This window comes from Pseudonaja textilis, chromosome Z (genome assembly GCF_049901715.1).
Source record: "Pseudonaja textilis isolate UNSWEBS1 chromosome Z, rPseTex1.2, whole genome shotgun sequence".
NCBI classification, from domain to species: Eukaryota; Metazoa; Chordata; class Lepidosauria; order Squamata; family Elapidae; genus Pseudonaja; species Pseudonaja textilis.
In genome coordinates, this window is record NC_142008.1 from 56568411 (window position 1) to 56712589 (window position 144179).

Below are 144179 nucleotides of genomic sequence, written 5' to 3' on the forward strand. Positions count from 1 at the left end.
TCAAAAAAAAACCCCAAAAAACCAATGACTATTTCATGCAATGTTATTTTAAATGTTCCAACAATTTCTAATGCTGCAATTAACACATTTAAAAAAAATGTTTCCAACCTAATACAGAAGCAGAGATAATTGTGATTGACTCAGAGTGGAAGGATTGTGGGAAAAAAAGCCAGTTATATTTTTAACACAAGTCCCTCTCTAATCTCATTTCAGTACATAGGTCATATTTTCCATCTTGTGTTCATTTAACAGGCTATACATTCTAATAACAATATGTATATATATATATTGTGTGTGTGTGTGTATGTATGTATGTGTGTGTACACACACACACACATACACACACATATATATATATATACACACACACACACACACACACACACACACACATACATACACACACACACACACACACACTGCTCAAAAAAATAAAGGGAACACAAAAATAAGACATCCTAGATCTGAAATGAATGAAATATTCTTATGAAATACTTTGTTCATTACATAGTTGAATGTGCTGACAACAAACTCACACAAAAATTATCAATGGAAATCAAATTTTGCAACCCACGGAGGTCTGGATTTGGAGTTACACTCAAAATTAAAGTAGAAAAAAACACCACAGGCTGATCCAACTTTGATGTAATGTCCTTAAAACAAGTCAAAATGAGGCTCAATAGTGTGTGTGGCTTCCACGTGCCTGTATGACCTCCCTACAACGCCTGGGCATACTCCTGATGAGGTGGCGGATGGTCTCCTGAGGGATCTCCTCCCACACCTGGACTAAAGCATCCCCCAACTCCTGGACAGTCTGTGGTGCAACGTGGCGTTGGTGGATGGAGCGAGACATGATGTCCCAGATGTGCTCAATTGGATTCAGGTCTGGGGAGCGGGCAGGCCAGTCCATAGCATCAATGCCTTGATCTTGCAGGAACTGCTGACACACTCCAGCCACATGAGGTCTTGCATTAGGAGGAACCCAGGGCCAACCGCACCAGCATATGGCCTCACAAGGGGTCTCATCTTGGTACCTAATGGCAGTCAGGCTACCTCTGGTGAGCACATGGAGGGCTGTGCGGCCCCCTAAAGAAATGCCATCCCACCCACTGCCAAACTGATCATGCTGGAGAATGTTGAAGGCAGCAGAATGTTCTCCATGGAGTCTCCAGACCGTCACGTCTGTCATATGTGCTCAGTGTGAACCTGCTTTCATCTGTGAAGAGTACAGGGCGCCAGTGGCGAATTTGCTAATCTTGGTGTTCTCTGGCAAATGCCAAACATCCTGCACGGTGTTGGGCTGTAAGCGCAACCCTCACCTGTGGACGTTGGGCCCTCATACCACCCTCATGGAGTCTGTTTCTGATCGTTTGAGCAGCCACATGCACATTTGTGGTCTGCTGGAGGTCATTGTGCAGGGCTCTGGCAGTGCTTCTCCTGTCCCTCCTTGCACAAGGCGGAGGTAGCGGTCCTGATGCTGGGTTGTTGCCCTCCTATGGCCTCCTTCATGTCTTCTGATGTACTAGCCTGTCTCCTGGTAGCGCCTCCATGCTCTGGACACTACACTGACAGACACAGCCAACCTTCTTGCCACTGCTCGCATTGATGTGCCATCCTGGATGAGCTGCACTACCTGAGCCACTTGTGTGGGTTGTAGACTCCGTCTTATGCTACTACTAGAGTGAAAACACCACCAGCATTCAGAAGTGACCAAACCATCAGCCAGAAAGCATAGGAACTGAGAAATGGTCTGTGGAACCTGCAGAACCACTCCTTTATTGGGGATGTCTTGCTAACTGCCTGTTTTCCACCTGTTATCCACTCCATTTGCACAACAGCATGTGAAATTGATTGTCAATCAGTGTTGCTACCTAAGTGGACAGTTTGATTTCACAGAAGTGTGATTGACTTGGAATTACATTGTGTTGTTTAAGTGTTCTATCATTTTTTGACCCTTTCTCTTGCTTATTCCTCTTTTTTCTATTATATTCCTCTGTTTCCCTTCCCAATTATCTGATTTTGCCCCTGTCCTCTCATAAACCTCTCTCTGAATTTCCCTTCTTTGTTGCTTAGATCATAGAATTTCCTCCCCTGGGTTTATTACCTCAAGCATTAACATTTTAAGTTTTATTTCCCTTTTTCCCTTTCACTGTTTGTTGTTTCATCTGCTCTGTCTTGTTGGTTTCTCATCTGTTTGGCTCGTCCTCTGCCTGCACGTCTTACTTTTCTTCTGTAGTTTGCATCGCCATTTTTGAATTTTCTTTCATAGTCCATATTTTACTCAGTAAGTCATTAATGCTTCTGTTCATCATTTCTCTTATAGTTTTTAATTCCAGTGCTATTTCTTTGCATATTTCATTCATTTTTACTGCTTGTTTTATTTTTTGATCCAATTATCCAGCATCTTTATTTAAACCAACATTTTTCCCCCGTCTGTTAGTTCGATATCCACCAGCCTTTGTATCCCAAAGTCCATCAATCTATTTCTTTTCATGTGTCCAAATCCCAGGGAAAATCTTCATGTGTTCCTCCACCGATTTAAATTCAATACTCCAATTTTGGGGGGTCTTTTAACAATACAGTTCCTTTTATTTTTCTTTAATTTCAACTTTAAATAAATCAGGTTGTTGGGATCTACATGATTTTTCTTTTAACAGCAGATGGCAAACTTCTATCAGTTTCCACTTTCCACCTTTTTTACTGTTTCTTTGATCTTTCATTGTTTATCAATATTTTCACTTGTTAGTTATTATATTCCTTTTCCATAGTCAATTACAGCATTTTAAATAATGCCTATCCACCGTGTCCTGTACAATCACCAATTCCAATTTTGTAGATTCTTTTTTGTAAAAGTTTTCCTTTTAAGTTATTTCCCTTCCATTTCACTTTTAAGGATTAAATTCTTTGTTTTTCCCAAGATATTTCCTGTATTTTTCTCACATTAACAATCACTGCCAAATTAAAAATAGTTTTGAGCCCTTTTCTGAATCTACTTTTTCAGGGTTATGATTAAATAAAAGAATTATTTTCACCCAGTTCCACACTGTCACTGTCTCACTCCTGCGCTCTTCTTAGATTGAAGCTGTCTCCAGCTGTGTGGCAGCCATTCTTCACAACGTGGCTTGAGGAGCAAAGGCCTTAGGGGTCTACAGGGGAGTTGCATTCTCCCCTGAAACCATACCAGGCACATCTTCCTTGCTTCACCACTCTTCGAGTGGTTTTGGTTCCTTTCAGAGTCCATGAACGTGCAGAAGCCAGCACAGGGAGCAAAGAGCTCCATTCTCCTGCTGCTGGAGTCACTGCGACATCATTTCCTTTTTCAATCTACCACCATTTCTATGGTTTTGAGTGTGTTCAGTTCCAGATTGTTACCTCCCATCTGTATGCGGATTCGTTGTCTCCAATGAGACCATTACTGTATCATCTGCAAACTTCAATACTTTAACAGAGGGATCTTTTGAAATGCAGTCATTGGCATAGAGAGAGAAGTAGAGAGAGCACACAACCCTGGGCGGATCCTGTGCTAATTGTACAGATATCTGGTGTGATCCTGCCTAGCTTCACCCACTGCTTCCTGTCTGTAGGATGCTTATGATCAGGAAAAGCTAGCTGATTTAGTTTAGTTAGAAGAATATCTGGAATGATGGTATTGAATGCTGAGCTGAAGTCTACAAAGAGGACCCTTGTATAGGTCTTTGGAGATTCAAGATGTTGTAGAATGTAGTCATATTAACAGCATCATCTGTCAATCTATTTGCTCAGTAGGCAAATTGCAGGGGGTCTAACAGCGGATCCATGATGGTTTTCAGGTTGGCCAGCACTAGCCTTTCCAAGGTCTTAATAACTACAGCTGATAAACAACCGGTCTGAAATCATTCAGTTTCTTGATGGAAGATTTTTTCAGCACTGGGATAATAGTAAAGCGCGTGAAGCAATAAGTAATATCGCACATCTATTTTTAATTTATTAAAGATGCGGGTGAAGATGTGGGCTGGTTGATCAGCACACGCTTTTAAGCAAGGAGTTATCTTGTCTGGGCCTGGTGCTTTTCCTGGCTTTTGTCTGTGAAATAGACCTTGCACCTTGTTCTCTGTAATCACCAGAGGTGGTGGGCCCAATGGGATGGGGTAGGTTGTAGGAGGCTTGGTTGTTGGTGTATCTAAGATGGGGATTGTGGAGATGGGTGGCAATACTTTTCTCTCAAACCTACAGTAAAATTCAGTACATTTAGGTCATCTGACAGTTGTTGATTATCTTCAGCACGGGAAGGAGGTATGCTGTAACCAGTGATATTTTAAGGAGTTTTCCATGTTTGCTGGCTCATTTGTTAAGAACTGATTCTTTAGCTTTTCAGAGTAGCTTCTTTTTGCTGCTCTGATCTCCCTTGTTAATACATTTCTGGTCTAATTATATAGCATTCTATTTTTTCTCTAGGCTTCCTCTTTGGTACAATGTAGCTGCTTAAGTTTAGCTGTGAGCCAAGGTTTATTGTTACTGTATATTTTCAAGTTTTTGGTCCGCACACATAGGTCTTCACAAAAACTGACATGTTACAGTATCTGTGAGTTCAACTAAGTCTGCAGAGGTGTCTTTGGACACATTCCAATCAGTGCAGTCAAGACAAGTCTGTAGCTTTAGCTTTGCCTCCTTAGTCCAAGTCTTCACTTATTTAAATGTTGGTTTCATAGTTTTAAGAATTTGTCTGTAAGCAGATACAAGGTGAATCATACAATGATCAGTGTCCCACAGCTGCTTGTGGTAAAAACCAATAAGAATCTTTTAATGTTGTGTAGCAATTGTCCAAGTATTCTTGCCTCTAGTGAGACAATTGATATGCTGAAAATATTGTGGTAGTTCTTTCCTGAAGTTTACTTTATTAAAATCTAAAAAATATGGAAGTGAATCTGGGTATTTAACTTCAGCCCACATAATCTGGTTACCTAGCATTTGTAATGGGTGGGATTCTGCCTGGTTGGACTGGTTCTATAGAACTGGTTACGATTCTGCCCAGTTCGGAGAACTAGCAAATTGTGCCACTGACTGGTCCCACCTCTCCCCTCCCCACCCACTCACTCCTTACTGGCATCCACGCCATCAAACTTGCCTGCTAAATTGCTATTTTTCCTTTTTTTCCCCCGCATCAGCAGTTCTGCTGTGCAGATTTAGATTAACTAGAAAGCAGGAAACGGTTGGATTTCTTGCTTTTTAGCTAATCTAAAAGCAGAGCTAAACCTTCCTTAGGACTGAAGCTTCTATTTTTCAGTGCAGACTCAGGTGGTAGATTGCAGAAATACAGATCTCTAAGTGAATCTGTGATTCTTTGAGCAACTCAGTCTGCCTGCCTGCTTTGTTGATTTTGAGTAAAAGTTGTTTTTTAAATAAAAAATTAAATATTTACATATTTACAATATTTACACACAAGCCACACCCACCCAGTCACATCACCCAGGCAGCAAGTCGTGGCCACTCAGTCACATGACCACCAAGCCACACCCACAAATGAGGTCACAACCACAGAAATGGTTGTTAGGAAATTTGAATCCCACCCTTGGTTTGTAATGCATTGTTTACACAAGCTTGTGGAGAAACATATACAGTAATTAAGAGAAATGAGAACTCTATGGAGAATAGAATGGTTTGCAATTGATAATCAATGTCTCTAAGTCCACATCACAGAATTTCTTTAGTATCCTGAGACCAGCAGCTGTTAATATATAAACATAAACTGCCTCCCTTTTTACCAAATGTTTATGCAATTATGTCTGTTCTTTGTATCTTAAATCCTGGGATATACAGGCTATAATCAATTGACTCATTTAGCCAGGTTTCAGTGAAGCAGGGAGCTGCTGAATTGTAAAAATCAGAATTGCATCAATTTAAAAGAAGTATGTCATCCATCTGATTAGTGAGTAAAGGTAAATTGGTCAGAGTGAAGGGAGAAGGGGTTTTATCCCACTTTTCCATAGTCTATTCAAAATTCCTGCTCACTTACCTCCAGTGTCTCCATTTTTTTTTTGTTTATCTGTTGAGGTAATTCCCCGTTAGGAGAATGAGTGCACACAGGGAAACGTAATGAGAGCGTTATTGAATAACACATGACCAGCACACAGATACACTAAATAGTAAAATGTAGGTTTTACTTCCAGTAAATGGTTAAGCAAAGTCCAACAAGCAGTCCCAAGTCATACACGGTTAAAGCAGTCAGTATTCAGTCCAGAGATAATCCAAAATCAAGGTCCAGTATCATAAACAGTTCAGGAAATAGACTCACAGAAATCCAAGATCAGCAACAGTCAATGGGGAAAATGCAAGAACGAAGAACATCGACCATCAGAACATCTAGCAACTAGCAACAAAACAACACACGTTTCTGGCTCCATCTTATGGATGTTTGAGGAACCATATCCAATTACAATTTTAGCATTCCCTTAAAAAGACAGTATTAAATGTCTATCCTGGTTTATATATTTCCAACCCAACTCCTTAGGTGACTATCAATTCCTAACATTCTCCCCATTGGGTAGGACAATATATAACACCTTACAGTTTAAGTCCATAATTCTCACAGCAAGCTTTATGCTTTACAGAAGCTTGGGCTTTATTAAAATGATCTGCAATGTTATTCTCTGACATGCAATACTCCAGTTTAATCATTTTACTTTGCACACATTGTCTCACATTACGATATCTTAGATCTGTGTTTTGATCTTGTTTTCACAGCAAGTTTGGAAGCCATCTGAATCGCTGATTGGTTGTCTTCATATACAACAATAGAATCTGTTACAGCAATTCCCATATCAATCGTTGCTTATAACAAACTACATAATAGAAATAAACACGAGAATTCAGCCTCCATTGTTGGTAAACTTATATGATTCTGTCGAATAGACCTCCATCCAATCAACACCTTTCCTAATAATACTTGATGTACTACCAGTACTTGATGTAGATTTACGTGTATTTATATCTGTAGCAAAACTTGCATCGGCATATGCAGTTCATCCTTAGGCTCCAAATATAATGCATAGTGCATCATTTGTTTCAGATATCTTAACACACGCTTAGCAGTTTGCCAGTGCCTTTCAGTTGGCTCAGTGTTAAACCTAGCTAATTGGTTAACACAGTATACTATATCTGGCCTAGACCAATTACTAAGATAAGCTACCAATCAACGATTGATAAACATTCTTATCAAAAACAGGACTTTGTACATCATTGTGGATAAACTCCTGGTTCATCGGTGTTTTAGCCGGTTTACAAAGTTTCATTTTAAAATTCTTTAGTAACTGGTTAATTTTATCTACCTGTGAGATTGTTTTCTCCTAGTTTTATCTATTTTTAACCAAGATATTGTTTTATTTCACTTAACTGTTTTATCTTACATTTCTTTTCTAACAGTGAAACAGTAGCTTCTTGTTCTGTTTTGGTGATTAATGCTATCTCTTCAGTGAGCAATAGGAACAATGAATCTACACCATCACTTTCCTTTTTGAACAAACATGGATCAGCCATGCCAGCTACAAAACCTATCTTAAGTTAATTCCTTAACTATACACTAGTTCCACTCATATCTTGATTGCTTCAAGCCATACTCTTTTTTAATCTCCAGCAATCAGATGTATTATTTTTTATACCTAAAGTTTTCTTTAAATAGTGTGTTGCAACGGTGCATGCAGATATGCCGTTTCTATATCTAAATGATTTAGAATGAATTTCTCTTTAGCTGCCCACACTAATGCTGCCCTTAATGTAGTAGCCTTCAGACTAGGCGCAAACACGTCATCATAGTCATTTGCTGTCTGATTGAACCCTTGTGCTACTAACCTGGCTTTATGGGTAACAGTCCCATCCACTCCTGTCTTAAGTTTATAAATCCATTTACACCCTATGGCATGTTTACATGGTGGTAACTTAACATTTTCATATACCTCCAGTCTTTGTAAAGATTTCAGTTCCTTATCCATTGCTTCCTGCCAAGCAGCCGGATCCTTAGCAGGATAGTTTCAGTTCATTATAGTTACCAGTAACTGTATTCACTTGGCATACAATTCTTGCCTGATATCTATCAGGTGGTCGTGTTACTCGGGTTGATTGTCTCGGTAATACAGGGCTCTCCTGTTCCACCTGCTCCTGTTCTCCTACCTCCTCCTGTGCTTGTTCTTCCTCTTTAATGGCTATTGATGGTTTAACTATTTCATCTTTAGGTACTACTTGGGTGTCAATTACAATATCATTGTTGGATTCCTGTTCCAGTTTATGCCACCCCACATGCTCAAGAATTTTAGCACTAGCGCTACAGTAAACATGAGCTGTGCCTGGATCCCAAAATCTAAATGACCTATGGTTGGCCTCGTAACCTACGAAAAATAATTTCCTGGCTCTATGTTGCCCTTTCAGTCTTACTTGTGAGGGAATATGAACCCATGCTGGAACTCCAAATGTGTGTAGATAACTTAAATTTGGTTTTCAGCCATGCCAACAAATGAATGTCAATTCACCAGTTGTTGTGTTAACCACATGGTTCAACACATGGTTCCTACACATTATGGCCTCACCCCAGTGTTTCAGGCAATTCCAAATCAGATAACATAATGCGAGACATGGCTTGTAATGTTTGCCATCTTCGTTCTACAAACGAGTTATGTTGTGGCCTATAAGGTGCAGAGCATTTATGCTCAACACCAGCCAATTTCAACAGAGTTTGGAATCTTTTGTTAATAAATTCAGTCCCGTTATCAGTAACTAGTTACCCTGTTTCTTTTTTCTCTCTGCAAACCTTAGTCAATTAAAGAACTGTTGGAAAGTTTGTTTTGTTTTTCATTAGATAACAGAAACCGTATCATAATGGTCATAATACTCAAAACATAGCAGGCACCTCCCAAACTGGGTTTCTTAGGACCAATTATGTCGGCAAAAACAACCTCTAAAGGTTCTTTGGTCTTAAACCCATTAAGCCTGTTTGCTGAAGTAACCTTGCTTTTCTCTTGGCTACGCGCATTACAGTTTAAATACTTGCTACAGAGTTTCAATTTTACTCCCTCTGACAATTCAACAGTTGCTTCAGCATTTTGAAATTAATGTGCCCCAGAGGTCTATGCAGTAAATGTATACATTCATCATGTAGCTTAACATTGTTATAAACTGAGTTAGCCACCTGCATGTCATCCTGTATAACGTATAAATCATTCTCTAAAGTAGCAGTAACAATTTTATCCTTTCTCTATTATACAGTTATCTCCCCTAAAGGTTACTACATAATCAATATTAACTAAAGCCCTTACTGATAACAAATTAAATTTCAGTTTAGGTACATATAACATAGTTAAATGCTCATTTATACATGAACAATATGCAGTACCTTCACCAGCTGCTTTCATCTTCCATCCATTTGCCAATGATACATGTTGCTTACTCATGGACATCGTTACAAACCTCTATTTTTAATAATGCACTGCGATGCTCCACTATCAACTACCCACAAATCATGATTAACAGTTGAATTGTTAGACATATCTAAATTAACATTCTTCTTAGCCTTCTGATGATTACCAGTATTCTGATGTTTTCCCTTCTTACAGAATCTAGCTATATATCCCCTAGCCCCACAAGAATAACATTTCCTAACAGTATAGGCAGTTGAAGACATATCCTCTTGTGGTAATTTCTCTCTCGGTCCCTTATCCAGCCATCTTCTTGCCTCTTCTAACAACCTTCCGGTTATGTCAGTCAATGTCAGTTTATCTCTGGTCAAGACTTCCAGTGAAGATACGTGATCATAACTTTCATCCAATGAGGAAAGAATGATGTAAATTTGATGCAGTTCTGAAAATCAGTTCCTTTTCCATGTAGCTCTTGAAAAGTTCTTTTCATAAAGTTCAAATGAGTTAACATATCTCCACTTGTCAGAAGACGTGCTCTAAACAGTTTACATGTAAGATGTATGCGTGCACCTACACTGTCACGAACATAAATCCTCTTCAAATTCTCCCAACACCTAGCAGCAGACTCTTCTCCATGAATATAGACTAGCTGCTGGTCACTCAGTGTTAGTCCAATTATACAAAGAGCTTGTTCGTTGTTCCGTTTAAAGTCAGCAAGTTTTTTGGCATCATCTTCACTATTTGGATCCTAAGCATTTACATCCGGTGGATTCTGAACTGCACTCTATAACCCTTCTCTACGCAGAAATAGACTGTACCTCAAAGACCAGGAAACATAGTTTGTTCCATTCAACCGAGTTATCAGTGATAGACTTGTTGATGTGTCTTGTGCTATCTTTACCAGGACAGTAACCCACAATTAAACAGTAAACAGCTGTCTGTATACGGGACTGTGTATTCACACTCTCAGTTATCTGAGCCTTGTATGGCCTAGGCCCATACCAGTGTTGAGGTAATTCCCCGTTAGGAGAATGAGTGCACACAAGGAAACGTAGTGAGAGCGGTATTGAACAACACACGACCAGCACAGAGATACACTAAATGGTAAAATGTAGGTTTTACTTCCAGTAAATGGTTAAGCAAAGTCCAACACGTAGTCCAAGTCATATACGGTTAAAGCAGTCAGTATTCAGTCCAAGGATAATCCAAAATCAAGGTCCAGTATCATAAACAGTTCAGGAAATAGACTCACAGAAATCCAAGATCAGCAACAGTCAATGGGGAAAATGCAAGAACGAAGAACATCGACCATCAGAACATCTAGCAACTAGCAACAAAACAACCCAGGTTTCTGGCTCCATCTTATAGCCGTTTGAGGAACCATACCCAATTACAATTTTAGCATTCCCTTAAAGAGACAGTATTAAATGTCTATCCTGGTTTATATATTTCCAACCCAACTGTTAGATTCCTAACATTATCCATTGTTCAAAGGAAGTTGCTTCTTCCTGTTAGGAAAGGCTCCTGACACGTTCCTTCTCGGTGTGCTGAGAGAGAATACAAGGAATGGATGCAGATAGATAGATAGATAGACAGATAGATAGATAGATATAAAAACGATATACCAAACCCTTGCAATTATTTATATTGAATGAGTGTTGTGGTTATGTAGTTGTTTTTTTTTAAAGGTATATGCTGAATTATAAATGTGAAATGATAGCAACAAAATTATGCTGTTTGCAGAAGCCTTCTATAAAAATTCAGATTGTAAGCAGATGACGTACAAATGTGGAAAGTAGTGTCACCAATTAATATGACTCCTTAGCAATTAACCATCTATGTTGTCAAGACAATGATCCTAAAATATACTTGAGATGTTTAATTTGTATATATAAAAGTACAAACTTCATAACTATGATTCAGTATTGTTGCAATGTTGCTTGGATCCTCTAGAAGCTCCATGAATAGGAAAACTGCATATGAAACTCGTTTTTTATGTCATCTCCATCTTGTATATGGCAGTAACTCAATATTTTTACTCATGTCAGCATTCTAGAATTTGTGATATTGCAATGGTTTCAACTTTATGTATGAAGACTAAGACATCTTCTAAAGTTGGACATACAAACCAGAAATGATGTGAAATTAGTTTATTGGCACACAATAAAGTTGGGTAGTATATGGATAATCAAATGATAAACACCTGGGACAAAAAAATTATCATCATCTGCTTGATTTATCCTAAGAATTAGGAACAAGTATACAAGATGTAATATTAGATATATTAAACATAATATCTGAGAATTAAAGGAATACATACCAATTTTTCTTCAGTACAGATAATTCTCCCTTTCAATGTTTCTCTAAAAAAATTATCTTAAAAGTTCATATCTCAAATTGTTTCAAGTGCTCAAATAAAAGTTGTAATAGTAGCTATCTCCGTATGTGCTCTTGGGTTATTTTGACTGCCTGGTATTTCACACACCTGTACATGTCACATTTCTGACATTGTGAGTCTAAATGAAATGGAGAAAGTACCAGATCAACTGTTTTCAAAGTATTTTTGAAATCAGCATCAAATTATAAAGGGGAAGGCAGAAGGCAACCTGCACTAAAAAAAATGTAATTTTCTGACATTACTCTCACTAAGAGAACACATTAATGTATTCTTAGAACTCTGGGCCAACTGACATATATTTCTACAAATGATGGTAGGAACTATAACTGAGAAATATACTGTACAGATCTGAAGACCTACAGTTTGGAAAGTTGTATCATATTTGCTTCTAATGTTTTTTTCCTCAAATGATCCAAATATCCCTCCTCCACTTTTTCAGCCTAAGGGCAAAGAAACTATAAGGTACCCTGGATAATACCATATGTACTCTGTCAATGTCCTATGCAGATAAAAGATCTTCATGCCCATATCGATACAAATGCTCCCTAAAATTACTTATTCCTTTGACAGGATTCTGGAAACTTTAGATTACTGTTTTCCTGAAAATAAGACCTGGCCTGATTTTTTTGGGGGGTGGGCCTAATATAAGCCCTGCCCCCAAAATAAGGGGATGGGTGTGGTCAGCATGAGAGGGAGCAAGCATGGGGGAGCCGATGTAACCTGCCAGCTCCTTGGTGCAGCGCAAATACAGTTAATTTTGAGCATGGAGGTAGAGGTGGTGTCAGCTCCGAATACATCTTGATTCAGATTTGGGGCTGCCACAAGGGTAACTTGGAATGAGAGAAGTGAGAACGAAGGATAGCCACAACAACATTATTTCACCAGAGCTCAAGTCGAGTTGCTGGAATGTGGAGGGGAGTGACTAGGTTTGATGCAAATTCAGAATGGATTCAGGTGGATTGGAGAGTGTGACTTGAGGGTCATCAGTAAGGGGCTGGGTGTGAATTTTAGTGTAGCAGGGGAAAAACACGGGAATTCAGGTTTTCCCCAGATGTGCCAATATGACGTCTCTAATAAATTCTTGGATGGACTTTGTCTCTGAGTGCTAAATTTGGGATGGAGAGTTTCATTGAAATACTGATAGGCGGAGGAAGAAGACAGGCAATCTTCACATGCTGCACAGCTGCCTGACTTGTGCAGTGGCACCAGCAGCAGGTTGAGGCATGAGGAATGGGGGAGGCAGGCAATCTTGATGTCCCATACAGATGCCTGTTTGGCGCTGCCATGCAAGCCAAGAGATGGTGGGACCGAGCGGGCAGCGCATTGGGATTGCCTCTGTCTCTGCCTGGCTCTGCTGTGCATTTTTTGCCCAGAGGGAGATGAAGCTTGGTCTGCTTGCAAAGGACACGATGAAATCATTTCGTTTCAAATGGTCCCCTTTACAAGCACACAAAGCTTTGAGTCTGTCATTTCTCCATCCTGGAAAATGTTTGGTAGAGTGAAAAAGAAACAAGAGAGCAAGTGAAGGAAGAGTGATCGGGAACAAAAAAGGGCAGAAAGGAGACCAAAGTGGCTAGGAAATAAGGAGGGTAATCCAGTCGTCCATAGATTGATTAGCCTGAGGAGGGGTGCAATTTGTGGCATCCTGCCCCACCGCTGGTAAGCCAGGGCCAGGGAATTCTTGACACTTCCCCAGAAATGTCAAGGAGGGTAGTAAAAGCAGTGCCGCAATGAAGATTTGGGTTGTCAGATGAGGGGCAGATGGGGATAATCCATTCCAGCGCTCACCCTATTTTGTTTAGGGGCATCCTTTGGGAAAGAATGATGGCTTGATATACCGGTTTAATGTGTAGCATGTGTTGTGTCTCCTTTGCAGAACGGAAGAGGGGGGAAAAGGCCTATTCCGATCAGTGCGTACCGGTAGCAGCGTAGTGCAGAGGGTGGCAAAAGAGTCAGAAAAAGCCTGATTCTTCCTGTCTTTTCACTACCGGTAAGTGTAAATGTGTGTGTGTGTGTGTGTGTGTGTGTGTGTGCGCGTGCATGTACCCGTGTGGTGGGAAGTGCAGGGAGAAGAGTGCAATTTGAAGGTTGTCAGCAAATACACACACAACCCAGCTAGTGAAAGATATGGCAATGGTTGCATATTTTCAGGACAGCGAAGATACAGCAATGGCTGTGTATTTTCAGGGCAGTGAGAAGACTCAGAAAGAGCTCTGTTTCTCCCACACACACACATGTTTACACTTAGTGAAAAGCGAAAACCACCACCCTCCAGCTACTTGCATGCAGGGAAAAAAGAGTAGTCTGAGGGACTATGATAAAAAAATGAGGTCAGATATTCCAACTTCGCAAGAATTTTTTTTTTTTTCATAAGTTGGGAGGTTTGAACTATTTTTTTTTACCATAGTCCCACAAACTATTTTTCTTAACCTGCATGTGGCAGTAGAGAAAGGATCTGGAAAGCAGGTTAGTGAAGGGTTGTGGCTGCCCCAGGGACCTGTGCGTGAGAGAAAGGGAGGGAGGGAGAGAGGGAGGGAGAGAGGGAGGGGGGGAAGGGAGGGAGAGAGAGAGCGTATCACTGTCCTGGTATAACTCTCCAAAGTTGGATCATCCCTCTCTCTCTCTCCCACACCACCTATTTCTCTCTCTGCAGTGGCAACACTTCAGTGCCTGGCTGACGGGGTGCTTCTCACCCATGCTACCTGCTGGCCCAGTTTCTGCTGAGAACTTCTTGGCTGTGCTGGCCGACACGTAGCTGCCCATGCTGCTGCCAGCCTTGCAGGGGTCCTTCGCCTGGAGTTCTTCAGGCCCTAGTGGGCGCTGCACTCTCTTGCTGGCTATGTGAGGCAAGTGTGGGGCTGCCCCGGTTACCTTCAGTATCTGCCTCATCTGTAGCAGCTCTGCAGCAACCTAGCCTTCCATCCAGCCCAGGCCACCATCAAACCCCAGCTCTCTCCAGTAGCCTCCACAACATCCCACTGGAGCTACCCCATGCACAGCCAGTTAGAGAGCTGTAGCGCCTACCAGGGCTCAAGAGCACCAGGCTTAGTGTAGCTGTAAGCCCAGCACCTACAGCATCCAATAGGCATGCAGGGCCAGCACTCACCAGCCCAAAGGCGGCAGGCAAAGTGGCACAGACAGCCTGGTTCCACCAGTGGCTGCTCACGAAAAGGTCCTAGCAGTCTGGTGATGGTCCAAATGTTTTCAATTTGGGACAACTCACCCCATGCCAGGCAGGAGCAGCTCAGCAGGGTGGCTGAGAGCAGCAACGCCAGAAGAACAAAGAGTCCCTGCGAGGCAAGCAGCAGCATGGGCATCTGCTTGGCGGCCAGCATGGTGCCCACCACAGCCAAGAAGTGTCCTAGCAATAGCTGGGCCAGCAGGCAGGGCAGGTAGCGGCCAGAGTGTGTCAAGAATGGCCAATTGCAGCTGTGGGCAAGCAGACAGTGGGATGGACAGGGACAGGGTAGGGACAGTGGGAGCTGCGCTCCTACTCCCGTTGGTCCCTGCACTCACCCCCTCCTGCACTTGAAATATATAAGACCTCCCCCAAAATAAACTTGAGTGTGTATTTTCAAGCCCAAAAGAAAATAAGACCTTAGGTCTTATATTCGGGGAAACAGTGGTCTTATATTCGGGGAAACATGGTAGCTGATCAATAGTGATGCCAATAGGAAGCTATAGGACTAATGCTTTTTTCTATATGCTTAAGATGGCAAGAATGGCAAAGCAGATGTTCATCTAATGGGTAGCAACGATGACCATCTTCATCATTGAGTTCCATTCCACAATCCTATGTAAAAGAGAAGGAAACAGAATGGTGTTTAATACACTCATATTGTTCCATGCTGCTCCATGTAAATAACTGTCCATTCATGTTAAAAGCAAATGATTAAAATAAGCTACTTCCTTAAAAGTACTTTCTTGCAGAACAATTATTTGATATTTAATAAAGATCCTTTCCTAATATAAAACATGTAGTCTCTATTCATATCAAACTAGTTGATTCATTATGTAAGAGAATCTGAGCACCAGGCATTTCTATTCTGGAGAACTGGCTAAATTCCAATTTTAATTTCATTAAAACATATAACCCTTTGTGATAGCTAATTCAATATATCCAGAATGGTCTCTGTGTGTAAATATCACAAGGACCTTACAGTCAGGCTTTAAAATTTGAGGCAGGGGGAAGGAGAAAAAGGAACAATATTACTAATGAAGCATTTTATCAGCAGAACTCCTACCCTCAAAACAACGCTATAGAGCACTGCACACCAGAACAACTAGACAAAAGGACAGCTTTTTTTCCCCAAACGCCCTCACTCTGCTAAACAAATAATTCCCTCAACATTGTCCAACTATTTACAAAGTCTACATTACTATTAATCTTCTCATCATTCCTTATCACCCATCCCCTCCCACTTGTGACTGTATGACTGTAACTTTGCCGCTTGTATCCTTACAATTTATATTGACTGTTTCCTAGTATGACATGATTCAGTAGTGGGATTCAAAAATTTTTACTACCAGTTCTGTGGGCCTGGCTTGGTGGGTGTGGCAGGGAAGGATACTGTAAAATCTCCAGTCAGAGGTGGGTATTTGCTGGTTCTCCGAACTACTCAAAACTTCCGCTACCGGTTCTCCAGAACTGGGCAGAACGTGCTGAATACCACCTCTGATTTGATTGCTTATTGTACCCTATGACTATTATTAAGTGTTGTACCTGATGATTCTTGACTTGACGAATGTATCTTTTCTTTTATGTACACTAAAAGCATTTGCACCAAGACAAATTCCTTGTGTGTCCAATCACATTTGGCCAATAAAGAATTCTATTCTATTCTATTCTATTCTATTCTATTCTATTCTATTCTATTCTATTCTATTCTGATGACTGAAATCTGACTTTCTAGCCATAAACTTTCAACTAGAAGATGGTGCTTACAGATAGTCCTTGACTTACAAGTGATTACTTAGTGACCATTCAAAATTACAACAGATCCCCCCAAAATATTTATGACCAATTGCCAAAGGTCTGACAGCCACCACTTTGGTCACAAGCCCCCATTTTGGACACTTGGTAATCAGCCTTCAGTTACTGCTAATTGCAGTGACCACCATTTGACATTTTTTGCTGAAAACTGGTGTTTACTTCTGGTTTTCACCAAAAACACCCCACAATGAACTATGGCTGTCCATCTCCCTCGATGAGTTATAATTTAATTTAAACATAAAATGTTATAGCTTTTTGATTAAAATCGTACTCCAGAGTCTAATACAGTAGATGAAGGAACAAGGAAGCTGTCAGTCTCAAGATCTCTTCGGCTACCCTATCTGCTATCTATCTCATATCCTATCTGCTGCATCTTCTCTGCTGCCGGGCTTAATTCTTTCGGCTATCATTAGCAATGGGGGGAGGGGTTACTTGTGGGGAAGAGAGCTGGAGGTGTTTTGCATTTCTTTACTGTGGGTAAGCAAGGGGAGGGGGTGTATAATTCTTGTCTTCAACTTTCCATTTCCTTGCTAGCTTCTATCCCCTTTTGCGCAGCTGTGAAGTTTTATCAAAATATGTCAAGGTCAACGGACAGAGGCCTCATCACCACCTGAAGATGCCCACATGATCATATTCAGAACTTTTAATTGGAAGAGTCTTTTGGACTTTGGGGGGTGGGAACAATTCCATTCCTTTGTATATGTGATCTGTGTGCCAATTTCTCAGATTCGGAATTCCATCTGTAGCTTCCACTTTGATTTCCAGTAAAAGGATAACTTTGCTCTAATGGAGTCTGAGTATTTCTTTCTTGGATTTTGAAGGGAGCACACACTGACAGAAGCCCTATTTTCAACCTATGCTCTGAAATCATTATATGCATTAAATAAAGTTTGCTGAGGAGTAAAAATGACACTCTTGAGTGCTCTATTTAAAATCTACTTTCCCATGCTGGATTTCCAGCACTTGCAGTGTAAGAATTTTCAAGTAGGATATGTACAATTCCTACAAATTATTAGCTTTGTTTAATATAGTTTTGTTTAAGAACATTGAACCTACCTCACAGCGGTAACATTCTATGTGGTAATCCTTGTCCATTGACACTACACGGATAGTCTCATCAGATCCCTGTAAAAGTTTATTTGTTTAAAGGAGACATACTGAAAGAGTATCATATAGTCCTAATTCCTATGAAACATTCTTTTGGCAAAAGTAAAATATGCACCAGCATACTTATTGCTATATACATCAAACATGTATTTAAAAATACTATAATTTCAAAGTTATGTCAGTGGCTCCTAAGGAAACAAATTAAATGGCTAATTCTTCATGATATTGTTTAAACAAGAGATAAAATTTAATATATTTAAGCATTCTGGGTTACCTACCTAAGTTCTCTTTCATTTATATCAGATGATTAAATATTAATTAGCTGCTGAGTCGGCTTTTAGGAATTAACTCATGTTAATGGAAAAAATCTATATACTATTAAAAGCCTTTTATAAGTCTTATTCAGAAAACAAAAGGGCATCCACTCTTATTTATCCTACTTTACAAAACCACACAAGGTACTCATTTTGCCTTTTAAAAGTATACTGCAATTGAAACTTGTGGTATATTAATCTCATATGAAGCATTATGCAAATATAGAAGTGTCTTTTACTTTACCTCAAACACTACAATATGTCTTAATATTATCAAACAATTTAGCACTTCAAGCATGGTGCTCTGAAATCAAATCAAAAGAAAAAGGAACTAAACAGGAAAGAAACTCTTGCAGTTTCCCAGAAGATAAATTATGTGTAGGATCTCATAAAGAGGGAAAATTTTTAAAAATCTCAAATTCAAAACTTCAAAAAGAAAGATGAAAACAATCTTCCCATATTTATCATCCTGAAAATCACATAAAATCTTTTTCCAACTTCTTAAAAGATAAAAGCCGCTGGATACCACCTCTTATGAAAATGTATGAAATGGAACATTATCAGATTTTTGACAACTGTATTATAAATAACTATAATGAATACAAGGTGAAGGTGATTTGCCAATTCTTAGTTATCATCAATTTTTTATGTCCACCAATTCACAATGGCTTTTCATATTTGCATTAAAGTTTAGAATACAGTAAGAGGCACTTTCCCAACTTGAGGGATAGGAACTTGCATTATAAAAATGATATGGATTTATTTAAAAGCACTTCAACAAAGTATAATATAAAGAAATATCATTACTTACTTCAGTTGGCAAAATAGGAAGGCCACAAGCTGCACATTTTGGTGCCAAAACTCTTCACAAAAATAAAAAATAAAAAAATTTAAAGATAAAAGACAATCTAAGATTCAATCAGTTTTTAAATTGCATCAGTTGGTTGTTTTTTAATGTTATTTTTGATGGCATTTAAAATTCTATACTAATTCTCAGATTTTCTTCTAAAACTGCAACCTAATCATTTCCTGTCATATTTCTGCATATTCCCCTATACCAGGGATGTCAAACTCATGGCCTGTGGGCCGGATGCGTCATGTGCTGGCCCCCATCTGGTTTAGCAAAGGGGAAATAAGTCCTAATATGTCACGTAACGCCACCATGACGACATGAGTTTGATACCCTATATAAAAATCTGAATTTGCAAGAAAACTTGCATTATAAAACTGAACTATAACCTATTTTACTTTTTTTAAAATTTGAGAGGAGCATTACAAAATAGCACAGTGTAATAGCAACTTATAGATTATAGATTAACAGAGTTGGAAGGGATCTTGTAGGTCATCTGGTCCAACCCCCTGCCCAGGCAGGAAACCCTACACTATTTCTGACAAATGGCAGTGCAATTTCTTCTTGAAAGTCTCAAGTGATGAAGCTCCCACAACTTCCGAAGGCAAGCTGTTCCATTAGTTGATTGTGTTGCTGGTTGACTTAAAATGGTATCGGTCATAATACCATTATTAGATAGAAGAATAAGGTATTCTTCTACCTCACTCTGCTGAAACTGTAGAAGTCTACAAATCGAGGAAATCAGACAAATGTAGAGTTGAAAGTGGATATTCTACCATGCTAAAGATATCAGGAAATAATGGTTGTAATTCTCATTGGCTATTCTGGCTATGGGTAAAGGATGTTGAAACCTGATATTGTCTACTGGGCTACAGTTTTATTACTCCAGTCTTAACAATGGAAATAAATAGGGAAAAATTCTTCATTTTTCTATCATGTAATTGTACATTCCTGTTCAGTGTCTCTCTGAAAACTTCATTTCCCCCCATTTTTTGTTATATTTGTTTTAAAGGCATCAAAGCTTTAGATTTCTTTATCCAATTTATATAGATGCCCATCTCAACAAATGACTCTGGGCAGCAAACAGAGTTAAAATAAAATAAAATTATTATAAATATTATAAATACACAGTGATCAAGCAACATCAACTCAAAGCACTAACATAACTAGAAGCAGGCCCCTGCACATCCTCAAGAGTTCCAAGCCCTGGGACAGAATCTAACTTTTAGAGTCCTACAAAATGTCAGCAGGGTTGGGATCAACCTGATCTTCAAAGGTAGAATGATCCACAGTTATAGCAAAAAAAAAAAAAAAAGGATTCGTCTTCCAGGCCCCACCAATGTGTTTTGAATTTATCAGAATATCAGCTACATCATAGCTATAAAATAGAAACAAGTTATATATTACTGTTCAATCCATGGCCTCCCTTATTTATATTAGGATAAAGAATATCATTTCTATTCACGCTGGTTGCTTTACTTTAATACAATTTCTCCATGAATGAAATTGCAATAAATAGTTGTATTTGTATTTTACACTCTGTTATTTCTGACATTTCCTCATGTTCTAATACAGGGATCAGCAACCCATGACTCTGGAGCTGCACATGGCTCTTTTATCTCTCTGGTGCAGTTCGGCAAAATGGCTGGTCCCACTACTGGCTGGCCCTACCACTGGCCTCTCCCTCTGAGTCACTCCTCGCTTTGGGCTCAGAGCTGTAAGCCACATCCAGGAAGCACTGCGGTGGAGCTGATTCTCTGGTGCCTCATCTCTTGCTGGGTCTCGTGGGAGCTTCTTCTGCCCTTGTTGGTGTTGGGTTGCCTCAGTTGCTCAGGGAGGCGCGCAACCTGCTCTCTATCCTGAGACACTGGCCCGACCCGGTCGCAGCACTGCTGTTGCCACCTACATGGCCTGCCTGCTGCTCTCACAGCGCCTTGAGCAGCACAGTGAAATTTAACATGCTTCACAATGGGCGAGATAGAGTCCCCTCCTTCTTCTTAAGCCCATTATGATGTGGAGCCACAATGCAACCCTGCCCCACTCGCCCCTGGCAACAGCAGCAGCATAATCTGCAGCACGTAATGCCAGTGTCTCAGGGCAGAGAGCAGGTCTCATGTCTCCCTGAGTGACCGAGGCATGTGCAGCACTGACAAGGGCCGGAAGTAACCACCCGCCATTTCCTGCTGTAGTCTGTCAGGCAGCAGGATCTAGCTAGAGATGAGGCACCGGAGAATCAGAATCAGAGACACACACAAGAGAGATAGAGAACGAGACACACACACACACACACACAGAGAAAGACAGACAGAGATACACACACACACACACACACACACACAGAGGCAGAGAAACAGAGACAAAGACACAGACACAGAGAGAGACACAGGCAAACACACACACACACACACAGAAAGAGAGAGACAGAGAGAGAGAAGGAGTTAGACACATACACATAGAAACAGAGAGAGACCAAGAGAAAAAGGTGAACAACATAGCTGAGGCCGGATGTGGCAAGATGTGGTGGGGGGGGTGATTGTTAATTCCATAAATGCAACACACTCTCATTTTTTATACATCGCATAAAAGTAAAAAAAACAATATCTGCAGTGTTATCCTCATTTTAGATGCCAAAAGGGTTTTGTGCCTCCCAGTGTTTTCTTTTCTGCAAGAAACGGATCCAAATGGCTCTTTGAATGTTTAAGGTTCAGACCCGTTCTAATGTTTTTCTTATGCTGTGTTTTAAATGAAAGAATTTCAGGGCAGAAATCCAATATATGTCAAAGATACAATAAATAATAAAAATGCTTGATAATTCTGTTGGCTATTTTTAATTAAAACTGCTTCTAATATTGAATTTCAAGTAGTTGTAGCAAAAGAAAATAATTATACATAAATAACATGGCATGTAAATGTGGTAAAAACAAGTGAAATATTCACTTTTCTAGTGAATTTGTAGTAATGAAAAACAGTAATAACACTTATTTTTAGAGAAAGAATATGATGAAAATGAACATCCTTGGTATTTTGACAAACTTCCCCATGCAACTCATTTTCTTTTCTATTTTTTTCGGTTTCAAACTAAAGTTTATTTAAGTTTCATATATTTAAAACAATTAAAAAGAAACAAACATATAAACAAATATATATATATACATACATACATTTTGCAGCAGGTATTGAGCATTGGTTACATTTTTCTTTTCTTTTTTTCTTTTACCCCATAACATTGACGTGATCTACCTTGTTACAATACCTTCCTCGTTCTTTTAATATTTTAATTTCACAGAATGCTTTATGATTAAACCCATGTCCTTCATAGTTTCATAACTTATTCAGTTGTCAGATGTTGCTTTTTCTTTAACCATTCGTACCAACAGTTCCAAACTTTGTAATATTCACTATCTTTGTTGTTTTTTAGTAATTTGGTTAGGCTGTCCATCTCTGCACACTCGTGAATTTTTTTAACGACCATCTCCTCTGAAGGGACAATAGACATTTTCCAATTTTAAGCATAACTTATTCTGGCTGCCATTATAATGTGCAAGATTAAATATTGATTTTTTTTCTATTTTTGAGTCTATTATACCCAGCAAAAAGGTTTCCGATTCAAGTTTTACTTCTTTTTTAGTTATATTTAGAATCCAATTTTTGATATTTTTCCAAAACTTCTGAGCATATGGACAGGTCCACCACATATGAAAGTATGTTCCTTGGATGCAGTTATACTTCCAACAGTTTGGGGGGAGGTTTGGGAACATCTTAAACAGGTGGCAAGTGGCAAGGTGCAGGTGGCAAGTGCCAACAATACACCATTTTATAGAGATTCTCTTTGTACGAGGCTGACATAGTTAATTTGTAATTTATTTTCCAAATATGTTCCCACTTGTCTAATTCAATACCAAATTATCATACACTCTTTGACTCTTTCTTCTTTTAATTTACAACCAATAGATATTTATATATTTTACTAATCAATTTCCTTTCCTCTCCATGCCAAATTTTATCTAATTCTTGGTAGGTCATGTTAAAACCAAATTGTTCTTTATCTTTTTTGTAATGCGTTTTTATCTGCGCATAGGGCCACCATGTTATCTCTTTTCCTTGAATTTGTATTTGATTCCTATCCTTTAACTCTCTGGTTTGATGTAATAGATCTTTATATCTTACAATATTATCAAAATCTAAAATGTTTGGATGTGTAACCACAGTGGGACCTTACATTAATGTACTTTTTTATCTTTTCCCAAATAGTTAATAACACACTCCTTATATAATGACTTTGAAAGTACAAGTGGTGTTTACTCTTTCCATCCCACATAAATGCGTGCCATCCAAGTTGGAGATCAAAGCCCTCTAATGTTAAGATCCTTTTATTTATCAAATTAACCCAATCTGAGCCAAGTTGCTATCGCAGCATAGTAGTAGTGTTTTGCAATCTAGAAGACCAAAACTTCCTTTCTTTCTATCATCCTTCAATAATGTATATTTTATTCTGGGTTTTCCCCCCTGCTATATAAATTTGGATATATGTTTATTTAGTTCTTCAAAAAAGCTTTTTTTCAACTTGACTGGCACCGTCTGAAATAAGAACAACAATTTTGGCAACATATTCATTTTTACTATTGCAATACGGCCTAATAGAGATATTTATAATTTAGCCCAATTATCTAAGTCTTTAAATATTTGAATTGTTAATTTATCGTAATTATCTTTTTTAATTGATGAGCACCTAGCTGTCAGCCAAATCCCCAGAAATTTTACTTTATTTACCACCTGTATCCCTGATCTCTTTGTTAGTTCTTTCTTTTGTTCATTTGTACAGTTTTTTGTTATCACTTTTGTTTTTTCTTTACTAATTTTTAACCCTGCCACCTTTCCATATTGTTCTATTTCTTTCATCAAAATGGGTGTCATTTCCAGGGGATCTTCCACTATAAATGCCCTATCGTCAGCAAATGCTTGAAGTTTGTACCCCCTTTTTTTTTACTTTTAACCCCCTGATCTCTTGATTTTGTCGGATTTGTACCAGTAGTGTCTCTTCTGCTAATATATAAAGTAGGGGAGCCAAGGGACATCCTTGTCTTATTTATCCTTATATAATCTGTATATTCCCAATTTATTAATGTTTTTGCAGTTTGGGTATTCTATATTTTTTAATGAATCCTTTTTTTTTTTTTGCCAAATTTCATGCCTGTCAGCTGTTTAATAAGAAAATTCCAATTCAAATTGTCAAAAGCCTTCTGACCGTCTAAAAACATCAGTGCCATTGTTTTAGTTGTGTGTACTTCATAAAATTCTAAAACATCCATAATTATTCTTGTATTTGTCTTCATTTGTCTATATGGCAGAAACCCATTCTGGTCAGTATGAATAATTCTACTTAATATTTTCTTTAATCTTTCCACCAATATTGTGGCCAAAAATCTTGTAATCTATATTTAAAAGTGATATTGGCCTATAATTTTGAATTTTTTGTGGGTCTGATTGCTCTTTGTGAATAAGGGTTATATATGCTTCGGTCCATGACTTGGGTATATTAGCACTATCCAAGGCTTCATTATATAAGTCTGTCATTAACTCCTCCAATAACTCCTGAAACTCCTTATAGAATTCAGACAGAATTCCATCCGGGCCCAGGGTTTTATTTAGTTTTTGGGCTCCAATTGCCTTTCTAATTTCTTCTGTGGATACTTTATTATTTAAAATATTTTATTATTTTAACATTTAAAATTGATTCTCTTAATCCATAATTTCTGGTATTTTTTTCCCCTTCAAATATTGATTAATAAGTTCTTCTGGTACTTCTTCTTGATTGCATAGATTTGTAAAAAAGTCCTTGGCAATATCTTTCTTTTCCTTAGCCTGAGTACATACTTTCCCTTCTTGGAGAGTTACAATCGTTCTTTTTCCTTGTTTTTTATTTTATTTTATGGGCTAACCATCTCCCTGGCTTATTTGCATTTTCAAAATAATTTTGTTTTCCTATTTTAACTTCTGGGTTCCAGGTCTTCCTGCATACTTAAATTTATCTTATGTTTTACCAAATCTATTTCTTTACTAGTGTTTTGATTATTCGGATCAATTTGTCTATTTACTTCTAAATCTTTAAGTTTCTTTCTCCACACATTTTGTTGTTGCCTTTTTTCTTTATTCTTTTTAATACTATAGCCAATAGTTAAACCTCTCACGTAAGCTTTTGTTGTATCCCAGAGGTTTTGAAGGGACGTATGTTCTCTCTTATTTATTTAAAGAAATATTTTCAATTCTTTTCTCACCATTTCAATATATTCGTTATCTTTTAGTATACTATTATTAAATGTCCATCTTCCAATCATTCTCTTTCTTTTCCACTTAATTTGAATAGGGTTATGATCAGCCCGTACATTTGACAAAATCTCTATATTTTCAATGTTTTCCATTAAGCCTGGGTCCATCCATATCTGATCCATTCTAGACCAAGAGTGATGGGGATCGGAAAAGAAAGTATATTGCTTTTTAGTTCGATATAGTTCTCTCCACACATCCTTCAAATTTAATTCCCTCACCATGTTATTAAAAGAAGATGGGAATAGTCACCTTTTATTTTTATTTATTTATTTTTTGGAGCTTTTATAGTGTTTGTCCTTGTCTGAAACAACATTTAAATCTCCTACAATACATACACTTATACATTCAGTTTCTACTATCTTGTGATGGAGTTTATTATAGAATTCTTTTTGATTTACATTCGGGGCATATACTGTAACTAACAAAATCTTTTTCTGGTTTAATATTATTTCTATAAATAACATTCTCCCTTCATCATCCTTATATACTTGCTTATGTTGCAGCCAATCTTTTATATATACTACGATACCCCTTTTTCTTTGATTTGAAAGAGCCCAATACATTTTTCCCAAATTGGTATCCTTTAGGAGGTCTGCCTGTTTATCTATGATGTGTACTTCTTGTATTCATTATATCTGCATTTTGTTTTTTGAGTTTTTCAAATGACTGTTTTATTTTTAATGTTGAGTTTAAACCATTGATATTAACTGATAATTGGGTGATTTCTCTGTTCGTGTTACTGTCTGTGTAGAGCGTTTTTTGTTTCTTACCTTGTTCTTGGTTCTCTTGTACTTGGTCTGTTATCCTCATCCTCTCTAAGTTTCTGAGATTCTGACTCTGGTGCAAATTCTTTCTCTTTGGAGAGTTGTTCTTCCTGACTTCTTGTATTTAAATCTTCTCCACTTTCACATTCTTCCTCAGGTCCCAGATATTGTTCGTGAAATTGATGCGCTTTCTCTATTGTATCAGTTTTATATTTTTTATCCTGCCATGTTACTAGGAGCCCTTCTGGGGTGAGCCATCTGAACGATATACCATTCTTAATTAACTGAGATGACAAAAACTGGTAGCCTTCTTTCCTCCCTAACTCTCCTAGGTATTTGCTTCAACGTTACCACTTCATGATCTTTATATATCAGTGGCTCGTCTCTGGTCTTGCTGTATAACATGTCTCATATCGACTTTCTCGTGAATCTGATGTGGATTTCTCGGGTAGTCTGTGTCTTTGGGTGTAATGGGTATATACTCTGTAGACCTCATCGATGTCATTCTCAATTTTCTGTTTGTCTTTCTGTAGGGCTGTTGCTATCAAATTTGCCATTATTTCATGTAGATCTTCCTTTTTATCTTCAACAATGTTCTGGAATCTCAAATAAAATGATGCTTTTTCTAATTCTACATGCACCACAGAATCCCGAAGTTCACAATGTAAGACTTTCCAATTTTGTTCCGATTCCACTAATCTCTTTTCCACCACCTCAGTTCTTGCCCCTCCTGTGTTAGAAATTGTTCATTTTTTGTCATTGTCTCCTGCATCTTTCCGATTTTGCTATCCAAATTTTGTATCTCATTCTTCACTCCTCCTATTTCCGTTCTCATTTCTAATTTCATGTCTTCATGATTCCTCGCTATCAGTTCATGGGTTTTTAACCATCATTTCCTGCATCATAGCAAGCGTTGACTATACTACCTGCAAACTTTGGGCGGAACTTGTCTTTTCTGCCAGTAACATTGCGTCAATCAATCTCTGTCCCAGAGGTGAAGATGTCACTGTTGTAGGTTTCTTCCCTGATTTTACATTTGTAGTTATTGTTGCCATTTTAACTATTTGTAGAAGCTCTCTCCAATCCACCATCAACTATCCCATGCACACATTTTCATCAAACACCAATAATATTTTAAATCTTTATTACTTACCGGGACACAAATTATATAGATTGCAATTTTTCAAATTTAATTTTTTTCTTACTTGTGGTAATCTCGGACACAGTAGATTTTGTTCTCACTGTCTATTGTGAATGGCACTCCATCAAGACATTCATTACAAATCACACAGCGGAAACAGCCTGGGTGATATGACTTCCCCAATGCTTGCAAAATCTACAATAAGAAATTCAAAATTATCTTCTTTTTTAAAAAAGCATGTAGTTTTAAAATGCATTTCTAAAAATGCAAAGGATTGAATGAATGTTAATCTAAATTGTTGGCATGTTAGAAGTATGTGAATAACAGGCTGCACCATAAAACTGAGCAATGTTGTCTAATATTTGGTAATCAACTGGGATTTATATTGGTGAAAACTCTTCGTTTAATTGTAGTTTTATTATATGGTAATATTTTTAGTATACAACACCACAGCAAACAGTAGCCACTAAAAGAAACCTCCATATTGGGGTAAACATGTAAACCAATTATGAATCTTACATAGCTCTTTATCTTACTGGACCTTAATTTATGATACAATAGATAACTTCCAAGAATAATTTCAAATCAACCATTCAAATTAATTTTTAAAATAATAAAAACCATACTATCAATGAATGCCAAGAGTAAAATACAAAATGATGCAATATCTTTAAGTGTCAATTCTTTTCTGCATACATGTTGCTTTATTGGATGCTGCTTGTAAGGGTTAGAATCTATGGGAGAAACAAACATCTAAATTTGTCAAGAAAGCAGTATGTTGAATTGTACTGATTCGTTTGGAAGGAACATTTTGCTTGAGTTAAGAAGGTTTTCCAAATTAATGTACTAACTACTTTATTTACTTTATTTTAATATAAACATATTACATACATACATACAGACGGGAGGTTGAATAACTAGCCTGTGTTGCAACCGGAACAATCTGGAACTGAACACACTCAAAACCGTAGAAAGTAGTAGACCTAGGAGAAATTCTCCCATACTATCACCTCTTACAATACTAGACAACACAGTATCAATAGTAGAGACCTTCAAATTTCTAGGTTCTATCATATCTCAAGACCTAAAATGGACACCTAACATCAAAAACGTCAGCAAAAAAGCACAACAAAGAATGTTCTTTCTGTGCCAGCTCAAAAAGCTCAAACTGCCCAAGGAGATGCTGATATAGTTCTACACAGGATTCTGTCATCTGCACATCTATTTGGTCTGGTTTGGTTCTGCAATCCAACAAGACAGGCACAGACTTCAGATAATAATTAGGACTACAGAAAAAACAATTACTACCAACCTGCTTTCAATCCTTCAAAAAGACCCCTTTTTTTCTTTAAAACAACTTTTTTCTTGTCTGTAATTTTTCCTTATGTAATTCAGTAAATAACTAAAAATTCTATGTTATTCTGACTAGGAATTTTAAAATAAGGTACTAAATTTAGCTATACTGCTAAGGATTACTAGTGGCTGGGTGATTTTAAAACAATGACTCTCTCAGTCCACTGTTTTGGTCAATGACCACAATCCTCTGGTTGCAGTCATCCATCTGCTAATGTAATTGTGCACATTAGCAGATGGCGTCCTAGATTAAAGAGAGCAGGATGCCTCAGGATGAGTTGAGGAAATCTTGGGAGGCTCTCTACTCAGTAACTAAAAATCCTTCCTGTCCAAATCCAAGCAGAATTTTTCATCCCAATAGATAAACATTCACATGTGGCCTTCCTCAGCCAACTGAGCCATCCCATCCTCCTTATCTTAGTCTGCTTTCTATTATCTGCTTCAATTTCAGATCCTTCTCATGACCTGGCAGAAGGGTATGGCTTTGGACAGAGCTCAGATCCTGAAAATATCAGATATTTCTCCACCCACAAGACAAAGTCAGCTTTTGCCCAGGCATTGAAGGGAATATGTTTGGTGGAGACAGGGGGCGGATCCTACCGGTTCGGTCCGGTTCTATAGAACTGGTAGCTCCAAAGAGCAGTTGACACTGAACTGGTTCGCTGGGATGAGGTTTTGGTCTGCTGTTTGGCCCTCCCACCCACCTGGCTGTAGGCTGTCCTTTAATGACTGCATTATCCTCCTCAGATGCTTTGTGCGGCACAGCTGAGTGCAGCTCATCAGTTGGAGAAGGTAAATGCTTGCCAGAGCAGGTAGCGCGCATGCACATGTAGCGCACGTTTGATGCATATTCATGTGCTCCCCAAATCTATTGTTATGCCGGTCGGATCCCACTTCTGGGTGGAGACCAAAAACATTTCCTTCAATGCCTGGGCAAAGTTGACATCATCTTGTGGGGTAGAGAAATATCTGACATCTTCAGGATCTTTAGGATCTGAGTTCTGTTTCTCCATTCTTTCGAAGGAGTTCAGCTCCCCTCGGCAGGCAAATCTCAGCCAGCCCTCCTGAGACAAGAGGGAGTCTCTTTAGCAAGGAGCAACAGCTTGCAATCTTTTCTGCTGCATTCCCCATTGACTTTCTGGAGAAGATAGAAGATGAAAGAGTAGAAATGGCAATTCTGTCTGCAGGCTGTTTGAAAACCAGTTGTAAGTATGAACTGGTCACCAAGTAACCAAATCATAACCATGTGACATCAGGGTGGGGTCAGTGTGATGTTTCATTTAGGTAAGAAGCTGTTGCAATTATGAGCAGTTGTTAAACAACTGATTGTAAGTTGAGGACTACCTGTACGACTAGTTCATTGCATTTTCTCTTAGTTGCTTACATCAATATACTGTATTTAGAAGTTTTTCCTGCTTGCTTTACTTTTTGAAAAAAGTAATCTTATAAGCTAAATTGTAATACTGAATTGCTAGTGCATTATTTTACACTGTTCTTTTCCCCTATTGGTTTTCTCTATAAATAAAATGTCCCTTACCATATCCATGATCAAATGACCACATATGTAGCATCGATCAGCTGACTGTTGAAAGCCTGAATACTGCAGTTAAAAACAAAAACAAAATTGTTTAAGTATAAAGATGTTCTTTTTAACAGGAAATCAGACCAACAAATGGTCTTTTCCAGCACCTTGAATCTTAAAAGCCATTCTCATTTCCTTGCTTTTAAAAGCTTCCTAAATGCTAATATAGTGTAGCAATTAAGCAAGTGAAATCCCCAGTTAAAATCTCAGCACAATGTAAACATTATTGATCTCTTTTCCAAAAATTTGGGGTAAACAATGCTGAGTAATCTGAGTTGTTAACTAGAAACATCAATTCTCAGAAAATATACCTAAAACCCAAACATTTTAGTAGACATACAGACATCTGGTAAAAAAAAATGATAAAACATTCTTGAAGATATCACAATGCAAACCCCACCTTTCCATACTTGCATCTTGGTATCAGATGTCCCTATGTAAATCACATGGTTTGCATCATAGCACATAGGATCAGAAATAGTGAGACAAGAAAATACACGCCACATTTGGTGTTTCTGTTAAGTATTTTGTATACTTATGGGAACATATGAACAACAATCTAGATTGTATCTTATGCACCCGTAGCTCTAAGTATGTTAATTATCAATAAATGTCACAGTACACTTATGAAAAATAAGTCATCATTACTGATTGCTTCATTTAATCTTATTTTTAGAGACACTTGATCAGAGGAAGTTGATGAGAAGTGGGTTTTTTAACTCTTTACATTACTTTTAAAATAAAGTAAGCTTTAGCCTGGAACTACTGAAAGACATACAACCTAGTTCATAAGCAACATTACATTTGTGCTATCATTTTATGTTAAATAAGGATCCTCTCACTTCTGAGAAAAATAATTTTTTGACCATGATGAGGGTCATGGAAAAGACTGCAGCACACTTACTAGAAAGTCTTCTTCACAAAACACCTTTCCATTAACAAAGTAAAACGCCTTCCCTCTCAATTTTCGGCCTAGAGAATAACAAAAATATAAAATTAAGTGTTAAAAATGAATAATTCATATAGAATGTAGAAATAAAATATGTTTTGATATTTATTCTGGGGCAAAGCAAACAACTCATCTATTTATGTCATGGGAAAAAAAGATGTACTGAAAAATTATGCCACCAAGTACATGTACAAGTGGTTCTTCAAATAAGATCCAAATGAGCTTTACCCTCATTCTGTTTTTCATGAAGCTTTGCTCCAGTATAATATGGGTCTCCAATTTATCTTCTGTACAAAATTGGGTGCATGTACTATTACAACTGTAATGAATAGAAAATAACTCCCCATTCTGTTAACCACATAATGAACCCCACATTAGTATACACACCTGAAGGCACAGCAACATTTTAGATTCTAAAGATGAAACTTTATTGCTACTCTAACTGCCTTTCTGGTTGCAGAATAGCATAACTATGCTATAAATATTTAGAATGAAATTTAGATTCTGAATAAGAATATTATTATTTCATGCCAATCTGCAACCAAGATCAATATTTATTGTTTTATAATCCATATCCCATTACTCCTTCTTTTCACTTCCTCAGTGAGTAGTTTCTTTAATGGAAAACAGTTTAGAACAGAGTATGATCAGCTTATCAAGACACATCTCAGTAGTTACTCAATAGTCTAATATTTGAAAATAAGAGTCAATAAGAGAAGAATATCCACATTCTACTCCCTATACTAGATGAAGGAAAACTTTAATTTTATCTATTAATACCTAAAGTTCTTGCTTCAGGTAAAGGGTACATCCCCCAAAACAGGTTGTTAGGAATTGATAGTCACCTAACAGTTGGGTTGGAAATATATAAACCAGGATAGACATTTAATACTGTCTCTTTAAGGGAATGCTAAAATTGTAATTGGGTGTGGTTACTCAAACGTCCATATGATGGAGCCAGAAACCTGGTTTCCTAGTTGTTAGTTGCTAGATGTTCTTTTTTTTTTTAAATAGATTTTATTAAATTTACAATTTAAAAACACATCGACAATACATTTACAAAGTAGAAAGAAAAACGGGTAGGGGGAAAGAAGGAAAACACCCAGCCTAGCACACCGGATAAAGGCTGATTGGGGGAAAGAGAAAGGATATAGAGGGAGAGAAGGGAAGGGAAGGGGAGGAAGAATAGGGTAGAAATAAAATTAAAAACGAATGATATCTTTTTGTGACAGTCTGTAAGGATTTCTCTTCATCATATCCAATCTACTCCTCTTTTCCATTATGTTTAAGTTACTTTTTATCATTTACATAATTTGTCTCTGTGTAAGCCAATTATACCATGAGTCCCAGTTGTCGTAAAATGTTGAGGACTCTGTTTTTTAATGCTATCGTTAGTTTATCCATTTCAGCACACTCACAAATTTTCTGAATAACCATTTGCTCTGTGTATGAGGTAATTTCCAACATTGAGCAAAGGCTAATCTAGCTGCGGTTAGAATATGGATTATTACATATTTTGTCTTTTTGGATAAATATCTATCAGAGATCCCTAACAGGCAGAACTCTGGTTTATAATCTATTTGTTCTTTAGTTATCTCCTCCAACGATTTTCTGATTTTTTGCCAAAATTTTTGGGTAATTTTACAAGACCACCACATGTGGAAAAATGTTCCTTCAGTGCTTTTGCATTTCCAACACCTTGAGCTCATGTTAGGGTTCATCTTCGCCAACCTCGAAGGGGGTAAGTGCCATCTATATAACATTTTATACATATTTTCTTTGTACGCCGCCGATTTCGTAATCTTGATGTTTCTATTCCAGATCTTTTCCCATTCTGTTAATGTAATGCTTCTTCCAATATTCCTACTCCACGTTATCATGTTCCCTTTCACTATCTCTTGCTCTAATTCTACCTCCAATAAATATTTATAAAATTTGGAGATATTCTTTTTATTTGATCCTAATAAGATTTTATCTAAATATTGTAATTTGCTATAGATTCCAAACTCTTTGATATCTTGTTTGTATCTGCTATGGATTTGTATATATAACCAGTGGTTGCTAGATGTTCTGATGGTCGATGTTCTTGGTTCCTGCATTTTTCCATATTGACTGTTGCTGATCGTTGTACTTTTTGGATTGCTGTGAGTCTATTTCCTGAACTGTTTATGATACTGGATTTTGATTTTGGATTATCCCTGGACTGAATACTGTTTTAACCGTGTATGACTTGGACTGCTGGCTGGACTTTGCTTAACCGTTTACTGGAAGTAAAACCTACATTTTACTATTCAGTGTATCTGTGCTGGTTGTGTGTTATTCAACATCACTCTCACTACATTTCCAAGTGCACTCATTCTCCTCACAGGGAATACCTCAACACTAGTTATGGGCCCAGGCTCAGATAACTGACAGTTAGTGTGAATACACAGTACCATAAACAGACAGCTGTTTACTGTTTAATTGTGGGTTGCTGTCCTGGTAAAGATGGCACAAGACACGTCAACTAGTCTATCACTGATAACTCGGTTGTATGGAACAAACTAAGTTTCCTGGTCAATGAAGTGCAGTCTACTTCTGTGTAGAGAAGGGTTATGGAATGCAGTTCAGAATCCACCGGATGTAAATGCTTCGGATCCAGCTAATGAGGACGATGCCAAGAAGCTTGCTGACTTTAAACAGAACAACGAACAAGCTCTTTGTATAACTGGACTAACACTGAGTGAACAGCAGCTCATCCATATTCGTGGAGAAGAGTCTGCTGCTAGGTGTTGGGAGAATTTGAAGAGGATTTATGTTCGTGACAGTGTAGGTGCACACATACATCTTACACGTAAACTGTTTAGAGCACGTCTTCTGAAAGGTGGAGATATGTTAGCTCATTTGAACTTTATGAAAAGAACTTTTCAAGAGCTACATGAAGAGGAACTGATATTTTCAGAACTGCATCAAATTTACATCATTCTTTCCTCATTGGATGAAAGTTATGATGATCACGTATCTTCACTGGAAATCTTGACCAGAGATAAACTGACATTGACTGACATAACCGGAAGGTTGTTAGAAGAGGCAAGAAGACGGCTGAATAGGGACCAACTGAGAGAGAAACTACCACAAGAAGAGGATTTGTCTTCAACTGCCTATACTGTTAGGAAATGTTATTCTTGTGGGGCTAGGGGACATATAGCTAGATTCTGTAAGGAGGGAAATGACAGAATACTGGTAATCACCAGAAGGCTAAGAAGAATGTTAATTTAGCTATGTCTAGCAATTCAATTGTAAACCATGATTTGTGGGTAATTGATAGTGGAGCATTGCAGTGCATTACTAGAAATGGAGAGGTTTGTAATGATGTCCATGAGTAAGCAACATGTATCATTGGCAAATGGATGGAAGATGAAAGCGGCTGGTAAAGGTACTGCATATTGTTCATGTGTAAACGAGCACTTAATATGTTATTTGTACCTAAACTGAAATTTAATTTGTTATCAGTAAAGACTTTAGTTAATATTGATTATGTAGTAACCTTTAGGGGAGATAACTGTATAATAGAGAAAGAGGGTAAAAGTGTTACTGCTAATTTAGAGAATGATTTATATGTTATCATTTATACATGATGACTTGCAGGTAGCTAACTCAGTTTATAACAATGTTAAGCCACATGATGAATGTATACATTTACTACATAGACGTCTGGGGCACATTAATTTCAATATGTTGAAACAAACTGTTGAATTTTCAGATGGAGTAAAATTAAAACCCTATAGTAAGTATTTAAACTGCAATGTCTGTAACCAGGAGAAAAGCAAGGTTATTCCAGCGAACAGACTTAATGGGTTTAAGACCAAAGAACCTTTAGAGGTTGTGTTTGCTGACATAACTGGTCCTATGAAACTCAGTTTGGGAGGTGCCTGCTATGTTTTGAGTATAATGGACCATTACTCACAGTACAGTTTCTGTTATCTAATGAAAAACAAAACAGAAACATTCCAACATTTCCTTAATTGACTAAGGTTTGCAGACAAAAAAATGAAACACAGGGTAATTACTTTAGTTACTGATAATGGGACTGAATTTTTTAACAATAGATTCCAAACAATGTTAAAATTGGCTGGTGTCGAGCATAAGCATTCTGCACCTTACAAGACACAATATAACTCGTTTGTAGAACGAAGGGGGCAAACGTTACAAGCCATGGCTCACACTATGTTATCTGATTCAGGTTTGCCTGAAACACTGTGGGATGAAGCCATAATGTGTAGCAACCATGTATTAAACAATGTGGTGAACACAACAACTGGTGAATTGACATTCACTCGTTGGCATGGCAGAAAACCAAATTTAAGTTATCTACACACATTTGGAGCTCCAGCATGGGTGCATATTCCCTCACAAGTAAGACTGAAAGGGCAACATACAGCTAGGAAATTATTTCTCGTAGGTTACGAGGCCAACCATAGATGGTTTAGATTTTGGGATCCAGGCACAGCTCATGTTTACTGTAGCACTAGTGCTAAATTTCTTGAGCACGTTGGGTGGCATAAACTAGAACAGGAATCTAACAATGATGTTATCGACACCCAAGTAGTCCCTAATGATGAGATAGTTAAACTATCAATAGTCATTAAAGAGGAAGAACAGGCACAGGAGGAGATAGAAGAACAGGAGCAGGTGGAACAGGAGAGTCCACCAGTAAGCCCTGTACTACCGAGACAATCAACCTGAGTAACACGACCACCTGATAGATATCAGGCTAGTGTTGTATGCCAAGTGAATACAGTTCCTAGTAACTATAATGAACTGAAACTGTATCCTGCTAAGGATCAGGCTGCTTGGCAGGAAGCAATGGATAAGGAACTGAAATCTTTACAAAGACTGGAGGTATATGAAAATGTCAGGTTACCACCAGGTGAGCATGCCATAGGGTATAAATGGATTTATAAACTAAAGACTAGTGTGGATGGAACTGTTACTCATAAAGCCAGGTTAGTAGCACAAGGGTTCAATCAGACAGCAAACGACTACAATGAGGTGTTTGCGCCTAGTCTGAAGGCTACTACATTACGAGAAGCATTAGTGTGGGCAGCTAAAGAGAAATACATTCTAAATCATTTAGATGTGGAGACGGCATATCTGCATGCACCATTGCAACACACTATATATTTAAAGAAACTTTTAGGTATAAAAACAAATGATAATACATCTGATTGCTGGAGATTGAAAAAGAGTCTTTATGGCTTAAAGCAATCAGAATATGAATGGAACCAGTTAAGGAATTAACAAATGCAGGTTTTGTAGCTGGCATGGCCAATCCATGTTTATTTAAAATGGAAAGTGATGGTGTAATTTCATTGTTGCTATTGTTCACTGATGACACAGCATTAATCACCAAAACTGAACAAGAAGCTACTGAAATAATTTCACTATTAAAAAAGAAATTTAAAATAAAACAGTTACGAGAAATTAAACAATATCTTGGTTTAAAAATAAATAAAACTAGGGAAGGATACAAAATCTCACAGGCAGATAAAATTAACCAGTTACTGAAGAATTTTAAAATGGAACTTTGTAAACCGGCTAAAACATCAATGAGCCAGGCGTTTAGCCATAGTGATGCTCAAAGTCCTGTTTTTGATAAGAAAATTTATCAGTCCTTGATTGGTAGTTTATCTTATCTCAGTAATTGGTCAAGGCCAGATATAGCATACTGTGTTAACCAATTAGTGAGATTTAACGCTGAGCCAAATGAAAGGCACTGGCAAGCTGCTAAACATGTGTTAAGATATCTGAAACAAATGATGCATTATGCATTATATTTGGAGCCTAAGGATGAACTGCATATGCCGATGCAAGTTTTGCTACAGACATAAATACACATAAATCTACATCAAGTACTGTTAGTACATCAAGTATTTTTAGGAAATGTGTTGATTGGATGGAGGTCTATTCGACAGAATCATCTAAGTTTATCAACAATGGAGGCTGAATTCTCATGTTTATCTCTATTATGTTCAGTTTGTTATAAGCAACTATTGATTGATATGGAAATTGATGTAACAGATTCTATTGTTGTATATGAAGACAACCAATCAGCGATTCAGATGGCTTCCGATCTTGCTGTGAAAACAAGATCAAAACACACTGATCTAAGATATCGTAATGTGAGACAATGTGTGCAAAGTAAAATGATTAAACTGGAGTACTGCATGTCAGAGAATAACATTGCAGATCATTTTAATAAAGCCCAAGGCTCTGTAAAGCATAAAGCTTGCTGTGAGAATTATGGACTTAAACTGTAAGGTGGTCTGTTTTTTTTTGAAAATTTTATTTGGGTTTTCACAAAAAATACCCATAATACAAATAAAACATCTTTTTTTGAAAATAGCATGGTCCCGGGTTACACTTCTTCATACAGACACAAACTCAATTTCACGCTCACTTTTATGTTCTATTCCACATCTTATTACTGTTTTACATTTTCTAAATAGTTTTTCTCCTCTCTTAATTTTCTCAATTTTATTTTAATTATCTCATCTCAATTCAAATCATTATATTTATATTTTTGTCTGTCCTGTTTCAATTTCATATTTTCTTTTCTCATTAAACAAATTTTCTCCTGTAGTTACTAATTGGAGTATGACACCTTTATATCTTTTAATTTTATCCATTCAACTCTTATTTAAGCTTCAATATATACCTTGAGGTTATAACATTCAATATAATACATAACTTCCAATCAAATTCTGCTTGGTACATTCTTAAAATACACACTATATTCTTTAAAAGTGATTATAAATATATGTAATTAAAACACTCATTCCATTCCAATTCAGTTCTATCATTAATATTCATTAAAGTCTTAACTTCTTTAACATTCCTTTTCAATTAAATATCATACTTCCTTGGGAACACTTATAAGCTTTCTGTAATTAATTTTTTCCCCCTATTACTCTTCCCTTATATTTTATAAAACATTAAATAATTAAAATGTTTCCATCCTTCCCTAATTCAATTCTCTCATTCGTTTTATTTCCTTTATTTATTAACAAACATTTCACTAGATTACAATAACTATTTTATCCATCATTTTAATCATACTTTTAATCATTTCATATTTTCTAAAATTATTTCTATTTCTAATATAACAATACTATCTTATGTACCTTTGCAGAATCCCTTTTTCAATTAAATTTTCACCCATTATCTCTAAATAGGCCCTGTTTCTCCAAATCTTGTTTCTGTCCTTTATAACTTCTTTTCCTTTCCTTCTTCCCTCTTTTCTTCTCCCTCCCCCTTTTACCCCCTTGTCTCTCTACTTGTAATTCTCTCTTCTGTATTCCCCTCTTCTGTTGCTTTCTAATATTATACTTATTTTCCAAACTATTCTTCCTTTTCTTGGTTGTTTTTTCAAATCTTAAACTTTTCATTCTCTTTCCCCCCTTTCCTTTTTCCCCCCACAAAAAATTACTTGTTCATTAAAGATGGCTTCTTCTTTGTCCCAGTCTTCTTGTTCTGCAGGCATTTCTTGTTGTTTCTCATAGTTCCAGATCTCCATTTCTAAGAACTGAAATACGAAGCCAAAAGAACCCCTCCCTTCTTGTGCATCTTCTTTGTACTTAAGTTCCATTTTCAGTTTATCTAAAAGTAGTGCCATTTTAAACACTTTTAAACAACCACCCGATTGATTTTAGTCATTCAAATGCAATAATCAAAAATCCAACAAATAATCAAGATACTCCCAAGCTGTTTCTTCATGTTTCTTTTTTCCATTTTCTCTTCCTGGGGTTCTATTATTTTGTTGCCAAGTTTCAGTTAAAATGTATCTTTTAGAAGTCTTGTTGAGGTTTTACTATAAATTCCTTTTAATACCCAGCAGTCTCCTCCTTTTCCAGATCCTACCCTTTTATTCTTTTTATCTCCTTTCCTGCTTTTAAAAGTTTTTAAGTATCCAGAAATCTTTATTATCCCTTTGACATTTTATTTTCAGCTTAAATGCCTATTGATGTCAAGGTGGATTTTTTTTCAATTTCTTATTTAAATCTCTTAGCTGTTAGTTTAGGGAAAGAAGAAGAAAAACCAAATCCTTTCCCTTTTCTCTCTCCTTTGCTGCTTCAAAGTCTTCTTTGGGAACAATGTTACTTTTATTTTAGTTTAAATTCCGGGGTATCTTAGTTGTTGCTTTTGCAGTTTAACCCGGTCAACCAAAACTTTCTCTTCTTATCTTCCTCCTGCACATTTTTTTCCGGTCGAGTTCTTCTTTTAGGTGGCCATTTCTGACCACCGCTGCAACCGCCTTCGAGAAAGGGAGTAATGGCCAGCTGAAGAGAAGAGATACGGCTCTCCTGAACCCTGCTGGCAGTCTCCCCCCTTTTCACCACCTCTACGGGGTGGCTTAGCCCCAAAACAAGCCGGCTCGGGGCGCTCCAGTGGCGAGCACGGACTGAAACCACGCACTATTGCGGTTTCTGTCTGTCCATGAAGAGGCTCAAACCAGAAGTCCCAAACTGTAAGGTGTTATATGTTGTCCTGCCCAAAGGGGAGAATGTTAGGAATTGATAGTCACCTAACAGTTGGATTGGAAATATATAAACCAGGATAGACATTTAATACTGTCTCTTTAAGGGAATGATAAAATTGTAATTGGGTTTGGTTCCTCAAACGGCCATAAGATGGAGGTAAAAACCTGGGTTGTTAGGTCTGTTGTTAGTTGCTAGTCGCTAGATGTTCTGATGGTCGATGTTCTTGGTTCTTGCATTTTTCCTATTGTCTGTTGCTGATCGTCGTTCTTCTTGGATTGCTGTGAGTCTATTTACTGAACTGTTTATGATACTAGACTTTGATTTTGGATCATCCCTGGACTGAATAGTGACTGCTTTAATTGTGTATGACTTGGACTGTTTGTTGGACTTTGCTTAACCGTTTACTGGAAGTAAAACCTACATTTTACTGTTCAGTGTATCTGTGTACTGGTTGTGTGTTATTTAATATCACTCTCATTATGCTTCCCTGAGTGCACTCATTCTCCTAAAGGGGAATACCTCAACACAGATCAACAATATGAAACACAATATGCAAACATCTGAGATTTTGAGCAATTTCCATTACTTGGTATTGGCAAATCTTTGTTGTTGTTGGACACACAATAAGCTATGAAAAAGAAGCATACCTGTTTCCTATTCATAGTTGTTAGCATGAAATAAAAACGAAATTTGAAAATCAGTATCTCCAAATGATACAGATGCACACACAAGACTTTTAGTTTAAATGTAGTGTTTCTTGATCACTGTCTAAATACATAGATACATACATATACAAATACATTATGCTTTTAACAGAGGAGAACCAAGATCTCAATCTAACATATTCTATCTTAAAGTTCAATCTAGCTGATGTGATTGAAAACTAAAATGGCTGGCACAAAGTGATTTTTTTTTTTACACTGGCATGTTCCTTTGGATTAGGCACTCCTCAAAGAGGCACAACAGCACCTATTTAACTACAATTTTGGCACTAGAAAAAAGTGTCCAGGCTTTTAACCATCTAAAGCTAACGACATCAGGGCGTGTGTTCTGACCAAAACCTGGTTCCAAGAGAGCAAACACAAGACAAAGACAGCAGTGCAACCTTTTTAATGTTTCAGCTAAGAATTCTGTTTCTTCGCAGATAAAAGGCTGCTTCCAACTAATTAGTTCTGACAAGAAAGAACCTTGCCAAGTTTTTGCAAGTCTGCCAAAACACAGCAGGTAAGAAATAGTTGACAATACAAAAGTCTTCAAATACCAACTGTAATGTCCACGAGGCTGAGTTCAAATGTCTTTGCCTTCTGCAAAAAACGTTAGTTTCACAGCTGGCTTTTATCTTCTTGAAGGAGGGACCATTATCTTGCCGCCTTACTCCCAAGTCACCCGTGCTGTTGTAATTGCTCTTTCCTACAAGCAATCCTGCGCGCACGTGCACTTGGCACAGGTTCCTCGGGAACCTCCTCACCACTGCTTCCAGCCCGCACAATCTCTGAAGGCAGCAGTCCATTCCCTAATGGTCCTGGCCCCTCATCTGAGTCCTCGCTCTCCTCAGCCATCCGCACCTGCTGCTGGTTAACCACAACAACATGCGACCACCTCATCTTATTGTATTATAACCAGAAAGCAAGAATTAGAGTGGAAAATGGAGTAATTAAAGGTATAAAAAGTGGGAAAAGAGTGTGCCAAGATTGTCTCATGCCCTGTAATCAATCTATCTATCTATCTATCTGTCTGTCTGTCATCTATCTAAAAGCGAAATACCACTCACGCAGCATCATCAGATCTCCAGAACCATAAAGCCTACAAACTTGAAATTTGGCACCTATGTTTCTCTTGGCTTCTAGGTACTCGCTAAGGAAGGATTTTTCAAAATGACAATCAGATCATTAGTACATTTCTTAATATAGTAATTAACATGCTCTGATGCTAAGGAGTTCTATTCCCCCTCCCCACCTGAAAAGAACTCTGTTCCAACTGCCAGTTGCCTCACATTACGTTACCTCACATTATGTTACCTTAGTAACTCCACAGCCATTTGCACCACTCAGGTTAGCTGAGGACACAGACAAACATCCATGTTGCCTCCACGATTCTCTAGAAGGATGCAAACTACACTTCCAAACAGGAAGCTACTTTGGAATCAAAGGTTGTAGTATTTTTATTACCCACCATCATATCAGAACTGAAGAAGCTCCTTGGATGAGAAGCAAAACATCTTCAAAGAAAAACCAAAAAGTCCAGTTGTCTCCTGAAAAAAAGCACCTTTGGAACAACAGTTGAAGGATTGTATTTTACAACACTTTTGCTGGATGGATGGAAAGGAATGGAAAGGGGAAAGGAAAAGAGAAAGGAGAGGAGAGGAGAGGAGAGGTGTGTGTGTGAGAATATCCATGAACTGGCAGAGACATGGTAACAAGGTCAGCCAATGAATAGGCATGACAACAGATCAGCCAGTAGGAGCTGAATTGGAAACTGAAACTTGAACAAGCTTGGTTGTGGCTCTGCAGCTCTCAGCTCTAAGAAACTAGTCTGGACTTGTCTGCAATTTTGAATCAAAACTGAAACTGCTCTCTCCTCTGCTTTTATTTTTGCCTATAACTACTACCATGTTTGAAGAATCAGCCATTAGTATTGTACATTTACTTCATGTATTATTATGTATACAAAGAAGTTAATGAATCCTGCTGAATCAGTTATCTGTGTGTGCTTTCTGGATTTGATTTTTACAACAAACTCTGATAGTATGCATGTGCAATATAGATCGTGAGAAATCCTGGGCCAGAAGAAATAAGAAATTAGAATTGAAATCGCTTGGAGAAACAACAAAATATATGCTTGTTGGCTGGAAATAAGGGGTGGGCAATTAATTTCTGTCGGGGCCATATGGAAAATCAGATCTGTGTTCGAGGGCTGAACCAATTTTATAAAAGGCCATTATAAAGGGCCCATTATAAAATGCAGCTAATTATATATAAGAATATTATTCTTATATATAATTTGCTGCATTTTATAATGGGCCCTTCATAATATATATATATATGTTATATATATGTTATATATATAATATATAATATATATATATATTATATATAAGAAAAAGTAACAGCAAAGCTGCTCCTGCTACTACTTTCCACGCTTTCCAAACTCGAGTTCCAGGAGAGAACAAACAGCAAACCGCGCTCAGGGGCATCCAAGCCCACCTAAAGCTAGGCCACTGCTGATGGAGCCTTGCCCTGCCTTGGTGCCCCGTTTCCCAGCTCGGTGGTCCTGCTCGGGTGGCACTTTAAAAGCCCTCCTCCTCGCGTACACGCCCGACGAGCCGCTCATCACGACGGCGGCTCCCAGCACCCGAGCAACTTCCCATCAACTTGCGGCTTGCTTTTTCCTCTCAGGCGCTTGCGCCTGGCCCCGAGCCGCATGGTGGAGGGGAAGCCCGGAGCGCCTCCTCCAAGTAGCCCGCCCGCCCACCGGGCAGAACCCTTCCCGCTCCGTAGCGGGAAGATGCTCCCGCCTGCAAACTTTGCCTGTGCAAAGTTTAAGCCTGGAAGCCCCAAAACCTGAGCAACTTCCCAGCAACTTGCAGCTTGCTTTTTCCTCTCGGGCGCCGCACCTGGCCCTGAGTCACGCGTGGCGGTCCCAGCAACTTGTGGCTTGCTTTTTCCTCTCGGGCGCCGCGCCTGGCCCCAAGCCGCACGGTGGAAGGGAAGCCCGGAGCGCCGCCGGGTCACCTCCTCAAGCAGCCCGCCCGCCCGCCGGGCGGAACCCTTCCCGCTCCTAGGTGGGAGGATGCTCCCGCCTGCAAACTTGCCTTGCAAAGTTTAAGCCTGAAGCCCCGGAAACCGAGCAACTTCCCAGCAATTTTCGGCTTCCTTTAACTCGCGGGTGCTCGCGCCTGGCCCCGAGCTGCGCGGCGGAGGGGAAGCCCGGCGGGCGGGCGGGCTGCTTGGAGGAGGCGACCCGGCAGTGCTCTGGGCTTCCCCTCCGCCACGCGGCTCGGGACCAGGCGCGAGCGCCCGAGAGGAAAAAGCAAGCTGCAAGTTGCTGGGAAGTTGCTCGGTTTGGGGGCTTCAGGCTTAAACTTTGCACAGGCAAAGTTTGCAGGCAGGAGCATCTTCCCGCAGAGGAGCGGGAAGGATTCTGCCCGGCGGGTGGGCTGCTTGGAGAAGGCGAGCCAGCGGAGCTCCGGGTTTCCCTCCGCCGTGTCGCTCGGGGCCAAGCGTGAGCACCCGCAAGGAAAAAGGAAGCCGTAAGTTGCTGGGAAGTTGCTCGAGTGCTGGGAGCAGGCTTTTAAAGTGCCGCCCGAACAGGACCACCGAGCCGGGAAACGGGACACCAAGGCAGGGCAAGGCTCCACCAGCAGTGGCCTAGCTTTAGGTGGCTCCAAGCAGCCCGCTCCAAGCAGCCCGCCCACCGGGCGGAACCCTTCCCACTCCTCGGCGGGAAGACGCTCCCGCCTGCAAACTTTGCCTTTGCAAAGTTTAAGCCTGAAGCCCCGGAAAAAAAGGGGGATCGGCGGGGACTCACCTTCGGAGAGGTCGCACTCGAAGGTGATTTTGAATTCCCAGCCAAGGCCTTTGCAAAGTTCTTCTTCTCTTTCCTACCCCGAGAGCGCTCCGCACTGTTTTGCAGCTTCGGGGGCCACATGGCGCAGGGCAATACGCCACGCCCAGCAAATTTTTTTCAGGGGCGGGCCGGATTGGACAGACCAACGGGCCGGATGTGGCCTGCGGGCCGTAATTTGCCCACCCCTGGCTTAGGGGCTCTCTTGCTGAAAAGGAGGAAATTAAAAATCTGCTGTTCAATATTTTTAAAAGGGGGGGGGAGATGTTAACAACAGATAATGACAGCCAAATGCAATCAGAGAAGTTAGAGAGCCAGTTTGATCTGGTAGTTAAGGCACCAGGCTGGAAAGAGGGAGTCCATGAGTTCAAGTCCACCCCAGCCATGAAAGCCAGCTGAGTAACTTTGGGCTAGTCACCCTCTCTCAGCCCAACTCAACTCACAAAAGTTGTGGGAAAATAGGAGGAAGGTGTGTTGGGTATGTTTGCCACATTGAATTACTTGTAAAAATAATAAAGGCCAGACACTTTTTCTCCTTTTTTAAAACCTTGTAATCTTTTAATTTGGGGTAAGGTTGGGACCACTGGAAAGATGCTGAGTGTTTACCTGAAGGATGCCCTTTCTGATACATGTGGAGTTCACAGCAGATATTTTTCCTTGTGCTCTAGGAAAGAAACATTTGCTACCTAGGATTGGCCTCTCAACCTTCTGAATGGAAGGCGAGCGCCTTCAAAGGCAGGATATAAATAAAATGAAATAAATAGAAAAAATTGTAGCAGCAATAGATTTTATCTTTCTAAGCTCAAAATTAACAAAGAATGATGATTTATTTTGCTTATATATAAATTATGTATATGTATACATTAATTTTGATATTAGTAATATCGATCTAAAAATAAATTTAAAACAGTAAATTGAAAAGTTCAATAAGACAAAAAAGACATCTTTGTCAATCTGTATATAGAATTATACAAACTACATTCTCTATATACAAATAGGATTTCTTTTAAGTTTTCAGACTGCCTCCCATCTTCATGGCAGCCATTTTGACTGTCACTACAGCTCGTCTTCGGAGGGGGTTTTCCTTGACAGCGAGGACAGATGTGGCTCCCCCCTACCTGTCAAGCAGTCCCCCTTTCTTCACCACCCCTCCAGTGTGGTTCTGGTCCCAACTGGGACCCTCCAATGAGAGAGCTCGGAGCGAAGCCGTGGACAATCGCTGACCCTGCTCCGACCACAGCTTTAGCACAGCCGGAAGTCACCTAAGATTGTGCTGGAGTGAGGAGTCAGTGAGCAGTGTGTGAACTGGATGAAAATACTTCTGAATTACTAAAGGTAACCCCGATAAAAACAACAGGAAAGAGAACTCATAAAGATTGGGACTGGCAGCGATTTTAAAAGTTAGAGAAGAATTTGGGAAATAATTTGGAAAAAATAAAGAACTTAATCCTTAAAACTGAAACGGAAGGGAAATAATTCAAAGGGAAAACTTTTACAAAAAAGAATCTATAAAATTGGAACTGGTGATTACACAGGATTTGACGTTGGATAGGCATTACTTAAAATGCTGTAATTGACTAAAAAAAGAATATAATAACTAACAATTGAAAATATTGATAAACTTGACAAAAGATTAAAGAAACAGTAAAAAAAAGGTGGAAAGTGTAAGCTAATATAAGAGCACCACCTGCTGCTAAAAGAAAAATCCTGTAGATCCTGACAACCTGACTTATTTAAAGTTGAAATTAAAGGAAAATAAAAGGAACTGTATTGTTAAAAGACCTCAGAAAATACTGGAATATTGAATTTAAATCGGTGGAGGAATACTTGAAGATTTCCCCTGGGATTTGGACATGTGAAAAGAAATAGACTGATGGACTTTGGGATACAAAGGTTGGTGGATATCAGACTGACAGATGGGGAAAAACTTGTTGGTTTAAATAAAGACTCTGGATAATTGGATAAAAAAATAAAACAAGCAATAAAAATGAGCAAAATATGCAGAAATAGTGCTGGAATTGCAAACTGTAAGAGAAATGATGAACAAAAGCGTTAAGGACTTACTGAATAAAATACAGAATATGGAAGAAAATTCAAAAATGGTGACACAAACTACAGAAGAAAAGCAAGAAGTGCAAGGTAGAGGAAGAGCCAAACAGACAAGAAACTAGGAAGGCAGAGCAGACGGAACAACAAACAAAGGGAAAGGGAAAAAAAGAAATAAAATTTAAAATGTTAATGATTGAGGTAATAAATCCAGGGAAGGAAATTCTGAAGAGTTAAAAAACAAAGAAGAGAAATTCCGAGAGAGGTTTCTGAGAGGACAGCGGCAAAATCATGTAAGAAGAGAAGAGAAGAGAAGAGAAGAGAAGAGAAGAGAAGAGAAGAGAAGAGAAGAGAAGAGAAACAGAGGAATATAACAGAAGAAAGAGGAATGAACAAGAGAAAGGGTCAAAAATGATAGAAAATGGGAGGCAAAATAAAAGAGATTAATAAATATTGCAAGAAGAGCAATAGATGATGGCTGAAGAGGGGAAGGATAGAGATTCCACATGAACAGGTGTTATATGAATTTATATTGTGATTAATTTTGATAAAATGGGAAAAAATGGGAAATCAATATTTATTAAAGATATGTAAATTGTTAACCAGAAGACATACAAGGCTGAATATTTTCATTGGAATAAATATGAAATTAAGTTTTTATTATAAGGTTATTATTCAAGATATGTAACTGCTAATGGGATATATGTAAAATTAATATGATATTATGGGAGAAAGAAAGCCATGTGGAATCTGGGGGGGAAATATAGATATATATAAGGTATAGTAATAGACAAAAATATACATATTATTATTATTAGAATGTATAGCCTATTAAATGAATACAAGATGGAAAATACGACCTATGCATTGCAATGAGATTAGAGAGGGACTTGTGTTAAAAATATAACAATGGTACAACTAACATTAAAAGGGGATAAATATTGGATAATACAATTTAAGATAAATATATGAATGATTAATGATATAATTTGTTAAACTTTGCAAATATGACTATTAAGAGAATATATATAACACAAAAAATGATATTAAAAATATAGAGATTGATACAAAGCAATATATGAGAATATCAAATAATAAAAGGTGGTAATATGCAATAATACTAAATCAGATGAGAAAATTAATAATATGAATATGAAATAAGGATTATGCCTGCTTTTGAAATGTTAAATGACCTGGAGCCACACTGTACACTCAATGATGTAAAGAAATTTAAAAAAAAAATTTTTTTAAAGTGATTTCTTTTTACTTTGACTTACACTCACAACTGAATCCAAACTTTTTGTTGCTAAGCAAGACAATTGTTAAATGAGTTTTGCCCCATTTTATGACCTTTCATGCTATAATTGTTAAGAGTATCACTGCAATTAAGTTAGTAACAGTCATTAAATGAATATGTTTTTCCCTTTGATTTTGCTTGTCAGAAGGTTGCAAAAGGTGATCACATGATTCTGGGACACTGCAGGTATCATAAATACATTCCAATTGCCAAGCATTTGAGTTTTGATCATGTGACCAAACGGATGCTACAACAGTACTAAGTGTGAAAAACAGTCATAGGTTACTTTTTTCAGTGCTATAGTGACTTTGAATGGTCATAAACAAATGTCTGTAAGTTGAGGACTACCTGTACTTGCTGTTATTTGTAAAGAGGTAGAACTTCTGAGAGAGACAGACATAAAAACAAACAGAATATATTATTGAATATATACATATAGCAGGGGTCCCCAACCTCTGGGCCACGATCTACTATCGGGCCATTTGGAATCAGGTGACAGAAATAGTAGGTGAGCATACACATGCATCCCCATTCATGTGAGCAGTGGACACTCACACTCACACAGAATCATCTCCTCTTCCTCTACCCTGGTCTGCAAAGCTGGAAAGGATGGGGAATTATGCAACATACATAATACGTGTACCATTTTAAATATTCAGAAATAGGAATAAATTAGCTGTCTAGCAGATAAGAGACATGAGAAGGAGGAAGAGATGTGTTTTATTTCCATCTCTTTCATTAATATATTATTTGGAGAGGAAGAAAATGCAATCATTTCTTTCTAAGTAATGCAAAAGACTCTAGAATCATAGATGTATTTGGGCCCTTCTAGAATGCAGTTTGGATTTTGATGCTGAGTTTCATCATTACAGTACTTTACGGAAGAAATCTACTTTTAAAATACCGTGTTTCTCCAACAATATGATCCACTCAAAACATAAGCACAAGCCTAATTGTGGTGGGGTGGGACTAATATACACCGTAACCCAAAAATAAGCCCTAGTGAAGGGAGTGGGCATGGCTAGCACAGGATGCAGTCCTTTCCTTCCCTGGTCACCTCAGGACTGCTCAACCCCTTAACCACGACCTGTGCATTAGCTGAACCAGCTGAATTGCAGGAATGCTGTTTGAAAGGGTTTCCTCTCTGTCGTTTCTCTCTCTCTCTCTCACACACACACACACTGATATTTGATGAGAAACAGCGGAAGGCAACCGTGCAAGGGAACTGACCCTCCCCCGCCTCCAGCTCGGCACCTGCTCAGGGTGGTGCCCAGCGGCCCGGCCTTTGCATGACTGACCCCTGCCCAGCCAAACACAAGAAATAGTGGCAGGGTGGCACCATGTTACAGCCCCTGCACACTCGGCCCCCATTGTCCAACCTGCTGCTCCAACTCCGCTGCACGCTCTGCAAGTAGTAGGACAGCGGCTGGAAATGATGAGGCTTTTTATCTCTCACCTTGGAAGAAGGAAGGAAGGAGAAAGGAAGGGAGGGAGGGAGGGAGGAAGGAAGGAAGGAAGGAAGGAAGGAAGGAAGGAAGGAAGGAAGGAAGGAAGGAAGGAAGGAAGGGGAGAGTGGTCGCTGCAGTAAGGCTGCTTCTTCACTGACTGCTCCCCGGGTTTGCTCACAGGAACCCAGCATGGAAGGAAGGGTTTGTTTCTTGTAGATTTGTCCCAACCCTCCCATCCCCTTTGAAATTAGCCTCCCTCATTAGAGGGACAAAGAGAGGTAGGCTGGGCTGAAACAGAGGAGAAATGGAGGGAGGGGGAGGGAGAGAAGTTGTGCAGCTAAGGACAAGGGGCTTGCCCACCTCTTCATGAGACCTCTTGGAAGACATGGCATACAAAAAATAAAGTGTAAAAGCTGCTCCTACTGGTACCAAGTCAGCAGCAGTGCCTGAATCAAAAACAAAGCACTGCGAGTCCGGATGTCTTTCCCGTTTGTTGCTCCCCTTTTGGGAAGTGTTTCACTGATGCTGCTGTTAATATTCAGATTACATCCTGGTGTGTTTTGGAAGGGAGAAGGCGCAGCTGCTGTTGCCCATGCTGGGGTTTGCACGGCGGCAGCAAAAGACTACATGATTTATTTTTATCTCCCTTCTAAAACATATTGGGATAGCACTGGCACTGGTGGAGGCAGAGGATAATCCGATCAAACCTCTGTGTCTCTCATGCATACACAAAAACACACACACACAAGTTTGATCTCTCACTCTCTCCCTTCTTTCCACTGTGAGGTTTTACATGGAGGAGCAGATTGCTTCCTGCAGGGTTGGCCTCAGCACCCTCTTTACACGGCAAGCAGAAGAGCTTTGCTCTTTTTCTCCAGGGCCTTTGAAATCCTCCCCTTCTCTTTTCTGCCTTAAAATTCTGGGCTGCTTCATCCATTCCCCAGGAGTGTCTTGCCAGAATCCCCTTGATGGGCTTCCCCTCCCCCTGCACAGTTCCCAGGGAGGGAGAATGGGCAAGAAAGGAATGGGAAAAGATGCCTGGACTCATGGCACTTTGCTTTGTTTGCATGCCGTGTTTCCTGAGAGGCCTCAGAAAGAGGCGGGTGAGTCCTTCATCCTTAGCTGCTGGGTGGAGGGCTAGGCTGGGCTTAACAGGAGAAGAGCAGGGGGAGAAGCAAGCTTCCACCTGCTGCTGGTGCTGCCTGCAGCAGTCCCAGTTGCTGCAAGCAAGCTGCTATTACACTGAAAAGCAGGACTTGCCCACTATCTCTTGCACTGCAGAAAGTGGTTAAATGCAGAGAAGAGCCACCTTCCCTTCAGGAAAGAGCCAGGAGGCATTTCAACAGCAGGTCAAGTCGGGTTTTATTCAGATCACATTCCTGCATGTTTTGGAAGTGAGAAGTCACAACTGCTACGGTATTGCCTTTACTCCGGTTTGCACAGCAGTGAGAGATTGCAGGGTTTAATTTTATTTCCCCTCCAAAACATGCATGGATGGCACAGGCAGAGGCATGGGCTGTCCACTCCATATCCAGCAGCTGCTGCAAACACATTTCAAGAAAGAACTGAGTCCTACTTTTCGCTTTTTTCGCTCATGACTTGCTTGCAGCAACTGGCAAGAGCAACTGCTCATGCTGCTGCTTGGCCTCACAGGAGCTCTTCACCCTCCTGGCAGTGCTGCTCTCGGCACTATGCTAGGCTACTCCTGCCTGACACGGGATAAGTCAGGCGAGATCTACAACCTCTGGAGTGCCCCCCCCGTTAGCCTGCCAGGGCCCTTTGCCAGTGGCCACTGGTACAGCCATGCCACTTCACCTGCTGCCACTTCCCGGCTGCTGAGCGCCTTCCTGCAGGTCTACTCGGTGCTGCAGGCTTCAGGCTACGAGCTGAGCTCTGAGCACTTTTCAGGCCCTGGTCCTGGTAGACACTAGCTCTTATGCTGGATGTATGAGGTGCGGGCAGTGCAGCTCCACTGGCAGATCATAGATCTGGGACAACTCACCCTGCACTAGGCAGGAGCAGCCCAGCAGGACAGCCCAAATCAGTGCTGCCAGGAGGGCGAAGAGCCCGTCAGAGCAGCACAGTCAGTTGTTCGATGGCCAGCCAGCAGCAGAGCCAGCCAGCAGGGCAGGCAGAGGCCAAGGTGCACAGAGAACTTGGGTCATTGAGGCCGTAGGCAAGCAAGTGGTGGGAAGGAGAGGGTGGGGCCGGTGAACTTGCTGACTCCTGTACATGTAAAAAATGAGATCTCCCTGAAAAGAAGCCCAAGCGCAGTCTTATTTTCTGAGAAACACAGTAGATGGTATATTTTATTAGAAAGTATGCGCAGAGGACTTCCGGTGGCAGGACAGGGACGTCCAGAGGTGGAGAAGCCCAGCTGGGGCTTTCGAACACCTCTTCTCGCGTTTGGAGGGATCCCCAGTGGATACACGAAACCCGTAGAGCTTCGTGTCAGAATAGAGGACCCCCGGGTTGCTGTTTGGGGGTAGGCAACTCCCCAGCAACGAAGGAAGAGCCTCTGAGACCAGCGCGATTGAGCCAGCTGCCAGCTAATGGCGGCCCCAAAGTCCGGTCTGCCACTGAACTGATGAAGCAAAAAGTGACTGCCTGAAGGGTCTGAGCGGAAAAGGGAAGAAGGACTACAAAGCCACGAGAGAGATCGGTCTGATTCTCCCTGTTTCACTGTGAGTAACAGTGGTGGAAGCTGGAGATAAGCGGCCAGAAAAGCAGTTTGAAAAGTGAAAGGGGGATAGAGTGGCTCGACACTTAGAGTGAAAGTGTGGATTGGAGCGTTGCCGAGGAGAGAAAAAGGCGGTGGGAACTCAAGAAGCTCAGGAGTGGATTGCCATCTCGGATCAGCGCGTGAGAAGGCTAGAAGATTAGGAGAGGATTTTAGCTGCGAAGGAGGGCAGAGCGAGAGGTAGAGAGCCAGAAAACGACGTACTGACTTTTATATGCAAGATCCTTTCCTTTTAGCATTACTGCCTACAAAACTGATTTTTAAAGTGATCGATCTGAGGCAGATACCCAAAGTGACTGTGGATTGACAATTGCTGGCAGGAGGGAAGAAGAAGAAGGAAGAGACAGACGGAAGCCTGGCCAAGACTGATCGCTGATTGCTGACAGCAATTAGTCAGCACTTCTTCCCCCTGCTTCCTTGGTGCGCCCAGGAGGAGAGACGATAAGACTAGAACGCCAACCCCAACTCAGATTTGTTTTTCTATGGAACTAATCCTACAGATACGTGCTTTGTGATTCCCTAAAATTGAAAAGACCCCTTTCTTCCTGCATTCTTTCTCTCTCTCCCTTTCTCTTTGTTCTTTCCTTTTTTTCTATAATAGTTAAGTATAAAGGCAAACTGCTTGTTACAGTTATTAAGGTTTACAGATTAGACTCTCTTGGATATATAAAAATTTTAAGGACTGTTAATAGGGTTGTCTCAGATAAAATGGAATCTTAAATATTAATATACACTATAGGACAAAAAGTATATATAGAGTGAGATATTCTAGAGTTGGTTGTATGCTTTAAACAAGTATGATTTATTAGGGGTAAAATACAATTAACTCCGGTATTTGAATTTAATATAGAGAATAATACATAATACATCGAATGGTGATTTGGGATAATATTCTTAACATAGTCCAATTGCAAAAACAAATCTTATCAGAGATGACTTCCACAACAACCACGGCCCTGAAAACAGGAAGGAAGAACAACCAGACCTTGATGACAACTCTGGCAACTGCCTCCCAACAACGCAGAAAACTATAGAAGAGACCTTGGTAGGAGAAAAACAACCGACGGTTACTAATGCCAACCTACAAGCGACATTATTATCCCTGCAAGAATCAATGCAAGAATCAATGTCTAGAATGCAGGAGATTATGATTAGGAATCATAATGAGACCAGAGCAGATATTAGCGAACTGAAAGAAGAAATGAGTAAATTAAAAGAGGAGATGAGAGTAGATATACAGAGAGTTGAAGATAGGGTCGGGACAATGCAATTGGCCATGGAAAGAACTGAATTAAAAATAAAAAAAATAGAGAAGAGGACGGAACAAGCGGAGAGAAACCTAGAAAGGACTGAGGAAGATTTTAAAAATGTAAATAGAGAAATGGAAGATTCCTTGGTCCAACTTGAGATGGACAGAGCAGCTGCATACTTAAGGTTCCAAAACGTGGAGGAATCCAAAAATGAAGAATTAGAACAATTAATGGCAGGTTTGTTGGCTGAACTAGTTGGAAAAGAGAAAGATGACTTACTCAAGGAATTTGATGAAATCTATAGGGTGAACACCAGTTATGCAAGACGTCACAATTGCCCAAGGGAGATCCATATCCGCTTTTCAAGAAGATGCATGAGAGACCTAATACATAGAAAGGCCAGAGATGAGAGAATATTATATAAGGGCAAAGAGATCATAATTCTCAAGCAGATTCCAAGAAAAGTGAGGGCCATAAGGCAAGAATATAAATTTTTAGCCAATTACTTAAATAAAAATGAAATCTCATTTAAATGGCTAATCCCAGAAGGGATGCTAATATCGTGGAAGGGAAGAAAAATTAAAATAGATTCAATAGAACAAGCACAAAACTTCCTAGAACAGCTAACAACCACGGAGGATCAACTCACTAGGGAGAAAATCCAAAGGAATATGCAGGAAGAGCGTAACCGCCACAGGAACAAAGAAGAAAGACCTGTCCAAATTCAAGGGAAAGACAACTTACAATGAGAAAGAGAAGAAACAACTCCATATCAATCACAAGAAGAGAGCCGTAGAGTTACGAGACAAAAAGCGAGGCAGACTTAAGTAAATGGACGAAGGAAGGAAAATTCTTTCCATTAATATAAACGGCCTAAATTCAAGAGCTAAAAGGAAAAGGATTCTAACCAAACTAATAAAACAAAATGTTGATATAATTTGCATACAAGAAACACACATTAGGAAAAGTGAGGAGAAATGCCTAGATTGTCCGAAACTGGGAAAATTATTTACAGCACCAGCTGATAAACACAAAAAGAAAGGTATTGCAATCTATGTGAGAGATGACTTAAAAGCGGAGTTAATCTGGGCGGACCCTGAAGGAAGAACTCTGGTGGTACAAATCTCGATTAATGGCATTACACTCTTACTGGTAGTAATCTATGCCCCAAATGATGATCAAGGTAAATTTTTTAAACATCTCCATCAAAAATAACAGAATTTGAAAATGGTAATATTATTCTGATTGGCGATTTTAACTTTATTGCTGACTATCGGAAGGATCATAGTAATAGGAGTAAGAACAAAAAAGGAAATAGAGAATTCTCTAAGCCATGTAAGGATATGTTGAATGAAATGAATCTGGTAGATATCTGGAGAAAATTAAATCCCCAAAAAGAACAGTTTACTTATTATTCTAACCCACACAAAATTTGGACAAGAATAGATATGGCTTGGATAAACGGTGAATTATTTAATGAAATCAAAGATAGCGAAATCTTACCAAATGATTGGGCTGACCACAACCCAATTCAAATAACCTGGAGGGGTAGAAGAAAACCAAAGAAAAGATGGACTTTTAACACTCATTTAATAAAAGAAGAAGAATATACTAATAAATTGAAAGAAAAACTGAACTTCTTCTTAAAGGAAAATAATAATGATCTAACTTGAAACAAAATATATGGGACACATTAAAGGCATTTATAAGAGGAATAACAATCTCTTACAATGCTATGAGAAATAAAAGAAAGTATGCCCAACAAAGTAACTTACAACAAGAAATTAAGGATTTAGAAACCCAATTACAAAAGAACCCCAAAAATCAAAGAATACAGAACCAGTTAATAACAACTAAACACAAACTAAATTTACTGGAACAAGAAAAATTGGAGATTAGTCTGAAAATGACTAAACAAATCTACTTTGAGCATGCAAACAAGCCAGGGAGATGGTTAGCCCACAAACTTAAGAAAGCGAAAGAAAAAGATTGATACACCAATTAATGGATGAGGGGGCAATATGCAAGAGGAGATAGAGAAGAAAAAGAGATCACTTCTAATTACTTTGGGAAATTATACAAAAAAGAAGAAGTCTCTGAGGATAAAATAATGAAATACCTGGAGGAAGCGAATGACAAAGCAATTGGAGAGGAAGAGATAGAATTATTAAACCAAAATATAACATGGTCCGAACTGAAGTCAGCAATAGAGAAGCAAAGTAACAATAAAGCACCAGGACCAGACGGGATACCGGTAGAACTTTACAAAATTATCATAGAACAAATTGGACCACTGATGCTGGATGTATTTAATGAGGTACTGTTAGCAGCCAAGATGCCGGACTCGTGGAGGAGCCTTAATTTCGCTGATCCCGAAGGAGGACCTTGACCACAGACTTATTAATAATTATAGACCAATTTCGCTCCTGAATGCAGATTATAAATTATTCTCTTCTATAATAGCCAATAGATTAAAACAGGTTTTAAATACTAATATATATATAACGGATTTCTCCCATTTCGACAAATTAAGAATAATTTAAGAACAGTGATAGACATTTCAGAATACTATGAAGCCCACCCAGAAAAACAATTTGCATTTATGTTCTTGGATGCTGAAAAAGCATTCGACAATTTAAATTGGCATTTCTTAATTCAAAAAATATATAATATGAATCTTGGCACCAGATTTGAAAATGTCATCACTACAATTTACCACACTCAACAGGCAAACATTCTAATAAATGGGGAACAAACTGGCCCGATAAAAATAGAAAAAGGGGTAAGACAGGGTTGCCCTCTCTCCCCTCTGCTTTTCATATTCGCTCTAGAATCTCTTCTGACGTACATTAGGCAAAATTTGAGAATTAGAGGTTTGAGGATCAAATCAGAAGAATATAAAGTACAGGCTTTCGACTTGAATGATTTGTTTTTTTTTCTGGAGGAGCCCATAGAAAAAGGACACAACTTATTAGAAGAACTAGAACGATTTGGAGAAGTCGCGGGATTTAAAATAAACAGGGGAAAAACAAAATTAATGACTAAAAATTTAACAGGAGACCAGAATAAAGAGCTAGAGACAACAATGGGAATACAAGTGACAAAAAAATTAAATACTTAGGAATTTGGCTAACTCCACAAAGCAAATCGTTAAAAGAAAACAATTATGATAAACTTCTCCAACAAACTAAGAAAGACTTAGATTTTTGGAGCAATTTACAACTTTCCTTATTGGGCAGGATTGCTTTGATTAAGATGAATATTCTGCCAAAATTTCTATATTTATTCCAGACAATACCAATTAAACTAAATAAAAAAAATTTTTACGGAACTAAACAAGATAACATTGAATTTTATTTGGCAGGGGAAAAAGCTAGGATTAATGTAAAAGCCCACAAGATTTGAAAAACAGAGGAGGGTTAGCCTTGCCAAACTGGGAAATATATCATACGCGGCAGCCACCCTCCTATGGATAAAGGATTGGGTGAATCTAACCAACAAAAGAACACTAGTATTAGAAGGCCACGATATGCAGAAAGGATGGCATGCCTTTCTGTGGGAATCTGGGAAACCCAGGCAATCATATTTCCATAGGCATCTTATCAGGGACTCTTTATTAACTAATTGGAAAAAAAAGTACGTAAAAAGCTTTATTTAAAAATACCGATTTGGCTATCTCCAATGGGCGATAGTACACCCTAATAATCTGGATATAACCAAAATGATTAAGTACGAAAATTTATTAGACCCACAAGGAAAATTGAAAACACAACAAGAACTGCAAGAGCGAGGATTTATAATTGATCAGTGGGTGTACCTTCAAATTCATAGTAAATACAAACAAGACACTAAGGAATTCGGAATCTACAATAAATTACAGACCCTAGACAAAATTCTACTAGGACCAAGTAAAAAAATATATCTAAATTTTACAAATATTTATTAGAAACAGAACTAGAACAAGAAATTGTCAAGGGAAATATGATTGCGTGGAGCAGAAATGTGGGTCGGAGCATTACCCTAGCAGAATGGGAAAAGATCTGGAACAGGAACATTAAGATCACGAAATCAGCAGCTTATAAAGAAAACTTATATAAAATGTTTTATAGATGGCACCTGCCCCCTTCGAGATTGGCGAAGATGCACCCCAACACGAGCCCCAAGTGTTGGAAATGTCAACACATAGAAGGTACCTTCTTTCACATGTGGTGGTCATGCAAGGAAACCCAGAAGTACTGGCAAAAAATTAGGCACTGGCTAGAGGAAATAACCATGGAACAAATTGAGTACAAACCAGAGTCCTTCCTTCTAGGAATTTTTGATAAACAAATATCCAAAAGTCAAAGTATATTACAATCCACATCTTAACCGCGCCAGACTGGCATTTGCCCAGTGCTGGAAACTACCCTCTATCCCCACTGATCTTATGGTTATTCAGAAAATCTTACAATGCGCGAAATGGACAAACTAACCCAAGCATTAAAAATAAAGAATCTTCAACCTATTATAGCAATTGGAATCCTTTGTACATTTGGCTTAATCAAAGATAGATCACCTCTAAGAAAATTAGAGGCCGAGGCCTCCGAGGCAGAGATAAAGAAAAGCACTGCCGACGATAGTCTGGAAGAAGAAAAGACCTTACAGACAGTCACAAAAATATGGTTTTATTAGAAAGTATGCGCAGAATCTTTAATAGGCACTTTAAGATAATTATTTCCTAATGAAAAACCCTTTCTGAAGATTTCAAAAACTTCAGATAATTTTTCTTTGTCTAATTCAAAATAGCAGCAATATAATCAAATCAAATCAAACCTTTATTACCAATGCACAACATGTGTACAATGAAATTGAATGAGCCTCCTTTGGTGCAGCCCCCCCCCAAAACCCACAAAATACATCTCATTAACTCAGTAAATGAAATAGAATCCTTAAACCCAAATAAGTAATAACTAACACACATTCCCATATACCTATGTGTAGGTAACATTATATTATATTACACCTGTATGGACATGTTGCAGGTTGCGCTGGCCCTGCAAATCTATCATATTAAACTTAATTGTGGTGTTATGTTGCATTCAGAAGTCTGACAGCCCACGGATAAAAGTTATTTTTCAGTCTATTGTACGGCTGGCTATGCTTCTATAACTTCTGCCCGATGTTAGGAGAGTAAAGAAATACTGACCAGGGTGTGAATCATCTCTGAGGATTTTCCTCATTCTGCTGAGGCAGCGGGTCCTTGCGATTTCGTCCAGTGATGTCAGGGGACAGCACATAATTTTTTGTACTGTGCTCATCACCCTCTGTAATGCCTTTCTGTCTGTGGCTGTCAAGCATACCATACTGTAACATAATATGTAAGGATGCTTTCTATCATACACCGGTAAAAGGAAGTCATTCCACCTAATTTTCCCGCAAGACCCTAAGGAAATGGAGTCTCTGTTGAGCCTTCCTGACCACCTGGATCGTGTTACTTTTCCAAGTGAGATCTTGGCTAAGGTGGACTCCCAGAAATTTGAAAGAGGAGACCCTCTCCACACAGCTCCCCTTGATGTAGAGTGGGGCAGGTTCCTCTGCTTCCAGAAGTCTAACACCATCTCCTTTGTCTTGCTGGTGTCTAAATGCAAGTTGTTTTCTGAGCACCATGTGGATAACTTCTGGACTTCCTTCCTGTATGCTAATTTATCTCTTCCTGTAATAAGACACAGTACGGTGGTATCATTTGCAAACTTTATCATGTTAGATGGATCAGAAGATATGCAGTCGTATGTATACGAGTACAGGTAGGGACTGAGTACAAGCCCTGAGGAGAGCCAGTGTTGAGCTTCAGGGAGGAGGATGTGAAAGACCCAGCTCTCACTGTTTGTGGCCAGTCCGTCAGAAACTCTTTAATCCAATCACAGGTGAGAGAAAGGAAATTCAAGTAAGTCAACGTTTCGATGAGGATGTCCAGCAAAATGGGGTTAAAAGCAAAGTTGTAATCTATGAAAAGCATTCTGACGTAGTTTCCAGGTTTCTCTGACTCTCTACAGAATGTAAGGCAGTAGCAATGGTATCGCCTGTTGACCTATTTCCTCTGTAGGAGAACTGATATTGAAGTTTAATGGAAGGCATGACCTGAGTTGTTGAAGAACCAGTCTCTTGAAGCACTTCATCACTACAGATGTTAGTGCAATGGGTCTGTCGTCATTCAGGCTGTTTATTGCTGTTTACTTCAAGACTGGAATGATAGTGGCTGCTTTCAGACAAGATGGGATGCTGGCTGTTTGCAGGGAGATGTTAAAAATCCTTATTACAATCTCTGATTGTTGGTCAGCACAGGTTTTTACCACTATCCCCAGCACCCCATCAGGACCTGCAGCTTCATTGGAATTCCCAGCCTTCAATACAGGTCTCACTTGGTGTTCATGCAAGGTGAGTGGCTGGGAGTTGGAGGGCCGGTGTGCTGGGGCTACAGGGTCAGGTCCCTTGACCTCATAGCGGGTGAAGGTGTTCAACTCCTCTATCAGCGAGGCATCGGAGTTAACTGTCTTCATTGTATTGCCCTTATAGTTGGTTAGGTGCTGCAGTCCCTGCTATGGATTGTTGTCTGCTAGATGATTCTCCATCTTTTGTTTATATTTTTGTTTAGCTACCTTTATGCCTCTCCGTAGATTTGACCTGGCCACACTGTATTTATCTCTGTCACCTGTCTTTGAGGTGGAATTCCGGGCTCTCAAAAGTGTCCGTACCTCTGATAACATCCAAGGTTTGCAATTCCCCTAGACTCTGATGCACTTGTCCACTGTTACATTATCCGTGCACATTTTGATATATGAGAGTACAGTGAATTCTTGCAGCTCCAAATGTTCAAATATACGCAACTCAGTAGTCTCAAAGCAGTTTTGCAACTGGCAGAGTGCTCCCTCTGGCCAGATTTTAACAGTTTTCCTGACTGGCCATATTCTTTTCCTAAGGGAGATATACTTTGGGCACAATAGCAGACAGATGTGGGCAGACATACCCAGATGGGAGAGGGGATTGCTCTATACACCTGTTTTAAGTTTGAATACATATGGTCTAAAGTGTTCTTACACTGCACAAACTGCACAAACTTAGGAAGAAGAGACTGTAGACAAGCTTGATTAAGATCCCCAGTCATGACAAAAGCGCCCTCAGGGTAAGTTTGCTGCTGCCTCTCAATGGCATTGTGTAACTTAGAGAGAGCTGTGCTAATATTTGCATCAAATGGAAAATAGATAGCGGTGATACCTATAACAGAAATCTCTTTAGGTAAATAAAATTGCCGACAAATGACAGTTAAGAACTCCACATCTGGAGAACAATGTGTACAAATAAATCTATTGTTAGTACATTAGTCATTATGTGTGTAAATACAAAGTCCTCCACCTTTGCTTTTACTGGAGCTGCTGTTTCTGGCGAAGCGGTATATGGTGCAATGTCAGCATTCCAAGGAACCTCCATTCCTATCAGTAACTCCGAGACAAGCATAATCTCAAAAGTACCTTTATTAGAATAGCACCTGGCACATCTGTGGAATTTCGAAACTAACATTTTCCCGGACTTGCAACAATGTCCCAAACTACAAACCATCCCCTTTTCTCTTATCATCACATCACATGAACCAATCCCAAAGTAAGTTCCTTTTTGTTTCGCGCCACACTCTATGACTTTGAACTAACAAAAGAATTCTACTTTGTCTACTTAGAGCTACTCAATAAAAATCACCCCGCTCTCACTTTCTCAAGCTATGTGGCAGCGATGAATAAGGATTCCAAAACTGACATGCAATTAGTTAGCTCCACTGACTAAGTGGAACTCCACTGACAACTGGATGAAGCCAGGTCTTCGTGATAATCATCACACAGCAGTCGCGAATGAGCTTATTCACTGCCATCCATAGCTCAAGTTGATCAGTTTTGTTGACAAAGGATCTAGCATTGGTTAGAAAAATACTTGGTAATGCTGGTTGGTGAAGCTGCTGTCGTAGCTGAGCTAGCAAACCAGCTCTGCATTCCTGCTTCTGCTTCCTCTCTCTTCGCTATCAACGCTGCCTCCCAGGCCCAACAATGACCCATGGAAAGCTGGGCAGTCTTACTACATCACTTGGTATATTATGAGACCACTGGAAGTCGCTGGTAATATCTAGTCAACCAGAAAATCCAATCTTTAGTAACTCCCCGTGGTTATAGACTAGTTTTTGCCCACTCACACCATTATAACACTCGGAGCTCAAAGTTGGATGGAATTTAATCAAGCACATGTTGATTGCTCAGTATGGACCAAATACCTTAATCACATTTTTTTAAATCAAGTTTTTTATTTCAATCTACACATACACAATATTTTAACAGTGTGGCATCAATATATCATACATTTTAGTATGAGCAAAGTTAATAATACCAATCATACCTCTTAATACACATATTCACATTCATAATTTCATCGCTTTTTTTCAACATTTCAATACTCTCCCCTAATGCCAACCATCAGTTAAACATATCTAGTAATTTCATTATTTGATTTCCTCTCCAATTTTGTTTTTTAAATAAAAAAATCTCATTTGGCTAGCAGTATGATTCCAGGTTTCACGACTCAATATAAACATGACCATAGTTACCTATTCATCTTATTGATTCAATTTCATATCACATTATCCTTATTAAGTATTAAACTTATCCAGTTCCAACTCATGTTATGATTTGTGTCATTTTTCTTAGGGTATTCTTATATCTTATTTTACAATGTTATCTAAAATTCTTATCTCATTTCTATGTTCATTTCTCATATTACCTTTTTCTGTCACATTTGCAATTTTATCAGTCCTTATTCTATTAATTCAAAATTGTCCCCTCTGGTTAATAATTTGAGCTAACCACCTTCATTCTACTTTAATACCAATCTACCTATTTACTATAGATCACAAATATGTATGTATGTATGTATGTATTCAGCTTATTCGGGTATTTTTCCACGTCATTATAGTTGTGCTTTTAAAGTTGTAGCAACGTTTCGCCAGAATCTCAGCTGCCATCATCAGGCTTCTGTATAGTGTTCGTCTGTGAGTCAGACTTTCACAGCCGTTTCTGTTTTAAATTTGGTGCTAGCCTATGCTGTGCCAGAATGGTTTTTTCTTCATCCTGATTGGTTGGGAGTCTTGGTCTGTGTTTATTGATCTTGGAGTTTGCTGTGTTCTGCTTGATTGGTGTTTCTAATATCTTCTGTCTGTTTTGTAGCTTTTTTTGTGGGTGTGTCTTGATTGGCTGGCAAAAAAAAAAAGACCATTCTGGCACAGCGGTAGCCTAGCACCAAATTTAAAACAGAAGCCTGATGATGGCAGATGAGATTCTGCCGAAACGTTGCTACAACTTTAAAACCACAACTATAATGATGTGGGAAAATATCCGAACAAAGCTGAATACTATAGATACCCGTGAAAACTTAAGAAAACAAATATCAGACCTCTATGGGGAGAAAATAAACAGCCAGACCAAAACCTACAATAAGCTGGAAGTTAAAAGAGCAGGAATACTATGTGACCTCAAATTCCTACACAGCTGCAGAGACAACAATGCAACACCCACCTGCTTCTAATTAACTTTTAATTACAGCACAGCAGCTACTAAACGTATCCTGAAAAGAACTGAAATGGCTCTACTCAGGAACAAGCTCCACAAAAAGAGATTCCAACTCGATCAGTTAAACAAAGATCTCCTAACCCTACACCTGGAATTGAGCAACAAAATCCACCCTCTACTTTGGGACAAGACAAAACAACTTACAACTTGGAGAGCTGAAACTGAAACCACTTACAAAAATGACAAACTTGTGAAGAAATTAAAGAAATTAGAACATGACAAGAAAGCCCCCAATAACTCACAACAACACCTGAAAAATTGGATTAGGGTCCAGAAGAACCTGAAGAATTTTCTTTCTTTTTCTTTTTTCTTTTTTACCATTGGGCTTTTTACTATTGGGCTTTTTACCCTCTATTATTTTTATTTTTCATTTTGGATTATAATTGGCTACCTTACCAATTGGATTAAAGTTTAAAAGAACTTGGAAGGTCTTGAATCGTTCAAAATGAGTAGGAAACTCATACCTTCTGGCGTCTCTACCTCTACTTCTGCCTCCCCACCATCTGGAGGACAACATTTAATCCAGACAAAGCAAGATAAAGAACAAGAAAAAGTGACTTTACAGATGATTATGCAAGGAATCCAAGATCTCAAGATAAAATCGATACTATTGAACAAAGAATAGAGAATATTGAACAAAGAACAGGGAAGACCGATGAAAAAGTTGAAAATATTCAACAAATGATGGTGAAGTATGATGAGAGATTCCAAAAAATTGAAGAAGAAGGTAAACAAAGAGAGGAGAAGATTGGAAATATTGACAGCAGACTAACAGTGGTTGAACAAGATAAAAGTGGGATGCTGAAGTGGGAGATGGATAGGTCAGAATTCTATCTCAGATTTCAAAACATAGAGGAAGAAAAAGGACGAAATTTGGCTGCAATAATGATAGAAATTCTGGCTGATGCTTTGGAAATAACAGAGGAAAAGATGATGGACGGAGTAGACGAGGTATACCGAGTTTTTACAAGATATGCGATGAGAAATAATTTACCAAGAGAAGTCCACATCAGATTTACCAAAAAATCCATCAAAACACAAATATTACAAGCGGCAAGAGAGAAGACGTTGAAATACAAAGACAAGGAGATTGTGGTTTTAAAACACATACCTAGAAGAGTGGGAGAGATGAGAAGAGAATATAGATTTTTGACTAAAATACTACTGAAAAAGGAGGTGAAGTATAGATGGCTGATTCCAGAAGGACTAATGTTTACATGGCAAGAACAGAGACACAGAATTGATTCAACTGAGAAAGCAGAACTTTTTTACGCAGAATTTTTTGGAAGGAGAGAGGAAGAGGCAGAAAAAGAGGTCTCACTAATTGAATTCCAAGAGGAACAAATGGGGACTGAAAAAGAAGAAGGCGCAGTAGGTGGACAGGTGGATATCAAAGAACAACGTGAACCAAGATCTACAAGAGCTGTCAAACCTAACTACAAAATATAATCATGGAAGAGAAAAAACTGATTACAATGAATATAAATGGACTTAATTCAGCTGTTAAAAGAAGGAAAATTTTTCATAAATTAGAGAAATTAAAATTTGATGTAATTTGTTTACAAGAAGTACATATTAAAAAACATGAACAATTGTTAGTACAGCCAAAATTAGAGAAAATATTCACTTCTTTGACTCAATGTAAGAAAAGAGGAGTGGTTTTATACACTAAAGAGGCTACCCCAGCAAAATTGATTTACACTGATGAAGATGGAAAAGTATTAATAGTGGAAATAATGGACAATAATATAAAAATACTCTTGATTGCGATTTATGCTCCAAATGATAAACAAAAAGAATTCTATAAAAAATTACACATGAAAATAACTGGACTGGACTATGCCAATATAATTATGATGGAAGACTTTAATGGAATTGTGGACAATAAACTGGACTATACAGCAACAACAACAAAGCAAAATAGAAAGATTCTCCCTAAATCCTTTTTTAAAATGACAGATGAATTAACCTTAAAAAATATATGGAGAGAAAGAAATGCTAAAACCAAACAATACACTTTCTATTCAAATAGACATTTATCATGGTCCAGATTAGATATGATTTGGATCTCAACAGAATTAATATCTAATATTCAAGAAATAAATATTGAAACAAGTACTTGGGCAGACCATAATCCAATGACAATTAAATGGGAGGGACAAAAAAAAAAAAAGATCGAGATGGACGCTAAATAATACTACCTTAAAGGAAAAAGATTTTATACAAAGGATCGAGAAAGAACTGCCTTTTTTCTTTAGAGAAAATAAAAAAGAAGATACTTCAATTCAGAATGTTTGGGATACAATGAAGGCATATGCCAGAGGCTTGATTATAGATTACATAAGAAAAAAGAATATCAGGAAAAGGCAAGCCACTAAAGCCTTGGAAGACGAGTATAAAAGACTTGAAAAAGAATTACAGAAAATGCCACAGAAAAAAAGATATTAAATTGAAATTGGACATAATTAAACATAAAATGGGTCTAATAGAGAAAGAACTGCCACAGAAAATTAGAAGCGCTAAACAGAACTATTTTGAAGATGCAAATAAACCAGGTAGATGGCTAGCATATAAATTGAGAAAGGAGAATCAAGGAAAATATCGCAGTTAATAGATGACCAAGGCCAAGTTTGTCATGGTAATAAGGAGAAAAAGGAAATTATTCGAGACTTCTATGGGCAACTATATAAGCAAGAGAATATTGATGAGGAAAAAGTCAAACAGTATCTACAGAATGCTAACCCACCTAAGATATCTAAAGAGACTGAAGAAATGCTAGAAAGCAATATCACAATGATGGAATTAACTGAAGCACTTAAGAAACAAAATAATGGGAAAGCACCAGGTCCAGATGGGCTTCCGGCAGAATTCTATAAAACACTACAAGAATCATTGAGCATTCCATTGTTAGAAGTCATGAATGAAGCTATGTCAAAGAAGATGATACCTAAAACATGGTCAGAGGCTTATATTATTCCAAAAGAAGAGGCTGATCTACTGCAAATTAAGAACTATAGACCTATTTCTTTATTAAACGCAGACTATAAAATCTTTGCTTCAATTTTAGCAGAAAGACTTAAAAAATATCTAAATAATTTCATTCATCCAGACCAAAATGGATTTCTGCCAAAGAGACAAATTAGAGACAATATGAGAGTAATCCTGGATACTTTGGAATATTATGAGGCACATTCTGAAAAGCAAATGGCTTTGATATTCCTAGATGCTCAAAAGGCATTTGATAATGTGAACTGGAGATTTATGTTACTACTATTGGAACAGATGGGTTTTGCCAGAAAATTTATTCAAGCAATAAAAGCCATATATCATAAGCAAATGGCAAAGGTAATGATAGAGGGAGAACTCAAAGATTTTATTAATATAAGAAAAGGCACAAGACAAGGATGCCCCCTATCACCTTTGCTATTTGTAATGACCTTGGAAGTGTTGAATAGAAATATCAGAGATGATAAAAGCATAAAAGGAATGAAAATTTAAAAGGAAGAATTTAAATTGCAAGCCTTTGCAGATGACTTAGCCTTTATTTTGGAAGACACTTTAGAAACAGCTCCAAAACTATTGGAAAAGATAGAGACATATGGCGAGGTGGCTGGTCTGAAAATAAATAAAGATAAAACAAAGATCTTGACAAAGAATATGTTACTAAGACAAAGAGAAGAACTGGCAGACCTGTTGAAAATCCACAAGGTCAACTATTTGGGGATATACTTGACATCAAGATGTAGTACATTAAAAGAGAATAATTATATTAAACTTAAACAACAGATAGCCTTAGATTTGAAGAAATGGGAAAATTTACAATTGTCATTAATAGGGAGAATTTCAACAATCAAGATGAATATTTTACCCAGAATCTTATATTTGTTTCAAACAATACCAATTAGGCTTGGAAAAGACTATTTTGAAGATTTAAATAAAATTGTGTTGAAGTATATATGGCAAGGTAAGAAAGCGAGAATAAAGCTAAAACTCTTGCAAGATGCTAGAATTAGAGGAGGTTTTGGCCTGCCTAATTGGGAGTTGTACTACCAAGCTGCAAATTTGATGTGGGTCAAGGAATGGATAACATTAAGAAAGACCAGATTGTTGACACTAGAAGGTCATGATTTGCTGTTGGGTTGGCATGCCTTTTTATGGTATAAGGGAACTAAAACACAGTTATTTTAGAAGACATTATATACGGGAGTCTTTGTAGTTAAATTGGGAGAAGATTAAAAGACAATGTTATCTGAAAATTCCAGTTTGGTTATCGACTATTGAAGCATTTTCCTATCCTATAATTTATAAGAAGGAACAAACAGTTAGATATGGGGAAATATTGGATGAAAAGGGTGAACTTAAATCAATGCAAAATCTAGAGGAACAAGGTATAAAGATGAATTGGTTTTCATATGCGCAAATACACTCAAGGTATGATGAAGATTCTAAAACAGAGGGATTTTATGATAAACTGACTGATCTAGATAAGATTTTGACAGATACTGATGAAAAGGTGATTTAAAAATTATATGGTTATTTACTGGGAATTAAACTAGAGGAAGAACAAGTTAAGGAAACTATGATTGCATGGGGGAAGAATTTTGGATATGGGATTGATTTAGAGAAATTGTGGTCGCAAAATTATAAAATGACAATGTCAACAGCTTATAAAGAAAATCTGTACAAGATGTTTTACAGGTGGCACTTTCCCCTGACAAGAATAGCAAGAATGTTCAAGAATAAATCTGAAAAATGCTGGAAATGTCATCAGATACCTGGCTCATATTACCATATGTGGTGGACTTGTGAGGACGCTAGAAAATATTGGACTAAAATCCGCATGTGGTTGGAAAAAATGACAAAGAAACACATAGATTTGAAACCAGAGATCTTTTTATTGGGAATCTTGCCAGATACATACAGTAAAGACTTGAAATATCTGATTGTAAATGTATTAACAGCGGCTAGGATTGTATTTGCTAAAAATTGGAAAAATGAGAAAATACCATCGCAGGAAGAAATTATTAAGAAAATATTGGAATGTGCTGAGATGAGTAGATTGACATTTGAAATCAGAGAGCAAGAGGATAAACAATTCTATAAAATTTGGGACCTTTTCTATCAACGGTTGGATGATAAAATACAATAATAGAATATTTAGAATGTTAGATAACAAGGAATATATAAAAAGATATCTTTTCTTTTTTTTGTTATTTGACATCATATCTATAAAGTGTTTTTAGGATAGATTTGGTATGATTATATGATCTGTTATAGAATAAACTACCTAAATTATAGTTATCTCATAAAGTATGAATGAATAAAATCATAGTCAAATGATTTTCTAATAGTGATACTAGGATATATAAGTTTGGATTGATAATACGAGTTATTATGTAATGTAACTGTAATTGGGACTACGAAATGAATGCACAAAACTGGTAAACCAACTGACACACTGCCTGTATATATGTATGGAAGAGAGCTGATGTTTTTATGTTCTGTTTGTTTTGTTTGTTTTTAAAAAACCAATAAAATTGTTTTCAAAAAAAAGAAAAAAGAAAAAAAAGCTACAAAACTGACAGAACATATTGGAAACACCAATCAAGCAGTACACAGCAAACTCCAAGACCAATAAACACAGACCAAGACTCCCAACCAATCAGGATGAAAAAAAAAAAACCATTCTGGCAGATACATTCATCAAGAGTCAAGAATCATAAGGTACAACACTTAATAATAGTCATAGGGTACAATAAGCAATCAAATCATACTAGGAAATAGTCAATATAAATCGTCAGGATACAAGTGACAAAGTTACAGTCATACAATCACAAGTGGGAGGGGATGGGTGATAAGGAGTGATGAGAAGATTAATAGTAATACTAAGGCAGACTTAGTAAATAATTGGACAGTGTTGAGGGAATTATTCGTTTTGCATTCGGGGAGAAATGTCCTTGTGTCTAGTTGTTCTGGTGTGCAGTGCTCTATAGCATTGTTTTGAGGGTAGGAGTTGAAACAGTTTATGTCCGGGATGTGAGGGGTCTGAAAATATTTTCACAGCCTTCTTTTTGACTTGTGCAGTATACCTGAATGAAGGCAGATTGGTAGTAATTGTTTTTTCTGCAGTCCTAATTATCTTCTGAAGGCTATGTCTATTTTGTTGGGTTGCAGAACCAAACCAGACAGTTCTAGAGGTGCAGATGACAGACTCAATAATTCCTCTGTAGAACTGTATCAGCAGCTCCTTGGGCAGTTTGAGCTTTCTGAGTTGGCGCAGAAAGAACATTTTTTGGTTGTGCTTTTTTGATGACGTTTTTGATGTTAGGTGTCCATTTTAGGTCATGTGATATAACAGAACCTAGAAATGTGAAGGTCTCTACTGTTGATACTGTGTTGTCTGGTATTGTAAGAGGTGGTAGTATGGGAGCGTTTCTTCTAAAATCTACTACCATTCTACGGTTTTGGGTGTGTTCAGTTCCAGATTGTTCCAGTTACACCATGAGGCAAGTTGTACAACCTCCTGTCTGTATGTGGATTCGTTGTTGTCTCGAATGAGACCACTGTTGTGTCATCTGCAAACTTCAATATTTTAACAAACGGATCGTTTGAAATGCAGCCATTGGTATATAGGGAAAAGAGAAGTGAAGAACGTACACAGCCTTGGGGGACCCCTGTGCTAATTGTACAGGTATCAGATGTGATTCTGCCTAGTTTCACCTGCTGCTTCCTGGCTGTTAGGAAGCTTATGATCCACTTACAAGTGTGTTCAGGTACCGCTAGCTGCCTTAGTTTAGTTAGAAGAATATCTGGAATGATGGTATTGAATGCTGAACTGAAGTCTACAAAGAGGACCCTTATGTAGGTATTTGGAGATTCAAGGTGTTGTAGTAGGATGTAGTGCAGAGCCATATTACCAGTATCATCTGTCGATCTATTTGATCTGATTATGGTGTATCAATGAATGCAACTATTAAAAACATTAACTTCACTTCAGCCCTGAGGTACATTAATTCATATAAATTGTTCATACCCACCTTTTTTATTTTGGAACAATATTGTAACTTATATAAGTAGATGTATAGATGAATCTTTTCACATTAAGATGTTAATGGTATTTTGCATTACATTTTATGAAACTATAGAATTTGATTGTTTTTAAGTAAATTGTTTATAATGGGGAAAGCTAAGAAATTAACAGGTATTGACTGACTTCTCTAAGTATCAAGGAAAATATTACTATTCCAGGTTTCAAAACCAAGTTTCAAAAATGTGTAATTTTCAAGTGTAATTTGAAAATGTTATTTTTCTACAAATCAAAAAGTGTTACAATGTTTCCCTTTGACATAGATTTTATTGTATTTTTTAAGAATAAATACCTTAATGTATAATCTAGGCAATCTATAAGAATATAATGTTAATTTTTAAAATTTCTAATTTATGATTATTTTTTAGTTTTTTGTTTGATATTATAACTTCACAATTACATTATTTGTTGGATGCATGGATACTATTTTTTTAAAACTTATTTTCATCCATTATTTTCTACATATTTTATTTTTTAAATTGCATTTTGTAAACAAAGATTCAATTAGATTTTATCTATTATCACTAACAGAAATTCCTTTTTTGTTTCTTCAACCTGATGGTTTCCATACGTCCTCAAAACAGATAAATCAATGAAAATGGGGGCCCTGATCATAAAAGAGCTTTAGAGTGCATTTACAGCTTACCCTACTTAGTCTAGCTACCAAATTCCAAGAGCAGTTGTCTTAGTTTAAACATATGTATATAATTAATACTAAGAAATAAAAGGTGCACCAGACATTTAGAGTTATCAGAGAAGTTAATAACTCTGTGATTCAGAGTCCCATCCAAATAAGATATGCCATAGACTGTGACAAGAGAAACCCAGGGGTGGGATCCGACTAGTGTAACTACCTGTTCGATGATCTACGATTTGTGTATACATGCGCACATATGAATCGTCGTCAGCTTGTTGCCTGGACATCTGAGCAGTGCTGCACACAGGTTCGTAGCAGTTGAAAAAGCACTTTTTTCCTGCTTTTTCAACTGCAGCTGTGCCGCGCAAAGCAGCTAAGGTTGAAAAAGCAGGAAATAAAGGTCAGGTAAGAGCCCGGGCAGACGGTTGGGCCAAAACAGCAGCAGACATAGAACCGGTTCTGTCTGCTGCTCTTCAGGGCTACCGGTTCTACAGAGCCGGACAGAACCGGTAGAATCCCATCCCTGGAGAAACCTTAACAGAAGTTCCTTTGAAAAAACATATATTATTTCCTGGGATGTCTCCAGGTTTTCCTGGATCACACAAAAGATGCCTCATTTTCCTCTTATACATAACGATTTTTTTCCTAGATTTTACCTGACAGTATGTCAATAGGCGTAAATATTTGGTTGGAAGATTAGAAAACTGTTCTTGTACAAACATGAACCAAATACATCCTGAACTTCCAACTGCTTAGCAACAAACTAACCCAACAATTAAACCATGCAGACCAGAAACTGTACAAAAGTCAGTTTGCTTTTGTGATATTCAAACCCACCTGCAAAATGCATAGAAACATGAAAAAGTTACCTAAGAGAATTCCATTTCCTGCCAATCTTCCTGCCAGCAAGAGATGTTTGACTTGCTTTTGATAGAAGAATTCTACCTCTTGTGTAGCAGAAATTTAATAAAACAGCTAAATTTCCAATCTTGGCTTTAAACATTTTCAGACACCAAGGAACATGTATGAAAAATGACATGTGGACATCATTTACTAGCACAGAATTTCCACTTTAAATAGCATCTAAGATAAGAAAATTCTGTTTAAGATAGTTACTTACTACATGCTCCGCAGGTAAAGCATCCATCATGGTAGAGATTCCCCATTGCCTGGCAGGCCTGGTTTGCTCCATAAACACCTTTGCTGCATTTCACACAAGTTCCTGAGGAGGAGGAGGAGGAGGAGGAGGAGGAGGAGGAGGAGGAGGAGGAGGAGATGATTAATAAATGATTTATCAGAATCAGATTACACAAATAACAAAAAAAATCAAAAAGTATCCCCAGGAGAAAATGGGATATTTAGTTTTATAGCATCAAGGATTTGATGAAATGTTACATTAAAGCAGACAAAGAAGAAACATGGCAATGAGGAGCAACGAAATTTAAGCATATATTCTTATTACCAGAAATAAACACATTCTGTGCATTTTCATCATCCTGTACCTTAACAAGGTTTATAGGCTTAAAAGGGGGGGGGAGTATCTTTGTAAATTACCCAAAATATATTGCTATATGGGAAAATATAGCAATTTCTTCCCTATAAATATTACTATTTTTAACAAGCATTATAACACTGGCTTAGGAAGCCCATGCATGCATGCATTCATTTATTTAATTCTTTTGTCATATGTAAGGAAGACTTGTTAACTGAGTTTTGTCCCATTTTATGACATTTCTTGCCACAATTGTTAAGTGAATCACTACAGTAGTTAATAACATTGTTAAATTAATCTGGCTTACCCATTGACTTTGTCAGAAGGTCACAAAAGGTCATGATTCCAGGACACTGAACTGTCATAAATATGAATGAGTTGCCTAGTGTTTGAATTTTGATCATGGAACCATGGGAATGCTGCAATTGCTATAAATGTGAAAAACGGTCATGTCACTTTTTTCAGTGCCATTGTAACACCCAACGCTCACTAATTGAATGGTTGTAAGTTGTGGACCTCTTTGTATTAAAAATGAAAAGGAGATAAAACAAAAAAAAATCTGTTTATACTAAGTGTATAAACAGTTTAATAACCTGGAAAGCATGCGAAGGGCAGTTGCTACCTTTGAAAAGTCTTATATACAAGGGACTGCAATATGAGTTGACAAATTGTGTCACCCATAAAAGAATATTTCCAAATAATCTTAGTAATTGTGCAGGTTTATAATGGTGAAGGCAATCTAATAGATATTTTGTTTGTTTTAGGGCCTATATACCAATAGTTAAATCTTAAACTAGAAGTAAAGTAGTTATTTTAGCACAACAGTAACATGTGGATGTGAGGAGTCCACTAAGCCACCTGACTATTGCATTTTGCACCAGCAACAATTTCCAGGTTACATAATACAGTACTGTACTGTAAGCTAAATGTGAGGATGGGAGCTGGAATACTCCTGCAGTTGCTGGATTGCCCCTGTAAAGTACAGGCATATCATAGTTGGTATCTAAACTCTTGAATAATTGATGATTTAAAAAACTGATTTCAAAATACAAAAATAAAGAATCTGAAACCTTAAAGAGATTTGTGATTTTACAAGATAAATTGTAAAAAATGTTCTTATTGCTTGGTATACAGCTCCCCTCAAGTTTAAAAAAAATCTATTAAATAAAACATCATGGAAGGTTTAAATGGAAAAGAGAAAGTCAGCAATACAGGTCTTATCTGTATTGTGTGAACCACCCAGAAGGCTATAAATAAGAATATTCCAGTTACCAAGAAAATAAGGCAAAACCAGGTAATTGTTTTTTCTTTACCTTTACTATTCCTCATCAAAATGTTTTTAAAGTCATCTGCAAAATGAAACATGTCACCTTTATTCAACACATTTTGAAAGAATGAATAAACAATAGGAAGCATATAGTTTTGAGACTTATATATGCCATATTTAATTGGTCTTTTAAAAAAATGTTTTGCAATATATATCTAATACTCTCATAATCTTTCAGATGAGTTGCACTAAATTTCTACAATTCCTAGTTATACTTCATTTTTGAAGGGAAATCCTTCATTAGCACAAACAGTTGCAAGGAGCTGTTCAAAGAGTTTATAATAATTCCTCTTTGCCTGCTTACCTTCTTAGAGACAGCATAATACAGTGTAGCTACATCACTGACTTAATATATTCACCCTCTGGCTAAATTTAATCATCAATTTAACTCCTGGCCTGTTATCAATTGTCTACAGAAGAACTATCAAATGGGTGTATTTACACAACATACTCAGAGGTGGGATTCAATTTTTTTAACAACAGGTTCTGTGGGCATGGCTTTGTTGGTGGTGTGGCTTGGTGGAAATGTGACTGGCTGGGTGTGGCCAACTCAACATCACTCACATTGAGGCACGCATCTCTTTGCCTGGCCTCTCATGACTGTGGGGATGCTGCAACAGTCGTAAGTGTGAAAAATGGTCATAAGTCACTTTGTTCAGTGCCATTGTAACTTTGAATGGTCACTCCACACAAGCAAAGTACCAGCAAAGGAGGGGAAAAAACTCCAGAGAAGTTCCTGAGACAGGAAGTCTAGTCCTGCCAAGAATGTAATAAGGGTTAATGGAGAGGCAGTTTCTGTAAGCAACACCAAAATGTTTCCTTCCTGCCTTCCTTACAGGATTAGGCCAGTAATTTCTTCTAACAACCGGTTCTCCGAACTGCTTAAAATGCTAACGACCGGTTCTAGCGAATAGGTGCGAACCTGTAGAATCCCACCCCTGAACATACTACAGTAACATATAAACCAAGGTTCACATGGCTACTTTCATTACAACATTCTTTTACATGTTCAGTAATTCCCTAAAAAGATGATTAACAAATAACTTGTTTAGTAATTGTATCTAGCCATTCACCATACTAAAATAACAACAAAAATGAAGGGAATTGTAATCAAGTTTAAAAAATAAATCTACACTTCTGTTCAAGATATATTTTAACATACAATGATAGATGAACTACCCTTTCAGATCCAGCTTCTTTATCCAGTTGTCTAATGCTACCCCAACAAGGCATTTTCTATTACATAATGTTTTAAATCTTGAAATGTTTCCTCAAAGGAAGGAATCAAGTCATCTGAAAATGATTATGTGCCAGAAGAATATTGGCAAGTATTAATCTATCAACAGATCTATTTTATTTTGCTATATTTTATCTATCTATTTTCTTTTCACCATGGTACAAGACATTTTAATGAGTTTACCTGCAAAACTAGCAACAATGTCCATATAAATGTTACACTGGATAATTAATTTAATCTCATTTAAGAAGTGCCAAGTCTTTTAACAAGCCAATTTACCCTTGTTCTCATTTTGTTGCTACTTTCATTTAGCATCCTATGGAAATCAGGGTACAACTTGCATCCTGATGTCTAAAAAGGGAAGCTCTTGAGCATAGTTGCTGTCAGTTTTATCTGACTTGTTCTATGTGGCTCTTTTTGAAGTTCACCGAAAAGTCATGTTCCTGTAATGTCTGTATTGTGGTCTCTAGATCTCTTTGTGCTCTTAGAGTCGATGTTGACTGTGACTTAGACGAGGACTTCCAGTTGGGACGTTGGGACAAGAGACGATGAAGAGTGGGCTCTATTCTTCACCACCTTTTCTTGGTGCTGGATCGACCCTGTGGGGAACACAAATCCTGAAGATAATCGTGACGGTGTGGGGAAACTCGAGGAGCAGAGCAGTGGAGGGTGACTGCCCCCGCAACGAAAAGAGACCCTTTGAACCCAGCACCCAAGATGCTGCCACCCTTGAATGGCGGTTCTGAAGTCCTGACAGCCCAGCTGATAGGGGGAAGCAAGATTGGAGACAGGCTGTGACAGAGATTAGTTTGGACGGTGCAGAGAGTGGTTGCGGCGAACAGAGGAAGCTCAGAAGAAAGTTCGTAAACTGCGGAGGGTGAAAGAGGCAAGGGAAAGCTGATCAGAGCTCCAGAACAGGGGAGAACAGGCAGGGGTGAGATCAATCAGAGAGAGAGCGGGGAGCAGCAGATTGCCCAAGAGAGAAGCTAGGAGATCGTGATGAACAAAAAAAAAAAGGAAATAGTGATAAGTGCCAGTTACGAAGCAGCAGTTATGGAACTTGGTTAAAGAAGTGAACACAAGAGAAGTGGCCGGAATATTGGAGGCGTCCATTGAGAACAATTATTACTCAGCAACTTGCCTTTAAGATAAGAGAACTGGTGGAAAGCCATTGTGAGGAGTGTATTATTCGATTAACTACTGGATTATTGACATTTCCTCTGTTTTCTTTTTTTGATTACAAGGGACTTGAAGATCTACTGAAATAAGTGATTATATTTACATAAATCTGCTAATAGAGTGATATTTAGAAAATTACTTTATAGAAATTAAGAATAGATAAAATCAGTAAGATTTGACAGAAGCTCAGAGCTTAAACTTCTATATTAGTTTATATTGTGTTTAATTTAACACTATCTAATTTATTGGTACTTAACCAATTGTATTTATATTCAGTATATCTACAGTTTATATCTATATTTATATATCCATTTTTACAACTTTTACATACATTTACGTATATTTAAACAATTAGATTAATTTTCTGTTTAATTAATAGGGGGGGATACTGGTATTTCTATTTATTATATTTATAGTTTATGTATGTTTATATACTTATATATTTATATAGTTAAACATATTTATATGGCCGGATAAATTGAGTATCTGAAATATTAATAGAGGGGATAAGTGTTGATCTTAAATAGGAAAAATGAAAGTTTTAGGAATTACAATTATTAGAAGTATATCATTGATAAATAAATTTAGTAATCCATATTACTTATATTATTTAATGTTGATTTCGGATAACGTTTATAGTATTTAAGAAAACATACTGAAATATTAAAAGAAATGACATGCATCACCACCACAACGGTGAAGACAGGAAAAAAACCACACTGATGTCAACAACCTCAATGACGGTAGCTCCACCCTTGACACAAAAAACAATTGAGGGGATGCTAACAGTAAAGAAACAGAATTCGGCTTCAAATATTAACATACAAACCACATTACTTACATTACAGGAATCGATGTTAAAACTCCAGGAAACAATGATGAAGAACCCTACAGAAATGTGTGCTGATATAAATGAAGTCAAAGAAGAAATGGGAAAATTAAAAAGCGAAATGAAATTAAGACATATCTAAATTAGATGAGAAAGTTGGTTCAATTCAGTAGGCCCTAGAAAAGAATGAACATATAATAAAAGTTGAAAAACAAACGGAACAAATGGAGAAAAGATTAGAAATGGTCAATCAACAGATGAAAATAATAAACAAAGAATTGGAAGATTCCTGATCCACCTTGAGATGGACCAGGCAACGTCGTATCTTAGATTCCAAAACATTGTGGAAACCAAGGAAGACTATCTAGAACTGGTGATGGCGGAAATTTTAGCAGAAACATTAGGAAGAGATAAAAATGAAATACTGAATGAAATGGACAATGTTTACATTCTGTACGAAAGAATGGATTAATTTAACGAATAAAAGAATATTAAAGTTGGAAGGTCACAACCTGCAAAGAGGATAGCATACCTTTTTGTGGGAAACAGGAACTAGAAAGCAACAGTATTTTCATAAGCATATAATTAGGGACTATTACAAAACTGGACCAAAATTAAAAATAGACACTATAAGATCCCAATTTGGCTACCTACAATGGAGGCCATGATTCATCCAAATAATGTAGACTTAGGTAGGATAACAAAATACAAAGATGTGTTAGACACAGAAGGAAATTTGAAATCGATGCAAGTCCTCCAAAGACAAGGGATACATATTGACTGATGGGCATTTCTTCAGTTACAAAATAGGTACAGAAAGAATAAAAGATTTTAGAATATATTTGAAACTACAACAATTAAGACAAAATTTTAATAGGTCCAGACAAAAAAAATTACAAAAATTTATAAGTATTTGTTGGAGGTAGAATTGGAAGAAGAGATTGTTAAAGGATGCATGATAGCCTAGGTCCAAAATATTGGTCATAACATACATTTGACAGAATGGGAAAGCATGTGGAATTGAAATTATAAATTAACAAAATTGACTGCATATAAAGAGAATGCTTACAAGATGTTTTATGGATGGTATCTGCAAAAATGTATCCCAACATGAATCCGGCATGTTGGAAGTGCAAAAAAAAAGGTACATTCTATCACATGTGGTGGTCCTGCCGGGAGACCCAAAAATATTGGTTAAAAATTAAACAATGGTTGCAAGAGATTATTAATGAACCAATAAAACTAGAACCGGAATTATTTTTATTGGGGATATTCAAAAAGAAATACGGAGAAATATAAAATATATAGTATTACATATTCTAACTGCAGCCAGAATTGCTTATACATACATGTATACCGCCAGATGAATTGATTATTCAAAAAATAATGACTTGTGCTGAGATGGATAAATTAACTCTGATGTTACAAGAGAAAGGGGAGTTCGAGTATTTTTTAAAAAAACAAATTTTATTAATTTTTAAAAACAATACACAAACAAAAAGTAGAATCAAATAAAAAACATCAAATAAAACATCTTATTTAAGGACAGCATAATTCCAAATTATCACATTCCATACAAACACAATTTAATATGCATATTTATCTTATATATCTCATATTTTTTCCCAACTTCTATTTCTCTCTTTCCTTCTATACAATTATATTTCTTTTGCCTTAATTTATATAGATTCATTATAACCATCTGTCTTATTTGCAATTTCATTATTCTCTTCCAACATTCTTCTAAAGTTCTATTAATTCAAACATAGACAAATAAAACACAAAACACACATACATAAAACTTCTTTTTGGAAAGTGGCTTTGCCCCGGGTTAGATCTTTTTGTACAGACATAAATCAAATTCATGCTCACCTAATATACTATTTCATATCTTATTTAACATTCTATATTTTTTATATGTTTTCTCTCTTCTATTCACTCTCTTAGTTCTATTTTATTTCATCTCAATTTAGATAATTATACTTGCATCTTTTGTCCGTTCTCTTTCAATTTTATATTTATCTTTTCTTTCTAATACAATATTTCTCCTGTAATCACTGGTTGAAGTATGACAACTTTTTATCTTTCCCCTAAATTTAACACTTAAAATAATACATACTTTCCATACTGATTCTGCTTAGTACATTCTAAATACTACATTTAAAATATTAAAACAAAAGAAAAAAAATAAGCTTGTAATATAATAAAAACAATATCCCATGGAAAATTAAGCTCTATTGTTAAATCTTAAACATTTTTATATATTTCCCTTAATGTATTATTAACTCATATAATGTTTCAATTTACTAACTCAATTTCAAATACTAATATCTACAATACATGTACTTTTGCAGAATTTTTTTAAAAATTATATTTTACCCTTTGTCTCTAAAAAAAACCTGTTTTTTAACATCTTGTTTTAAACCTTTATGACTTCTTTTCCCTTTTTCCCTTCCTTTCTTATCAATTCTAGCCTTTTTGAGCCCCCATCTCTCAATCTCCACTCTCTTAATCACCCATCTCTGTTGTATTTCTCTTTTTTGTTGCTTTCTGACATTGTGTCAATTTTTCACCTTATTTTTCCCTTTCTTGGTTGCTTTTTTAGATTCTAAATTCTCCATTTTCTTTCCCCCCCTTCTCTTTTCTTCTTCTTCAACTAAGTTTATGTGTCCATTAAAGATGGCTTCTTCTTCTTCATCCCATCTTCCTTGTTGTTGTATTTCCTGGTAGGTAAAAATAGCCATTTCTAGAAAGTGAAAAATAGATCCAGAAGAGCCCTTGCCTTCTTGTTCCTCTTTTTTCAATTTTTGAAATTCCATTTGCAATTCTTCAACAGATAAAGCCATTTTTTATTTTTTTATTTTAAAAAAGCAACAACCCAAATGTTTTTACTCTTTCAAGAAATAGTTCCCAAAAGTCACAAAGCAGGCCAAATCCAGATAGACTATTTCATTAGCACTTTCTTCTTTTTATATTTTCTCTTCCTGGGGTAGAATTCAATTATATAGTTCCAAAATACTTTTTTAGAAGTCTTATCACCATCTACTTCTGGTCTTATAAACTCCAAGCAGTCTCCTCCAATACAATCTTAAAGTAAATTCTTTACCTCTTCCTTCCCACTTATAGCAAAAAAAATTTAATTTTTAATTCCAATGTTCAAAAATCTTTTACCTCCTTGGCTTTAATTTTCAAGTTTAATTACCTTCTGTGCCCAAGCAGGTTTTTCAGATTTCCATCAGCTATTTCCATAGGGAAGGAGAGTGAGAGAAAATAACTTTCCCTTTCAGACTTTCTTCCGCTGCTTTTCAGTCTTTCTGGGAAACAATGTATCATTCAAAAAATTAAGTTTCCAGGGTATTAAAAGGTTCTCGTCCCGGTTCAGCCAAAAACTTTCACTTTCTCCAAGTTCCTCCTGCACAATCTTGTCCAGCTGCAGGCTTTTTTGTGGCAGCTATTGCTGACCGCCGCTCCACTGCCTTGGGAAAAGGGAGTTTAACCGGCTGGGGAGGGGGTTTGCGATACCCCCAAACCCCTATCCGGATCTCCCGTCTTCAGTTGCCTCTACGGGGCAACCATATCCTCCAAACCCAATTGGATTGGAGGCACTTCGGTAGCGAGCGCAGCAGGAACCGCGCACGATCACGGATTCCTGCCACCGCCAAAGCCTTGCTAACCAGAAGTGGGGAGTTCGAGTATTATAAGAGTTGAGAAAAATGGATTGCGCAAAAATAGATAAATGGATGATGAAAAAATTAATGATAAGCAACATATAAATTAATGTTTACATTTGCATAAATTGTAAATAATCCACAAAATAATAGTATAAGATGAATGCCACAAACTGAAGTTAAGATATTTGTACTCTGTTTTTTAAAGTTATAAAAAACAAATAAAGTTTATTTTTTTAAAAAAAGAGTCAATGTTGATCGTATTAATATGTTGTCCAAGTAGCATTGGACCCGTATAGGTTTTGTCCTGAGAAAAGCTGCTACCGCTGCCAGTACCTTGGTGAATGTCCTTGGTGCTGAGGACAGGCCGAATGGTAGAGCTCTGTATTGGCAGTATCTTCCTGCATAAAACCACAGAAACTTTTGTTGCCTCTTGGTAATAGGTATGTGTAGTACGCATCTGTGAGGTCTACTGTTGTCAGGACCTCCCCCTCCTGGATTCTCCCTAGTATAGACTGTAGGAACTGCATCTTGAATCTTTTGTACAATATGCGCCTGTTTAGTAATTTGAGATCCAAAATTGGTCTCCACCCCCCAACGCCTTTTGTACAACAAACAGGTTTGAGTAGAACCCTTGTTCCTGGTCATTCTCTGGTACCACTTGTACCACCCAAATGTCCAGCAGATGTTGCACTGCTGTTTCTATTATTACTCTTTTGGCTTTGTCTCTTGGCGTCGGGCATCTTCTGAATGAGCTCAGAGTGTAGAGAGGAATTCCAGAACTAGGCCTCTTCTTACTGTGTCTAGGACCCACTTGTCCATTGTTGTTACCTCCCATCAGTCGGTGAATAGGCCTAGTCTCCCGCCGATGGGAGCATTGTTCTGGCCGTCACTTTGTATGCCGGAAGGCCCTGCTGGTTGAACCCTTGAAAGGGAGTCTTCCCTGGAACTGTTGTCCACCCCATCCCAGAATCCTGACCTGTCTGGATGCCTAGTAGGGGTTTCTGTGTATTGCCTCTGTGGATACTGGGAGTGGCTGAAACCACCCCCAAGTGGTTTCCAAATGGATTGCTGCCAGGTATATGGTGAAGATCGCCTATCTGCCTGACCCAATTTCCTCTTGTCCTTGGTTTCTATTAATAATGGCTCAATGGCACCCCTGAAAAGTTTGTTCCCCAATGCCACTTTCCATTTATGTTTCAGATACGTCTGCCAATGATGGAGCCAAACAAGTCACCTTGCAACCACTGAAGCTGCTATGGCCTTGGTTGCATACATGACCCCATTGAGTGTGGCATCTGCTACAAAGTCCGTTGCAGCTACTATTTTATTTAAGTCCTGTTGCAATCAAAGATCACCAGGTGGTATCCTTTCCTGCATCTGCTCAAACCATATCAGGATTGCTCTACTGGAAAAGGATGCTGTGGATGTTGCCTTTACAGACCATGCCACAGCCTGGTGTACCTTTTGAAGGGACTGTTCTATTTTCTTGTCTTCCCTTTTAGACCATCCTGAGCCTCATTAGTCAGCACTGTAGCTGACGTGGAGGCTGCCACTGGACTGTCTATCGTGGGAATTGGAATTAGGTCTGCCAGTTCCGCATTATAAAATCTCTTCTCATTTCCCCTTGGTATGGGAAAAATGACTGGTCTGTCCAACTCTCCTTCCATCACTTCCCTGAACAATTCAGGTGATGGTATGGATTCACTTTCATCTTTGGTTCTAGCAAAAAAACTATCCTTGGGATCAGATGGTTCTAACTCAGATACCTCTGTCCTTGTGACCCTTCCCAGACCTGTTGCTATCTTAGCCTTCCCCAGCAGCATCTTAAACAGTTGGTGGTGGAATAGGCCTGTGAATGCTGGGGCCTCTGCTTCATTTACCTCTTCATCTGAAAAGGCTGACTCCCTGTGGTCATCCTCTCCTGACACAGAGGCCTCACTGCAGGTGTATGATCTACTGGAACTGTATCTCTGGGAGCTCAATTCCTCCCTTACTTCTCCTGCCAGAGTAGGATGTTGAGCTTCCTGCCTTCTCTCACTACGTATCAGGCTGGGTCTGTTACGCTGACCCTCCCTGATTTCTGGCATCATTTCTCACTATGGCCCTCACTTCCTCTCTCAGAAATTGTTCTCTGACTCCCACTACTGTGGGAGTAAAACTGGCCTCAGCTGTTAGCCTCCTTCTTTTGGGGGAGGGTTTCTGTTCCTCACTGCATTCTTGAAGGCTTCTTTGTCTTTCTGTTTCACACATCCTTTCTTCCACACAAAGAGCAGGCTGAAAAAATTGTTCTTCAGCACCCTCTTTTCCTGGTGCTTCGCTGCCATTGGTCTGCCTGTCAGAGCACGGGAATTTCCATTCTTCTCCACCTCCTTTTCAGCCTTTGTGAAACATTTCTCAATGGCTCTTTGTCTCCTTGATGCCCCCCTCCCTCTTTCTGCTTTGGACACCCTGATGTGAGGCTTTTCTGAAGATCTCCCAGCCACTCTGAGTCCCTTTGAACTCAGTTCTTTGATTGGGCTGGGGGAAGGGGATCCCTGCTCCTCCAGACCTGCCTCCATTTCAGAAAAATCAGCCATACTATATCCCTTCGTTCTTCCAGACAGCTTCGCCCTCGCTGGGGTTCAGCAAATGCGATTGCTCTTTCTAACCACTTAAAAGTATGCTCAGCCTAGACTGAGTATGGACTCTAGCCTTCCTTTCTCCTGGGCAGGCTTGTATGGCTGTCCTTGGAGCTCACTCAACCTTGACTGAGTCTGCTCCTATCTAAAGGAAAGTTGGAGGTTTCGTGGGGGCTCCTGGCTGTTTAAGGGCTCCTTTGGCGCTCTATAGCTGATTGCCAGTCTTCCCCACTTTCTCTTCACCTAACGGCTATGGGATGACCAAAAGCTTGTTAACTAGCCTTCCCTTCTCTGCTAACCAATTGAGAGCCCGGCTGCTCTTACTGAGGCTGCTGCCACTTGCCTTTTAAGAGCCAAACAGCTGTTTGGCACTTTCCTGGCTTGGTACGGGATCCTGGCTCTCTGTTCACGTCTTCCGCCCTCTTCGTTTACTATTAGTTTGTTGACTTTCACTAGCTCTTTCTCTTTTTTTCTTGAAAAATCCAAAGCGTTATTACTATTCTTTTCTTTTTCTCCTTCTGAGCACTCTCTCCTCGTGTCCTCTTTGCATGAAGACAGTCAAAAACTGGGCATGGGCAGTAGAAAGGTAGCTGGACTAAACTTTGATTGACTCTGTCTTTAAGCAAGGAAACAGGAGACAGTCCACGCTTTGGATTCTCTGACCCGTACAACTGATAACGTGATGTTTCTCTGTGTCATCTATGTATATATATGGGTATATGCATAACGATTACCTTTCTGAGAGCTGAATGTAATGAAATGTCATTTTAATGTATTCTGATTAGCCTACATGATAATAAAGATTCTCTTCTATTCTATTCATTTGACCACAAATAATGGATCTAAACAGGTCCAAAGTAATTTCCTATACTTGCAGAATATTTATTTGTATAAATAAATGCTTGTTTCAACTGCTTTATAAAATATCTCTTAATAGAAATACACTTCAGTATTTTCAAGAAACAAGATACTGTGTTTCTCATAAAATATGGTCTTATTTTTTTTTAAGCCCCCCCAAAACAGCTAGAACGTCTTTTCGGGGGTGACTTAATTTCTTCCCCCACGTGCACCTCCACCTAGAGTGCCCCATGCGCACACACCTCTCCATGAGGAAGCTCCCCAAAGGTAGAGTCACCAGCCGCTTCTATCGGCTGGTAGAAGCGGCCTTGGGGCGAGCACCCACGCACACTCGCCTCGCCACGAAGCTGTTTCTATCAGCCGATGAAAGCTCCCCAAAGGCAGAGTTACCAGCTGCTTTGGGGTGAGGCGTGGCTGCCCGCACATGCACTCTCCTTGAGGCCGTTTCTATCGGCCAATGGAAGCTCCCAAAAGGCCAATAGAAACGGCTTCGTGGCAAGGGGAGTGAGCATGGGAGAGCGGCTGCAAACTTTTCTTAGCAGAAGGGAAGCAAGCTGAGTTTCTCTCTCTCTCTCTCTCTCACACACACACACACACACATCAACCCTGCTAGCCCTCGTCCCTGCACCGGATCAGCCAAGCCCTTCTGGCGAGGGAAGGTTCCAGCATCTGCGGGGTTTCCACTGCTGCCCTCCTCTCCCCTTCCCAGGCCAGACCTTTTCTGGGCAACCTGTCAAAGTCCCAGGGCAGCCGACCTCCTTTTACTTGCTGCCGTCACTGGTTTGGGGAGTGGGGGGGCCGCCAGGAGGGAAGAGGAGGCAGCAGAGCTCGGCTACCCTTAGAAGGGAGATCGGGCGGGCTCCCGAGAGGAGACGCGGGAGCGGTCCTCATGGTAATGCAGCTGGAAAGCAGGGTGAGTGTGAAAGGGTGGTGCCATGGCACAGGAGGGCGAGAGGGAGCTGGAGCGAAGAAGGGCCGGGGAGAAGCTAAACCTTCCTTTCTATTGCTCTGGTGAGGGCAGAATATTTGCAGGGGCTGGTTGGAAAGGCCTAATTTTGGTATGAACCTTGAGTCGTGGAGGGGGAGTTGAACAGCGAAGGTACTCTGCACATGATTTGAGGCAATCCTGCCACAGCTCACGGATGGAGCTGCTAACAGTCTGAGAACTTCAGTGACGCCTCCTTTTCTCTCTCTCTGAGCGCCTGAAAGAGCACCCATCATTAACCAATTAACCAACGCCAGCCTCAGAATCCTTTATTTTGGCATAATTCGGGATGAGAGAGGAGCCATAAAACCAGGGACCTGGCGACGAGGTGCAGGTTCTTTTTTCTTTTTTCTTTGATTGAGTTCAATCACGAGACATTTCTGGATTTTATCGGACGTCCAAGGCATTCAGAAGAACTTTTGAAAAACTTGCAGGTCTAACTTTGAGAAGCAATGAGTTCGGTCCTCTCAAATGGTGGAGATTAGGTATGGTCTTTGGAGACCTTTCCTTTAGCTGAGCAAGACCTGGGCGATTTTAGGCCAAAAGCTGTCCCGGAGAGATTGATCAGAGAATGGGCAGGAAAGCAAAACAAGAACACATTTGGGCCAAGGCCTTTTCTCCCATTCCCTCCATCACAATCTCACAATTTTTATCCAGACAGAGATACGCATGTGCTTTCTCTCCTGCCCCGCTGGTAGATTCAAAGACAACTAATGCGTGTTCTCCTCACCACGAGGCCGTTTCTATCGGCCGATTGAAGCTCCCCAAAGGCAGTCACCAGCTGCTTCCATCGGCCAATAGAAATGGCTCATGGCGAGGGGAGTGTGCACAAGCACTCGCCCCGAGGCCTCTTCTACCAGCCGATAGAAGCAGCTGGTGACTCTGCCTTTGGGGAGCTTCTATCGGCTGATGTTCTATCGGTAGTAAATCAGTGTATTCTAGCCTAGGCTACCTGCATGGTGCTCCTAAAGGCAAGTTTTCTCCCCCCCTTCCCTTCCCCCAATTTCTCTTCCCCTTGTGTAGTTCTAACAAATGATGTGAGAAATAGTGGACAAATGCATGGTTTAAATAGGCCTAAATTTTGGGGGCGGGGCTTAATTTCACCTCATGCCTATAAATCATGCTGGGCCTTCCTATTGGTGGAGGCCGTATTGTTGGAGAAACACGGTATTTTTTCTTTAAAAAATTGTTATTGAAATATAGCACTGTCAAAAATTATAACCAACCTACAATAAAAGTACCAGATACATGTCAACTCCCCCAAATCCATAACTGACGCTTTACAAGAGCCAAGCTTACTAGAAAAACTAAAGAGATATCGAATTCTTTAAATGTTTTAAATATTCATTTCTAGGTGAAAAACAACAATCAAGCATATCAACTAATGTAAAATGTAAATTAGTCTTTAAACCAAGAAATTGTATTTAATATTCACATACTTCCAAAGTTCTATTAAATATGGATTAGTACATGTAAGGAAAGGTTGTGAAACTGCATGGAAAGACTCATAGAATATATATAATTGATTGCCCTACATACAGCATGCTTCACACATTGCACTATATGAGCATTTATTTACCAATAATGTTTAAAATAAAATATTGTAGTCTTTGACTTACAAGCATTTACTGTATTTAGTGACCATTCAAAGTTACAACAGCTCTGAAAGGAGACTTATGAACATTTTTAAGTTAAATTGTTGCAACATCCATCCTCATGGTCATGTGATCAAAATTCAGTTGCTTCACAATAGGCATGTAATTATTATGGTTGCAGTATCATGGGATCACCTTTTCTGATTTTCTGATGAAGTCAATGGAGAATCAAGATTCACTTAACAACTGTTGCTAACTTAACTCAGTGTAATGATTCATTTAACAACTGTAGCAAGATTGTTAAAATGAGGCAAAACTAACTTAATAACTGTTCCTTAGCAATGGAAATTTTGGGCTCAGTTGTGGTCATTCATGAAGGGAGGACTATGGATACAGTGACTGAAACCAACACCAAACAAAACTATTATAAATCAGCATGTGCACACCCAATCAAAATGTAGTTCTCAACTTGAACCACTAATTGTATAGAATGTGCCCTCAATTGACTCATTGCACTGCTATCATTTACACAGGTGAGGAGCTAAAATAACTGTTCCTGCTAAAATTTGGTACTTCATCTCAACAATCATTCAGTGCAGTCCAACAGATAGGGTTCAAAGTCAACTTTGCAACTATTCCTTACATCAGCTGGAAAAGCTATTGACTTAGTTGCAAACAAAAATCTAAAATACCAGAATAGAATACCATCAAGTTAATTACAAGTTAATAATTGAGTGTTTATTCCCAAAATGTTTGAGAATTTGATGGGTAGCATAAATAATAATATTGACTATAATTTTAAATTATTTTGAAGTGAATGGAGAAAAGAAGAGAGTTGCACTTGACTGTTGCAAAGAATTTGGAACAGGTACTTTGCAAAATACATTACTAAGAGCAAATAACTTCTCCTTGAAGCATTAAGGCTTCAGCGTCCTTTGGAAAATTGGCATGGCTGCTCTGAAAGCAGTCCATGGCTGTCTATTGCATTCATTTGTTGTTATAGCAGGAAGTGCTACCTAAATATGTAGAGAAGTACATGAAAATAAACGGAAGGAATCTTCCAAGCAGCTACGCAAATCTTTAAAGGATGTAATGCCCTGAGTAAAAGTACTTTGCTTTGTTGAAATGTTTGGTAAAACAACTCTTTCAAAAGCTTTGCATAGCTGTACAGTCAAGTGCAACTCTCATCTTTTTTCTATTCACTTCAAAATAACTTAAGACGGTGGCCAATATTATTACTTGCCAAATTCTCAAACATTTTGGGTAGAAATACTCAATTATTAACTTTTAATTTATTGCTCCAGAAAAATGATTTTAAAGAAAAACCAGGGCTGCATAAAGTTGGTGTATTTAACTTGCTTTAAAAGAATGGTTTTAATAATATCATTATCTACTTATTACATTAAAATAAAAGCTTTCAGAAAGTATAATTTTAAAAGTATTAGTCAAACCAATGATTTATGATAAAGAAAACATGAAAAAATATGTCCATAGGTACAAGTATTGTAACATTTATTATTAAACACATTATTTTAAAAGATATACATTGTGCTATAAAGAAAATACTTACCAAAGTAGTCAGCCTTGGGATATGCATCCATCTCCTGCTCCAAGCGCTGAGTAAGAACTTCTAATTTTAATTCAGCAGTAGAGGGCCCTTGGTCTTGCAGTGAAAAGAGCATCTGACAAGGTAATTTTATTTTTGCAGAACCAGATATTTCTTGGGGACCAGAATCATGCTGCTGAACAGTGATACTCTCCTTAAAAGGAGACTTGGGAACATCAGAAATCATTGTTTCATGAGATGTTGCAGTGATAGAATTCTGCTCAAGACTCAGACCAGAACCAGCAGAATTAAGCCTGTGATTTTGACCATGAACTACAAAATGATCTGAAGTGTATGAATGAATATTGTGCCGTTGATAATCTGCACTTGAAGGAACTGGGGTACAAATTGAAGGTTGAATGCTATCACTGTACCTTGAGTAGTTATCACCACTGCTTCTATTTGGATAAAAATTACCAGACCGATTTGAGAGAATCTGAGAAGAATGTATTGATGAAACAGAATATGATTTCTGTTGTGAATATCTCATGGCTGATTCATCACTAACCCCAACTAAAGAAGATAAGGGGATACTATTATGAGGAAAAGATGGTCTTTGGCAAGCTAGGTTTTGGATACAGCTCTTACTAAGTCCTGAGCCTTCATTTCCACTTTCCTGATTTCCATGCCCACTTTCTGATGATCTGTAAGGGCTTTGGGATTGTTGGCATAGATGAAGATCTGCACACGGTTTTGAAGGGCTTCTCTGCAATGATTCATCTTGGCTGTTTGACCAAAAATGAGAGCTGATATTTGATTTCTGGCTGCAAAGCTTACCAGTACTTTTCCTCCTTTCTTGGACACCTGTTTGATTATCAACACTGCTGTGTTCATTCCATGATAGAGAAGGAAGAACTGCTTTAGAATCACTTGAGTTCATCTGATCTGGTCTGTGGCAATTTGGCCCTCCAGGAATTTCGAGGCTGTTGCTATATTCATAGTCATCTTGATATATTTTTGTTCGCTCTCCATCATTGTGACATAGAGGCTGGCTTGGAAAAACAAGTTGATGACCTGCACATACTATTGATGCTGCAACCAAAGGCTTAGCAACATTTTCTTGTGGATGCAATTTATTTGTTCCTGTGGTGTCTTTGACTACAGAATAACTTGGAAGCTGATCACCAAAATTAAATCCACCATTCAAATCCACTGAGGCTCCTTTCATCAATTCTTCTTGTTCTTGTTTCTGCAGGTGAATTTTAGCCATTTTTGTAGCAAAAACTCTTCTGGTTTCTTCAAATTCTGGGTTATTCCCAATAGCTTTGTCTACTCGAAAGAGACCATCTTTGGAAGCTTCATACATATTCAGGTCTTCTATAAATTTACTTGCCTCTAAACCAAGATCATATTTATCCATTTTTAAATGTTTGTTCCTTCAAACAATAGTAAAAAAACAAATGAGTCAATATTTTCAATATTAAAATTAATCTGTTATGTTAAACTCAACAAAACTCCATGGTTACTAAAATTCTTTGCTATTTCTTATGAAAAAAGTAGAGAGGGAAAACTTCACACTTCAAGTTTTTTTCAAAACAGCAGATGATTATCCACTGGAGCCTTTAATTCCTTGGTTACTCCCAAAGAAACTTCCAAGTTCTTTAAAGTTCTTCAGTTTGTGAACCAATCTATGGCTGCCAATTCTGCCTAGTATAATTTCAGCGAAACTAAAATTAAAAGAGATAAGATTAATTTAGCAATAAATGCAAGCTAACATGCACTCTTTGTCATCAGAAAAAGGAATACACCCTAATTTAATATTAACTTTCAGGCCAACGTCATCTCAGTGAATTTTGTTTGGGGCAGCTTGAACATTTATGGGCTGAAAGAAAACATTTGTATTGTGCGGGAATATACTGGAAAAGACTTCAATTCTGGGGACAGAAAGACAAGTTTCAGAAAAAATAACCATTTAGTCAGAGGTGGAAGGAAGCCCGTTCAGATCTTTTCCTCAGCATAGAGGAAATGTTTGCTATTCACAAGTCTTGTCTTTCACCGCCCACCTTATATTTGAAAAAGTTATTTATCTTTTCTCTCCAAATCCTCTCCAGATTTCCTTTTTAACTTCCTCAAGACTGTATCCAATCATTGCTTAAAATGACCCTCCAAAACAAAAGGGAGAGACCTTGGCCTACGACAAGCAGCCCGAGTATAATGTTTGCTAATCCAACCAGATCTAGAATACAAACATTCGGATGATCACTAGTTGGCACTACAAAATTGGAGTTTTGTATATCCGTTTGCGGCTATTTAGAGGAAGACGTGGAGATTTCTGTAGCCCCAAACTTTGCAATTCCCGCGCTGCGGGGCTGAAAAGAACCCTCGGTCCACGCGGTCTAACCCAGGACATTCCGCTGCGTACGAAAGAATTTAGCCAAATGCTCGTCGGCCCGGACGCGTCCTCTGAAAAAACAAGGCCGGCTTGTTCTCACAGACTCCATTGCAAGCATGCGCTTAGTCACAGATTTACTTAATCCAGTGCCAGCCCTACCTGCGGCTGTTGGGAAATGAATCGTTTGCTTTGCTTTCTCGACGTCGTGGCACTTTGAGGAGTGCGGTCGTACCGGGAGGTCACGCTTCGCTCAAAAAGCCCGTGGCGTGGCGGCTAGATGTTCACTCCGCCCCGCGGTCGGATTTGCTTTCTTCGCGCTTTCTCTAATCAAGCTTAAAACGCCGCCGCCTCTTCCTTTTCTTTCCACAATTCCTCTTCTTCCAATACCCGTAGGTTACCGGAGGAGGAGTTTGCAACGTGGTTGAGAGAGCAAGATGTGTTAGCTGGCAACGTAGATTGGGGAAGTGAGGGGCGGGGGGATTTGCTCTTCTCTCTTTGCTGTGTCAGACGGTCGTTAAACACAAGAACAGGCAGCAGACTGTTCCTGCTTGAGCCGAATCAATTCGGTAATTTCAAAGTTGTAGGACCTGTGATCCGGACAACATATTTTACATAACACAAATATAAGCAATAGAACATAATGACACTAGAATCTTAGATTTCAAAAGAGCTGATTTTAGTAAAAGCAGAGAGAACTTGGGAAAGATTCCTTGGGTGAAAATCCTAAAAGGGAAAACAACTCAAGAACCTTGGAAAACTGAAAAATACGATCATAAAAGCCCAGACCAGCACAATATCACTGAGAAATAAAAATAAGAAATCCAATAAAAAAAACAGCTAGGATGCACAAAGATCTTTCTGAAAATTGAAAGACAAAAAGTATAAGTACAAAAAAATGGAAAGAGGACACACAACTAAGGCAGAATATCAGAAGATAGCCAGAATCTGCAAAAACAAAGTCAGGAAAGCAAAGTCTCAGAATGAACAGACTTACAAAAGTCAAAGATAATAAAAAAAAGTTTTTCCAACATATAAACAAGAAAAAAAATCAAGGGAACAGTTGGTCCACTAAGGAGAGAAGACGGTAAGGACGAAAGCAGAGCTGCTTAACTCATTCTCTGCATCAGTCTTCACACAGAAAAAAACCTATAGCCCAACCTACCAAAAACATAGGTGTAAAAGAAAGACTAAAAATAAGTTAAAATAAGCAAAAAAAAATAGTAAGAGAACACCTATCTGATCTCGATGAACACAAATCACTGAGACCTGATGAATTAAATCCCAGAATTCTAAAGAAGCTGGCAGAGGTCATCTCAGAACCGCTGCACCATATCTTTCAAAAATCCTGGAACACCGGGGAACTACCAGAGGACTGAAAAAGAGTTGATGTGGTTCCCATCTTCAAAGAAGGAAAAAAAATAGATTCGTGAAACTATAAACCAGTGGTTCCCAAAGTGGGCAGTACCGACGGGGGGGGGGAATGACTTGGGGGGGCGCTAAGGTGTCAGAGGCGGTGGCAGGGGGGCGCTAAGAGGCAAGGGGAATGGCAGAGGAGCGCTGGAGGTGGGCTCCTCGTAGGGCGCAATTCAGCTTCCCATTCCCCACCCCACTTGCCTGGTTTGCTGGTGGCCGAGGGGACGCGAGCCAGGGCTGGCCCGTTGCTGCTTGGGTCCCGCCTGGATTCTCCACAGCTGCTGGGCCTTGCCTGCTAGGGGCGGGGAGGGCAACCAGGGAGCACGATGCTATGCCTTCCGCATCACCCCTTGCCTGACGCTCCTTCCCTCTGCTGCCCGCCAGCCTGCGCGCTTTGGCTGAACGTGAGCCGCCGATGTGACAATGATCCGAGTCAAGCCTCGCGAGAGCGGATCTTTCACGCTTGGAGCTTTATGTAAGCTCCACATAATGTAAGTTATGTACGGCGGCCGGCACTCGGCTAAAACGCTCGAAGGGGCGGCTGGCAGAGGGGTGATGCAAGCAGAGTAAGCCTCGTGCTTCGTGGTTGCCTCCCGCACTCCCCCTCAGCAGCCGCGACCCGCGAGCCCCAGCAGACTGGCGGGGAGCCAAGTAGCAATGGGTCTGCCCTGACTGGCTCTTCTTTCCCTCTGCCACCAGCCGTGGGAGGAAGGTAAGTTTGTAGACACTTGGGCGGTTTGGGCTTTTCCCAACAGAGTACAAACTTACCTTCCTCCCACGGCTCGAAGCAGAGGGAAAGGTGAGCCAGTCAGGGTGGGCTGGTACCTTTCCTGCAGCTCACTTCTCCCGCAGCTCCAGCGGTGGGTGAGGCTGCAGCCTCGCTTGAAGTTCCCAGCCCTTTCCCCAAAAGAGGGAGGGGTGGAAGTCCCACCCATAGCCCCCTTATTGGACCCGGAAGCCTTGCCTATCGGCTTTTCTGGGCAACGTGGAACGGGGCGTGAACGGACAATCGTGCCCGGTCCCTGGGACTTTGGGAGACTCGTCACAAGGGACGCTGACAATGATTACCTTGTTGGGAGGGAGAGAGAGAGTGTGTGTGTTACAGATGGGTCTCCTAGCTTAGGAGGAAAGAGCGAAGGAGGAAGGGAAGGGAGAGAGGGGGGGGAAGAGAGAGAGAGAGAGAGGAAGAGACAAGAAAGTAAAGAAACAAAAGGGAAAGGAAGAAAAGGGGAGAGAGAAAGGAAGAAAAAGGATAGACAAAGAAAGGTGGAAGGAAGGGACAGAAAGAAAGAGAGGGAGGGAGGAGAAAGTGAATGGGATATATGGAGGGAGGGAGAGAGAGAAAGAGGGAAAGAGAAGGAAGAGACAAAGAAAAAGAGAAAAGGGAAAGAAAGAAAAAAAGGTGAGAGAAAGGAAGAGAAACGAAGAAAAGGGATAGACAAAGAAAAGGGGGATGGAAGGAAGGGACAGAAAGAAAGGAAGAGAGGGAGGAGAAAGTGAATGAGATATCTAGTCCAACCACCTGCTCCAGCAGGGTTAGAAGGGTGTGTGTGTGTGTGTGTGTCTGTCAAAACTCCAAAAACAGGTCAAATAGCTCTGGAGAAGTCAGTCATAAATTACTAAGTCATAACTTACTAAGCAACCGGCCATTAAGCGAGGACTATTTGTATTTGTTTTGCCAGTCACATGGCCACCTGACCACACCAGCCAGTCACGTGACCACCAAGCCACACCCACAAATTAGGTTAAGAAATTTGAATCCCATCCCTGGGTGGGGGGCACTGAGGATAAGTTTGTAGCATCAAGGGGGCAGTGGACTAAAAAAGTTTGGGAACCACTGCTATAGACCAATCAGCCTAACATCAATACCCGGGAAGATACTGGAAAAGATAATAAAAAAACAGATCTGCCAACATCGAGAAAAAAGTAAAATAATAACTAGCAGTCAGCAAGGGTTTGTTAAAAACAGATCATGCCAAACCAATCTTATTTCATTCTTCAACATAGTGACTAAATTAGTAGACCAGCGAAATACTGTGGGCATAATATACTTAGACTTCAGCAAGGCATTCGACAAAGTAGACTATAACCTTCTTGGGAAACTAGAAAAAAGTGGGATAGATAGAATCACCTCCAGATGGATTCCCAACTGGCTGACAAACTGTACTCAACGAGTAATCCTTAATGGGCCTAGGCCTACATGGAGTGGGGTGCCACAAGGTTCCCTCTTAGGCCCATTACTCTTCAAAATCTTCATAAATGACTTAGATGAGGAAATAGAAGGAGAATTACCAAATTTGCAGATGATACTAAGCTGGCAAGAATAGCCAACACCCTAGAAGATAGGCTCAAGATCCAGATGGATCTTGACAGAGTGGAACACTGGGCTGTATCTCACAAAATTAAAATCAATGTAAAGTAAAGTCCTACACTTAGGTAAGAAAAACCAAAAGCATACATATAGATTGGGTGAAACCAGGCTTAATAGTAGTAACTGTGAGAAGGATCTTGGTAGACAACCAGCTAAATATGAGCCAGCAGTGTGCAGCAGCAGCAAAAAAAGCCAATGCAATCCTAAATTGTATTAACAGAGGGATACAATCAAGATCCAGTGAGGTATTAATACCATTGTACAAAGCCTTAGTAAGACCACACCTAGAGTACGGCATCCAGTTTTGATCACCACATTATAAAAAAAGATGTTGAGACTCTAGAAAAAGTACAAAGAAAAGCAACCAAGATTAGGGGACTGGAGGCTAAAACATATGAAGAACGATTGCAAGAACTGGGCTTGGCTAGTCTAGTGAAGAGAAGGACCAGGGGAGACATGATTGCAGTGTTCCAACACATGATTGCAGTGTTTGAGGGGCTGCCACATAGAGGAAGGGGTCAAGCTATTTTCTAAAGCACCTTTAGGCCAGACAAAGAATAATGGATAGAAACTGATCAAGGAGAGATTTAACCTGGAAATAAGGAGAAATTTTCTGACACTGAGAACAATCAACAGCTTGCCTTTGGAAGTGGTAGGAGCTTCATCACTTGAGACTTTCAAGAAGAGATTGGACTGCCATTTGTCAGAAATGGTGTAGGGTCTCCTGCTTGGGTGGAGGGGTTGGATTAGATTTCCTACAAGGTCCCATCCAACTCTGTTAATCTAATCTAATCAACCAGATTTCTGTCTTAGGGGGAAGGATGCGTTGTGGCACTTCTTTGAAGACAGTGCTTAATAAAGAGACCCTTCACTGAGTTCTTACTGATGCATTTTTACAGAGGCTCTAATACTTCTGTAAAACAACTCCTAGCAAAGCAAGAATGAGCAAGCTACAACTTTACGACCCTGTACAATTCCCACACTGACCTCTTTTCCATCTTTTAAACAGAACAAAAATAACTGAAGGCCCTGCTTCTTGTCATTTAGCGATGAAAACGGTTAAAACTAATATAAACTTAAATCATATTTTCAGAAGCAGCACTACAACAATGTGCCATGTTCACCATCCTATTCTGTAGCCAATGCTGCTGTGGCCTCTTTATTCATTGCCACTCTTAGCCACAAGACTAGAGGTGGTAAAGAGTTGTACATTAGGGATGAACTCAGTTGTACTGAGCTCTATTAAACTTAGTAGGATTAAGATTCAGCTTGGTGTAATGATTAAGGCATCAGGCTAGAAACCAGGAGACTTTAAATTCTAGTCTCGTTTTAGGCATTCGGCCAGCAGACATTAGGCCAATCATTCTCTCCCAGCACTAGGAAGAAGGCAATACAAAACCACTTCTGAAATCTTGCCAAGAAAACTGTAGGAATTTGGCCAGATAGGTGCCATAATTCAACACTGACTTGAAGGCATAAAGAAGAAAAAACCTCTTATAGTAATATGGGTGTTGAAAATATGGGGATAAGAGAAAAGGTCTGGTGGACTGCTACAGATCACAAAAATAGTCAGAACACATAAATGAAGATTTATTAAGTAATTGAAGCCTCAAAATAAATGCATATATACATACTCTCAAGTAATTGTTAAGGGAGATTTCATTTACCCAAATATTTGCTGGAATTCTTCCAAACATAAGATGTCAGATAAATTTTTCATTTGGATGGACGGTAATTTTCCTTTTGAGAGGTAAAGGTGAGCTTTAGGTGCTTTTTCTGGGTCCTGACCACAGGAAAGAGTTGGTTGAATATATTAAAGTTTTGGGGACTTTGTTTTGGGTTTTTTTGAAAATTTTATCAATTTTTAAAAACAAACATAAACAAACAAAACATAGAACATAAAAACATAAAACATCTTTTTTGAAAGCAGCCTGATCCTGGGTTACATATCCATGCAGACACAAATTCAAATTGATGCTCATTTTTATATTCCATTCCATATCTTATTACCATTCTGCATTTTCTATATAACTTCTCCCCTCTTTCAACTTTCTTAATTTTATTTTTATTTATTTCATCTCAATTCAAATCATCATACTTATATTCTTTGTCTGTCCTGTTTCAGCTGTCTATTATCTTTTCTCATTAAGCAAAATTTCTCCTGTGATCAATGATTGGAGTATGACGCCTTTATATCTTTCCCCTAAAATTATAACACTTAATATAATACATAACTTCCATTCGGATTCTGCTTGGTATATTCTAAAACTACACAATGTATTTTAAAAAGAAAAAATTATAAATATATAACATAATCAAAACAACAATCCATACCAATTCTATTCTATCATTAATATTAATATTCATTTAAATCTTGAACATTTTACACATTACTTTTCAAATTAGTATCATACTTCTATGGAAACACTTATAAACTTTCCATAATTAGTTTTGGGAACTTTGGATGCAAGTGACTTTGCACTCTTAAAATTCTTGATTTACAGAAAAAAATTTTTGGGGGAAATGGGAATCAGACACAAAGCATGGGTTTTAGAAAAGCTGGCTTTAATAACTAAGTAGAAAGATGTCATGGGAAGATAGTAGGCGTTATACTTGTCTGTGCTTTTTTGAAAAAGATATTAAGGTGAGCACAGCCTCAAACACTTCAATGAGGAAGAAAACTAGGAGATCACTAGTGCTAATGTAGTTGAACAGACAGAAAATATTGAAATTAAGGATGAGTACTTATGACAATGGAAGCAAAGATAATTCTTGAAGAAGACTACAGAGCTGTAGCTCATAAATACAGGAATGAGGCTAAGGAGGCAAAGATAAAAATTACAGCTAATAAGAGAGAGAAAATGTGGCAAGAAAATTTTCTTCAAATATGCCAGCGGCAAGAGGTGGATGAAATCCTATAGAACCCTTCAAACTAACAATTTTATTAAAGGAAGAAATTTAAAAAAGGAATAAAAGAACGAGATTATAATATGACCCCTGGAAGTTGAACTATAGAATAGAATAGAATAGAATAGAATAGAATAGAATAGAATAGAATAGAATAGAATAGAATAGAATAGAATAGAATAGAATACCTTTGTTGTCATTGCATTCCATGAATACAATGAAATTTGAAAGTTACTCCAGCACAGTGCCCCAAACACCACATCACAATCACACTACAGAGTTTTAAAAATTAAAATAACAACAACAACAATAATAGTAATAATAATAAATCACAAATGCACTGTTTGATTCAAGACAATTACTGCCTTGGAAAAGAAACTGTTTCTCAATCCTCATTTTAAGACACCTATAGCGCCTCCCTGATGGTAACAGATCAAAATATGAATGTCCAGGATGAGAATGGTCTGTGGAGATTTTTAGTGCTCTAGAGAGGAGTCTGGTCTTCGCAATCTCTTCCAAAGAAGAAAGAGAGCAATCGATGATTTTTTGTGCTATGTTTATAACTCTCTGGAGCACCTTCTTATCCACTGCAGAGCATCCAGCATACCACACCATTACACAGTATGCCAAAATGCTCTTGATGGTAGACCGGTAAAAAGTAACCAGCAACTTCTCACCTAAACCACTCTTTTTCAGAAACCTCAGAAAGTGCAGGCGCTGTTGGGCCTTCTTTGCAGTGGCCATAGTGTAGGTTGTCGGAACCAAGTAAGGTTGTTGGAAATATGAGTTCCTAGAAATTTAAAATTATGAACTCTTTTCATACAGTCTCCATTGATATATAGTGGGAGAGGCTCTGCTTTGCATATTCTGAAATCTATGATCAATTCTTTGGTCTTTTTGATGTTCAGGGTGAGGTTATGTCTCCTACACCACAAGACCAGTCTGAGAACCTCTGACCTGTAGGCCATCTCGTCTCCTCCTGAGTCCCACCAACGTGGTGTCATCTGCAAATTTTATTATAGAGTTAGTGGGACAAGAGGTAGTGCAGTCGTAGGTGTAGAGTGAATACAAAAAGGGACTCAGCACACAGCTGTGGAGAGCCAGTGCTGAGAGCAAGAGTGGAGGAAAAATAGCTGCCAAGTCCCGTATCCAACAGCGGATGTGAGAGAAGAGGCCCATTTCCAGCAACTTCTTAATTAGTACATCCGGAATGATGGTATTAAAAGCCGAGCTATAATCAATGAAAAGCATCCTTTCATAGCTCCCACTATGCTCCAGATGGACCAGTGCAATGTTGGAGAGCCATTGCAATAGCGTCCTCTGTGGATCTGTTATTCCAATAAGCAAACTGGTATCGGTCAAGGGAGGCAATCCTGTACATATTTTAAGACCAGTCTCTCAAAACACTTCATGATTATGGATGTGAGATCTACTGGTTTATAATCATTTAAAGTATCAGGAGAGGGCTTTTGGGTAAGTTTTGAGGCAAGATGGAATAATGGCTTGTGTGAGAGAAAGGTTAAAAATATTTGTAAACACACCTGCAAGCTGGTCAGCACATGCTTTGAGTACTTTCCCAGGTACCCCATCAGGGCCAGCAGCCTTCTTCACATTCACTGCTCTAAGCACCCGCTTCACATCATACTCTTGTACTGTGAACAGCTGAGTACCGGTGGTTTGTAGAGGCAGTGTGTCCGAAGACCTATTCAGTTCAAATCAGGCAAAGAAACAGTTCAATTCTTCTGCCAGTGATGCGTCTTTATTGATCGATATGGGGTTGCTGCTCCTGTAATTAGTGGTGTGTTTAATTCCCTGCCAAGCCCGCCATGGATCACAATTTGTGAAGTAGTCCTCAATCTTCCCTTTATAGTCCTTTTTTGCCTCTTTAATGCCCCACCTCAGTTCCGCTCTTCCCTTGCTATACCAAACCCTGTCCCCAGACCTGAATGCCATATCACGTGTCCTGATAAATCATTGTATGTCCTTGTTCATCCAGGGCTTCTGGTTTGGAAAAATCCAGATGCACTTATTCACAGTAACAGTATCCACACAGATAAAGTTTTTGTATATTCCTCCAAATCCTCTTGTTCAAATAAATTCCAATTAGTATTTGAGAAACAATCCTGCAGCTGATCAAGTGGTCCCTCCGGCCAGATCTTGATGAGTTTGATTTCAGGCTTAGTTTTCCTTTTGAGGGGGATATATGCTGGTATAAGGAACAATGATAAATGATCTGAAAGTCCCAGATGTGGAAGGGACACTACTCTATATGCATGCTTTACATTAGAATACACATGATCAAGTGTGTTGTTTCTTCTGATGGTACATGTCACATACTGAGTAAATTCAGGAAATACAGTCTTTAAGCATGCCTTATTAAAATCACCAGTTACTATATGAGCCCCATCAGGATAAGTCTTAAATTGTTTATTTATTGTAATATGCAAACATGCAAGTGCAGTGCTAATATTTGCATCAGGAGGTATGTAAACAGCTGTAAAAATCACCTCTGTCAGTTTTCTAGGTAAATAGAAGGGTCTGTACATGACTGTCATCACCTCTACATCAGGAGAGCAGTATCTGTTTAATAACACGGCTGTTAGTGCACTAGTTATTATGATGTATAAACAAAGTCCACCTCCTTTAGTCTTACCAGAATCCTTGTTATGGTCCTGTCAGTGGATGGTACGACATGCCAGCTGTAGTGAGGCATCGGGAATAGTTGAGTGGAGCCATTATTATAATCAAAAAGTAAAGATACAGAAGGACACTACCCCTGGAACGATTGGTGACTTGGTCTGATTAACATTGGAATTTAAGATTTGAAGATATTGACATTTTAAAATAAAAAGGAGAGATAATGGTTAGAAATGGAAAGGAGGGAGACTCTACATGAAGAGGTATGTTTGTAGTAAAAAATATATAATATACTTTGATGGATTGGAATTAAGAATAAAAACAAGAAGGAATAATGCTAATGTAATAGTGATGAAAATAAGAATTTATAATGGATTAATTAAGATAGAAATGTTTATTTAAGATGCAAGTAATAGTTAAAATATGAAAATAAATGTTATGTAGAGTCTGATAGATAATAGATATAACCATATGGTAGGATAATATTTTTAATGAATTATACTTTGTTATTCATATATATATATATATATATATATATATATATATATATATATATATATATATATATATATATATATATATGATAATGAGGCAATAATATTATATGTCTGAATTTATTGGCTAAGAGAAAATATACTTGTGTAAAAATGAGATGTTAGAGGGAATGGAACATATAAAAAATAAAATATAAGCAACTGTGTCAAATGTAATATTGGTGTTGTAGATTGAGCAATGAGAGGCTAGACCAGGGCATGGATGCAACAAGACTTTATTAAGGTAATAAAGGACTGAACGTGTTAGCCCTGCCTGGAGCAGGCTCACAGCGAACAGCGGCTGGCCGAACCCTGCAGCTGGCTTTTATAGCCGGCTGTCGAGGGAGGCCAGCCAATGAGGGGCAGCAAACGCCCCCGCAGCATGAACGGACCTGGGTGGGGACTTTGGCAAGTTCCAGGGACATAACACCCTTCCCCCAGATGCAACACGCATAGTCATTTAAATAAGCGGGCGGTCTGTGCTGGCGCCCGAGCGTCGTAACTCCGGTGAGTTACCAAGTGTCTCAGAGTTCGAGGAAACCGGTAGGGTTGGTGATGGGGTGTAGCCTCGCCGGAGGTCTGCGCTGGTACCGGTGCAGTGCTTCTGGCCGGCGATGTCGTGGCCCCATCTGCTGGCTCAGGTGGAGGACCCATCGGGCAGTCCCGGTCTACTGCCTGCTCCCTTGGCTTGGGTGATGGTGGCGAAGAGCCTCTGGCATGGTCTTCGATGAGAGTTTGGTGAGGCACCTGGGGGCCGACCTGAGCCCACGATCCGGCACTGGCGAGGGTACCCTGTCACTTCCTTAGCTGGTCCAGGTGCCTTCTCCAGATGCGGCCGTCTTCCAGCTGGACTCGCACGACCTGGGGCCGGTGATGGCTACTATCTCTCCTGGAATCCAAAGTGGGTCTCGGCATAGTTCCTTGCAAAGACATGTTCCTGCAAGACAAAATCTCTGACCCCGTCATTGAAGCGAGAGGGTGTCAGGGCAATAGTGAGGGTGGAGCCTATCCAACACAGTTCTTAGGCGTCTACCCATCAGAAGTTCAGCTGGGATTTGTTGGTGACCATGCAAGGGGTTGAGTGTTGGCTTAGCAAGAAGCGGGAGAGTCTGTGATGCCAATCTTCTTTGCTGAATCTGGCCAACGCTTCTTTTGTGGACCTAACGGCTCTCCTCCGCCAGTCCGTTGCTGGCAGGATGAAAGGGGGCCGTGAAGATGTGTCGGATGCCAAGATTGGTGGCAAAGCGGCTAAATTCTGTTGAGGCAAACTGGGGGCCATTATCCGAAACTATGGTATCTGGTAGCCCGTGTGTTACGAATAGGCGGGTCAGGGCCTTGGTAACCGCTTGTGTGGTGGTCGTGGATAGTTGGGCCACATCGATCCATTTAGAGTATGAATCTCGACCACCAAGAAGGTTTTGCCGTGTATTGGCCCCGCTAAGTCAATGTGTAGCCTTGACCACGCGCGTTGGCGCTCCCACTTTGTGGGGTGGTGACTGGAGGGGATGGTCTGGATTCCTGACAGGGTTGGCAAGAGCTTACCCACTTGACGATGTTGTCGCCCAAGCCAGGCCACCAGACGTAACTCCGAGCTAACGCCTTCATCCGGACGATGCCCGGGTGGCCTCGTGTAGCACCTCTAAGACTGGTGTGCGGCGAGGCCGAATGATAACTCGGGTGCCCCACAACAGGCAGCCCTGTAAGCTAGATAGTTCCTGTTGGACGGGTCTTAAAAGGTGTGAATTCGGCTGCGAGGTTAGAGCCCGGCCACCCCTCCTCACCCAGTCCAGTACCTGGGCGATTGTTTTGTCCGTCTTGGATTTGGTGGCGATGTCAAGAGCGGTGACAGGAAGGTCGAGCTCGGTGACATCGAAGATGGCATGGACCGGGCCGGGTCCTCAGCTGGAGCTGGCAGGGGGCAGCGGCTGAGGGCGTCTGCATGGCTTAACGTTTTCCTGGGCGGTGGATGAGCTTGTACGAGTAAGCCGCCAGGAACAAGGTCCACCTGCGTCATTCTGGGAGACAACACTTGGGAGTCTGCTTGTCTCCAGATAGAAGACCCAGGAGAGGCTTGTGATCCGTGATTAGTTGAAGTTGTGGCCAAAAGGAATTCATGAAATTTCTTTACCGCTGCCACTGCGGCTAAAGCCTCCTTGTCGATTTGACTATAGTTACGCTCTGTTGCTGAGAGCGTTCTGGAAAGAAAGCGATTGGTGCCTCGGAGCGTTGGGTAGTCTATGGCTTAATACGGCTCCAATCCCAAAAGGGGATGCATCCGCTGCTAGTACCAATGGGAGGTGTGGGTCAAATTGAATAAGGACCGCGCCTGATGTGAGCAGTGATTTGACTGCGCAGCGGTGTCTTCCTTGTGTCCCCAGTGCCAAGGTGATTTTTATCTAAGAGCCTGTGTAAAGGCTCTGCTACTGATGCTTTGTGAGGTAGGAATGACGCATAAAAGTTCAATAATCCCAAAAAGGCTTGTAGCTCAGCTTTAGTGGTTGGCGTGGGTGCCTCATGGATTGCCTTGACCTTGGATTCTAGGGGTGAATGCCTGAGGCGTCAATTCTATAGCCCAGAAAGTCCACCTGTCTAGTGGCAATGGCACATTTCTCCCTTTTAATTTGAGGCCATGCTGTCTGAACCTGTCTAACACTGCTCTGACTCTCTGGAAGAGTTGGGGCCTGTCCCTGGCCGAGACCAATATGTCGTCGAAGTAGGGCACTACGCCTGGGAGGCCCTGAAGTATACGCTCCATGAGGGATTGGAAGATGCCAGGGGCAACACTTACGCCAAACTGGAGACGCCTGCACCGGAAAGCACCCCTGTGGGTCACAATAGTTTGCAGTTCGGCTGTTTGGTTGTCAACAGGGAACTGTTGATACGCTTGTGACATGTCCAATTTGGCAAAAATGTTGCCAGGCTCAAAGGTATGCAATAAATGTTGGATGACCGGGACTGGGTAAGCGCTAACTTGTAGAAAGCGGTTAATTGTTGTTTTGTAATCCGAACAAATTCTCAGACTGCCGTCCTTTTTAAGGGTGTGACAATTGGCGTCTCCCATTTGGCGAAGTCTATTGGCTCAATGACCCCTTGCTTTAATAATTTATCTAGCTCTGCGTCCAGTTTAGGCCGAATGGCGAATGGGACTCTACGCGGTTTCAGCCGGACTGGAACCGCAGGGAGTCAACTGCAAATGAGATGGGGTACCGTTATAACACCCCAACTCATCGCTGAATACGCCTGAGTAGTCAGTGAATAAGGAGTCAGTGTCAGAAGCTGAGACAGCATGGACTCCTGTTAACCCTAGGCCGAGGTAGGGGAACCAATCAAGCCCCAAGAGACTAGGGAGGTTGCCGTTAACTACCACTAGAGGCAGGTGGCCTTTGAAAGCTTTAAAATTAACAAGGAACTTGCCTTTGCTGAGTACCGGAATGTCCTTCCCTTGATAGTCCCTCAAGGTGATCGGGCACTTCTGGAGCTGGTTTCTGGATAGTCTGGGCTGGATTTTCTTGAGAGTGCTCCAAGAGATGATTGAGAGCGCTGACCCCGTGTCAACCTCCATACGACAAGGTTTACCTTCTAATAAAATGGAGAGTGTGATTTTACTAATAGAATGACAGGTGTGGTTAGCATGGTAGCAAGTGTGACAATTTAGTACTTGCCTTTGGGGTCCAGAATGGGAAAAGGAGGGAACCTTTGTGCTGAGTTGTGCGCGCCTGGCAGACTCTGGCGATGTGGCCTTTTTGTGGCAATTGTTGCAGATGGCACCTTTGAATTTGCACGAAGCTCTCGAGTGAGGTCCGCCACAGGATAGGCATAGGATGATGTGTTTGGGCGCACTGTTGCTTTCTTGCCTGGTTCCTACCTGTGGTTGTTTGGCATGAGCGAGGCGGTGGATGTCTGTTTGATCGTTGGGATCATCTTCGTTGACCACCTCTTCTGAGTGGATGGTAGCACAGCTTTGTTTGGGAACAGGACCTTGAATTTCGGTGGCTGACTGGGTTGCCAGTTCTGCAGCCAAGGCTTCCTCGACGGCCTGGGAGAGGTTGAGGTCCTTCCTGGCAAGCAGTCGCCTTTGGAGGTGAAGGTCCTTGACCCCACAGACGAGCTGGTCGAGGAGCATGTCATCTAAGTAGTTCCCGAACCCGCAGTGGAGAGCTGCAGTCCTCAAGGCGGCCATGTACTGGTTGACGGTTTCTTTTTCAGCTTGCTTCCTCCTCTGGAAGGTGAAACGCCTCGCGATCTGTGAGGGCCTGGGGGAGTAATGATTGGTGAGGATCTCCAGTAATTCTGCCCAGGGAACATTCTTTAACTCACGTGGAGCAACGAGTGCTGTGGCGGTATCAAAAACGATGGCTCCGCAATAACTGAGGAAGAATGACTTCTTTCTGTGCTCCCCAGCATCAGCCAGACCAATGGCATCGATGTAGTGGTTAAAACGATTTTTGTATGGCTCCCACTTTTCTTCATCAGGCTTGAACGGTGGGAAGGCTGGGTTGGAGTTCATGTTGTGAACTTCTGCAGGTTACACTGCTGTGAGGTCTCTCTGGGATGACAAATGGCCCTTCGTGCTCTTGTCAGACTAGTGACTTCAGCTCTTGAGAGGTTACACAGAATCTCTCTATTCTCTCTGGGTTACGCTATGGCTCAGGCTGCAACGGTCATTGGCAGCGTTATTTGAATTTCGCTCCTGGAGAGCGTAGGCGGTAATGGCTGACCGCAGCTGACAGTGATTTGAATCTCGCGCCCTGTGCTGGCGTCAGAGACTCCCGGAATGGCAGCACCGCGCTGTACTCGACTTCAATTCAAACGACAGCCGTTTGAATTTCGCGTCCTTTTGAGCTGAGCGGCTGCGGCTCGCAGCGCTTCACTTTCCCTGTAGCTTGCTAACTGAGCGGCTACAGACGCTCTTCCTTTCGCTTTTGCTGACCGAGCTCTCTGGCGGCGCGGCTGCGGCTCAGCAATTGAGTGATTTCAGCTGTTGCGGATTGCCTCTGGTAGCCATCCCATCCTCGTCGCCAGTGTTGTAGATTGAGCAATGAGAGGCTAGACCAGGGCATGGATGCAACAAGACTTTATTAAGGTAATAAAGGACTGAACGTGTTAGCCCTGCCTGGAGCAGGCTCACAGCGAACAGCGGCTGGCCGAACCCTGCAGCTGGCTTTTATAGCCAGCTGTCGAGGGAGGCCAGCCAATGAGGGGCAGCAAACGCCCCCGCAGCATGAACGGACCTGGGTGGGGACTTTGGCAAGTTCCAGGGACATAACAATTGGGGTATATAATAGGAGATAATATAAATTAAGATGGAATTTTTAAATGTTTTAAGAATGGTATGAAATTGTAAACATGGTGAGCACAAGAATACATGATTAAGGAAATTAATCATTGATTAATGTACTCTTAATGATTTAAAGATTCTGTTATACATTTGTATAAGGTATTGAGGATATATTGTTACAGATATGATAACAAAACATACTGATTAAATTAGAGAATGGATAACCATAAATTAAGATGAAATTTTGAATAATTAATGAAATGATATGAATAGATTAAATTGTAAACATGTAGAATATTTGATTAAGGAAGATAGAGAATGAAAACAATTAAAGAGGCTGATACAAAGTGTATATGTATATGGGTATATAAAGATGAAGAATGATAATAGATAATGAAATGATATTGGAAAGTTGTATTTATGATTATGGATATGACTGGTTTAAAATGTAAACACCTGGAACCACACTGTTTTCGCAAAGATGTATTTAAATAATAAAAATAAAAAAATAAAAAAGGTGGAAGAAGTTGGTTTATTACTTATTCGACATGAAGAAATTTTAATAGATGACTTAAGGGAAAGCAGAGGAGTTCAACTCTGTTTTGCTTTGGCCTTAACATCCAAAGTAAATGGTAATTTAAAGATGACAGGTGAAGTTGCAGGTCAGCAAATTCTGCTAATTCAAATGCCTTCAGTGTTTATTTTTAATGACCTGAATAACATAATTAATGTGTGTCTTATCAGATGGCCAGATTGGGAGATCTGGCCAACACCCAAGGTGACAGAATGAAATTGCAAATTAATTTGAGTAGTTTGGATGACTGCTAAGAGGAAAAAATCTCCTTTAACAGAGAAAAATATAGGGTATTACATTTAAGGAGACAAATATAGGATTCACATATATGCAAGGTGGAGAATCCATACACACTCTCCATCAGAAAGAACTTGTTAAGGTCATTGATATAAACCAGCAGTGTGAGACAGCAGCTAAAAGGGCTAATATAGTTGGTAAGTAGCATTAGAAGAAGCATAGTATCAAAGTAGTGGCTTTGCAGTCTGCATCTAAATCATGTTGGGCCTACCATATCTGGATTGCAAACTTTTCATAATTACTAGTTGGAGATCTGTGTATCTTTTTACTGCCATTTAATGGTTAGCTGGATTTTTAAAAACATCTACTGGTAGTAGTCGTACATAGCATCATTTATCCGATTTAGAATTCATTTTCATGTCCCAAGCACTACTTTCATGTCCCCAAAGTTCCTGGGACAACCAGTTCAACACCACAAAGGCTTCCATGCAAAGTTAATTTATTGGATTTTATTAGGCATCCTCAAAGTATAACTCACAATTAGGTTGAGATTCATCTAATATCTAATCTTTGCCTCAATAGTTGCCTCAATAGTGTGAAAAGATGGTTATCTTCATCCCATAGTGTCATAGCAAAGGAAAACTCCAACATAATGCTGGGGTCCGGGTAAGAATGCCCAAAACCTCCCCCAGCCCAACCAGAGATCAAGTCAGTGACCAATCAGGATTACAGATGTGACCATGTGACATGAACTACAATTCCCATGAGGTATTAACTACATTTCCCATGAAGCATTCCCTTAAGAGGGCAGCTCTTAGATCAGTTAGATCAGTTTCCAAAAGCCATGAGATTACAGACATATATAACTGCTTTTGAACTTTTGCAGAATCTTTCAATGGACGTACCTTAGTTCAGCCTGCATCAGTGAGTATATAAATTCAAGGAATAGTTGATTATATGTACTTTGGGCAATTTCTGGAGATGATGATGATGCAGATTTTAAGATGTAAAGATGGATGTGCTGCTGTACCTATGTCATTTTGATGGTTGAAAAGTACAGTAGCTTGAAAGCACTCTACCTGAGATTGGTATATTCTGGATATTCCCACATTAATTCCTAGTTACAGGCAAATACTGTAAGTGAGCTTTGAAGGGGTGCTTGCCACTATTATCAATTTTATTCAGCAATGCTACTATGGGGAAAGTACAGGGCAAATCAAAGGAAGCCTTTTTCTGCATTTTTATAATTGCCTGGAAGGGAATTTAAATTAGTTCTGTTGTTGGTAAGATCAGCTTGTGAAATTGTGGAAAAGGGAACACCAAGGGAAGATTAGGAAAGAAGGCATTACTAAAACTGATTTCTGGTTGGCCAGCCATTGTTTGACCTTGGGTAAAGTGTCCTGATTGTTTGGGAAATGCTGGGGAGAGAAGCTGCTAAACTGTTTAATGTCTTGAAACTTCTTAGCATTTTGAACTTCCTTGCAACTTGAAAGCCATTACTCCTGAAAAAGCAAGGGTAAATTTGCTTGGGTTTATGATTGAAGATACTTGTTAGTATTTATCAGCTATAATTAAATTAGGGTCGTCGGTATACTGTAGTAAAATTAATCATCCTGGTGATTAGGAAATATGATGGCTTCTCTAAGGAAAAAAGGAAAAATGCAACATAGAAGTGCATACTAATCAGGGGTAGGATTCAAATTTCTTGACAACCGGTTCTGTGGGCATGGCCTAATTTGTGGGTGTGGCTTGGTGATCATGTGACTGGGTGGGTGTGGCTTGCTAACTGAGGGGGTGGCTCTGTGGTCACGACTGGTTGGGCGTGGCTTGTATTTAAATATTGTAAATATTTATGTAAATATTGAATTTTTTTATTTTAAAAAAGAGTAACTTTTACCCAAAATCAGGCAAAGCAGATGAGTTGCTTGCAAAATCACAGATTCACTCATAGATCTACCTGTCTACAATCTGCTGCTTGAGTCTGCACTGAAAAACAGAAGCTTCAGTCCTAAGGAAGGTTCAGCTCTACGCTCAGGCCACTTCTCCCCCAACCCCCAACCCCAACCGCCTGAATACCACCCCTGACTGGGCCTCAGGGAAGCCTCCTGGGTGAAGGCAAAGCAGTACAGCAACCATTTAGATTAGCTAGAAAGCAAAGAATCTGACAGGAGGGGAGAGGCCAACCAGTGGCGTGATTTGCCGGTTCTCCAAACTGCACAGAATCGTAACAACCGGTTCTATAGAACTGGTCCAAACTGGTAGAATCCACCCCTGGTACTAATCCCTTTCCTATCCACACATTCTTGATTTAAAGCATTTTTCTTGGATTGATTTGTAACATATTGTTAAAGTCTTAGGTAATTACAGTTCCTCTAATATTAGTGAAAAGGGTATCTTTTGAATATAGGTCAAACAAGTGTTAATTATACCTAATTAGGAGCCATGATGGTGCAGTGCTTAGAATTGTAGTACTGCAAGCTAATTCTGCCAGGAGTTTGATTCTGATGGGGCTCAATGTTGCCTCAGCTTTCCGTTCTTCTGAGGTTGGTAAAATGAGGACCCAAATTGTTGGAGGGAATATGCTGACATTGGAACCTGCTCAGAGAATGCTATAAAGCACTGTGTTTATAAGTCTAAATTCTATTATTATTACTATTGCTAAAAAAACACAATACTAATTGTTGCCACTTTCAATTTAAAACACAAAAATAGTGCTACATTCCCTCCCCACCTTGCATTGGCAAAATGTAGCTCTCTCCGAATGCTACTGTGTTTCTCCAACAATACACCCCCCCCAATAGGAAGACCCAGCATGTTTTCTAGGCATAAAATGAAATTAAGCCCCTCCCCCCAATTTAGGCCTAGTTTAAAACATGTGAAATTGGGGGGGGGAGGCGGGGGGGAACTTGCCATTAGGAATGCTCCGTGGGCAGCTACACCTCACCATCAGCCGCTCCTAACAGCCAATCATGGTGGAGCACAGAGGGCTCCCTTACCCCTCCCTTACCTGGGTCAGCAGGTGGGCAGCATCGGTGTGGATATCCGGCAGCGTTTCAGCCACTTCTCAGGCCTCTGTAGCTTCCACAATTCCCACCGGTGCTGGCGCCTCTCTCGCCAGTGCTGTCTCCAACAACAGCGTCTGAGTCGCTCCTGCATTTCCCCCATCCCCATCGCTCCCGCATTTCCCCCATCCCCGTAACAACGGGAAAAAAAGATTTTGAGGTACCTGGGAGCGCCGCGCACTGTGTTTTGGTTTAATCCTGAGCAGCTGGGTGGGCATGAGAAGAGCCGAGCGAGTGTCTCTGCTTCTGCTACCCTTGGTGCTCCAGCCTTGGGCTCTGCAAGTTTGCAAAAGCCCTGGTGCGCAGCCCATTCCTGCATTCAAAGCACCCAGGCTGAGCTGCAGCTGTCCCTCTCTCAACAGCGCCATGTCCAGCAACAGCGGCAGCAGGAAGCATTTCAGCCGCTTCTCAGATGGGGGAGCCACCTCCGTAACTTCCACAGTTCCGGCCGCTGCTGCCGCTGTTGTTGGAGACGGCGCTGGCGAGAGAGGGACAGCTGCAGCTCAGCCTGGGCGCTTGGAATGCAGGAACGGGCTGCGCACCAGGGCTTTTGCAAACTTGCAGAGCCCAAGGCTGGGGCACCAAGAGTAGCAGCAGCAGAGACGCTCACTCAGCTCTTCTCACGCCCACCCAGCTGCTTGGGATTAAAACAAACCGCAACGAGCGGTGCTCCCAGGTACCTCAAAATCTTTTTTCCTGTTGTTACGGGGACGGGGGAAAGCGGGAGCAACTCAGATGCTGTTGTTGGAGACGGCGCTGGTGCACAGGAGGGGAAGAAATTAATTCACCCTTGAAAAGACGTCCTAGCGATTTTGGGGGGCTCAAAAAAAAATAAGGCCCAGCCTTATTTTATGAGAAACATGGTATTTACTCTCAAATGTACTATATAGTGAGTAACATGTTAGTGTCAATAAAGGTAGTCCTTAACTGATGGCAATTCATTTAATGACTATTCAAAGTTATGTGATGAAAAAAAGTTATTTTCCTTCCTAAGAAAATTAAGTTTATTTTTCATTTGAATTCTACAGCTTATATGCTACATTAAATGTGGAAAAAACTTTGAAATGCTTTATCTTGATATGACTTTTTTTACATATCAAAAACTTGGCATTTCAACACGGGTGTGTAGACTTTTTATATCCAGTATATCCAGTAGCATTCCTATAGTTACATGTTAAAAATTTAGATGTTTGGCAACCGGCATGTATTTACAATGATTGCCGTGACCCATGTTCATGTGACCACCATTTGTGACTTTCTCAAGGGACTTCTGATAATCAAAGAAATGAGGAGAGCCAGATTTGCTTAATGAACATGTGGTTCACATGGTCACTTGAATTAACTTAATGACTTAACGTGGTCATGGTGATTCACTTAATGAATGCACCAAAAAGATAATAAAATCAGACGTGACTCAGTTAAGATTGCATTGCTTTGTGATGGAACTTCTGATCCCAAATATGGTTATAAGTTGAGGCTCCTCTGTATTAGCTTTGAAAGCAAATAGTAATAGAATAGCAAGTCTTTGATGAGGCTCCTGTTTAAATTTAGAACTTCAAAATAGAAATGGTAGCCTTCCTTCTTCTTCTTTTGTGTTTGTGTGTGTGTGTGTGTGTGTGTGTGTGTGTGATTTGTTTAAGATCCATTTGATCCTACAATTAATACCATGTAAATATTTACCTAAAGAAAAAAATCCCACTGAAAGTAGAATACAATTCTCTGTAAATATACATAGGATCATACTGACCATATTTTTCCTTTCAAGTGAGCAAATTTTTACAACAGGTGAGAATTTCTTAAGATTTTTTTGCAGTTTCCTCTAACATTACCACCAAATTATTTTGAAGTAGCATGAACATTACAGTATCTAGTCCACAGCACATTAATACACTAAAAACAAAAAATTATGATGGAACCTTCTTTCAAGATGAAAAAAAGAACCCTCCCATCTTAAAATAACTTGCCATATGCATAGACTTATTTCTTTTGCATTACTGCTCTATCATTAAGCTTTCTCTGCATCTTTCCTGCCATTAAATGAGATCCAAAGTAGTAAACCACTTTAAAACATATTTAAATCAGTCATAACATATTTTTCTTGGCTTCCAAATTGCCACAGCTTGCTAGGAGAGTAATATTAAATCATTCATCCTGTCTGGAAATAAAGATTTATGGAGCCTTACTATAAAATCAATTCCTTTTTGTTTGCCTTTTTATGAATCACCACCCACTTTGTGCTTCTCTTTTTTTCTAATCTGTAGTACTATTCAGAGTTTTCTAATTTGAGCTCAGTATTCATTGGGAAGGAAGCAGCCATCTTATTTTCTCTTTCCCTGACCTCTCTTGGCCTTAGCGAACGATGTAATACATAAAGTATATACTTCCTATTCACAGAGAATTAGATTAGGCATATGTAAAACAATATGGGTACAGATAGTTTGGAAAGTATTCCCTTTTTTTCACCTAGAGGTCTCTTAGGTTTCTGTTTTCCATCTCATATTCATGCAATCTTTTGCCCTCTGGGGGAAAAGTAAGGGGCTCAATTATTGGAGAGACCAGATCTATAAGCGGCTCAGCAGTGTCCATTGTGACCAACAAGGATTTCTTAAAATTTTTAAAGATTTTTTTTAACTTGAATGTTGTCTTGTTCTTTTCTTGGGAAAGCACCAAAGCATTAATGAGGCCTGTTTCTGTGCTGTTAAGTACATCTTCACCAACCAAGGTTGGCTAACTCCACTTTCTTTCTCTCTCTTTCCCAAGGTTGAGAATGAGGAAGAGACAGCAGCTGTAGGAGCTCACATGTTAACAATTAAAGGTTTAACCTTTTCCTCACAGAGAACTCTGATGGGAAAGATTTGAAAGGAGGCTAAATGTGCCTTCATCTTAAACAGCCTCAGCGGTATGGTGGGCTACTTGAAAGACAGGAGTATCCGCTTCCAATTTGGTATCTAAGGAAGCCACTCCACAGCACAAAGATCAGTCTGCCCCCAATGGCAGTGAAGAAGCTGGCTTAGGAAATTTTGTATAGCACTCTTAGCATTCCAGCGTCATAATTAAGTCTGTTCATATGGATTCTCAAAGCAATCTGTTGTGTTTGCAATGAACGATGTGATTGTAGGGGAGATGCTTTCCTGGCTTCAAATGAAACTTCTCTATTAATACCTCCTCTTCTTGTTGCCTTGTCTAGAGAAGGACTGTTTTTCTGAGAGGGCTGCCACTTTTTAACAGGTTTTTTAACTGGTTCCCTGGGTCTTTGCTCTTTTTCTTCTTCCTTATCCTGAGTATGGGATTTACCCAGGTCTGCTATAAGAACTGGGGGTGTCTGTAGCCCGATGTTTTGCTTACAGAAAGACAGCAATATCTTTTCTTAGTGTATCTACATCATGTTGGATGGTTATTAATTGTTCAAATATTGAGACAATCATTTGCGCTGTGCGAAGGCATTGCTTTGCCATAAACTCTCCTCACTTTGAATTAGTTTATTGTTAATCTTTTTGGTCTTTATCACAGTCTCCATATCAGCTGTAACTGGCTTAGTTATTTGTGAAAAAATCCGGCTGTCATTTTGCTCCTCCCCCACTAGATCGGGAAAGTCTAATATCTGCTGTTTTGTCAGATTTCTTTACAGGTCCTGTTCTAACTTCTCAAGATTGTTGGAAATGGGACTTCTGGTTTGAGCATCTTCGCGGACAGACCGAAACCGTGATCATGCGCAGTTTCGATCCGTGCTTGCCACTGGAGCGCCTCGAGCTGGCTGGTTTGGGGGCTAAGCCACCCCGTAGAGGTGGTGAAGAGGGGAGAGACTGCCAGCAGGGTTGAGGAGAGCCGCATCTCTCCTCCTCAGCTGGCCATTACTCCCTTTCTTGAAGGGGGTTGCAGCGGTGGTCAGAAATGGCCACCTCAAAGAAGATCTCGAGCAGAAAAGAATGTGCAGGAGGAAGATAAGAAGAGAAAGTTTTGGTTGACCGGGTTAAACTGCAAAAGCAACAACTAAGGTACCCTGGAATTTAAACTAAAAAAAAGTAACATTGTTCCCAAAGAAGACTTTGAAGCAGTGAAGGAGAGAGAAAAGGGAATTAAAAGGAATTTATAGTAAAACCTTAACAAGACTTCTAAAAGATACATTTTAACTGAAACTTGGCAACAAAATAGTAGAACCCTAGGAAGAGAAAATGGAAAAAAGAAACATGAAGAAACAGCTTGGGAGTATCTTGATTATTTGTTGGATTTTTGATTATTGCATTTAAATGACTAAAATCAATCAGGTGGTTGTTTAAAAGTGTTTAAAATGGCACCACTTTTAGATAAACTGAAGAAACAAAGAAGATGCATAAGAAGGGAGAGGTTCTTTTGGCTTCGTATTTCAATTCTTAGAAATGGAGATCTGGAACTATGAGAAACAACAAGAAATGCCTGCAGAACAAGAAGACTGGGACAAAGAAGAAGCCATCTTTAATGAACAAATAATTTTATGTGGGGGGAAAAAGGAAAGGGGGGAAAGAGAATGAAAAGTTTAAGATTTGAAAAAACAATCAAGAAAAGGAAGCATAGTTTGAAAAATAAGTATAATATTAGAAAGCAACAGAAGAGGGGAATGCAGAAGAGAGAATTACAAGTAGAGAGACAAGGGGGTAAAAAGGGGAGGGAGAAGAAGAGAGGGAAGAAGGAAAGGAAAAGAAGTTATAAAGGACAGAAACAAGATTTGGAGAAACAGGGCCTATTTAGAGATAATGGGTGAAAATTTAATTGAAAAAGGGATTCTGCAAAGGTACATAAGATAGTATTGTTATATTAGAAATAGAAATAATTTTAGAAAATATGAAATGATTAAAAGTATGATTAAAATGATGGATAAATAGTTATTGTAATCTAGTGAAATGTTTGTTAATAAATAAATGAAATAAAATGAATGAGAGAATTGAATTAGGAAAGGATGGGAACATTTTAATTAATGCTTTATAAAATATAAGGGAAGAGAAATAAGGGGAAAAAATTAATTACAGAAAGCTTATAAGTGTTCCCAAGCAAGCATGATATTTAATTGAAAGAAATGTTAAAGATGTTAAGACTTTAATGAATATTAATGATAGAACTGAATTGGAATGGAATGAGTGTTTTAATTACATATATTTATAATCACTTTTAAAGAATATAGTGTGTATTTTAAGAATGTACCAAGCAGAATTCGATTGAAAGTTATGTATTATATTGAATTTTATAACCTCAAGGTATATATTGAAGCTTAAATAAGAGTTGAATGGATAAAATTAAAAGATATAAAGGTGTCATACTCCAATTAGTAACTACAGGAGAAAATTTGTTTAATGAGAAAAGAAAATATGAAATTGAAACAGGACAGACAAAAGTATAAATATAATGATTTGAATTGAGATGAGATAATTAAAATAAAATTGAGAAAATTAAGAGAGGAGAAAAACTATGTAGAAAATGTAAAACAGTAATAAGATATGGAATAGAACATAAAAGTGAGCATGAAATTGAGTTTGTGTCTGTATGAAGAAGAGTAACCCGGGACCATGCTATTTTCAAAAAAAGATGTTTTATTTGTATTATGGGGTTGGGTTTTTTTTGTGAAAACCCAAATAAAATTTTCAAAAAAAAGATTGTTGGAAATGGAGGGGGATTAGTTTTACTTACAGATCTCTTGCCAGCAAATTGCCCTCAATTCTTGGTTGTTTTGCAGTCTTCACTGGTGGGAGAGATCCTGGGCTGGTACAGTGGCACTTCTTTTTTTTCCCCCATGCCTTGTTAGTCCCCAGCAAAAGAAAAACTTGGAGGAAGAGTTTTATATTAAGTCAATACTTGTATCAGATTTAATTTTTTTTACGCCCATAAAAAGCCCTTTAAATTTTTAAAATTGATCTGCTGGTAAAAACATTGTAGCAAAAAGCCATTCAAAACCAAATTTCAAAACTGCTGCCAAAAGTATGGTGCCAGGTATCAAAAGAAAAGATCCAGATCAATAGCAACCCCCAGAAAATAGTCCTTGAGCATATAAAAAAGTGCAACAACCTAAAATGAAGAGAGAGAAATTAACACATTTAAGATGTAAAGGGAAAAATTAACACATTTCAGCAAACATTTTAACAAACTTCCAATTAACCATCCAATCATTAGACTAATATGACACACATATACACCATTCTTCCACAGACTGTTATTCTTCAGATGCACGCACACACGTACAAACACGCACCTTTTCCTATAAATTTAAACCCCTGGCGACCACATTTCATAAACTACTTTTTGGGGAGACCACCTCTGTGTTATTTTCTTGAAAATTAACTGAAGAACTTCTGCTTCTAGCAGCCTGTTTTCACATATTCATTTTCAGTTTTGATCTGTCATGCCCCTGTTGGAGCCTGAATCTGCAGGGTAAGATGAGCTGGAACTGGAGCTGACAGAGATCGAGGGGGCGGTTTCAATGGCTTGGGAGGAAAATGGGGAGGAGCAGGCTCAGTCAGGCCAGGGCCTTTCAGGATTGGGACAGCTTGTAATCAGGGAGGAATGGGGGAAGGATGACCAAGAGACACTAAGTATGAGAGAGAGAGCTCAGATGATGAGCAGGGACCGCCCCCTCCTAACCCTCAAGCACAGAGAATGGAGAGAAGGCGAGAACCCAGCTACTTGGGAGGAGAGCACCCTGTCCCTCTTCACAAGGTTGTGGGGAGGAAAATTTGTTGGGAACAAATGCTGAATTCATGCAGTGTTGAGTACCAATGTTTGAACTTTCCTGAATTGCTTACATTCTTTCTGGATTTCTGGATATTTGCCTTGCTTCTTTGATTCCTGGACTTCTTGACTTGCCCTGCTGGATTTCTTGTTTTGCAACCATGGTGCTCAGAGTATTGGGCCGGATTATTTGCAGAGTGTGTCTGTGTGTCTGTTTGTGTGTCATCTCTTTGCTCTGGGACTTGCCAGAAAAGTGGGAGTGTTTGGGGAAATTTGGGGGCAGTTTGAACTGCCAGTGCCTATGTTACCTCTGTGCCATGCCCCAGGTCATCACATGATCTTCCAACATTCATTGGAAGACTTCTTGGAGACTTCTTTTTTTAAAAAAAAAATCACCATTTTGTTCATTAATTAATCTGGTGCCCTAGTACTGTGAATGAACCTGGTCCTTGGCTATGTTGACTGGATGTTTGTTATAAATTGTTGCCTGAAATGTTTATGACATGTATAGTTTTAGTGTATTGTTTTTATTTTGCTTTTAATTTTTAACTTTTCTGAATCATACATTTAACATGAGCACATTTAATATATTTATTAAATACAAATTTAATAAATTCCAAATATTATGAAGGAGTCTCAGACATTGCAACACTCCCATTAGATCTAATCAATATGGCCAATATTCTAGAACAATAGAATTTGACATCTAGGTAAATTTGAATGGAAATTTTAAAACAAATGTGGTAGCTGGGATGCTGCAAAGCACCAGTTTCTAACTTGCATAATTTATTCTTGATATATAACATTGGCTTTTCTCAAAGCATATTTTTTCTATTCAGAGTTCAAGTTGCACATATCACAAACCATTCTTTCCCTCAAATCTAATATTTTTTATTTAGCTGTAGGAGAACAAGAAATAAACATTATTCATTAATTTCCTTAGTGATTGCTAGAGGTTTAAATTCTCTCATTATTAATACAATGAGTCAATCCATACTTTTACAATATAATAATGCACATAATTCAGAGAACACAAAATAGTCTAGAGAAGGGTTAAAATAGTCTAGAGAAGAACACAACCCTTTTCTAAAGAGAAATTTAAAGAATTTTTCTGCTTTCCTGGAGGGCAACTGATTGTTCTGTCTAAAAGACAAAATGAAATTGTGCCTTGGCATGCCAGATCCACCCTCTGGAATGCATGTGACCAACTGACAGAAATATTTCTGGAACTGCACTCAGACACACAGAATTATTTATACTTCGGAACATTTATATTTGGACATATAACTGCAGCTAAATCATGAACTAGTTTTCAACACAAAATAGTTGAAATTAATTTCACTTTGGTTGATGTGAACTCTTTTATCCCATATTTATTCACCAAGGTGTGTGTCAATATTCTGGGCAATCATGGATATCATAGAGCAAGAAATTACCTCAAAGACATTATCCAAATCCTCAGGGCAGTTTCCCTGAAGCAGTTTGTACAGATGGCTATCCAGATTCTGAAATCTCCAATGAAAAGGAGCAATCCAGTTCACAAGATAATTTGTTCCATCAACTGACAACCCTGCTGTTGTGAATTTCTTCCCAATATCTAACCAGAAGTCCAAATAGAATTTTTAAAAAGATCTGCTTTAAGAAAAGCCAACATGATATATCAAAAATAAATTATGCAACTTTATGTGGAGCTAGAGACTTTCTTGTAAATAAAAATTCTTCCCTACAGTTTGAACTTAGTGGTCCTGCAAACACTAAAACAAATAAGTCCAATCCTTATAAAAGTGAGTAAGTCCAATCCTTCATCAACAAGATAATTGTTCAGATATTTGAAAGTTACAATTGAATCTCTCTTCAGTCCTCTTTTCTGTATATTAAACATACAGTTTCTTTAATGATGCTTCAAGGATGTGATTTCCAATTTCCTCACCATCTTAATAGCTCTCCTCCACTTTCATTTCTGATGCCCTTTCCAGCTGTATTACTACTATTCTGTAAACTCCAAAGACATAGTCTCCAAAGGGGTCTGACCTAGTAGAATAGAAAAATCACATCCCATGAGCTGGACTCTGCTCCTGTGAGTACATCCCAAAATAGCATTTGTCATTTTAGCAACTGTATCATGTTATTGGCTGATGTTCAGAATATAGGAATGCCCTGATCTTTTTATATGTTTAATTATCAAGCCAGATTTTCTCCATTTTACACTTCTGCCTTTCATTTTTTCCCCTCTGCAAATGTAGAATTTCACTTTTTCTGTTAAATCTCATGTTATTCATTTTGCTCCATTGTGTCAGGGTTCCAAGTAATACACCCATAGCAAATAAAACTCCAAGGCAGGTAGATTCCTCAAAGAATAGTTTTATTAGGTATATCATATTGGCACACTTCTGGTGAAAACCAACTCTGAAGGTTCCCGTGATTTTCACCTGATTAAAAGTAAAAGTTTTCCCCTTTCCCTCAAACAATCAGTCACATGGTCCAATTGAGGTGCAATCCAGTTGCCAAGTAACATCACTCCTCCTTTCTCTGACCTGGTGTGAGAATGTCCTTGGTTCTCAGGAGAAAGGTTTTTTTTTTTTTTTGCTACAAAACCCCAGCTATCTCTATTCCCCCTTCCCTATCCCTTAGCTCCAGTGTGGCAATACTGAAGCTTCAAAATGGTTTTGGTCAGGTCAGCTTCAGGTTGACAGGTGCCCCCCCTTAATTGAAAAGGATTTCCTGGAAAGAAAAGAAAACACAAAGTGGTTACTCAAGATTCAGGCTAACCCCCATCTTCTTCCTCTTGGAGGCCTCTTGGGTTTCTGGGGGTAACTCATCACGAAACTGCTTGACCAACCTATTTGCCTTCACATCCTAGCTCTTGACCCAGGTGGCTTCTGAAAGTGGATACCTCTTCCACTGCACAACATACTGCAGCCTACCTCTATGCAGTTTAGAGTCCTGGATTTTTGTCACCTCTTAATAGGTTTCCCCCTGCACCTCTATAGGTTTTGGGGCTGCCCGATCTACCAGTTTGATCTTGGAGCCTACCGCCGGCTTTAACAAACTGCTGTGAAAGACCGAATGGACTTTCCCTAGCAAGCGAAGGAGTTTAATCTTACCGTAACCGGGTTGATTAATTTCAGTATAGGGAAAGGCCCTATAAAATTCTAGTTTTTTGCAAGGGAGTTTTAATTTTAGGTACTTCATTAAGAGGTAGGCCTTGCTCCCAACTCAGAATGGCACTTGGGGGCTGCTGTGATTTTTGGTTTGCACTTTATGGGTTTTTGCCACTTCTTATAATGTCTGCTAGGTATTTTTCCACCCCTCCTTCAATGACTCCATCCATTCATTTAGTAACATGGAGGAGTGGGGGGCTCCTGGGGAAGTTCAGGCATGGAATTACTATGCCACTGGTGACCTAGAAACGGGTCCGGCTGGTGCTGCTGTGCACCGCATTGTTGTGTGCCACCTCAGTGAATGGCAGCAACTCTGTCCAATTAGACTGCTGATAGTTGACATAACATCTCAAGTACTGCTCCACCATGGCATTCACACATTCCGCAGTCTGTTGGTACTCTGATGACATGCTGAGCTAAGCCCATGTGAGGGCCCAATGGACTTAATTAACTCCCTCCAGAATGTAGCAGTGAATTGGACCTCTCTGTCTGAAATGATCCTGCAGGAAACCCTGTGCAACCTACAAATCTGCCTTATAAAAAGTCTGCCAGCTTTTTTGCTGACGGGAGGCCTGGGCAAGCTATGAAGTGGGCTTGCTTCAAGAACAAATCTATAATGGTCCAAATGACCATATTTGCCCCACTCTCTGGGAATTCAACAATGAAATCCATGGCAATCTCTTCCCAGGGTCAGGATTGGTGAGCATGGTAGGGGAATGATACTGTAAAATCTCCAGTCAGAGGTGGTATTTGCCGCTTCTCCAAACTACTCAAAATTTCTGCTACCAGTTCTCCAGAACTGTCAGAACCTGCTGAATACCACCCTGGTCAGGATGGGTCTGCCACCTGCTGCAGCAGCTCTGGGGGCTTCCCTGGTATTTTCTTCATGGCTGCACAAATGGCACAACTTTTGACATAGTCCTCAATGCTATTTTCATCTTTGGCCACCAAAATTCTTCTGAGTTACAGAAGAAAAAACAAACTCCCCAAAAAGGTCTACATCTGATTTACAAGGAGGAAAGTTTGAGACATAATATATAAGCTATCCAGAGAAGAAGCAATAGTATATAAAGGAAAGGAGATCCAGATCCTCAAACAAATCCTGAGAAGAGTAAGGGAGCAGAGAAGGGACTATAAATTTTTGGCTACACAGTTGAACAAGCGAGATATTCTATTCCGTTGGCTGATTCCAGAAGGGATGCTAGTTGCTTGGGAAGAGAGGAGGATCAAAATAGACACTGGAAAAAGCACAGGAACTATATGAGCAACTGGCAGGCTCAGAGGATCAAAGCAGCAAAGAAGATCTAGACTCAAAATCTCAAGAAGAAGAACAAGACCAACAAAAAATAAAGATGAAGAACAAGAAGTAAAAAAAAATGAATCAGCAACAACAGGAAAGAGAAGACCCTAAACCAATGAACAGAACACAAAGGGAAATAAGAGTGATCAGGAGACAAAATACTAGATACAATTAAGATTATGGAAAAAGAGGTGAAACTTTTATCTATTAAAATAAATGGCTTAAACTCAACAACAAAAAGAAAAAGGATTTTGGCAAAGTTAATAAAACAAAATGTAGATAGTACATGTCTACAGGCAACACACATCCTAAAAATAGAAAAAAATATTTAGATTGCCCCAAATTAGGGACCCTGTTTATGGCTGCTGTAGACCATTAAAGATAAGAAAGGAATAGCTGTTTACATCAAAGAAGACATAAAGGCAAACTTAATATTTGCAGACCCCAAAGGAAGAATTCTGGCAATAGAAATACAGATAAACTTTAAAAAAAAATATTAGTGGTAATTTATGTCCCCAATAACAATCAAAAAGAATTTTATAAAGCCCTATGTGATAAAAGTATTGAATTGGAAAGGAAAAATGTTTGCATCATAGGAGATTATAATGCTATAACAGACTATCAAAAAGACTACAATGGGAGAAATAAGAAAAGGAGGGAAAAAAGAGAACTATCCAAAATATGTGTAGAAATGATCAAAGAATTAAATTTAATAGATATATGGAGAAAACTAAATCCAGAAAAGAGACAATTTACCTTCTATTCAAATCCACATCAGTCATGGTCACGTATTGACATGGCTTGGATGAGTGGAGAGTTAGCAGAAGAAGTGGCAGATGTAGAAATTTTATCGAACTCTTGGGCAGATCACAACCCACTCAGAATTAATTGGAAAGGTAGAAAAAACCAAGGAGAAGATGGACGCTAGATTCTCAATTATTAAAAGATAAGGAACTCATTATTAAGAAACTCAAGAAAGAACTAAATTTCTTTTTTAAAGAAAATAATAACCAATATACAACTATCAATATTTCAAACAAGCAAACAAGCTTAAAAAAAAGAAAGAGAAAAGAATCATCTACCAATTACAGGATGAAAATGGGGACTATCAACATACAATAGAAAAGAAAAAAGAGATTGCACATAAATATTTTGAGAATCTGTATAAGAAAAAGAGTAGATGAGGATCAGATAAGGGTGTATCTAAGAGAAAAAAAAACCCGAGAAATAAAAGATGAACTGAAAGAAATCTTGACTAAAGACATAACTATGATAGAACTAAATCAAGCAATTAGAACCCAGAAAAGTAACAAAATGCCAGGCCCTGATGGCTTTCCAGCAGAATTTTATAAAGGGATAGAAGAACAAGTAGGACCAATAATGATTGACTTATACAATCAGCTAAGATGCCAGATACGTGGAGGGAGGCATTAATTTTGCTAATCCTGAAGGGGGACACAGATGCTAGATTGATACAAAATTATAGACCAACTCTTTATTAAATGTAAATTACAAAATATTCACCACTATTATTGCTTAGAGATTAAAGAAAATTTTGAATGCTTATATACACTCAGATCAAAATGGATTTCTCCCAAACAGGCAAATCAGAAATAATTTAAGAATAATAATGGATAGTTTAGAATACTATGAAGCTCACCCGGAGAAACAAGTAGTCTTTGTTTTCTTGAATGCCCAAAAGGCATTTGATGACCTTAATTGGCAATTTATGATTCAACAAATTTATGATATGAATTTTGGCACCAAATTTGAGAATATTATAACAGCAATTTACTTGGTACAAAAAGCAAATATTATAATTAATGGGGAAAACACCCAAACTTTAAAAATAGAGAAAGGAGTTTGACAAAGTTATCCTCTATCTCCTCTGCTCTTTATATTATCATTAGAAGTACTATTAGAATGAATCAGGCAAAATTCAGAAATAAAAGGCTTGAAAACCAGAAATGAAGAATATAAACTGCAAGCATTTGCAGACAATATGGCTTTTATCATTGAAGAACCAATAGAGAGAGGAAAAACATTAATTAAGGAATTAGAAAGATATGGAGCTGTGGCAGGATTGAAAATTAATAGACAGAAAATAAAACTTTTAGCAAAAAATTCAACAGAAGTATAAACAACAGAATTGGAAAGAGCAATTAGACTTCAAACAACAAGAAAAATCAAATATTTAGGTATATGGCTGACAGCACACCGCAAGGCAATAAAGGAGAACAATTATAACAAATTATTACAAAAATAATAAAAAAGACTTAGAATTATGGACCAAAATGCAATTGTCTTTGTTAGGAAGAAGAGCAGCCATAAAAATGTCTATAGTACCAAAATTTCTATATCTGTTCCAGACCATTCCAGTTAAATTAGAAAAGATCTTTTTCAATGACCTTAATAAAATGATAGCAAAATTTATTTAGCAGGATAAAAAAGCCAGAATAAAAATGAAATTACTACAAGATATAAAGAGCATAGGAGGTTTTGGATTGCCAAAATGGGAATTATATTACGGTGCAGCAATATTAGTTTGGTTAAAGGATTGGATTAATTTAAAAACAAAAGAATATTAGCTATAGAAAGTCACGACCTGCAGAGAGGAGACATGCCTTTCTGTGGGAAACAAGACCCACCAAACAACAATACTTCCATAGACATTTGATTAGAGATTTGTTAATAAATAATTGGATTAAAGTTAAAACGAAACATTACATAAAAATCCCAATTTGGCTATTCATAATGGAAGCAATGATCCACCCAAACAATTTAGACTTGAACAAAATGTTAAAATATAAAGACCTATTAGATATTCATGGAAATTTAAAAACAACGCAAGACCTCCAAGAACAAGGGCTACGAGTTGACTAGTGGGCTTATCTCCAATTACAAAACCTATACAAAAAAGATACAAAGGATTATGGAATATACCTGAAACCACACAATTAGACAAAATTCTATTAGGACCATATTAAAAAAAATCACTAAAATATCTTCTGGAAGTAGAACTGGAGGAAGAAGTAGTGAAAGGATGCATAATTGCATGGAGTCAAAATATTGGACACAGTATAAAATTATCAAATTGGGAGAGCATATGGAACAGAAATAACAAAATAACAAAATCAGCAGCATGTAAAGAAAACGTATATAAAATGTTCTACAGGTGGCACTTACCCGCTTCGAGATTAGCGAAAATGTACCCTAAAATGAGTCCCATATGTTGGAATATTAAAAAAAGGGGGGGGGGGAACATACTACCATATGTGGTGGTCCTGCTTAGAGGCTTAAAAATATTGCCTTAAAATCAAAGATTGTCTACCGGAAATTACTAACGAACAATTAGATCTAGAACCAGAATTCTTCCTATTGGGGATCTTCAAAATTTTTTTGTAAAGAGTACAAATACTTACTATTACACGTATTAACTGCTGCCAGGATTGCCTTTGCTCAATGTTGGAAACAGCCATGCATATCCTCAAAGAAACTTGTGATACAAAAAGTTATGAACTGCGCAGAAATGGACAAACTAACATTGAGTTTAAAAGATAAAGAGACACACAATTTTTTATAAAGTGTGGGAACAATGGTATAACTGGATAGAACAGAGATAGATTAAATATAGTTATTAACCATAAGTAATAAATAAAATAAGAATGTAATTACACATAATTTAATATCTGTAAATAATGCACGAATTATTGTCATAAGAGAATCACAACAAATTGCTGTTGTTGAGTGATATATTCTTTTTGTTGTTATTAATGTAATCAAAGTTTAATAAAGTATAGTTAAAAAAAAAGCATGCCAACCTAGCTCAAGATCATGTCTCTCCAAGGTCAGTAGTCATTTGTTCCTCAATCCAAGCCATTCTGTCACCCAAGTGTCGAAGCCTGATAGTACAACTCCCAATCTGGTAGCCCAAAAATCACCTCTGTTTTTAGAATCTTGCAACATTTTCAAGTTTATCCTTGCTTTTTTTCCCCTTGCCAAATATATTTTAATATTGTTTTATTTTATTCTTCAAAATATTTTTCTCTAGTTTTATTGGTATTGTTTAAAATAAATATAGTAATTTTGACATGATATTCATTTTTTTTGAGTTCTCTTTGTAGGAGACCGACAATGTTAGCTTACACGTATGCCAAATACGTTCCCATTGTTCCAAATCAATGCTGTGGGCCAAGTTTTTAGCCCATGTTATCATATTTTCTTTAACAATTTCCTCTTTCATGTTGTAATTGTTGTAGAGCAGCGGAATAACCTGAGGCGAACACGGAGCAAACTTCAGCTTTATTGTAACAATAAAGGGTTGCCGTGGCTGCCGCGCTAACAAGGCAGCCGGCTGGTGGACAACAGCTGATGCCGTTTGACAGCTCCCTTTTATAGCTGGCTGTCAAAGGGCATCAGCCAATAGGAACGGTCCGTGTTCCCGCTGGAAACATGGACCGGAGTGAAGACTTCAGCTCAGTCTTTTCCGAATGCCACACTCCTTTCCCCCAGAATGGAGCATGTGTAGTCCTTCAGATAACTCAGGCGCTTGCACAGGTGGCCAGATCCTCTAGGTTCTGATGAAGCTGCTGCTGGAAGGAACTTTTCTGCTTGTTGGGCAACTTCTGGTACTGACGAAGCTGGCATCTCGGCTTCAGGCGTTTCTGGGCGAGGGACAGATGGCTGCTCAGGTAAGCTTGCGTTCCTGTCAGATTCACGGGAAGTTTCTTCGGGCGCTGGCGGTTTCTCTGTTGCAGGAACGTCTTGAGGGCCATCTGCAAACAAACTCCAACACCTTCTAAGTTGATCGATATGGTGGTGCCAGATGCTCCCGTCTTGCAGTTGGACCCTTGTCCCTTTCAGAGTGGGCAGCGATATCAAGGGCGGTGATGGGAAGTTTGAGATCGTTGATCAGGAACACAGCATTAGTTGGTGCAGGATCCTCCACAGGAACAGGCAGGGGACAGCAACTAAGAGCATCAGCGTGACAGAGACTCTTGCCAGCTCGATGAACCAGTATATAGGAATAGGCAGCCGGAAATAAAGTCCACCTGGTTATCCTTGGAGACAAAATCTGAGGAGTTTGTCTATCACCTGACAGAAGGCCTAACAGAGGCTTGTGATCTGTAACTAACTCAAAATAGTGTCCATATAGAAACTCATGGAATTTTTTGACAGAAGCAACTGCAGCCAAAGCCTCGTTGTCAATTTGGCTGTAGTTGTGCTCAGCTGGGGAAAACGTTCTGGAGAAAAAGGCAATGGGTGCCTCAGAACCATTAGGCAGTCTATGACTTAAAACGGCACCTATGCCAAAAGGAGAAGCATCTGCTACTAAAACTAAAGGTAAATGCTCATTAAATTGGATCAGAACAGCATTGGATGTGAGCAATGATTTGACTGCATGGAAAGCATGGGCTTCCTTAGTTCCCCAGTGCCAGGGGGATTGCTTGTCCAAAAGTCTGTGCAGAGGCTCTGCAACGGAAGCTTTGTGAGGCAAAAATGAAGCGTAAAAGTTAAGAAGTCCTAAAAAGGCCTGGAGCTGTTTTGTTAGTTGGCGTGGGTGCCTCATGAATAGCCCTTACCTTGGATTCAATTGGGTGAATACCAGAGGCGCCAATTCTGTATCCCAAAAATTCTACCTGTGGGGTGGCAATAGTGCACTTCTCTTTTTTTAGCTTAAGACCATGCTTCCTGAATGATTGACGACTCCTCTGACTCTTTGCAGTAATTGAGACTTGTCAGGGGCAGATATTAAAATGTTGTCAAAATACAGAATTACACCTGGTAATCTTTGAAGAAGTCTTTCCATTAAAGATTGGAAAATCCCTGCGGCCACACTTACGCCAAATTGGAGGCACCTACATTTAAAAGTGCCCCTGTGCGTTACAATAGTTTGTAGTTCAGCAGCTGTGTCATCAACAGGGAACTGTTGATAGGCCTGTGACATTTCTAATTTCGCAAAAATGATTCCTGGCTCAAAAGAACGTAGTAGGTGCTGGATAATAGGGACTGGATAAGCTCTGATTTGTAAATATTTATTCAATGATGTCTTGTAATCTGCGCAGATTCTTATGCTACCATCTTTCTTCAGGGGTGTCACTATTGGGGTTTCCCATTTTGCGAAGTCCACAGGCTCTAATGCACCCTGTTTAATTAATTTGTCAAGCTCCATGTCTAATTTGGGGTGGATTGCAAAAGGTACCCTTCGAGGCTTTAAACGGATTAGTACTGCCTGAGGGTCCAAGTTGAAAGATATTCAGATTTTTTTCTAAACCTCTTTTTTGTTTTCCTTCCTTTTTACTTAACTACTGATTGGATTAAAGTTCAGAAGAACCTGAAGAATTTTTCTCTCCTTTTCTTTTTACCACTATTGGGCTTTTTACTCTCTATCATTTTTATTTTTCACCTTGGATTATAATTGGCTACTTCACCAATTGGGTTAAGGTTTAAAAGAATTTGAAGATTTTGATTCATTTAAAATAATTAGGAAACTCATACCTTCGGGCGCCTCAACTTCTACTTCCACTTCCCCACCATCTGGAGGACAACATTTAATTCAGACAATGTTAAAGCAAGATAAAGAACAAGAAAAAGTGACTCTACAGATGATTATGCAAGGAATCCAAGATCTTAAAACAAAATCAGACACTATTGAAAAGAGAATAGAGAACATTGAACAAAGAACAGAGAACATTGAACAAAGAACAGAGAACATTGAACAAAGAACAGGGAAGACTGATGAAAAAATGGAAAATATTCAACAAATGATGGTGAGGTATGATGAGAGATTTCAAAAAATTGAAGAAGAAGATAAACAAAGAGACAAGAAGATTGGAAACATTGATAGTAGATTAACAGTGGTTGAACAAGATAAAAGTGGGATGCTGAAGTGGGAGATGGTCAGATCGGAATTTTATCTCAGATTCCAAAATATAGAAGAAGAAAAGGGACAAAATCTAGCTGCGACAATGATAGAAATACTGTCTGAAGCTTTGGAAATAACAGAGGAGAAGATGATGGATGGAGTAGATGAGGTATACCGAGTCTTTACGAGATATGCGATGAGAAACAACCTACCAAGAGAAGTTCACATTAGATTTACAAAAAAAGCCATTAAAACACAAATATTACAAGTGGTAAGAGAGAAAACGCTGAAATACAAAGGCAAGGAGATTGTGGTCTTAAAACAAATACCTAGAAGAGTGAGAGAGATGAGAAGAGAATACCGATTTCTGACTAAAATGTTATTGAAAAAAGAGGTGAATTATAAATGGCTGATTCCAGAAGGGCTAATGTTTACATGGCAAGAACAGAGACAGAATTGATTCAGTTGAGAAAGCAGAATTATTCTACACAGAATTTTTTGGAAGGAGAGAAGAAGAGGCAGAAAAAGAGATATCACTAATTGAATTCCAAGAGAACCAAATGGGGACTGAAAAAGAAGAAGGCGCAGTAGGTGGACAGCTGGAGATCAAAGAACAACGTGAACCAAGATCTACGAGAGCTGCCAACCTAATTACAAAGTATAATCATGGAAGAGAAAAACTGATTACAATGACTATAAAAAGAAATTTTTTCATAAATTAGAGAAAATAAAACTTGATATAATTTGTCTACAAGAAGTACATATTAAAAAACAATATGAACAATTGTTGGCACAGCCAAAATTAGGGAAAATATTTACTTCTTTGACTCAATGTAAGAAAAGAGGAGTGGTTTTATATATTAAAGAGACTATCCCAGCAAAATTGATTCATACTGATGAAGATGGAAGAGTACTCCTGATTGCAATTTATGCTCCAAACGATAAACAAGAAGAATTCTACAAAAAATTACACATGAAAATAATTGGACTGGATTATGTTAATATAGTCATGATGGGAGATTTCAATGGAATTGTAGACAATAAGTTGGACTATACAGCAACAACAACAAAGCAAAACAGAAAGACTCTCCCTAAATCCTTTTTTAAAATGATATATGAAATAAACTTAAAAGATATATGGAGAGAAAGAAATGCTAAAACCAAATAATATACTTTTTATTCAAATAGACATTTATCATGGTCCAGAATAGATATGATTTGGATCTCAACAGAACTAATATCTAACATTCAAGAAACAAACATTGAAACAAGTACTTGGGCAGACCACAATCCAATGACAATTAAATGGAAAGGACAAAAAAGAAGATCGAGATGGACGCTAAATAATACTATTTTAAAGGAAAAAGACTTTACACAACGGATGGAGAAAGAATTGGCCTTCTTTAGAGAAAATAAAAAAGAAGATACTTCAATACAGAATGTCTGGGACACAATGAAGGCATATGCCAGAGGCTTGATAATAGACTATACAAGGAAAAGGAACATTAGGAAAAGGCAAGCCACTAAAGTTTTAGAAGAAGAGCATAAAAGACTTGAAAAAGAACTACAGAAAACGCCATAGAAAAACTAAAATTCAAACTAAAATTGGACATAATTAAACACAAAATGGGTCAAATAGAGAAAGAAGAATTGGCACAGAATATTAGAAGTGCTAAACAGAACTACTTGGAAGATGCAAACAAACCAGGTAGATGGTTAGCATACAAATTGAGAAAGGAGAAAGAATCAAGGAAAATATCGCAGTTAATAGATGATCAAGGTCAAGTTTGTTACGGCAATAAAGAGAAAAGGGAAATTATTCGAGACTTTTATGGGCAATGATATAAACAAGAGAATATTGATGAGGAAAGAGTACTTACAGAATGCTAATCTACCTAAGATACCTAAAGAGACTGAAAAAATGTTAGAAAGCAATATAACAATGATGGAATTAACTGAAGCACTTAAGAAGCAAAATAATGGAAAAGCACCAAGTCCAGATGGGCTACCAGCAGAATTTTATAAAACATTACAAGAATCGCTGAGCCTTTCATTGCTAGAAGTCATGAATGAAGTTATGTCAAATATAGAAGCCTATATTACACTTATTCCAAAAGAAGAGGCTGAACCACTGCAAATTAAGAATTATAGACCTATTTCTTTACTAAATGCAGTTTATAAAATTTTTGCTTCAATCTTGGCAGAAGGACTTAAAAAATACTTAAATAACTTTATTCATCCAGATCAAAATGGATTTCTGCCAAAGAGACAAATCAAAGATAATATGAGAGTAATTTTGGACACTTTGGAATATTATGAGGCACACCCCAAAAAGCCAATGGCTTTGATATTCTTAGATGCGCAAAAGGCATTTGATAATGTGAATTGGAGATTTATGTTATTATTATTGGAACAGATGGTTTTGCCAGAAAATTTATCCAAGCAATAGAAGCCATATACTATAAGCAAACGGCAAAGGTAATGATAGAGGGAGAATTGACAGATCCCATTAATATAAGAAAAGGTACAAGGATGCCCACTATCACCTTTGCTATTCGTATTAACTTTGGAAGTGTTGAATAGAAATATTAGAGACGATAAAAGTATAAAAGGAATGAAAATTAAAAAGGAAGAATTTAAATTGCAAGCCTTTGCAGATGATTTGGCTTTTATTTTGGAAGATCCTTTAGAAACAGCACCAAAACTATTGGAAAAGATAGAGGCATATGGTAAGGTGGCTGGTTTGAAAATAAATAAAGATAAAACAAAGATCTTGACAAAGAATATGCTATTAAGACAAAAAGAAGAACTGGCAGACCTATTGAAAATTCAAGTCACGAACAAGGTTAAGTATTTGGGGATACATTTGACAGCAAGATGTAGTACATTAAAAGAGAACACTTACATTAAACTTAAACAACAGATAGCATTAGATTTGATGAAATGGAAAAATCTTCAATTGTCATTAATAGGGAGAATTTCAACAATCAAGATGTATATCCTACCCAGAATTTTATACCTGTTTCAAACAATACCAATTAGGCTTGGAAAAGACTATTTTGAATATTTAAATAAAATTGTGATGAAATATATATGGCAAGGTAAGAAAGGGAGAATAATGTTAAAACTTTTACAAGATGCTAGAACTAGAGGAGGATTTGGTTTGCCTAATTGGGAGTTGTACTACCAAGCTACAAATTTGATGCGGGCTAAGGAATGGATAACATTAAGAAATACTAGATTGTTGACATTAGAAGGACATGATCTGTTGTTGGGGTGGCATGCTTTTCTATGGTATAAGGGAACTAAAACACAGGGTTATTTTAGAAGACATTATATATGGGAGTCTCTGTGGTTAAATTGGGAGAAGATTAAAAGACAATGTTATTTGAAAATTCCAGTCTGGTTATCGACTATTGAAGCATTTTCCTATCCTATAATATACAAGAAGGAACAAACAGTTAGATATGGGGAAATATTGGATGAAAAGGGTGAACTTAAATCGATGCAAAATTTAGAGGAACAAGGTATAAAGATGAATTGGTTTTCATATGCGCAAATACATTCAAGGTATGATGAAGATTTCAAAACAGAAGGATTTTATGACAAATTGACTGACTTAGATAAGATTTTGACAAGTACTGATGAAAAGGTGATTAAAAATTGTATGGTTATTTATTGGAAATTAAACTAGAGGAAGAACAAGTTAAAGAAACTATGATTGGAAGAATTTTGGATATGGGATTGATTTAGAGAAATGGCAAAAATTGTGGTTTCACAATTATAAAATGACAATGTCAACAGCATATAAAGAAAATTTGTATAAGATGTTTTACAGGTGGCATATTCCCTCGACAAGAATAGCAAGAATGTTCAAGAATAAATCTGAAAAATGTTGGAAATGCTCATATTACCATATGTGGTGGACTTGTGAGGACGCAAAAAATACTGGACTAAAATACACATGTGGTTGGAAAAAATGACAAAGAAACACATAGACTTGAAACCAGAGATATTTTTATTGGGAATTTTACCTGATACATATAGTAAAGATTTAAAATATTTGATTGTAAATGTATTAACAGCGGCCAGGATTGTATTTGCTAAAAATTGGAAAAATGAGAAAATTACAGGAGGAAATTATTAAGAAAATACTGGAATGTGCTGAGATGAGTAGATTGACATTTGAAATTAGAGTACAAGAAGATAAACAATTTTATAAAATTTGGGACCTTTTCCATCAATGGTTAGATAATAAAATACAATAATAGAATACTTAGAATTTTAGAAAATAATGAATATATATATGATGTATTTCTTTGTTTGTTTATCATATCTATAAAATGTTTTTAGGATAGATTTGGGGGGATTATATGAATTGTTATAAAATAAACTAAGTAAATTATAGTTATCTCGCAAAGCATGAATGAATAAAATTATAGTCAAAAGATTATTTAATAGTGATACTAGGATATTCAATTTTTGATTGATAATATGAGTTATCATGCAATGTAACTGTAATTGTGACCATGAAATGGATGCACAAAAAAAGTGTAAACCAACTGACACACTGCTTGTACATTTATGAAAGAAAGCTGGATGTTTTTATGTTTTGTTGTTTTTGTTTGTCTTTAAAAACCAATAAAACTTGTTTTTTTTTTTTAAAAAAAGAAAGATATTGGAGTTCCTGAATAACAGCCCAGTCCCTCGCTGAACACATCAGCATAGTCATTAAACAAGGTGTCCATTTCAGCATTTGTAATAGAGTGGATTCTGCTTATATGGAGGCCAAGGGCAGGGAACCAGTCTAACTCCAACAGGCTAGGGAGGGCACCATCCACTACCACTAAAGGCAAGTGACCTTTAAAATTTTGAAATTGAACAAAAAACTTGCCTTTTCCAAAGACTGGGATGGTTCTGCCTTGGTAGTCATGTAGGGTTAACTGGCAGCTGTGAAGCTTCTTCTTAGCCATTCTGGGAAGTAGTTGTTTCAAGGTGCTCCATGAGATGATGGACAGTGCTGAGCCTGTGTCAACCTCCATCCTGCAAGGTTTCCCTTCTATAGAAACAAAAACACTGATTTTGTTAGAGCCTTTGTTAGTCAGCTTGGCTTGATAGCAGGTAAAACAGTCTTCAACTTGTTTTTGGAAATGTTGGGTTGTCTGAGGCTTTTGGGCAAAAGTCTTTCCTGCTTGACAGATCCTGGCTAAATGACCCTTCCTCTGGCATTTTAGACAAATGGCATTCCTGAACTTGCAGGATGCCCTGAGGTGGTTTCCCCCACAGCTTAGACAAATGGGCTGATGCCGGGGAGGTAGAATGGGGTTTGGCCTGATTTCCCCTTGACTGGTTTTTTGCTGCCTGAATTGATTAACATCATTAGCCTCTTCATAGCCTTCTTCTGTGGAGGCTTCATCGTAATGGATGGCTGAGCTGCTCTGGCTAATTGGATTTCCCTGAATTTCTGCTGCTGAAAGTGCTGATAGTTCAGCAGCTTGAGACTTTTCAATTGCTAATTTAAAGGTTAAATCCCCTTTAGCTAATAGACGCCTTTGTAGCCTTAAATCCCTGACTCCACAAACTAGTTGGTCTAATAACATGTCTTCCAGATAGTCTCTAAACCCACAATGCAAGGCAGCTGTTTGTAAGGCAGCCATGCACCCACTAATAGTCTCTCCCTCAGCCTGAATCCGTCTCCTAAAAGCATGATGCCTGGCAATTCGGGATGGCTTAGAGGAATAGTGGTTGGAAAGAATTTCCTGCAATTCTTCCCATGGAACAGCCTTAATTGAACGTGGGGTCAATAATGCCGTAGCAGTGTCAAACACTGTGGCTCTGCAAAAACTTAAAAAGTAGGACTTTTTCCTATGGTTGGAAATGTCAGCGAGGTCTATGGCATCTAGGAAGCAGTCAAATTGGCTTCTGTAGGATTCCCATGTATACTGCTGTTGGTCTGAAAGGCGGGAATGCAGGGTTCAAAGTCATCTCGACTCAGTGGTGCCGGATCTTCCGAGGAAAGTTGAAATTTGCGCTCGCGAATAGAGACAGTAAGCTCTTAAAGTGACATTCAGCTCGGTAGTGACTTCGCTTAGCAATTCTTTGCCCAGTTGCCTCTTATATGTATCCTGCCCTCGTCGCCAGTATTGTAGAGCAGCGGAATAACCTGAGGCGAACACAGAGTGAACTTCAGCTTTACTTTATTGTAACAATAAAGGGTTGCCGCAGCTGCCGCGCTAACAAGGCAGCCAGCTGGTGGACAACAGCTGATGCCATCTGACAGCTCCATTTTATAGCTGGTTGTCAAATGGATCAGCCAATAGGAAGGGTCCGTGTTCCCACTGGAAACACAGACCGGAGTGAAGACTTCAGCTCAGTCTTTTCCGAACACCACAGTAATCCAATAGGTAATTATATATTTTACTAATCATTTTTTTCAACCCCTTGTAATATTTTATCTAATTCTTGCTGTGTTGTACAGAAACCAAATTTATCCTTATCTTTTCAATAACATGTTTGAACCTGAAAGTAAGGCCGCCATTCTATTTCGATTCCTTGTAGTTTTAATTGGTTTTGCATTTTTAGTCCCCCGTTTTCATTTTGAAGAACTCTGTATTTTATCATTTTGTTTAGGTCTAAAACATTGGGGTATATTAGTGCTTCCATTGTCAATAGCCATAGTAGTTCTTTTTTAATTTCTCCCAAACTGATAATACAGTGTCTCTCACCTGGTGTCTTTGGAAATAAGTATGGTATTTGTTTTTCCCATCCCAAAGAAACATGTGCCAGCCAAGCTGCAGGTCATAACCTTCTATTGTTAGTATTCTTTTATCTGTCAGATTAATCCAATCTTTGAGCCATATAGCTATTGCTACCTTATAATATAATTGGAAGTCTGGGAGGCCAAATCCTCCCTTGCTTCTGCTATCTTGCAGTTATTTATATTTTATCCAGGCTTTTTTCTTCTGCCAAATAAATTTCACTTTTTTTTTGTTTAAATCCTCAAAAAAATTCCTTCCTTCCTTGACTGGCACTTTTTGGAACAAAAATAATAATTTGTTTTTTTTCTTCTACAATATTTTCCCGATTATATAACTTCTCATAGTACTTCTATACTATCTCTTTCTTTTCTTCATTTCCATTGCAAACCATTCCTTGATCATCTATTAGTTGTATTATCTTTTTCATTTCTCTCTCCTTTTTCAATTTATATGCCAGCCACCTGCCTGGTTTGTTTGCATTTTCAAAGAAGTTCTGTTTAGCACTCCTTATTTTTGAGCTAATTCCTCTTTTTCCATAAATCCCATTTTTTGTTTGACTATTTCCATTTGACTTTTAATAGTCTTTTTTATGGATATTTTTGTAGTTCTTTCTCGAGTTTTTTAGTCTTCCTCTAACATTTGTTGTATTTGTCTTTTTTAAATATCTCTTCCTCTCATGTAATCAAGCCTCTAGCAAAATATTTACAAAAAGCAGAGTTACTCCAAATACCTGAGGATATTAAGATAATGTTAGAAGGGAAAATAACAATTGCGGAATTGACAGAGGCATTAAATAGACAATATACTGGAAAGACTCTGGGCCCTGAAGGGCTACCCACGGAATTTTACAAGACTTTCAGGAATCTTTAAGTATCTCGATGCTTGAAGTGATGAATGAGGTTTTGTCAAAAACTAAAATACCTAATATATGGACAGAGGTTTATATTACTCTTATACTAAAAAGAGGGTATTGACATACAACTAATAAAAAATTATAGACCTATGTCCCTGCTAAACACAGATTATTTGCCTCAATAAAGGCAGAAAGACTTAAAAGATAGTTGAATAATTTTATACACACTGATCAAAATGGATTTCTGCCAAAGAGGCAGATCAAAGACAATATGAGAATAATCTTGAACCTTTTGGAATATTATGAAACACATTCTGAGAATGGCCTTGGTATTTTTAGATGTGCAAAAAACCTTTGATAATGTACATTGGCAGTTCATGGTATTACAAGTGGAACAGATGGGCTTTGAAAAAAGATGTATTAAGGCAATTGAGGCAATATACCATAAGCAATCTGCTAAAGTAATGATAAATGGAGACTTAACAGATAATATTAACATTTAAAAAAGGAACTAGACAAGGATATCCTCTGTTGCCATTGTTGTTTGTATTGACTTTGGAAATGTTAAACAGAAACATTAGAGATAATAGTGAAATGAAAATAATAAAGGAGGAATACAAATTGCAAGCATTCGCAGATGTTCTGTTTTTCATATTAGAGGAACCACTGGAAACAGCACCTACATTGATAGAAAAGATTGAAGAATATGGGCAGGTGGCAGGATTGAAAATAAATAAGGATAAAACTGAGATTTTACTTAAGAATATGATTGAAAAACAAAGGAAATAATTGACAGAGAGACTGAATATCCAGATCACAAATAAAGTCAAATACTTAGGAATGCAACTGACAGCAAGATTGGAACACTAAAGGAAGATAATTATTATAAACTAAAACAACAGATTGCGGCAGATTTGCAAAAATCGGAGAATCTAATAGAATATCTACAATTAAAATGAATATATTACCAAGGATATTATATTTGTTTCAAACAATTCCAATTAAACTAGGGAAATAACACTTTGAGGATTTAAACAAAACAATGTTGAAATATATATGGCAGGGAAAGAAGACAAGAATTAAATTAAAATTGTTACAGGATGCTAAAATAAGAGGAGGCTTTGGACTACCCAATTGGGAATTATATTGTTAGGCAGTAACATTAATGTGGGTGAAAGAATGGATTGTTTTGAGAAATACTAGATTGTTAACATTGGAAGATCATGATTTGCTACTGGGATGGGATGCATTTTTATGGTATAAGAAAAGTAAAACACATGGGTATTTTAGGAGAAACTATATTCGAGATGCATTATTGACAGTATGGGACAAAAATAAGGAAACAACACTATATGAAAATACCCGTCTGGTTGTCAATAATAGAGGCATTTGCATACCCAATTGTTTTTAAAATGGAGCATATAGTTAGATACGGTGATATATTAAATGAAGAGGGTGAACTCTCAAGACAAAACAAGAACTAGAAAGGCAAGAGATAAAGATGAATTGGTATTCATATGTGCAAATACATTCTAGATACGAAAAAGGTAGTAAGACAGAAGGGTTTTATAATTAACTTACTGAATTAGATGGAATTTTAACAGGTACTGAGGAGAGGATGATTAAAAAATTATATGGTTATCTACTTGGAGTGAAATTAAAAGAAGAACAAGTTAAACAATGGTTGCTTGGGGATAAATTTTTTGAACATGGGATAGATTTAGAAAAATGGCAGAAATTATGGTCTCGAAACTATAAATTAACAATGTTGATAATATATAAAGAGAATTTGCATTTACTACCTCCCCCCCCGCAAGAATGTTCAAGGACAAATCGGTGAAGTGTTGGAAATGTCATCAGATTACCACATGTGGTGGACGTGTGTGGAAGCCAAAAGATACTGAACTAAAATTCATACATGGCAAGAAAAAAATGACAAAACAGCATATATGTGATGACCCGTAGTCTCTCAAAATAACCCAAAACCCAAAACATACATTAAAGTCCAGTCAGGCCTTCAACTTAACTTCACTGTTTTATTAGGCACAGTTTAAAGTCACAAAAGTAAATAATGAGGCACAAAGAAAACCAAAACAAACTGCATCAATGAGAGTTCCGAAGCAAGCCAAGATAACTAATCATAAACTCCAGGAAAACAACTGAGGAGAGTCCATGGGAAGAACGCCAGCAAAGATAAACCTCTTTCAAAGTAAACACTAACCTTTGACTCCAGCAATTCTAACTGCGTAATTACAATCTTATGTACATATCTCTCAGCTGCAAGCCACAAGGAGGATCATGGTAATCTCTTGAGTAGACCTCGCTTTTCCCTGATCCTCTCCTCCCTCGTGACCCAGGATGGATAGGGGATGGGCCTGGATACTCCTCTGACTGCTCAGCCGGCCTCTGCTTTTCCCCAGCCACCTCCATCACCTCTAGAAACACACCCCCACTCCCTGTTGGCTGTTCCTCCTCTTCCTCAGAGTCAGTCTCCACCAGGGGCATGACACTATCCACCCCGCAGGGCTCCCTCCCCCGGGACCAGGCAGACGAGGACATTGAGAAAACCGAGCGTAAAAGTCCTGGACCAAATGAGGAGCATAAACATCAGTGGCATCGACCCAGCTGAAGTCCTCTGGTCCATAACCTTTCCATGCCACCAAATACTGAAATCGGCCTTGCAACTGGTGTGAATCCTGGATGCTATCCACCTCGTACTCCTCCTCTCCCAGAGGGGCTACTGGGGCTGGCTGTGATGGAGCCAGTCTATGAGGACTGTTGGCCGAGGCAGGGACTAACAGGGAACAATGAAAAACAGGATGGATACGCATGGTCCATGGCAGGGAGAGATGATAAGCCACAGGATTGATCACCGCCTCGACCGGAAAAGGTCCCAAGTAATGGTGATTGAGCTTTTCCGATGGTCACGTCGTTGGTAAGTATCGAGTAGAGAGCCAAACCCGATCGCCTACCGCTAAAGGCAGAACGTTGCGACGATGTCAGTCTGCAAACCATTTATAGTCTTCCTTGGTTCTCTCTAGTTGGTTGTGGACCAGCTTTTAACTCCTGCAAGAACGTATCCACTGCCAGAACTGGGGAATCAGACGTGGCTAAAGGGAAAAGTCGTGGATGAAACCCATAGTTAGCAAAGAAAGGGGACACATGGGTGGATGCATGTTGAGCATTGTTATAAGTGAATTCTGCCACCGGCAGCACTTCCACCCAATTGTCTTGTTGAGTATTGCTGAAATAGCAGAGGTACTGCTCCAAAATAGCATTCACTCTCTCTGTCCCCCCATCAGTTTCAGGGTGATGAGCAGATGACAGACACACCTGAACCTGCAGTTTCAAGAGTAGTGTCTGCCAGAAGCGTGCCGTAAATTGTACCCCCCCCCATCTGATACCACACAGTTTGGTAACCCATGCAACTGGAAAACATGGGAGATAAACAATTGAGCCATTATCTTAGCTGATGGAAGACCCGTGCATGGAATAAAGTGGGCCATTTTAGTCAACATATCCACCACCACCAAATGGTTGTGGTACCATTCGATGGTGGTAACTCAACGATGAAATCCAATGAAACTGCCCCCCATGGTCATTCTGGTGTGGGCATGGGCTGCAAGAGACCAGGGAGTGCACTAGGAGCATACTTAGCTTGGCAACAGATCCCACAGGACACCGCATATCCCGACACATCATGTTTAAGTCTCGGCCACCAAAATATCCTAGAGATGAGGTGCAGTGTTTTGAACACCCCAAAGTGTCCTGCTGCTGGATTATCATGACATTGACATAGGATAAGGCCATGAAGAGGACCTCCAGGCATGTAAATGCGACCATGGAACCGCAATAGGTCCCCAATATACACCCAAGGAGTCTCTTGTCTCCCATTCTCATCCTATTCTCGATGTTGAGCTGCCACAAATGGGTCCTGCCACTGTGCCTCCTAAATCCTCACTCGGAGGTCCACAGGTTTCTCAGTGGCTGCAAACCGCTGCAATGGAATCACTGTCCAGGGCAAGATTTTATCCTCTCTTCGGGTATACTCAGGCTTCCGAGATAGGGCGTCGGTACACTGATTCCCTCCACTCAGATCATAGGTCACCCAGAAATCAAATCGAGCAAAGAATAAGGACCATCTCACCTAATGCTGGTTCAATGTCTGAGCTGTACGTAGGTGTTCCAAACTGCAATGATCCGTCCGAACCTCGATTTGGTGATGAGCCCCCTCCAGGTGGTGCCACCATGTCTCAAAAGTGACCTTAACTGCCAATAGCTCCTTGTCCTAAATCGTATAGTTGCGCTCTGGAGCTGACAACTCCTGGGAATAATAAGTGCACAGAAACAAGGTGCCTGCGGGAGCATAGGCCTGGAGGAGCACCGCACCAACAGCCACATCAGAAGCATCTGTTTCCACCACAAATGGCTGGCCTGGATCAGGGTGTTTGAGGATAGGCTTGGAAGCAAAGGCAGCTTTCAATGCCTTGAAAGCTTCCTGCTCCTTAGCACCCCAATGGAACTTCTGCCCCTTCTTGAGCAGATTAGAAAGGGGAGCAGTCAAGGCAGCAAAGAGGGGAATAAATGTGCGGTAGTAATTCACAAACCCCAACAGTCGTTGCACATCCTTAACCCACTGTGGAGGTTCCCAATCCTGCAACAATTGTATTTTTTCGGGTCCATTTCCACCCCAGCAGGTGAAATACAATATCCCAAGAAGTCAATTGTGATTTGTGCAAACTGACACTTCTCACGTTTAACAAACAGGTGGTTATCATGCAAATGTTGCAACACCAGCCGCACATGTTGCCAATGCTCCTGCAGGGAGTCTGAGTAAATTAAAATGTCATCTAAATAAATGACCATGAATTGATCCAACAAATCACAGAAAACATTGTGCATGAAATGCATGAACACAGCTGGGGCATTGGTTAATCCAAAAGGCATCATGGTATACTTAAAATGCCCGTACCTCATCCAGAAAGCTGTTTTCCACTCGTCCCCTGCACGAATGCGAACCAGATTGTAGGCCCCATGCAAGTCCAACTTTGTAAAGATCTTAGCTTGACAAAGCCGCTCAATAAGTTCAGGGATGAGGGGAAGTGGGTACCAATTCCTCACTGTGATTGCATTCAACTTGCAGTAATCACAACACAAATGTAGCTCCCCAATTTCTTTTTCACAAAAAGCACCGGTGCAGCCAATGGGGAGGTAGAAGTCTGGATAAACCCATTCCGGAGGTTCTTTTCAATAAAATCCCGCAACGTGGCCAGCTCTGGTTCCAACAGGGAATATATCCAACCCACCGGCAATTTTGCATCGGGCAACAAGTCGATTGGACAGTCATACACCCAATGCGGAGGCAACTGATCTGCCTCCTTCTCCCCAAACACATCAGCAAAGTCCACCAACTCCACAGGTAGATCCAGGTCCACGGGCGTAGCCACACTCCCTGTACAGGAACGCAAGCAATGGTTGGCACACTTCCTATCAAGGAACTGCACAGCTCCAGACGACCAGACAATCTGTGGATCATGGGCCTGTAACCACTCCAAACCCAGCACCACCAGAAAATGAGGCACTGTGGCAATGTAAAACACGGTTTCCTCCACATGCTGCCCAACACGCATGCAAAGGGGTTTGGTTGCAGCAGCCACAGGTCCCGAACAAAGGGGCCAACAATCAATCATCTCCACCATTACTGGTGGGGATACCTGTTGCTGAGGAATGAACCACTGCTTGACAAAATGAGCATCCATGAAATTGGCTGTGGCCCCTGAGTCGACCAAAGCTGAGATCTCCACCGCTCCTACACCAGGCACGAGCACACTTGCTGGCAGCACAAAATGCTTCACCAATAGCGACTGTGGAGGTGTCGAAGATGTCAAAGGTGGCGAGGGTGGCAAGGTTGATGAAGAGGAGGAGCCTTTGGACTTACACCCCGACCTGCAGACCCCCATAGGCCAAGCGATGCTCGTTTCCCACCACTGCAGGTATCACTGCTGTGGATGTCTTAACAGGACACTTGGCCGCAAAATGGCCTCGATTGCCACAATAGAGGCATAAACCATCATGGCGATGTCTATTCTTTTCTACGTGAGTCAGGTGAGGGCGGCCAGCCCCCAACTGCATGGTTTCCTCCAAAGGCACTTCCACCAACGGCGCCATCTTTCTGGAAACAGATACGATCGCTGTCCGTCGTCGCACCCATCGCTGCAGAAGTCTAGCATTGATACAAAAACACAGATGCATGAGCTCCTGAAGGGTGCGAGGCCATTCAGTGCGTGCCAACTCATCCAGGAGCTCCTCCTGGAACTGGTCTAATAGTGCTGTCTCATTCCATTATACATCCTGAGCAACCACCTGAAAACTAGCAATATAATCCACGAGTGAGCCACACCCCTGCTTAAACTCTCTCAAACATCTGTTTGCTGTTTGGCTTCGAACAGGGTCCTCAAACATGGCCTGAAACTGACGGCAAAACTCGGCATACTTGTCCAACACCTGGTTGGGCTGGGTCAGCAGAGGCGTCGCCCAATGTGCTGCAGAGCCTGACAAGAAACTAATAAAAAAAACCCACCTTATCCCAGACAGTGGGAAAGTCCTCAGGGCAAAGGCTCATGTAAAGCTGGCACTGCCCAAAAAATGCTGGAAATTGGGCCAGTGAACCATCAAATTTATCTGGCACTGCCACTGGGCATTTTCAGCGTGGCCAGGCAGCTTGCATTTGTGCCACCTGTGCAGTCAAAAGAGCCACTTGCTGGGTTAACTGGGCAATCTCTGCTCTGAGCTGATCCATGGTCACCCCACAAAAAGCAAAAGTAAGTTGAAGGAGTGGCTGGAGTCAAAATGTGATGACCCATATATCTCAAAATAACCCCAACCCCAAAACATACATTAAAGTCCAGTCAGGCCTTCAACTTAACTTCACTGTTTTATTAGGCACAGTTTAAAGTCACAAAAGTAAATAATGAGGCACAAAGAAAACCAAAACAAACCGCATCGATGAGAGTTCCGAAGCAAGCCAAGATAACTAATCATAAACTCCAGGAAAACAACCGAGGAGAGTCCATGGGAAAAACGCCAGCAAAGATAAACCTCTTTCAAAATAAACACTAAACTTTGACTCCAGCAATTCTAACTGTGTAATTACGAACTTATATACATATCTCCCAGCTGCAAGACACGAGGAGGATTATGGTAATCTCCTCTTGAGTAGACCTCACTTTTCCCTGATCCTCTCCTCCCTGCATGACCTAGGATGGATAGGGGATGGGCCTGGATCCTCCTCTGACTGCTCAGCCAGCCTCTGCCCTTCCCCAGCCTCCTCCACCACCTCTAGAGCCACACTCCCACTCCCTGTTGGCTGTTCCTCCTCTTCCTCAAAGTCAGTCTCCACCAGGGGCATGACAATATAGACTTGAAATCAGAGATATTTTTATTGGGTATCTTACCTGAAGGATACAACAGAGAATTGACATATTTGATTATTAACGTTTTAACTGCAGCTAGAATTGTATTTGCTCAAAACTGGAAAAATGAAAAAAATTCCGACAGAGGAGGAAGTGATAAAGAAAATAATGGAATGTGCTGAGATGAGTAGATTGACAATGGCAATTAGACAGCAAGAAGAAAAAGAATATTATAAAATATGGAATCTATTTTATCAATGGTTAGATAGAAAAATAGGAAATTTTAATATATTATAATATAAATATAATACAATAGTAAATATAATACAAGGGTAATGATATGTTTTAATTTATTATTATGGAAGAATTATAATATGAAATAGAACTTGTAAAAATTGAAATTTGCTCGAAAAGAATAATGTGATTTTGCAATTAAAGTCTAATGATGATGGAATAGTAATATAACAGATAATTTTCAATTTGACAAACCTTAGATTGTCTACTATTGACCTCACCCATTTCCTAAGAGATCTGTAGGGGGCGTGCATAAGCACACCAACGTGCCTACCGTCCCTATCCTATTGTTTCTTTTATATATATATATATATTATTGTTCTTATATGTACCCATGTATTCATAACTATGCTTTACTTATACCTATTATCTTGTAAGCAATTGACAAATAAAAATAAATAAAATAAAATAAATGGCAGTCCGATCTCTTCTTGAAAGTCTCAAGTGATGGTGCTCCCACAACTTCGAGGGCAACCTGTTCCATTGGTTAATTTTTTCACTGTCAGAAAGTTTCTTCTTATTTCCAGGTTAAATCTCTCCTTGTTCAGTTTCCATCCATTATTCTTTGTCTGGCCTAAAGGCACTTTAGAAAATAGCTTGACCCCTTCCTCCCTGTGGCAGCCCCTCAAATATTGGAAGACCTCTATCATGTCTCGCCTGGTCCTTCTCTTCACTAGACTAGCCAAGTCCAGTTCCTGCAACTGTTCATTGTATGTTTTAGCCTCCAGTACCCTAATCATCTTGGTTGCTCTTCTCTGTACTTTTTCTAGTCTCAACATTTTTTTTGTAATGTGGTGAACATAACTGGATGCAGTACTCTAGGTGTGGTCTTACTAAGGCTTTATAGCCTTAGTCTTGATTTTATCCCTCTGTTAATACAACTTAGGATTGCATTAGCTTTTTTGGCTGCTGCTGCACACTGCTGGCTCATATTTAGCTGGTTGTCCACTAAGACTCCAAGATCCTTCCCACAGTTACTACTATTGAGCCTAGTTTCACCCAGTCTATATGTGTACTTTTGGTTTTTCTTGCCTAAGTGTAGGACTTTTATTTTCTCTACATTGAATTTCATTTTGTTAGATACAGCCAAGTGTTCTAGTCTGTCAAGATCCATCTGGATCTTGAGCCTATCTTCTAGGGTGTTAGCTATTTCTGCCAGCTTAGTATCATCTGCAAATTTGGTAAGTTCACTTTCTATTCCCTCATCTAAGACATTAATGAAGATATTGAAGACTACTGGGCCTAAAGGACAGAACCTTGTGGCACCCCACTGCTTGCTTCCCTCCATGTAGACTTAGACTCATTAAGGACTACTCGTTGAGTACGGTTTGCCAGCCAGTTGCGAGTCCATCTAGTGGTGGTGCTATCTATTCCACTTTTTTCTAGCTTACTAAGAAGTAGGTTGTGGTCTACTTTGTCGAATGCCTTGCTAAAATCTAAATATATTATGTCCACAGCATTTTGCTGGTCTACTAATTTAGTCACTATGTTGAAGAATGAAATAAGATTGGTTTGGCATGATCTATTCTTAACAAACCCATGCTGACCGCTAGTTACTTTACTTGTTTCTAGATGTTGGCAGATCTGTTTTTTTATTATCTTTTCCAGTATCTTCCAGGGTATTGATGTTGGGCTGATCAGTCTATAGTTTCCTGGGTCTGTTTTTTTTTTTCTTTTTTTGAAGATGGGAAGCACATCAGTTTTTTTCCAGACCTCTGG

At 39.0% G+C, this 144179-nt stretch overlaps 1 protein-coding gene across 3 annotated transcripts; it reads right to left on the reverse strand.

Annotated features, from left to right (window-relative positions):
- Positions 1 to 11515: 11515 nt before the first annotated feature.
- On the reverse strand, positions 11516 to 91518 carry LIMD1 (LIM domain containing 1). 3 transcript variants are annotated; one of them, XM_026717829.2, is made up of 9 exons: positions 90272 to 91518; positions 87745 to 89447; positions 71504 to 71605; positions 31114 to 31181; positions 30165 to 30227; positions 27339 to 27469; positions 19004 to 19055; positions 17828 to 17896; positions 11516 to 15571 (listed from the first exon to the last, which is right to left on the reverse strand). In XM_026717829.2, the coding sequence occupies exons 2-9, from the start codon at positions 89138 to 89140 to the stop codon at positions 15434 to 15436; spliced, it is 2019 nt and encodes a 672-aa protein (XP_026573614.1). In that variant the 5' UTR covers positions 89141 to 89447; positions 90272 to 91518; the 3' UTR covers positions 11516 to 15433. The 3 variants fall into 3 exon arrangements, with proteins under 3 accessions (XP_026573614.1, XP_026573615.1, XP_087772878.1); XM_026717830.2 differs by having other exon boundaries at positions 87745 to 89156; positions 90272 to 90543; XM_087916752.1 differs by lacking the exon at positions 19004 to 19055.
- Positions 91519 to 144179: the final 52661 nt, after the last annotated feature.

Coding starts and splice junctions, on each gene's coding strand:
- LIMD1 (XM_026717829.2), bottom strand. CDS start 89,140: ATGGATAAATATGATCTTGGTTTAGAGGCAAGTAAATTTATAGAAGAC. Junction 71,606..87,744: donor TCCCAAGGCTGACTACTTTG/GTAAGTATTTTC, acceptor CCTCCTCCTCAG/GAACTTGTGTGAAATGCAGC. Junction 19,056..27,338: donor TGTGTCCGAGATTACCACAA/GTAAGAAAAAAA, acceptor ATTTTTGTGAAG/AGTTTTGGCACCAAAATGTG.